This window comes from Canis lupus, chromosome 1, assembly GCF_003254725.2.
Source record: "Canis lupus dingo isolate Sandy chromosome 1, ASM325472v2, whole genome shotgun sequence".
NCBI lineage: Eukaryota > Metazoa > Chordata > Mammalia > Carnivora > Canidae > Canis > Canis lupus.
Window position 1 is genome coordinate 61,780,559 of NC_064243.1, and position 144,179 is coordinate 61,924,737.

A 144,179-nucleotide genomic window follows, 5' to 3' on the forward strand; every position below is an offset into this window, starting at 1 on the left:
CCCTAAGCATGGAGTCTGCTTGTCCCTCCCCACCTCCTTGTTCCTCTCTCCTTCCCTGGCTCTTGCATGCTTGCATGCTCTTGCTCTCTCTCAAATAAACAATTTTTAAAAAATCTTTTAAGAATATATCAAAATATATACCTTAGGAAATCATGTTATTGAGTCAACCCCAGGGATTAGTCTGCATAAAATATTAAACAAAACATAATATTGAATGTGGACTTACTGAAGATTAGAACCAACCTTTTTTTTTTCAGGCAAAATTTAAAATCAAATATCTAGCTTTATGGTAAGAACTAATAAAAATAAAGTATTGATTAATCATACACTATCTTAAGCATTCCATCTTGCTGCATAGCCCTCTCTGCTTAATAAAAATATGCAAAAATATTTAACCCAAATCGAATTATTATTATGTGCCAAATATTATGCTAATTACTTACAAAATTATTCTATCCCATCTTTATATACCTTATGAAAAGAGATGCTATGATCATTCTATTTTAGAGATGAATTAACAGACCTGCTGCAGTAAGAGATTTGCCAAGGTTCACACAAAAATAACAAAGTTAAGGCTCTACTCCACTAATGTCTTCATCTCAAGTTCCGACTCTAACTCCAAAGCCCAGCTCTGGCTAAAAAGTGCTATAGAGGAAGTTCAGCAAAGTCGACCTTTCTCATATTTGTTTTATTCATCATCCTCTCTTCAGTGTTAAAATGAACTTATCAAACTTCAGCAACAAAATCTAAAATTGCAATTGAAAGTACTTATAGCAACTGGGAGCTACTCTAGGGAGTACGAGGTCCTGGGCAAAATATTTTTGCAGTGCCCCTACCTACAAAATCACATCTTAAAACACATTATAAAACTCATAGTCCTTATGAAGATCAGTAAGCTATTGATGATGATTTAGAGTAACAGGTAGAAAAGAGGTACTCATTTGTTTATTGTCCAATTGGTTCTTGATCATATGTACTGGTTCTTGACCATATGTCAAGAACCAATGACCATATGTCAAGAACCAATGTTTTCCTGTTCAGGTCTAGGAACCTTCTCTTTATGTTCCTTATTGTCAGATATCTTTCAATGTGAAACTATGTTATCATCACAATGCCATAGTTCTTTGGAGCCAATTGTACTGAAGCAACCCGTATCTTCTTGTCTCTGAAGTTCCCTAATGCTGGTTGCATTATTACTCATGATGCTGAATTATCCTTCATGCTGCCTGTAGATCCTGGCTTCAAATGATTCTCCCAAAGGTTGCTAATCCTCTTCTCAAACTAAAGTACACAAGGCAATAAGTACAGTCTTAAGAGTATACAGGAAATGTAAACAGTAATTAATATACCGGTCATGTTACTTTTACTGTCACAATTTTATAGTATGAGTCTAGAACAACACATCTTACAATAATGTTGACCACTCAACTGCCCTATCATTGAGGCATAGGATCCGTGGGCAAAGTAAGAATGGCCCCATTTATACAAGGAATGTGCATACCTTAACTTGCATGGCTCCTTGAGAACTGCCTGACACATCACAAGGAAACTGCAAAGAAGTGAAAATGGGCACCCTGGGTGCCAGCAGCAGGGATGGAGAGGTGCCAGAGGAAAGGATGTGAGCAACCCCACTCAACACAAGCTTTGGGCTGCACTATATGCAATATGTTAGGTTTGTAAAGGTTTTGTTTTTTTTGTTGCCTCTTCATTTCATCATCTCTGTCTTAAAATAAATTATCTAGAGAAAATAATAAGCGTAAGAGGTTCTTGAAGTCTAAATTCTCTAAATAATCTACCCCAACCTTAGTGAATTTGAGGACATCATGCTACCATTTTTCACTGGTTCTCTGGATTCCCAGTTTAAATATCCTGCTCCTCCTATTACATTATATATAAAATCTAGTTACTTTTAATATGTTACAGTGGTTCATATTTTGATAAATGCCCTGGATGATGCTGCCTCAAGAGCAAATTATTAAACAAACAAATGGATCAAATGCAAAAAAAAAATGAAGACACACAATGTACTAAGTATCTGATGAATAATCCTGCCTGTGGCTGAACAAATATATGTGCTAGCTGACATCTGTTTGAATCTATCCTCTTTAGATATAGATTCATAGTTTTGACCTTATATTTTGTGTTGCTATTAATTGTTATTGAAGCACTCTTTGAAAAATCACCCTACATACAAGGATCATTGAAAAAAAATAATGTCTGGTGGAGACAAGTTAGATCAAATCATGGAAGGAATAAGACTTATTGAAGTTTAAAATTAGTAATGCTGAAAGGTTTTTGTGTTTCTGAGCTTATTAAATCTATGGTGAAAATAATGTTATTTTTTACGTATTTTTATTTTTTTAAGATTTTATTTATTTATTCATGAGACACACACAGAGAGAGGCAGAGGGAGAAGCAGCTTCCCTGCACGGAGCCCGATGTGGGACTCGATCCAGGAATCCCAGGATCATGCCCTGAGCCAAAGGCAGATGCTCAATCACTGAGCCACCCAGGTGCCCCGAAAATAATGTGGTTAGCACAATTTTGTTACTTTCTGTCATTTCATGTTGCCTTTTTTTTTTCTAAAGAACAATACAGTTAATGTTTTATCAGAAGTTTATCACTAGTCTTTATCAGTATGTAACTGTATTTTTTTCTTAAACAGAATTTTAACAAGCCAAATGCCATCTCTAATTCAACAATGAAAATAATAAGAAAAAATATAACAGAATTCTCTTAACAAAAGTTTAGATAGCAGAGTTTTTTATTCCATTACAGGAAGAGTGGGCAAGTGACTATGTGAGATATCTTCTCTAGTTAAATAAATGCTTATTTTTGACACCATCTACAGAAAACTAAAGCATATGAAAAAAGAATCAGAAGTACTACCAACAGAAATTCCTTTAATTTTTGATACAAGCCAAGCTCTTCATCCTTGAGAAATAGTTTGTATAGAGAAGTGTCCTAAATTCTTCCAACAGTGCACTTCTGAACTGCTCCAAGTAATACATTTTGTCCTTGTACGTGAGAAAGTGTTTAGTAAAACCAGATGGCCAACTGTTTTCCTGTCCTGAAGCACTTAAAACTGGCAAGAAGATATTTGAGGTCAAAAACCTTACAGATCCTGATGACATGAACAGACACTTGAAAACTCTGGCTCTTCTATACTTAGATTATTTCTATTATTCTCCACCCAACTCTTACTAAGTCACAGTTTGTTATCTGAAAAATATTACCCTAATACACACTCATCCCCACCTTTGTGGAAGTCTGTACAGACTATATTGTCACTTAAAGCACTAAGAAACCAATAGGAAAATAAATTAGATTTCAAACCAGCACTTAATCCCCCCATCTTTATTATTGGATATTCTGAGTGTCACCCCTGAATATTCAACTTAGAGAGATGTGCTCACACACCAGGACACAGCTATATGATAAAATCTGTGTTCAAAGACAAGTGGAGGTTGCAGGCCAGTGCTTCTCCAAGGAATCTCCTAGGATCTTGTTAACATGAAGTGTTTGACTCAGCAGGTATAGAGTGTGGCCTATGGATCTACACTTTTAATAAGCCCCCAGGTGTTGCCAGTGCTCCTGGACTGTGAGTGATTTTGAATACCAAATTTCCAGGTCTACACAATGTTCAGAATTCTACTGCTGCTATGCCTCCCAACTTCTTCCATGATGTACCCAACCTCTCTCTCTCTCTCTCTTTTCCATGACCCACCTTTCATGATACCCTACTCCAACTCTTTTTATGAGCTACTGGTTCATGTAACGAAGTTTGTAGTTTTTGTTTACCTCTCCAGCCTCCATAGTTCTCATCTCATGTGAAGATTCTTTCTTCAGCCTCTGGCCTCTAGAATCCCTTCCTTCATTTTGACATCACCTCCAGAGCTCCTTGTAGGGTAGCCAGTGTCTAGATAATAATAGTGGGAAGAGAGAATGAAAGAAGACCCTAAATTGCCAAAAGGAAGTATAAGATAGAAAAGGAATCTGAAATGCATTTGAAAGATGTCAGATAATTAAACCTAAATCCATTTGAAAGATATCAGATAATTAAACCACTGATCGAGCCCTTTTATCAGTGCAAGACTGCATATATATACAGGCCAAGTGATCAACCAGTACTTCAGAGTTCAGAGAGAAGAGTAATCACAGTAACTAAAGTAGGGGAGCTTTATGGGAAATTGGAGGGATAAACTCTATTTTAAAAGTTGTGTAGGGGGATCCCTGGATGGTGCAGCGGTTTGGCACCTGCCTTTGGCCCAGGGCATGATCCTGGAGACCCGGGATCGAATCCCACATCGGGCTCCCGGTGCATGGAGCCTGCTTCTCCCTCTGCCTGTGTCTCTGCCTCTCTCTCTCTCTGTGACTATCATAAATAAATAAATAAATACCTTAAAAAAAATTTAAAAAAATAAAAGTTGTGTAGGGATCAAACAGGTGCAGTGGTCTGGGAATGACATTCCAGGAAGAGAGTAACATAAGCAAAGTGTGCAAGGGTAGAAAAGTTTAAGCAAAGAATGTAACAGGATCAGTGAATTCACCTATCAGAAATGCACAAAGAGTTAATATGAAGGTCCTGAATGCCAAGTTAAAAAAGATTTAGTTCTATTCATAGGTAGTGGAAGAATGATCTTACTTCCCATTTTGGGACGGTTCCAGTTTGCACCACAGTCCAGGCATAATTATTATAATTACTAATATCCCCCCTTTCACTGTCCAAAGTGCTCCAGTTTGAATAATATATTATGTGGTCTCCCTAGACATAATGGAGTCAATATTTCACTCAAATGGATTAGAACAGGGTTATGTAGCCTGTAGCCTTAAGTGCCCAGCTCACAAATGGAGGACTGTCTGGGATACTAAAAGGATATATTTGCTTGGTGTGTTTATGCTGATTATTACATGTGGACCAAACTTTCATTGTAATCATATTACGCATATTAGATTTATAGAAAATAGATAAATTAACTAAGTACCACGATCACTTACAAATGTACTTTATCATTAGAACTTTTCAAAATATAAAATTCAGAATGAGAAAATAAAGGGATGTGTGGAGGTTACAAGTGAATTAGAATATAGTGGAATAAGTTAAGAAGGCAATGGCAGGGGTACCTTAGTGCTCAGTTGCCTAAGTGTCTAGGGTTAAATGTCTGACTTCAGCTTAGATCATGATCTCAGGATCCTGGGATCGAGCCCTATGTGTGTCTCCCCACGCAGTGGAGGGGTCTGCTTTTCCCTGTGACCCTCCTTCTGCTCATGCTCCCTGGTGCATACACTCTCTCCCTCTTATATAAATATAAATAATGTTAAAAGAAGAAGAAGAAGAAGGCAATGGCAACTTGGGGAATGTGGGTAGGGAGCTGATTAGGATGGCAACAGGGGAAAAAGTTAGACGTTAGATACATTTTAGATGGAGAATCAACAGGCCTTAGAACCTGCCTGGCTACAGAAGGCCAGAGAGAAAAAAAAGAGAGAAAGGATGATGATGATGATGATGATGATGATGATGATGATCACTTTTTTTTTTTCTTTTTTTAGTTTTAAGTCAGATGCCTGAAATAAACAAGAAATACAAGGGGCTGCAAAGTAGGAGAGAGGGGGGTTCAGAAGATGAGATAATGGCATGGTCTTCAAGTGGACATATCTAATAAGTATTTCATTATCTTTTGACCCAGAAACTGGATTCTTTGCTTTCACTTTTTATTTGTCAAATCATATCTATATTGACTGTTACCTCTTGCATCTTGATACAGAGAAAAGACACCTCAGTGAGAATGAATCCTTCCATTTTTGTGGAGACATCAAATTTCTAGCTCATAATTCCAAGTCTCAGAGATATGGGGATTCAGAACATTTATGTGATTCAATTAACAGTGTTTTTTTAAAAAAATTAAGTTATTGTCACAGGAAAATTATGAAGTATGGTTTGCGCTATGTGACCTTAGATATCAAGTCATGCCTAAATTCAATGACATATAAGAAAGTGTTTTTTATCAAAAATCATAAATGAGGGATGCCTGGGTGGCTCAGTCGGTTAAGCGTCTGCCTTCGGCTCAGGTCACAGTCCTGGGATCCTGGCATGGAGTCCCTGCATTGGGCTCCCTGCTCAACGGGGAGCCTGCTTCTCCCTCTCCCTGCACCCGTACCCCATGCATGCTCTCTCTCACTCTCTTTCTCTCAAATAAATAAAACCTTTTTTAAAAATCATAAATGAATGAGAAAATGGATTTGATTTACATACGTAGGGATTATTCTTTATTCTTTACCTAGATTAGTTTACATCAGCAGTATATTCCTGCTGTACTTTCTCTTTCTTCAGTTCCCAAGCCAGACATCACTGGATGGGAATACTGACTGAACAGGGAGTATAGAAGAGAGGCAACGTGTGACCTCAACTATTAAAGTATTCTTGAAGCATCTGCCTTAAATCTACCCTTCTATTCACTTGCCCTACACTCATGGCTCTTGTGAGTCCGATAGGTTCAGACTTCTCAGATTTTGAAACCACTGGTCTACTCTGTCCTCAGTCATATATTGGGGTATCTGACTTCCTAGGTCCTATTGGGGTATCTGACTTCCAATGCAAGTACACCTTGACTCTTGTTTTCCATCCTAGTTTCTAGTAGCATTTCAAACTAAATCTTTTGAAGCCAGGGATATTTCTGGGTTTACTTCCACCAGGTATTTTGATGATGTTAGTATTAAGCCCAGATCATAATCTTTAAAGTAAGGTAAAAAAAAATCTTGTGGAACACACAGTAATTTTACAGACAAGGAAACCGACCTCAGCAAGGTAAGTACTCAGAATCATACAGCAAATTGGTGGCAGATTTAAGACTAGAAGCCAAATGATGATACATCTTCTAGCTCAAGGTTCCATTTACCACAAGCTTCTTTATTCCTTAGCTGTGATCAAACTTAATAATAGTTGTATTTTGATCTTTAGCATACATATATACATCATCCTACCATTCGTGCCTTCCTCCTATCCTCTTACTAAGCTTCATTTACAAGACACAGATAATTTATTTTCACCTGAAAAATGGAGATACTCCCAGGGTGAAATATAATAGCTACTAAAGCAATTCACTAAAAACAAATTACATTCAAACAACAGAGAAATAACTCATTACCAATCTGAAGGACATAAGGAATCTAAATGATGCTGCATAACTATCAAAATGAAAAAAATAGATAGATACAGCTCAAAGACATTGTCACCTTAGTAATGTTCTCGGGAACTCCTATCATCAAGAAGTTTCATACTGTTCTTATAAGAAGTTGGTACTTTAAGATTTCTCAGGAGCACAGAACTAATTAGATTGTAAAGCACTGATTTACTACTATTTAAAAACAATAATTCCATATTCTAAATCACCAACATTAATGCTCTCACAAGCTGAAAACTCGTTTTGTGTACAGATTTCAAATCCTTTAAAATATAAATTAAACAAACAGGACATATGCAATATCCAAACTCTGACAGTTGTTACAAAAAAGAAAAAAAAAAAAAAAGATAAAAATCACTGTGGAATTCCCAAGTCTCAAATGCACATCTTGTTCCAGCAACAACCCACATGAATTTTGTCCTCCCCCACTAAAAACCAAAACACTAATTTAAGCACTTCAAAGCTAGCATGGTTTTTGTGCAAAGCACTTATTGGATGCTTGATGTGGAAATAAATCAAGAGATGGGTGAAAAAAAATATTTTGCAGGAGAGAATGAGGATTCAGAATCCAGGTCAATGTATTCTTTTCCTCTCCTTTTGCTCTTTTTTGTAGCAATCCTAAAGAAGAGTAGGCATAAATAATGAGACAGGAAGAATAAGAATTTGATTATCTATTCTCCCAAGCCCTCAACAGAAATATATTAATAGAGATAAAACTGGGGCTTGCTTAGGGGGATCCCTGGGTGGCGCAGCGGTTTGGCGCCTGCCTTTGGCCCAGGGCGCGATCCTGGAGACCCGGGATCGAGTCCCATGTCGGGCTCCCGGTGCATGGAGCCTGCTTCTCCCTCTCCCTCTGCCTATGTCTCTGCCTCTCTCTCTCTGTGACTATCATAAATAAATAAAAATTTAAAAAAAATTTAAAACTGGGGCTTGCTTGGTTTCTCAGTTACACTGAGTAGGTACTCTTTTTTTTGTTTAAAATCTTTTTTGTAGGGATATCTGGGTGACTCAGTGGTTGAGTGTCTGCCTTTGGCTCAGGGCGCATGATCCTGAGTCCCAGGATCAAGTCTTGCATTGGACTCCCTGCATGCAGCCTGCTTCTCCCTCTGTCTATCTCTGCCTCTCTCTATATATCTCTATCATGAATGAATAAATTTTTTAAAAAATAATAAATAAAATGAATAAAATAAAATCCTTTTGTGTATACATCTTTAAATAAAATACAGATAAAAATAGGGGGCAGCCCAGGTGGCTCAGCGGTTTGGCACTGCCTTCAGCCCAGGGCGTAATCCTGGAGACCCGGGATCGAGTCCGTCGGGCTCCCTGCATGGAGCCTGCTTCTCCTTCTGCCTGTGTCTCTGCCTCTCCCTCTCTCCCTCTCCCTCTCTCTCTCTCTCTCTCTCTCTCTCTCTCCCCCTCTGTCTCTCATGAATAAATAAATAAAATATTTAAAAATATACAGATAAAAATAACAAGGTTTTTAACAAAATTAACAAAACGAAGAGCTGTTCACTTTGCTTTGCTTTGAGGAAAATGGATATAGACTTCTGAGCTAATGAAAATAAGAAGATACTTCACATTTAAGTCCAACATTAGAAATTACCATGTCTCTGTTGGATATTTTCTCCATCAGTGAGTTAGAGAAGCATAGATAATCTTATTTCTTACAGTTTTAATCTCAAAGTACTCATGGTAATACCAAAAAGCCCAGGCATAGGTCAATCCCCTTTGTTACACTTCTGAAAATCTCAGGAGGAAAAGTAACCCAATTTATTGAAAAACTACTATGTTCCCATTTTGATGCTGAGGCATTAAATAGAATATTTACAACAATATTAGGAAGTATATATTATTGACTTTCTATTAGTAAAAGACTATTATGGCTCAGACATTGGGCAAATGGAGATATGAGAATTCAAACCCAAATTTTTTTAACTCCAAAACCCATTCTCTCTCCACAGCACTGTGCTACTGCTAGTAACTCCACACAACCAAATATGTGAAGTAGACTGTGATGTACTGTATTTGCCAAAAAGACTTTTTTAAGCTCATTTAATTGCATTTACTGATAGCTACAGAGAAAATACTCATATAATCATTTTAACAGGCTATCTTGTGAAAGCATTGTGATTTCTTTATTAAAATATCATTGATGCACATACAACTAAGAAACTCTTCTAAGTAATGCAGAAAATTCCTCAAACTATTCAGTGCTTCACTGAATAGGTATTTACTTGCTCTCTCATTTTCTCCCACATTTCCCTACTAGAAGGGATAGTTTAGTGATAAGATGATTTCACAGATGAAATTCCAAAGAAGTATCATCACAAGAAGCAACTTCAAGTTGATTTCTATCAATAAACGTATTTGCTCCAATCTTCAATTTTTCACAAGTGTATAAGGAACAGCGAAACAGACACCTGAATAAAGCCTGTAGCCAACGAATGGTATGTGTTTCTGTGTGACACGAACAAGCACATAGACAGAGGTAACCACTATTGATACCACTTTGTCATCAAGTGAACTATCTAGCTTGAATAATCTTCCTGGCCCCTTCAAAAACCCAAGAGTTAGCTATATGCATTAGTTCCAAATATAGTCATATATTTGGTTACCAAAAACCTCAGTCACACATGACAATTTTAGAAAAAGCCTCCAAATATACTTTCCATCTAAAATCACTTTCTGATTATAATAAGAGAATAAAAGTATTGGTTGCTCCTTTATCATACAGAGGCAGCAATAATCCACATAACATTCAATAATCAAAAGCCTCTTAAAACGAGATATCTACTCCTTTAAGACTCTGAACTTTGCTTTACTTTAGAAAAGATAGAAAAGAGTGTTTGGCACTGGATTAATCTCCCTCAAAGCCATGTTACTGCTGAGTGAAATAACAAAACCAGATTATTTAAGCATGGCAGCCTGCTAGGCAGCACATTTCTGAGTGGTTATCACAAATGATACCTCAGGTAGCTGTTGTAGGGCTCCAGACCAAAAGTAAAGTGATTCACAAGAACTGTATAAATCAACAGAAATGATTTTATTTGGCATTCATATTGCTATGATGAAATGAAATTAATTTAGATGAATAAAGAAAAATCTGCAACATGCTAACCTCTTACTGTGCCTTCTCCTCATGTTCACAACACCCTTTGGTTTGAATGTACCACAGGATAGAAATCACATATAAAATTCTCTGGCTTAAAACAGAAATTCTGTAGTTTGCATCCAGTTTCTTGCTCCTCTACCAAGTACATTACTGATAGACACCAGAAACATTGTAAAACCCACCGAGGTGACAAATGAGGCAAAAAGACCATGTGTGCAATGAGGTAAAGAGAGGGCAATGTGTTTTCCATAGAGCCAGAGGAAACATTTCATTCTCAAAGAACTTTTAGAAAAGGCTAATCAATTTTTAACAGGTGATTTTGAGTCACCTGCTGGGGGAGCTCAAGAAAGTAATTAATGAGCAGCATACAACTATATATATTGCCAAGTACATATTATGTGCCAGGAACTTAACATTCATTACCTCATTCAGTCACAATACCCTGATTTTAGGAAGTTTCCCTTTTTTTTATTTTTTATTTTTTTCTAGGAAATTTCCATTTTAGATATGAGGAAACGGGAGTTCAGAGATCAAATAATATCTTCATTCACTTGAATATGACCTCAATCAGGGCAAATCATATAATTTACTAATGTACACTCAGATCCAAAACAGTGTCAAGCACACAATAGGTGTTCAATAAATTATTGTTGATGGGAAGTCTTAACAATTCCAAAGTTGAAGTCCCTTTTCCCTATGCCACACTACTTCTCTAGAGATGTGGGAAGACAAGAAAGAAGGAAGAGAGAAAGAGAGAAAAAAAGAAGAAAAGGAAAAGAAAAAGAGTATTATTAGTGGGAAGAAAAATCTTTCATATATTCGTTGGTTTAAAACCAACAGACAATGGACAATTATATTTATACATCTGCCTGGCTAATGAACAACTTTATGCTTATAAATTCAACAAATTAGAGGAAATGGATAAATTTCTTGAAAAATATAAACTACCAAAGGTCACTCAAGAAGAAATTCATAACCTGAATAGCCCCTCATCTATTCAAGAAATAAAAATTAACTTTTCTACAAAGAAAACTATTTTCCACTGTCACTATCTTACTCCTTTTGTATATAATCAATAACCCATGCTTATCAATTTTTCTTTAAAATTTCAGTCCTTGTCTTCTACTACTACCTGGCCAAAACCTTTTCAACTTTTGCCTGAATTAATATAACACTTTCTAAGATGTTACTCTGCTTTAAGTCTTTCCTGGAAAAATCTCCATATTTTTTAAAGCACTCCCTTTATGTACCTGCTTAAAACAATTTTCGAATTCCCCTTTGTCTCCAGAAGTAGTCTCAACTCTGTTGGGAGTCAATTTTCCACAGGACTATCATAAACAAAGCACTGACTGCTCCTTGTTTTAGATTATTATTTTCAAGGATGTTTATACAGGAGATAGATACAGTGTCTCTCCCTCTGGAACCAAAGGGAGGAATGCTACTTTCCATTATAAAATATTCAGGCCCCCTAAACTCATGGATCCTCTCCTATAATGAAACCTACTATGTGTACAGATGTCATTTGTATCACCCTACAGGAATTAGGACTCAAAAAAACAGCAAAAAAAAAAAATGTTGTTACTCTGGCTTCTGATATTTCTATGAATAATAAACTGTCCTTCATCTCTGACAAAGGATCTCATGTTTTATACCAGCATCCTTGAAACTAACTTCTTAGCTATCAGAGTAAAATTTCAGACCCTTCACTGTTCTTGAGAATTAGAATTTAAAAACACCCATGTCCAGTCTCCATCATATCAATTAATTCAGAATCTCTGGCAGTGAGTCCTGACATTTTTTGTTTTGTTTTGTTTTGTTTTGCTTTGCTTTGTTTTGCTGGCTGATTGGAGTTTATTTCCCACTTGGTATGAGGCACACAGTTACAGGGTGTCAGGAAGGCTTGCCTGTGGCTTGGATAGTAAAGAGTAGAATTCTCTCACCTTCCTTTTTGGTGTTTTGCAGTTTTGATATAAAAGAGCCCAACTGTGGCTTCCTGCAGCCTGCCTGGTCTACTGGTAGGAGAAGAGCTCTGGCGAGCCTAGCGCCTCTGGGAGCCACGTGGTGGCCATTCAGGATTGGGGCCCAGTGTTGGCTTTGCCAGGCAGGCCACCAGGCTGCCTCCTCATGGCTTCCAGAAGCAAGAACAGGTGACTGTGCTGCTGGTGGCCTGGAAAGGTTCCAAACTTTTGGAGACTCCAACACTTAGCCATGAACGGGAAAGTGGACTTCTCCAAAAAGGAGCTTGCCCACCAGTGACCCCAGTGGGCCTTGGAGAAACTGGGTAGTGAGAGATGGCCTCCCCAGGATACTCTGCATTTTGTCAGGAGCTGTTATTGGAAGTGGAATCCAGGTGGTGCCAGTAATAGTCGTGGAAGGCCATGAGTGGGCCACTGGAGGGGATGGCTGCCTTTGCTGTCACTTGTAGACTGGTGGAAACCTTGATGGTGACTCCCGAAGACCTCAGGGCGTGACAACAGATAGAGGGAACAGAAACACTAGGCAACTGAGCCCATTGGCAGAGGAGACTGCCCACGGCTGCTCCATGACCAAAGCGCCCACAGAGTCTGAACATTGGACTTTTTAAAGCTCCCCAGGCAATTCTAATGTGCAGTCACATTAATCTATAGAATTTATATTCAAAGCCCTCTAAAATCTGACTCAAATTTGCCTCTTCAAACTAATTTTTCTGGGGGAACATTGGACACAATTTTATAGAAGAAATTATCTAAGCTGGAGGAAAAGAGACATCTTCATAAGAGAAAAATGAAATATAGAAAAAAAGGATAGAAAAATGCAATGGAGAAAACAAGATTCCGAAAGCCACAACAGAAACATAAAAAGGGAAAAAACAAAAACAAAAACACCATGTATACAGCATCTAGGATTGCTTAATGTTAAAGAATGCATTAGAAAAAAAGGGGGGAGGGGAGAGAAAAAGAGGGAGAGATCTAATGGTTACTAGGGTCCAACAACATCTGAGAGAGGAAGACAGATAAAATCTCAAAAAAAAAAAAAAAAAAAAAAAAAAAACAGAAAGAAATGATTCTCCTAAGGAGTGATTCTCCTAAGGAAATGATCCTGGAAACTATTAAAGATGGCTTCTCAAGCTGCAAAGAAAGAGTCCACTGTCAAAGTAGTTGGGGAAGAACCCCTTAAGCTTAGGACAGCAAAACTAAGCTGTTAAAATAAAAATCTGCACAGATTTGAGGGGAGAAAGTCAGGATCATCATAAACATACAGCAAGAATTATTAAATGAGTTTCAGGGTGATACTGTGCCTGAAAGTACATACCTGAAAAGTGGGTGAAAGTAGGGCTCTAAGGGATGGCAAAGCAAAAATGGGGCACAGTACAGTGGAGCCAGACAGGACACGAGCAGATGGGAGTCTTAGATGTTGGCCAGATGGGAGAATATCTCCCAGGTGGGATTACCCAACTCAAAGCATATATATTGGACAAGATATATTTGACAGGCAAAGGATTTGATAGTCCCAGAATCCCATCATCCCACTATCCGCATTGACACATAATCTAGAGGAATAGGACAGAAATACAAAGAATAAATTAAAGGATGATAAAAAAGTGTTTAGACCAAGCAAGTGGTGCTAAAGGAAAGAAAGGAAACAATTTAAGAAGCTGATTAAAAATTTAATTGAGCTTCTCGGAAGATTCAACAGAACCGTAGAGAAAAATGAAGCTAGAGACAAATATCCTACAGCTACAGAAAACGATGTGGGAGAAAATAATGTTACTCAAGACCTGGAACATTTAAAAATCAAGAACAATGCCTTAAGGAACAGGCCCCAAGAGACACAGTTTTCAGAATTACCAAAAGGAGCTTCAGTTCAAAAATCTATTAGAGCGGCTCTCGGCTAGGTGCTCAGGAATTACTTCCCTAGCAGCAAGTTCCTGATATTAGGCAATTCATATTAAAAGAAAACAGGTACAGGGCAAAAAATAAAAATAAAAAATAAAAGCCTGCTCACAAGATATTGGATAACTATGTCTCTAGACTGAGTACACACTCATTAAGCTCTGGAGTGCCTGAAGCACAAGATTCAAAGAGAAAAAACTGAATTGGAAATTGAGAGGGTATAAATATGCAAAAGGAAAAGAAAAATACCTCAAATGAGACCCATGGGCCAAAGTTGCCACCACCATAATTTCTAAGCTTAAGAGGAAATACACAGTACAGGGATAGCTTCCCCTCCCCAATTCTGGTCATGGGATAGGGCCAAAATTAACTCTTGCTAGGGGAGATCACAGGCTTTCAAGTACGCTGATCATAGACCTAAAAGAACAGTAATCATGGATGAGAATCACAGCAAGTCTGAAATGAGAAAAATGCCTCCACCTAACTTTTTTTCTTCCAAGTACCCTTAGCAACACTAAAAACAGGGTCCTGAGGACATACTTTCATCAGGATTTCTGCTCTGTGAGATTGGAATTGGCCTGTTTCCTAAATTAGGTGGGTGTGGGGTTGGTGCTCAGGTCATCTTTTGTTCTATTAAATCTTTGGACACTTTTTTAAAAGCAATGGCATGAAAGGGGTAAGGAATACAACTAAAGCAAATACCTGCATTTTAGTGAAAAACTGACCAAAGAAGCTAAAAGAACCTGACTCTATCCAGACACCAGAGAGAGCAAATTTGAAAATTTGGGATGACATAAAGTCCTCTGATTTTAATTTAATTTTAGCAATATAATTTGAGACTTCAAATCTTTGAAATCTCCCTGAAATATTATAATTAGGAGGCATTGATGTTCAATTTTGGGACATCTTTGTGGTGATAGCAGTTTCTTACCAAATTGTCTTAGTGTTTGCATTCAATCTTACTGCAAAACTGACAAGCGATTCTGGACATTATGGTCAGCCTTGGTCACAAAATGTTACTTTAATTAGTGCACTCGTCCAATTTATTTCAGAGGTGCTAGGTGCTACGTCTACACTGAGTACTAGTGGGGTAGGAGGTACAACAATTGTGGGTAGGGGGTGGCCTCATGAAAAGGGAGGCGGTCTCAAAAGTGTATCTGGCCCCCTAGAAAGGAAAGCCACACTCCTGACAGACCACGGCAGGCTTCATGATTAAACCCAATGGGTTAAAAGCAACAAAACAGGGGATCCCTGGGTGGCGCAGCGGTTTGGCGCCTGCCTTTGGCCCAGGGCGCGATCCTGGAGACCCGGGATCAAATCCCACATCGGGCTCCCAGTGCATGGAGCCTGCTTCTCCCTCTGCCTGTGTCTCTGCCTCTCTCTCTCTCTCTCTCTCTCTGTGTGACTATCATAAATAAATAAAAAATAAAAATAAAAAAAAAAGCAACAAAACAGTAATTCCATGGAATTTGGCAAATAGAGGTAACAGGAAACTCGGGGTATTCATTGATGACTTTGGGAACAGGGACCAGAAAAGCAGAGCTGAGATCAAGCAGAGCTGAGATCCTTCCCCACCCCTCCTCTTTATGGGAACAATGAGTCTGCAGAGAGTACACATTATCCTCTATCCTTAACACAACTGAAATGTTACAACTCTGCCCCAGGGGAGGAGGCCGGCCAGAATCCAGACCCGCCTGTGGGTGGGAAAGTCTGTCTATTTATGGGATTCAGTATTGATGGAGTTCAGTATCTGCCACATACTCAAGTGTCCTAACAATTCTGGCAATAAATTAAATTCCGGCAATAAATGTTAATAAAACTAACATTTAGATCCTCCTCAGCTAGACTTCTTTGTCTATCTCAATTGAATCCGAATTCAGAAGATTCAGATTGATGTTACATCCTGTTCTTCTCCAAACCCCAAACTCTGACTCTAAATTAGCCCTATTGCCGCACACCAGACAGCTTGGTTACCCTCCTAACCCAAGTAGGTATTTGAGTGTGACCCCTGGAACAGTATTATCGAACCTGAATTAAAGAAAAGTTCATTGAATAAGCACAGATGGGATTGGGTGATAGATTGGTACCAGGTTGGTAAAAGGAAGAAAGTATCACGGATAACACCAAACATTTCATTTGGGGGGACGGGGAAGAATCGGAAAAATGATAATGTTGCTTTAAAATAAAAATGAGGGGTGCCTGGGTGGCTCAGTTGGCTAAGTGTTGCCATCGGCTTGGGTCATGATCCCAGGGTACTGGGATCGAGCCCCACATCCGGCTCTCTGCTCAGTGGGGAGCCTGCTTCTCCATCTCCCTTTGCCTGCTGCTCCCCCTGCTTGTGCTCTGCCAAATGAATAAAATTTTTTTTAAAAATTAAAATAAAACAAAAATAAAATATAATCAAGAGAAAGCAGAGCTCAACCTGATATCACTTACTACATACCAGGAGCTCCATTCTGAGTTAACTGTATGCAAGTGAAAGGGCATGCAGGAAGGTCTTGGTCAACTACCCTTTGTTTCCTGCCTGGTGGCACTAGTGGGACACTCAGTGGGACACAGAGTACACCAGAATGTAAGTTTCTGGCTTAAATGTTTTACTTTGATCCATCAAAGAAGATCCAAATGCATGTCCACAACAATACAGTACATTCCCTTTCCTCTCAATTGTTCTGCTCACATCAGATTTCCAGAAACTCTCAGTCCCCAAACCCCCAGTTTCTCAACCCTGTTTTTTGTTTTGTTTTGTTTTGTTTTTCTGCCTCCTCTCACTCTTGATTCTTCTTTCTCCATTTTCCTTTGCACCTGATGTTCCCAAATCTTCCCTACAGATTGTGACTTCCTGAGGGATGTCATCTGGAACCTCCTGACTTTTCTCCCTAACGGATCAGCCCACTGACTTGTTCCTGCCGTCCTCGCTTGACATTAACAAAAGTGTAATATCCTTTCTGGAAACGCCGGAATTCCTTTTGAAAGGTGGTAAAGGCAAGGAAAATGAGTGAGTACAGCCAAAATCCTCTTCAGTGGAAATTAGACGGGGTGGTACGGAAAACACTCACACAAAATTTTGTCCAATCACAATCATAATGATCAACATAATAATTAAAAATACTGAGTGTTTACTACATGCAAGGATGGATCCTGAGCACTCTTACATGGACTATTTCATTTGATGTACCAGTTCTTTGAGATAATGACTGTGACCATTATTGCAGTTGACCCTTGAACAACAGCACAGGGCTTGGGGGGCACCCACGGCGAGCGAGTATCCATGCATGACTTCTGACTCCCCGAAAAGGCGCTAATGGCCTACTGTTGATAGGAAGCCTGGCCAAGAACATAAACAATCGAGTAACACGTTTTATGTATGTATTATATGCTGTTATTATTTTTTCAATTCATGAGAGACACACACAGAGAGGGAGGCAGAGACACAGGCAGAGGAAGAAGCAGGCTCCATGCAGGGGGCCCGACGCAGGACTCGAACCCGGGTCTCCAGGGTCACGCCCTGGGCGGAAGGCAGGCGCTGAACCACTAAGCCACCCGGGCTGCCCATATGCTGTTATTCTTAAATTAAGCTAGAAAAAAAGAAAATGTCACTAAGAGAAGCATAAGGAAAACTCATGAACGGTACTGTGAAAAAAAAAATCCACAGAGAGGAGGAGCAACCCGTGGGCCCTCAGCTGTCTGTTGCTCGGACAGCGTTTGGCTAAAACAGAGCGGAGCAGGCCCCCTCCTGCAGCCTCGGGCCACCCCCGGCACGTTCTCCAGCGGGGCCGTCGGAGCCTCCCGGAGTGGCCAGCGCTGCTCCGCTCCTTCCCGCCCCGACCAGCCGCGAGCCCAGCTTCGGGGCAACTATTCCCGCGGCGACAAGCACCTGCGGGCCTCCCGCCCCTGCAGACTTCCCCCCACTGTGGACCTCCCCCATGCGGGCCTCCCCCTGCGGGCCTCCCACCCCCGCCCCAATGCCCCTCCCCCCGTCCCTCTCCCCCACCCCTGCCCGTCTGCCCCTCCCACCCCCCTGCCCCTTCCCTGCCCGTCTGCCCCTCCCTGTCTGCCCCTCCCCCCCAGGCACCTGAGGACGCGCGGGAGGCCTCCCAGGTCGAACCCGCAGCACCAGCTCGAAGCCGCGCGCGCCCCTCCTGGGCCCCAGCTCGACGAGGAAAAGCCCCGAAGCTGAGCGGGGCGCCCGGGGGCGCTCGCCAGGGGTCTGCGGGGGCGGGGCCGACCCCTCGGCTCCCCCGAGAACCACTTCCGGGTCGGCAGCGGAAGAGCCCCGGGCGGACATGGCAGCCGCTCGCCTCCCGCTGCTCTGCGTTCCTGTGCCTGTCTGTCTGAGGGCCGCTGTCCCGCCGCGGTCGGGAGCCTGCGGAGTCCAGAGCTTGCCACCCCTCCGAGCTCACGGCTCCGGCCTGCGCCTCTCCCTGCAGCCCCGGGCAGCCGTTGCCACCACGCCAGAGCCCTGGGCCAACCGGAAATGAAACTTTGCGCGGCAAAACCACAACCACCCCCAAAATGTATTTTAAGATCCGCGTGTAGGTGCACCTGCGCAGTCCAGGCCCCTGTTGCTCGAGGCTCCACTGCATTTCTGTGTGAGAGAGAAGAGGACTAAGACGCAGGACTGAAACATGGCGGGAGATCACGAAACTGAGGGGTGGTCAACTCAGGGCGGAAGCCTGGGCCCGCCTGCCTTGGGAGCCCTGAACTTCGTCCCGCCCGAGGTAATTCCTGACGACCGTGTCTGCCCTCGTCTGCCCATCACCTTGTCCAACTTCCACTTATTTTAGACAGCTTTTTAGTACAAAATGCCAGGAATCGTAAAGTACTTAGAGCGTCACGATATCTGAAAGCACATCCATGGTACCAGCACATGGCACTACAAGTTATATATATATATATATATTTTTTAAAGATTTTATTTACTTATTCATTAGAGAAAAAGAGAGAGAGAGAGGCAGAGACACAGGCAGAGGGAGAATCAGGCTCCGTGCAGGGAGCCCGACGTGGGACTTGACCCCGGGATTCCGGGGTCACGACCTGGGCCGAGGCAGGCGCTGAACCGCTGAGCCACCCGGGCTGCCCTACAAGTAATATTTATTTCACTTACAGTGTCTAGAATAAAATACCTCCACCCAGTTCTTAGCATCCGAATCACTGTCTCCAAACTTTCTTCTGTAAAGTCTGTCATTTGACACACATGCACAAGGTAGATCACATCACTTGGAGGTCACTCTGTCACAGAATCTGTTCAGTGAGTATCTCCTCTTTCTTTTTTTTTTTTTTTAATATTTTATTCATTTATTCATGAGAGACAGAGAGAGAGGAGATGCAGAGACACAGGCAGAGGGAGAAGCAGGCTCCATGCAGGAGCCCGAGGTGGGACTCTATCCTGGGTCCCCAGGGTCAGGACCTGGGCCCAAGGCAGCGCTAAACTGCTGAGCCACCCGGGCTGCCCCCAGTGAGTATCTCCTCTTGATTCTTCTCTGATGATGTCCCTCTCATCAGTCTTTTCAGGACTACTGTCATGCCTGGCATAGGCCCCTCATCATTTTAGACTTTGAAGTACCACAGTAATACCTTAAGTGAATTCCCATTTCTAGTTTCCCAATTTTGACACACTACATACTGACTTTTAACAAATTCCTCAATGATTCATCAGTTTTTAGGCTAGATTCCACATTCCTTTGTCACAGTCTGACCCCGTACATCTCTAATCCCCAAAGACTCAGCTCCAGACAAACTGCTTGCTCATTATTCCCTGAATATATGTTCACATTTCTTTCTTATAAGCAAAATATAAACAACCAATAATATTTTTAAACAGGGCTCATCTTTACTCACAGTGAAAGGTATATTAATTGAAACAGTGAAATATAATGTTTAATCCAGCAGATATACAAACACAAAACTTAAAGTTATTAATAAAAATGTGGGAAATTCTAATACCTTAGCAACACTAATTCCATAACATTCTAGGTAGGCCCTTAACAGCATAAAGTACTTCAGTGTTTGGAGGACTATTTCTACCAAAAATGTAAAAGGTGGGGTGCCTGGGTGGCGCAGTTGTTTGAGCAACCCACTCCTGGTTTCAGCTCAGGTTGTGGTCTCAGGGTCCTGAGATTGAGCCCACTGAGCCCCAGGTCAGGCTCCACACTCAGCAGAGTCTGCTTAAGACTCTCTTCTCTCCCTGCCTCTCCACCACTAAAATAAATAAATAAATCTTTTTTAAAAAATGTAAAAGGTATCCCTTATAACTCTAAGAACTTGTGCTATACTTTAACACAAGTAGGCAGAAGTGTATATACATATATATATGTGTGTGTGTGTGTAAATTTATTTACTAAACATTGTTATGCTATTAAAAATATCTAGGAAACAACCCAAATGTCAAACAAGAAATAAGCTAAATAAATTATGATGCATCTATACAATGGCACACTATGCTTTTGTAAATATATGTATTATGTATATGTGTGTGTAAATATATCTGATTGATCTACATATACTAACAGATGTTTCTGATATAATACTGAGTGCAAAAATAAGTTGTGGTACTACAGCGAATCTCAAGGGAATTAGGCTGAGTTTTTAAAAAGGCAAAGTTAAAAGGTTACATACTATTTAATTCCATTTACATAACATTATAAAATAACAAAATTACACAGTTGAAGAACAGATTAGTGATTGCCAGAAATTCAGGATTGAAGTTGTAGCTGTAAAGAGGGTAGCACAAGGGAGCCTTGTGGTAGGAACTACAGGCAGCTCCTTGTAGTCAAATTGCAGGGGAGTACACACACATAGTCATACCTATAGTACATATATAACTGTTAAAATCTGAATTAGTTCTGTGGATTGTATCAATTTCAATTTCCTAGTTTGATACTGTATTATTGATGTTAACTTTGGGGAAGGGTGGGTGAAGAGTACAGGGAACATCCCTGTACGTATCTTTACAACGTCTCATGAGTATATCATTATTTCAAAATAAAAAGATTTTTTAAAACATAGGTAGTCTCTCTGCATTCACAGAAAAAGCAATATCGAATATTAAGATTATGTAACTCTTACTAGAACAGAAAGCTGAATGATGTTAGTACTTTAAGAGGAGTACAGATGTTGTATAAAGAGGAATAGTATTGTTACAACATGCTAACATTCTATAGTCTCACCTTTTTTTCCGACTTAGGAGATGGATTATTGCAGATATAATTAAGGGCCTCAAGAGATCCTCCTGGACTGTCCAGGTAGGCCTTAAAACCAGTGGCAGGTGTTCTTATAAGGAAACAGAAGCACAGAAGACACAGGGAGGAGGGGAGAAGGCCGCAGAAACACAGAGGCAGAGATTGGCATGAAGCAGCCCTAAGGAACTCCAGGAGACACCAGACTCTGGAAAAGGCAAGAAAGGATTCTCCCCTAGAGCCCCTAGAGCTCTTAATAAATCTTTTTGTGAATAGCAAAAAAATTAAAAAAGGATAATTTTCAGAATAGACATGGTTATATTTCATTGATGTAAAATAAATAAATATTTATGGATTAAAATATCTGTATGTCCATACCTAACTACTAATAATGACCCCCTTTAGGGAATGTGTTAGAGCTAGGGACAGGAGGAAGAATTTTATTTTTTACATTATACATTTTTGAATGTTTAACTTTCTTTTCTATTGATATGTATGTTTTTATCATTTAAAATTGATTCAGAAGATAATGAAGAGGAAGAAACTGAAGGGGAAAAGAAAGGGAAAGAGTAATTTCTTCCTCTGAGCCTTTGTCCATCCCATTTTTTCAAGGCCCATTTAAGACCTTCCTTCTTACATGAGGTCTCAACAGAACTCTGAATTCTGGGGGTATTTTTCTTATTGTTTACACTACATATTTGGGATTTAGAAAAGTCTTCCTTGAGCTACTAGATCCTGAAATCACAGGATTCTCAAGAAATGTTTATCACGCTAATACTAATACCCTGTATTTGCTAAAAATGCACCACATTATCTATCTTTACGAAAAGGAGAATAAAGCTGATAATTTGAGAAACATGGACTTTAATTAAGTATCATAGTCTTAAACTTCTGAGTCAATTAGTGATTCAGAAGAAAAAAAATACAACCTTAATAATTACTCAGATTTAATAAAGGAAGACTTAGGGTTATTTGAACATAACCTACATATTTTAGAAAAGCAATCTAAGTTTTAAAGACCATTAAAACTCATATGAACGCCTAAAAAATGATACTCTCCAGCCATACCAGTCCAGTGCTAGTCTATCTACTCCCATACCATTTCGTACAAAGAGCCTGCCCTGCACTCTTGTGGTGATTTCTGTCCTATGCAACAAACATAAGGAAAAGATCATCCAAAATGTACATACCACAGCATTCAGACTTCCTATTCCTTTCACTGATGTTAGGGAAGAAATGAGACTTGTTTAATGTATATGAAGGCAGAGTAGCAGTACATACTTCAAGACCTAATCTGAAGTACATGGATGTAGACCTATTTTTCATTTTACATTACTAGTTGTGTAGTTGATGATAGTTTTATTTGGATATTTATCATTCACTTGAAGTAACTGAAAGAAATAGATATATCAAAATCTTCTTCATTACAGGCTAAAAAAATAATTCCATTACAATACCAAGGAAAAAATTACACCTGCATTTTATTATACTTCAAGAAATTATTGCATATAGGCCAATATCTCAAAAATATGAAATAATATCATCTCAGTTATTAAATTATAATCCGTAGATAAAAGAGATTTGGTTTTATTCAGATGCAGAATAAAATATAGAAAGGCTTTAGGTATTGCCTATTGATTTTTTCAACATAACTGTGCGTTGTGCACCACCTAGAGGAAATATGTAAAATTTATACTGAATATAAACCCTTGTAAAGATTGAACAACCTCATCATGAATTATAAAATAGAAATGAGGGGATTCCTGGGTGGCTCAGTGGTGGGGCGCCTACCTTCGGCCCAGGGCGTGATCCTGGAGACCCGGGATCGAGTCCCACGTCGGGCTCTCTGCATGGAGCCTGCTTCTCCCTCTGCCTGTGTCTCTTCCTCTCTCTTTCTCTCTCTCTCTCTCATGAATAAATAAAATCTTTTAAAAAAATAAAATAAAATGGAAATGATTTTCACCTGCCTGAGATGATTTTCATGTAGTCCAGACTTCTAATGATGAAGTCAGATGGCAGTTGGAATCTAATATGGATATTTATAGATCCAATTACTTAAAATTTTTTCTTGAATATAATTTCAACTGCAGTTTCTCATAGTAAATTGGAGAACCTGAAGCAGGATCTTCTTCAACATTAAATCAAGTCTGGGGATGCCTGGGTGGCTCAGCGGTTGAACGTCTGCCTTTGGCTCAGGGCGTGATCCAGGGATCCAGGATTGAGTCCCACTTCGGGCTCCTTGCATGGAGCCTGCTTCTCCCACTGCCTGTGTCTCTGTGTCTCTCATGAATTAATAAATAAAATCTTAAAAATAAATAAATAAACCAAGTCTATTTATTTAAAATTAAATGAAACACTATATTACCAACAGATAGTTTAAGCAACAAGGAAAAAACCTTTCTCTTTAGTTTTCCATATACACAGGAAAAAATCTGTATTACTGACAAGAAAACTGAAAGATTATAAAAACTTTCAAACCAAAAAGAAGGGAAAAGAACTGAACCTCATCACCAAAAATATTAACCAAATATCTTTCTGACTCTCATAACATCATTGTAGCTAAGTGAGCTAAATTAATTGTTACTCTACCTTCTATGAGTAAATATTTTTAATATGCAACTCTGTCTTTATAGCAGATATTCCACTTGTTTTCTAATAATAATTGTTACTTACTCATTTTTTTAAATGGGAAGAGGCTCCTTACTCTTACTAACCTATATTGAAAGCACTCAATCAGAACTAAAACTCTATGCCTTCATTTCTTCTCACTATATGATCTTTTTTCCTAATTAGTCTCATTCCATAATAAAGTCTTAGTTAATACTTAAATGTCATTGACTCCAAGTTAATATCTGTAATACAGCTCTCATGTCTATGTATTCAAAAGCCAACTCAGAATCTCTGTTTGTACATCTCAAGGACACTTCAACTCAGCGTGTTCAAAGCCATCATATTCCCTCAAACTTGCTTCTCCTGCAGTTCTCCTTCGTTTAGGCTAAGGCACCATGAAACTTGAAAGTTATCCTTGAAAACTGCTTCTCCATCTCTTTCCAAATCTAGCCCATTGTCCAGACCACTGATTTAGCTTCTAAATGACTATCAAATCTGTTCACTCCTGTCCATTTCCACTCTGGCAATTCTACTTTAGAGAGCCAATGCTTATAGCCTGGGCAATTATCATAATTTCCAAACTCGTCTCCCTTCATCGCTAATGTCTGTACTCGGTTCAACGCACAACAGCCAGACTGTTTTTTTTTTTTTCCACATTGTTCCCACCCCTGCCCCAAACCCTCTTACAACCTTCAGTGGCTTCCCAGTGCTCCTAGGGATAGAGACTCCAGCTCTGAAGCTACCTAAGTAGGCCCCATTTCACCAATCTCCTCTGGCCAGTACCTGCTTACCCATCTCCTGTCACCTGGCTCTTCCCTTGTCCTCCATGCTGTAGCCACCTGAATTCTCTCAGTTCTTCTAAGCACTATTCTCTCTCTCTCTCTCTCTCTTTTTTAAAGATGTTATTTATTTATTCATGAGAAACAGAGAGAGGGAGAGGCAGGCTCCATGCCCGACGTGGGACTCAATCCCGAGTCTCCAGGATGACACCCTGGGCTGAAGGTGGCACAAAACCGCTGAGCCACCCAGGCTGCCCTAAGCACCATTCTCTTAGCCGGGCCTGGAACTTTGTAAATACAGTTGCCTTTTCCAAAAACATTCTTCCTCCCATCCCATTGTAATCTACCTCATTCTCAGTTATCCTTTATATCTCAATTCAAACTCACTTTCTCAAGGAAACTGCTCTCTGGGATTAAGCCAGGGCCCCCCTCACTTATCTGCCCCACTTGGCATCCCTATGAGCATAGAAGTGCTCTCTGGTATTGTTTATAATTCTATTTTCAGTGCAAGACATAGAATTAATAATCACTTAATAAATATTTTTTGAATGAGCAAATGAAGTCATGAATGACAGTGGCCTTTTCTATCTTCATTACAAGAAAAAAAATCAGATGAAAGACAACGTAACTGCTTATCTCCTCTCTTTGTTAAGACTCAGTGAAAATAATAATAGAGGTATATACAAAAAAAAAGATATAAACCAACAATGAAAAAGAGAATGAAAAGCAGGACAATCAATAAATGATTTCAACAAATCTGGGGAAGACTGAACACAGATAATGAACCAGTGAGTGATAAAGCAAAGTAAAGAGAGATGCTGTAAGGTATAGACGCAGAAAGGACTGCACAGGAAGTTAATCTGCCCAGTGGAATCCAGAGGACTGAGAACTTTGAAGCGCCAACTACAGTGGAGAGTAGAAGCGAAGCACAGGCTAAAAAATGGAGAGATTTATTGAAAAGTTCAGACAAAACAAGTTCTCTCCATCCACGTCCACCTCTGTCACCCAACATCTTTCTCAGAAGGTCCATCACTTATATCTTCCCTCATCACAGCTCTGGGTAAAAGAAAGAAAAGAAAGAGAGAAAAAGCATGGAAGAGGGAGAGTAGAAAGGGAAGAAGGAAGGGAAGGAGAGAGGAAAGAAGGGATAAAGGAAGAAAGGAAGGAAGGAAGGAAGGAAGGAAGGAAGGAAGGAAGGAAGGGAGGGAGGGAGGGAGGGAGGGAGGGAGGAGTAAAAACAGCCATTCTTCTCTATAATAATTGAAAACACTGCTTGGGAAGAAGTAGGGCAGCTTGTGTGGGAGTTGGAACTCTGACATTTAAGAGTCCTAAATTATAATGTGCACTTCCCCACCCACACACCTTAAAACAAAGCTTGCCAGTGCAGTAACTGCCTTTGGCAGTCAGTCACTCAGCTTTTCTATTACCCCGAAAAATAAAATGGACAGACAAGGACCACCAAAAATCTGAGGGAAAAAACTTGCAATATGAATGAGAAAGATCAAAATAACCAAAATTGATGCCAGGAAAAACATAGGTAACTTATCAAGAGAGAAATCCTTAAAAAATTCTTCTTATACTTCTTATTGTATCTTCAGAGATATTCAAGAAGATACTGTATAAGGGGTTCCTGGGTGGCTCAGTGGGTTGAGCGTCTGACTTGATTTTGGCTCAAGGTCATGATCTCAAGATCCTAGGATAGAACCTGCATTGTCATGCTCCTCATTCAGGGAGTCTGTTTGAGATTCTTTCCCTCTGCCTCTCCCCCTGCTGGCACACTGTTTCTCTAAAATAAATAAATAAATCTTTAAACAAACAAACAAGAACAAGAAAAGGATGGCATTAAAAACCAGAAATCAAACGTGTTAAATTAAAATATGTGCCAAATTAAAATATGAATACTAAATACTTTACAAAATAACAAAATATTAGTACAAAATACTAAATACTTTACAAAATAACAAAATACTAGTACAAAATACTAAATACTTTACAAAATAACAAAATACTTTACAAAATACAGATATATTTATTTCTATAAGAAATAGAAACTATCAGAAAAAACAAGACATAGATGATTACTCTAAGATGTCTGGCATTAGAGGGAGTGGAGATTATAGAAGGGAAGTGGTAATAGTAATAAATAATAATCATCATCTTGGAAGAAGTCTCCTACAACCGAGTACTTCAATGAAAGTCAAACTAAAAGAGCCTATGATGTGTCTGGCTCAATAAATAAAGGAAATATATACACTGAACCATATCACTGTAAAACTTTAAAACAATAAATAAAAACAATATATTTAAATTTTCCAGTGTGGAAATAAAAACAAATTCCTTAAAAGGGAACAAATCACACTATATCAGAAGTATCACAGCACTAGATGATAGAAAACAAAAGAAGAATGCTTTCAAATATCAGAAGGAAAATGATTTTCCACCTAAAAATCTGCATAGAATAAAACCATTTATCAAATGTGAAAGTGGAAAAAAACCATTTTCAGACACGTAAGCCATCAGAAAGTTTAGCTACTGTGGAGCTCTCTGATGAAATTCCTTAGGATATACTCCAACAAAAAGGAAGAATCCAAGAAAGAAGAAAATGCTAGGAAACAGTGAATCCTATTCAGAAGAGCAGTGAAGGCGAGTTCCAGGATAACCAGAACCGCAAGTCGTACAGGAAGAAGGAGAGCTCCAAACAGAACTTGGTGGTAAAAAGGTCCACCGTATCAGAGACTGTATGACAGGAAGTTTGAATAAAATTTAATATGCAATCATGACAAATGATGCAAGGAAAAAAGATACCAATTACCAATTCCACAAGAAAGTAGCAAAAGAAATATAAACATAATGCTCAATTTGACTTTCCAGGGACCAATATTTACACAATTATAATAACATTTTCAGTGTTTATTGAATTTTGTATTGTAGAATCAGCATATGAACAAAATAGGAAAGTGTTGTGGTTATGGAGTAGGATGTAAGACATGTGAAATTCAATAAAGGCAAAAGTACAGTGATAAAAGGTGAAAGGAGGCAGCTCTGGTGGCTCAGTGGTTTAGCGCTAATTTCACCCCAGTGTGTGATCCTGGAGACCGGGGATCGAGTCCCACGTCAGGCTGCCTGCATGGAACCTGCTTCTCCCTCTGCCTGTGTCTGTGCCTCCCTCTCTCTCTCTCTCTCTCTGTCTCTCTCTCTGTGTGTCTCATGAATAAATACATTAAATCTTTAAAAAAATATATTTTTTAAAAGGTGACAGGTGGAAGGGAAAGTAGGAGAATTGAAGGAATGAAGAGGGCTACTGCATGTATTTTGCAGAATGGAGATATTGATGCTCTCTCTTGTTGGAGAAACAAGAAACAAGGGTAGTAAAAAAAAAATATACTAATGAAACTTCACTAAAGCTGTAGCACAGAAGATTAAATTTTTGTGAAAATATATCTGAAGACGAGGATGTTGGAAAGTTTGGGCAAAATAAGCTAAATCCTCAGCTATCACAGCAAGAAGTCAATAAAGGATATCCAAAACTGATAAATATAGGAATACATAAAGCACACTTTGGGAATGTCTTAGAGATTCACTAGCTATGTGAGAGCTAAGCAACTTAACCCTACAGCGCCTATTTCCTCATCTGTAAAATGAGAATAATAATAGTATTTCATGGTGTTCGTTGTGAGAATTATGTGAGCTAATATATGTAAATCCCTATAATACCTTGTGAGTGCCACATACAAATGAATAAATATATATTTGATACCTTTGATGACTAATACTGGTGGAGATGGGGAAGGGAACCACAGGGCTTTTAATTCTCACTATTTATCCTTCATTTTATTTATTTTAACAAGGATAGTCACTGCTTTGATAACAAAAAAATTACTTGTTCAAATAACTTAAAAGTCATGTTTCACCACTAAATAAGGTCAATTCCAAAGCTCAGGGATGCCAAATTTACACTTACACAATGAACTTTTAAGCTTCACTATAAACTGGTAAAAACTACTATGTAAAGTCAAATTGAATTAGAGGATTAACGCATGTGCTTCTATGCCAAATTCTCATCTGCTTTTTTTTTTCTGGGCAAGAGTGTTTGGGTGCTCTACTCCTCTTTGTTACAGTACATGGGTACACAATTGTTCCTTTCTTTTTCTCCTTCACTTCTTTTCATTTCCACACCTCTCCCACTCCTTTTCCTCTTTTATTGTCTTCTCTCCGTTTGTAGGAGCTGCTCAGCCTGAACTTTAAGTATGCTAGTGGCCTTACAGCACTTGTTTATCCCTGTTGGAAGTATTTATTATTCAGCAGCTTGGAAACCATGAAAATAGATATTTCAGAAATTAAAATTTGTGGATCTCTATCACATAGTCATTCTTGTAATACATGTCATAAATGCAATTGATTCAATATTATAAATATAATGCTGAAATGGTTTCTTAAGATCTTGGAAATGACTGAAATTTTTAAATTTAGGAAAATAACTTTTAAAAAATATTTAAATAAATATGAGGCATCCTATAAGAGTATCCCAAAATTCTACTGTCTTAGGGAATCATTGAAATAACTCGGAGAAATCATAAGCCTAGACACTTTAAAAAAAAATCATACCTGCCAAAAGAATAATTTACTGTGCATTCACGTCTTATCATTAATTTAAAGAAAACTGACATCAGATGTTAACTCTACTTCATTTTTATAAAAGTAGAAAAGAACACAAAAGAAAATTTATATTAACCAAGGGGGAAAAAATCTGATGCTAGGGAATACAACTCTGAAGTCTATTTGGTTACGTAGTTTTCCTGCAAATAATTCTAGTGCTGGGAGAGCGGAACCTAGGAAATTAATCATATTAAACGCCATTTGGCGGCTTCTTAGGATGAGATTCAAGTTTCTTTCATAGATTTTTTTTTTTTTTTTAATAACTGCAATCTTTTTCTGTGGTATTTGCTTTTATCTCAGCGTCCAAAAATAGTGCACGGATCCACAGATCGCAGCAATAACGCGACGTGAACAGCAGAGGGAGCCGAAGGGGCAGGCCAGGAGGTTAATGTCAGAGAGCCTAGAATTTTTTTCTCTTTTTTCAAGATTTTATTTATTTATTCGTGAGATACACAGAGAGAGAAGCAGAGACACAAGCAGAGGGAGAAGCAGGCTCCCTGCGGGGAGCCCAACACGGGACTGGACCCCAGAACCCCGGGATCAGGACCTGAACCAAAGGCAGGCGCTCAGCCCCTTAGCCACCCAGGAGCCCTGAGAGTCTAGGATTTCACAGCCTAATCTGGCTTGAACGTGTCAGAGGCATGCATAAGCAACACTCAACAGGAAGGTGTGCAAAGCATATCAATCGAAATAATTGGGAGATTTCTTTATTCTTAAAAGTAGTACAAAAAGGTGAACTGTCCTTAATGATGCCTATTGTTGCCAAATACTATTTCTAGGGCACATACAATGAGAGAAGGATCTTATTGTCAATTTATTTTTTAAATACTCTGGAAACACCATTTTCAAAGATTTCAGCAGCTCTACAACTCTGGTATGAGTACCATCAATTAGTGCAAAGATGCAGGGCTCCTTACCTGAAGATTTTCCACCCTGGGGTAGTGAGGTAAGCCAAAACAAATATCTTAACTTCTACAAAGAAGAGCTTTTTAGGGTGGCCCAGCTACAGACTTACTCCCACAGATGAAGCATGTTTAAATTCCTTTCCACTATCTCTTTTCCATTGTCTCATGTTTTTCTCAGTTTTTTCATGTTTCCTTTCCTTTGAATTTTACTTATTTCTATTTATCTTTCATTTCTACAACTCCTTCTCTCCAAATATCTCCCAATTATTGTCTATTTTTTACTTTATCTCTTGTTCTAATCACATTTTATTTCAACTTCTGTTTTTATTGCTCTTTCATTTCTTTTTAATTATTTTTTTCTCATTGATCTGTTCTTTTCCATCTGTAAAACTCCCTTCTATAATCTTAGCCATTGTCTCAAGAAAATTTTTTTCTTTTTTCACAGTTATTATAAATCTACTTCTTTTACACTTCTGTGTCATGGGAAGAACAATATCTGTGGCTTTATTCACTAATTTATTTGTTTTAGAAATGCTTTGTGGATGCTTATACTATATAAGACACTTACTAAACACCAGGGTGGGGACTAGCAAGAAGGAATGAATAAAATGAAAAAAAAATGATTCCTTTCCTCTGTTGTAATACAATAATAGATACAAATAAATGTAAAAACAGTATCATATCAGTACCATCATGTAGTGTAATATTTTTCTCTGGGGAATCAGGATTAACATGAAAACTTTTTATAAGGAGACAACCTCTATGAGGAATCTTGAGGAATGGAAGAGTGCCAATTAGTATAACTGGGGAGAACAAAGTGAACAATGAGGTGAAAGAGGGAACAGTTTAATGGTATAAAGCATGGGGTGTGTTTGGGAGAATAGCTGGGAATTTTGTATGTTATTTATTGGATAAAAGTGGTCCCTCCACAATATTCATAATAGATTTTGCCTTTGATAAACCTCTCTCACTTTTCTGTAATCTTGATGGCAAAGACTGAATATCACAATTACTAATTCTCATCTTGCTTTAGCTTTTCTTCTGTTGTAAAATGGATAAAAAGAGTACTTAATTCATCAGAGTTTGGTCAAAATTAAATGAGTTAATAAATGTAAAGTACATATAACTGCTCCTGGAACATATGAAGTGCTGTAAAAGTGTTTCTTCTTGTTGGTGTTTTTGTTATATTAAGGGTTAATTGAGGTCAACTCAAATGCCCTACACACCTTCCATGAAGTCTTTTCTAATCTCTCCAACCCTCTCTTTATTTCATGTTACCTAGTTAATATTTAATTACTCTGTAATTACTTTGTGTATTTTCATTTTGTGTGATCATAAGTTCCTTTGGCAGGTACCACAAAGCATTGTATCCTTGCTTGATTTGTGGAACTAATATGATTGAGGACACCTAATAAGACTCAAAGAAACATTAGCGAAACTAATCAATGCATTCCATATCTTACAAATGAATAAGTAACTAGTATGAAATATAAGCCTGCTCATTCATTAGTGGAAGTTGAAAATTATAAATAAGCTTCAGAGATATCTAAGAACTGCTTATAAAAAACACAGTATTTTACTATTTGGAAGTTGACAGTATCAGGGGACATTTCTTGGATATTTACTATTACAGAACAATTTATCCATAATGAATTCATTATTTAACTAAATTTTCACAACAACCTTGTAAGATCTTGTAAATGATTGAGGCTCAAAAAGATTCACAGTCATGCTGTCAGTAATAATGACAGGGCTAGGGTCCAAATCCGTGTCTACAAAACTCCAAGTACATGTGACCCTTAACATGGATTTGAACTACACGGACCCATTTACAAGCAATTTTTTTTCAATACAGTACTGCACTATATATATTTTTTCTCCCTCTTTGATTTTCTTTTTTGTTTTAAAGATTTGTATTTATTTATTTGACAGAGAGAGAGAGAGTGCACATGCAAGGGGAGTGGGAGAAATAGGCTCCCTGCTAAGCAGGGGCTCTATCCCAGGACTCTGGGATCATGACTTGAGCTGAAGGCAGATGCTTAACCATCTGAGCCACCCAAGTGCCCCTCCTTTTCATTTTCTTCATAACATTTTCTTTTCCCTAGCTTTCTTTATTGTAAGAATACAGTATGTAATACATATAACATACAAAATATGTATTAATCGACTGTTTCCATTATTGGTAAAGCTTCCAGTCAACAGTAAGCTAGTAGTAACGTTTTGTGGAGTCAAAAGTTATACAAGGATTTTCAACTGCACGAGGGTCAGTGCCCCAACCCCCAAGTTGTTCAAGAGTCAACGATATGTGCTCTTTCTTCTACAACATCTTCATTTATAGAAGTAAGATAATTGGAGAAAAAAAAGTTATTTTTTGATTAAACAAGTATATTACATAGGCAAACAATTACGGAAACAAAAAGAATAAACACTCAAAATGCATATTTCTAGAGTTATCCAAGAATAGCTAGCAAGAACTATCAAATGCCAAAATTTAATCGATTTTAAAAGGTTTGAATCCTGCAAGTTTATTGTAAAATTTCAAAAAATATTAATATTGAATTTTTTCAATGGTGAAACAAATACTTATTTTTTACAGATGGTATGGCAAATGTTGGACATTTATTTATTGAGTGAACAAAGTTCATAATAACAATAAAGTGCTTTGATTTTTATTTCATGTTTTTAAGGATCAGCCTATATTTTTTCTTGATCCCATAAGTGAGCCATTTCTTTGATAACTTAGAGTAGGATTAATGCATCATTAAATAGAACCTGCCTGGGATCCCTGGGTGGCGCAGCGGTTTGGCGCCTGCCTTTGGCCCAGGGCGCGATCCTGGAGACCCGGGATCGAATCCCACATCAGGCTCCCGGTGCATGGAGCCTGCTTCTCCCTCTGCCTATGTCTCTGCCCCTCTCTCTCTCTCTCTCTCTCTCTGTGACTATCATAAATAAATAAAAATTAAAAAAAAAAAAGATTTAAATAGAACCTGCCTTTATGTCAAGTCAGCCAGCTCTAGTTTAGCCAGTTTTAGTAATTAACTTAGTTGATAGAATGTTACATTAAAATCTTCTCCTCTCATGCATTCATTTATTCATTTTTCAAAAAATATTTATTGAATGCCAGTAATGTGCCAACCATTCCTCTAGGATCTTGGTATACATCAGTGAGAAAACAAAGATCCCTGCCTTTGCAAATAAGGAAAAAATAAGAATAAAAAAAGATCCTTGCCCTAATAAAAAGGGATTAGGGATGCATGAAAGCGTGGTGGTAAGAAATCACTGCAATTTTAAATAGGCTAGTCAGGATGGTCCTCATAGAAAAAGATGGCAAGAGCAAACACTAGAGAGGAGAGAGTTGGCTCTGAGATACTGAGGAAAATGCATTCCAGGCAAAGATGCTGTTTGTGCAAAGGCCCTAAGGCAAAGTGATCCTGATATCTTTGAAGAACAGAAAGGAGTCCAGCACATCTGGAAAGAAATGAGAGTAGAAAGAGATGATCTTGGTGGCTTAAAAAAAAATTTTTTTTTTTTTTTTGGTAAAAAGATTTATTTATTTATTTGTTTCTTTGTTTATTTGAGAGAGAGTGAGTAGGGGGAAGGGCAGAGGGAGAGAGAGACAAGCAGGCTTCCTGCTCAATCCCAGCCCCTGAGATCATGACCTAAGCCAAAATCAAGAGTCAGACACTACTGTCTAAGTCACCCAGGTGCCCTGAACTTGTTGGCTTTTACTTAAAGAGGGATAGGAAGCCTTTGCAGAATTTTTTTTTTTTTTTGCCTTTGCAGAATTTTGAGCAGAGAAGCGACATGTTTTGATGTATATTTGCAGTTAATAATAAATAGCATAAAAATGTATTTTAAAATAATTTAAAAGTAGTAGGCTAGCAAAGGGGAAAAATGATTTGACTACTGCTAAGATACTGATAATTTTTTTCTTCTTAGATATTAAAAAATGCATATCCCTTAAATCTTTTCTAGTTGATGATAAATTAATCACAGACTAAACTATAATTCTAATAGAGAGAATTAACCTACTCACCTAGGCTTAGAATAATGCCTTATTATATCATCATGAAGTTGTGATTATTAAAGATATTAATAGCCTTTAAATTGTATATATCAGTTTATCCAGTCATAAATGAACCAGGTAAGTAAATATTTTGATTAAGGTTGCATTAATATGCAAAATGGTTGGATTCTTTGGATGACCTGAGTTTTTGGTGCAGCTGAAGGTCACAAATCTCAGGCAGAGAGCACATTAACAATCTCAGTTACAAGACTTCCAACAATGCCAGTGTGCAAGGAAGGAGGAGGGAACAGGTAAAATCAGGGTAGGAGAGGGAGCCTGGCTATAGGCCAAATGGGAGTGGATGGTCAGCAGATCCTGTCACAGTATTCAATGGGTATGGTGAACGTCTTCCCTACATGGGCCAGCACCGATGCCCCAAATTGGGAAGCCAAGGAATAGTTGGGTAGCTGCAGTGCTCACCTAGGTATTAGCTTGCTAAGGCTGCCATAAGAAAATGTCACAGACTAAGTAAGTATCTTAAGCAACAGACATTTATTTTTTCAGTTCTTGAGGTTAGAAGTGCAAGAGCAATGTTGTTGGGTTTAGATTCTTCGGAAACCTCTCTCCTTGAGTTGCAGATGGCCACCTTCTAAGTCCTCAAATGCTTGCTCCTCTGTCTGTGTGTTGTCTGTCCTAATCCCTTATTATAAGGTCACCAGCCATACTGGATTAGGGACCATCCACATGACTTCATTAATTACCTCTTTAAGGGCCCAAACAGTCACATTTTGAGGTACTAGGAGTTAAGATTTCAACATCTAAATTGGGTGGGCTGAGGTGGGGGAAGGAGGGAGGACACAATCCAGACTATAACACCTAGCATAAAGACCTAAATGATCTAGCTGGTTGAAGCAAGAGTTAGGACCAGAGCACCCAATTACGCGACTAAGCACTAGGCAAGGCAGGAGAACCAAAACATGTTTTTGTTTGTGCTTGTTTTGTTTATTGCAGATTTTTACATTTTCAAAAAGTATCAAAGCAGTCATCATGAAAAATACAGAACTCAATTCCAATTTCTTTTCTTAGTATAATAGAGGCTTATTTTGAGGATAAAGGGAGGAGCCCAGCCAAGCAGCTGGGCATTCAAGGCAGGGCCCTGGGCCTAGCATCGGAATTGCGATCCAAATCAGAAAACTATGACTGACTCCCAGTTATAGTGTCCAAAGGAGTAAAGAGAGTCAAAAGGGAAGACTGCTGATTTGGAAAGCCAAGCACTCACTCCAGGCACACCAGATAGGAGACTTGGGATACCACATGTGGTCTGAATTCCTTTAGGGTTCTCAGAGGGTAAATTATAAACAATGTGGTGAAAAGACATATGCTTTAAAACAAAAAAACTTCCAAATCAAAAAATTAAATATGTATCATACCAACTGTGAATGTATGAAAATGTGATCAAACATCTCTGGGTCTCAATTTCAGTAAGTATCTTCATAACCCTAGTTCCTTTCCTTTACTCTTTTCACACAGCTGACAAGGACTAGAGATCATTACTGACAATTATGAGTTTAATCCAGTGAAAAGTAAACTAGAACTAAACAGGCCCAGAAGCAGCCAACAACGCCTGCAAAGTCACGTGTAACAAAATTTATAGTTTTCTGGCTTTGCATTATTTTTTTTATGAAAATACAAGAATAAAGCTATTACTTTTGAAATTTCTATGTAATAGTCGAAACTCCCATTAGCACCAAATATTAGATCCTTCTCTATCAAGCTTAAACCTTTGCTATTACCACAGAAGCATGATGTTGACATTTCTGGTTGCTAGGAAGCGTCATAGTGTTGGATACATGTACAATAGCATTCTGTTAGCTCAAAAGCGGGGCTTTTTAATCAGCAGGACTTTCTTTTTATATACCAGCACAATAATAGGAGGTGTAGATTTACCATGCAAATTATACAGGAAAATCTGAATTCACTAATCTGGAAAATAAAAGCATGAACATTTAAAGACATGTTTAAGGATTTTTTTTTTTTGCAGCATCTTTCAGAGTGAAATAAATAAATAAATGAAGGCCTTGAAACAAAGCAGATGCCCACCAGTAAGTAGCAGAATGGCTGAATATATTGTGCTCCACACACACCATGGAATACCATGGAGTCATTAAAAGAAGTAAATTATAGCTACGTCAGTTGACTTGAAAGAATTTCCAGCGTGCATTGTCAAGCAAGAAAAGCTAAATGCATAAAATTATGTATGTGCAGCAATGTTCACAGCAGTGTTACTCACAATAGCCAAAAGTGGAACCATTTAAAATTTAAAATGTATTAATTACAATTTATATTTATTATTAAATTTTGTTACATAATTCTTAATGTTTTATAACTTAAACATACTAATATAACTTTAATTTCTCATTTTTTGTACTTACTTTATATAATATTTTATGAACTATAGTCAAATTTAGATTTTAAATCACTTTCTTTGAACGTGATTACATTTTTAATGCTTTGATCATTATCATCAAATGGAACACAGATCATGTGAAAATAGCAACCCAACTAATGATTTTGCTGAAATAAAACAATTTTATAGAATAAACATACGATAATTTATGAGTTACATATGTATTTATTTTATTGATCCTCTAAGACATCCCAACTGACAGAATGCCAGACAATAATAATTAAATTTGGTCTTTTTGGATATTTTGCTAACTTCAATTCTTATAAAACCATAGCTTTATATATATCTTTCAAATTTGTTATTATGAAGACATTTATCAAGGTAGGAAAAGAGCATATATTTTACTTAACAGTTGGTTAACTTGATAGGTCATCTTTAAGCATTCTAAAATATGTATGTGGGACCCCATTTTTACTTTGACCCAGAGTACCCAAATCTCCAGGACTGACCAGGAAAGTCCTCTAAATACAGGACCTATGAGAATCCTAAAATTAGGGTACCTAATCTTAGACACAGAAGGGCATAGGCTACTGGCTCAAGATATACTGAAGCCTAGGTTAGTTAAGATTGGAGAAAGCCAATACACTGTATCTAGCCCAAACACATATCCTGAACCTCATTCATTTTACCAAGGAAAAATAATTTCCACATCTATTTGCCTAATTAACAAAATGTGTGGTATTGATGAAAAAAAAAAAATAAACTTAAGACAAAGCCTTCAGGGAGGAGGCTTTTGATTGGTCTTTCAAGTGCTAACTAACCACCTCTCGAGTATGCATTTTTAATTAGGGTATTTCAAATGTTAACTAACTGCCCCTAGGGTTAGATTACAATGAATTATCACAGTATAGACCACTGTTTCGATAGCATCATTTTAAAGTAAATTATAGGAAATGTAATAATTCTCATATTTAAGATCTTTATAATGAAGGGTCCTGCCATTAATTAATAGTTCTTTAATGTGTTCTTGCAAGTACTTGATTCAAACAATGCCAGACTTTTCTCTGGAAGGTCAGAAGTAATTCTGTTCAATCTATTCTAAACCACACTGTGAACATATACACTAGAAAAGACTTCTCCCTTTTCCACTGGTCCCTGGATGCTGCTCACAGGACTTGGCTAAACTTTAAAGAGGTTAGAAGTGTTCCAATCATTGCACTTCTCCCTACACATCTCCCAGATCATGGCATACATGACAGTGGTTACCTCCTAACTGAAGCCAATTTCTTCAGTTTAATCTTGCTTTCAAGGTGTAAGTAGATTTCTGTCCTCGAGCCATATAACCCAGTTCATTTAATTGTGGAAGGGGCTCAGATCTCCACCATCAAATTATCTGAATGCAATGATCATCTAAACCCTGCTGTCTAGAAAGATGAAGTCCAAACACCTATCTTAGCTACTTCTTCTACTTGGAGCAAGACCAGTCCCAGAGGGATAGAAACTGGAGCCCTAGCATGATGCTATTCTTAGAAGTAATGGAAGGCTTATATCAAGATCATGTCACTAATCTACCACATTTTTCTATTGATTCTAGTCTTTTTAAGGCCTTACGTTTTCTGTCTTAATCAATGTCTGTCTGCATGAGTCTGGGCCTCCATTGGGATACGGATTTGCAGGATACATGGAGGTCTTCTATTTATCATCGAGCTGTTGGGATACCATGAAAGAGTACCTACACCCTGCTTCCAGAAAAGAGTAAGTAAGAACTGCATTTAAATGTTAGATCACTTATCTGCACTGGCTGTTATATGAGTTATTTGGCTTAGATGGATGAGTTCCCTGCTCCTTGTCCAACGTCAATAACTGAAAGAGGCTAGAGTTAGTGTGACCAACCATCCTGGTTTGCCTGGGGCTAAGGGAGTACCTGTGGCATAGGGACTTTCAGTACTAAAATGGAAAGAGTTGTGCAAACCTGGACTTAACACCTTTGTTGGGTGATGGGTCAGATTTTACCCAATTTGGCTTAGAGTGGAAGTTTCATGTAGAGCAGTCCTATCCCCAATCTGGTACAAGTGGTAGTAACACATGTCCACATAAAAGGCTTACTCAGCCAGAGTCTCTGCACCCAAGTTGTAGCCTTAGAAAAAAGTTTCTTCATTGATCTTCTTAAAAATTTTAAGGAATTAACTTTCACAGTTTTTTTCTTAGCTCTCTACTTATTCAAAAGCCTAGTATATAGTATTTAAGCGTTTTCTCACTGTTACCAAAGTGCTGTTTGTTTCAAACACAAATGACTTCAAGCCTGGGACTATAACATTCCATTAATGTCTGGCATTTTCAGAATTCTGATATTTGCTCTACTAATAGCTCCTCAATCACATGCCTCTCAGTTGAGCTATCCCTAAATTTTCCTTCTCTTCATTTTCTTCTCTTAGCTAAAAAGTTTATATGGATTGAAATCTAATAACTTATAAGGAGTTCCCTTACTATTCAATAGAGTACATTCTATCCAAAGGGTTTCAAAAGCTAAAATTATTCACTCAACAAATATTTATTGGCAGTTCCTATATTATTAGCACCATGTTTGCTGCTAGGGATACAACAGTGAACATTGTATGGACAATCTTTCAGGTCCGTAAGGGTTGCTCAGAAATAAATGAGCAACAGCAGTGTGGTAAATACCAAGTTCCATATGCTATGGAAGCATATGAGAGAAGCCACTAATCCTAAATTTGGGAACCATGGAAGACTAAGTGACTTTAGTACTCATCTGTTCATGTATTCATTGATTAATTCAACAAATATTTATTGAGAGTGGAACATGTGCAAGACACTGTGATAGCCATAGTCTTTATGTTGAAGTTGTATAGACTAGTATGAAAAAAATACCTGTAAATAATTACAATATGATGTAATAAGTGCTAAAAATAAAGGTCTCCAGGAAGTTTCATAAAAGAGGTGACTTCTGTATGGAATTGGACATGACTTTGAAGGTTAAGGAGAAATGTGAGGTCTAATGGGGTAGAAGAAGGGCTCTCTACACAGGAGCAACAGCTTGTGGAAATATGTAGAAGTGTGAACGAACCTGACCAGTAGGGTATCAAGCAGTTGGGTGTGCTAAGTGTAGGAGTAAGGTGAAGAGTGGTAACCAATGACTGGAATGACGGGTGGCATCAGAGCACATCTTACGGGTTTGAATTTATTTATGCCATCTTAAGGCGTTTGAATGTATTTTGAAATTTATGGGAAGCTACTGAATGGTTTTAAGTCAGGAAGTGACCTTTTCAGATTTGTGCTTCAGAAAGATATCTCAAGATTGTGAGGTGGGCTGAAGAAGTAATTTATCTGATCCTCAAAACCACTCTGTGAAGTATATATAACAGGTATTTTCAATCACATTTTTTAGTATAAGGATCTAGGACTTGGAGGTGTCTAGTGATTTGTCAAAGGCCTGCTGAGTCATTCCAAAATTGAAAAAACTCAACACTGTGTCCAGATAGGAATGTAGATGAAAACCTCTGTGCAGTTCACCTTTGGTTCCAATCATGCTCTACTTATAAAACAATCTTTAGAAGCTAGTGTTGTGCTTGTACTGCTGATTCCAATTAGTTTTGCATAATTGATCAGATTGAATTTGTACAATCTGAATCAGAGGCTTTGAAGCAGTAAGGCATATTACAACATGCTTTTCTGTTTCCTAAGTAAAGCCTAAGTCACTCATATTTTCTAATGTTATTCTAAATCTTGTAAATCGTACACTCAGTCTGGAAATGAGCCATGGAGATATTTTAACTTTTAAAATTTGGAGTCAACAGGAGGAAACTCACTTTCAGAAAGTGACATTTTTATTTTCTAATATTGTAGACGTTACAAAATTGTGGACACTGGCTCAAATTTGTTTCTTCTTTTATATATATATATTTTTTAAAAGATTTTATTTATCTATTGGACAGAGAGACTGCATTGAAGCAGGGGGAGCAGCAGCAGAAGAGGGAGAAGCAGGGTCTCTGCTAAGCAGGGAGCCGAATTCAGGGCACAATTTCCAGGACCCTGGGATCATGGCCTGAGCTGAAGGCAGACGCTTAACTGAGCCACCCAGGCCACCTGTTTCTTCTTATATTTATGGGATTTGTAGATGGCAAATATCTGTGAATTAGCATGATTTGGTTTTCCTCCCTTCTCAAGTTTTATAATTGAGTGCAATACAAGTGCAAATGAGTCAATAGTGATTTTCTCTTCTCCCCAAAATGTCTCTAGTCAGTTCTGAAAGTTTTCAAAAAAAGTTTATTACAATAAATATTGAGGATTAAGTCCATAGAAAAAGAAAACACAGTTTATTTTATTTCTGGAATATTTGGATTTTGTTGAGATGAAAAGTGAGTAATAAGTCTGCACATGTTAGCAAAGGAAAGTCAGTTTTTACTTTTTTTTTTTTCTCTATAACAGTGGTTCTTAGGGTCAGCAGTATCTGCATCACCTGGGGATTTGTTGGAAATACTTGTTAGCCTGAACCCCCCCCACCTACTCTGTAGAGTGGGAGGAAAAGCAGCAATCTGTTTTTTCAGAAGCCCTCCAGGCTATGCTGACATAGGCTGAAGTTGGAGTCACTCTGATTTAAAGGAAAAATATGTACCTATATGTGTCAGAGTATGAAAAACATAGTTTCAATTCCAAAGCCTCGAGATTTTAGACAAGCTCAATATTTCCAGGTCTCATCACCAGGTCTCCTGGTTAATAACTTATCCCCTTAGCTGGCCTCATAGTGAATAAATACTATCTACATGATATTTATTTATTTGCTATACTAACAGCATCTCCTCTCCAAGTGGTTTGGATGCATGTTTGAGAACAACTGGTCTACGAGATGCAATATATTAAAAGTAGACCTGCTACAGAATTTGCAGTGCCCAATTCAGAATGAAAATGCAAGATGCTCTGTTAAAAAAAAGGAAGAATTTCAAGACAGCTACAGCAGAGCATTAAACCAAGCATTTGAAGTCCAGAGCCGCACTAACCCCCAAGCCTATAACTGTACAGGATGCCCAGAGTAGTTTCTGCTTGTATCTAACTACACTTTTTTTTTTTTAGATGGAAATAACTCAATGCCATGAAAGGAGGCCATATCTTCCCCCTCAGACATTACCAGTCTTACCTCTGGAGCCGTCACTCTCCATAGACAGATCATGCTCAATAGCCTCTCATTTTGGTCACTGTTGTCTTCCTTTCAGCTATTCCAATGTAACCATACTTCAAGATCCAACTTAAGGTTACCATCCTCCATGATATCTTCTCTTATTAACTTAATTTACTTATCTCTTTCTCAACTTTCCTAGTATTTTTAATACCATAAATTTATCTTTTTCTTTTCCTTTTTAAGATTTTATTTATTTATTCATGACAGAGAGAGAGGCAGAGACAGGCAGAGGGAGAAGCAGGCTCCATGCAGGGAGCCCGATGTGGGACTCGATCCTTGGGTTCCAGGATCACACCCTGGGCCGAAGGCAGGGGCCAAACCGTGGAGCCACCCAGGAATCCCCAAATTTAGCTTTTTCTAAAAAAATAATAATTGCTCATCATTGTGTTTATCTTGTTTCTTGAGTTAGAATATAAGCCTCCTAAGGAGGTGGTGCCATCATCATGCAATGGAAAGAGCACAGACTTTTGAGCTTAATAAACCCTGGGTGTAAATTCCATCTCTCATTTACTAGCTACAATACAGATAAATTAATTAATTCAGTTTTGGGCCTTAGAATCTTCATTGTAAAAATGGGATGATAAGATAAACTTTATTGGGTTGTTGTGGGAATAGGACAGATAAAATATAGAAAACCCTAGGCATATATAAGTGCTCTCAAGTATTAGTTTTTACATGCAGATACATTGGCTGTATTGGATACATCCTGCCATGTATTTGGTTTTGCTTCAGCAAACAGATGAGGGCTGAACAGAGAGTCACTATTCAATAAATATTTGCTCACTGGAAATTGCATTTTACTTTTTGAGGTATTATTTTACATGCACCCAGGAATTCTGTATAAAATATTATCTCTGACTTGTTTGTGAATTAATATTCACGTGATTTTTGCAAAAAGGAAAAGTTTAATTTTGTATGTTTTTTTTTTTTTTTATTGCTACACCTATTAATATTATCTCACATGGGTAAAAAGGAGGGATAATCTTAGTTCCAATGAGGAGATGGAGTAGTCTGGCTCTGACAGAGTAAGGGACTACTACTCTAAATTACACAGAACTGGTGTAATCTAATATCCACTGAAGTGTCCTTGAAGCTGGGTTTAGATTCAGCTGTGCTGACTCCAGGTCCAGCTTCCCCCCCCCTCCCACCCCCCCCCCCCCCCCGCACTGTATCAGACGATCTCTAGGAAACAGGAGCATACTTGTTACGTGTATGCAGGAATAATTAATTTACTGAAAGGCTACAAGCGAGACCATTTCTTTTTTGTGCCGAGCACACTGTTGGCGTGAAATGTCTTGTTCAATTAACAACCAGCGGTGTAGGGTGTCTATTACCCTTCCCGCTTCCCTGCAGTACTTAGGATATTTAAATTCCTCTTTTTGATAAACGTATGTTCATGGAACTTTTTTTTTTTTCTTTTTCCTCCTAATGAAACTTTAAGGGCGAGGTTTACTTATTTGTGAGACAGTTTCAAGTTGGGGCCTAGCACCTCACGTTTGCAAGCTCTGCCCTCCCCTGCTCTCTCCCCTCCCCCCCCCCCCACGTGAATCACTATACTTCCTCCGGGCCGGCGCACACCACGCGTCGCCGGCCAATCCTACGGCTGAAACACCCCGGAGGGCTTTCGGTAGCCTCCCGGCCGCAGCTCGGAAACCCTAAGCCGTCTCCACGTGAAACAGCCAAACACAGCCCACGGCGCCCGAGGTCCGCTACAGTGACGGCTCGGGTATAAAAGGCGAATGAGAAGGCAGCGCCCCCTTTGCTCCCGCCCCCCCGCCGTCCGCAGCGTCCAATCGCTTTCCTTTTTCCTGCGGCCCGCGCCTCCGATTGGTCGAGAGCGGGGCCGGCGCGGGCCCAGCGCGCACGGGCCGAACGCCGGGGCTTGTCCGTCATGTGCGGCGGCCGGTCCGCCCCGCCCCGCTGCGCGCTCGGCGAGGCTGGGGGGGCGGGGCCCGAGAGCTGCTGCGCCTGCGCGGTGGGCGTTCTCCCGGAGCAGCAGCTGCCGCCGCCGCCGCCGCCGCCGCTGCCGCCGCTACCACCGCCGCCGCCTCCACCGCCGCCGCCGCCGCCGCCGTGTTCGGGTGTAGAATTCGGAATCCCAGCGTCTCGTTAACAATGAAGCAGAGTTCAAACGTGCCGGCTTTCCTCAGCAAGCTGTGGACGCTTGTGGAGGAAGCCCACACGAACGAGTTCATCACCTGGAGCCAGGTACGGGCGAGGGCACGGCGGCCTCCGAACCCCCTGACTAACCGCCGCGGCTCCCCGGCTCCCGCGGGCTTGTCTGTCGCGGCCTGCGGCTCGAGGCCCGGCGAGGCCCGCGGGGCGGCGGGCGGCGCGGCCCCGGCGTTCAGGCTCGCGAGGGACCCCTTGTATTGTTCGCGCGGGGGAGCCGCGGGGGTCCCGGCCGGCGCCGCGGGCTCAGGCCGCGGTGGGGGAGGGGCGGCCCGCGCGGGCGCCGCGGCCCGGGCGGCCCCGTAACGGTCCAGCCCCCGGCGGCGTTCGGAACCGGCCCGGCGGGGCCAGGGGGGCGGCCGACGAGCGGCGGGCGCGGGAGCCACGTTCCTGCACACTCATCCTCCGCCCTCCCTCGCCGGAGGGGGGGGGGCGGGGGGGGGCGTTCGTCTGAGGGATCTTCTCCCTCCGCGACCTGATTCTCCTCACTGGAAAACACACCCCGCTTTGCACCTGGAGCCCCCCCCCCCCCAGGAGAGCAGTCGGGGGCGCAGGTACCAGCAAACGCAGCTGCTTCCACTGGTGCTCACTCAGTAGGTCTCGAAATTTTAGGTAGAAAACGGGACATGGTTCTTGTGTGTGTGTGTGTGTGGGGGGGAATTCTGAGCCATTTGTAGAAACAGATTTTTTTTTTTTTTGGTGATCATTTTTAATAAAAGTGCTCTGCTGGGTGTCCACTAACTCAGCGAGAAGCCAAAATGAATCAGTTTCACCGAACAGTTGCTGGGAGAGTGGGATGCGATGCCTGCCCCGGCCGTGGGCTTGAGCCCGGCCCTCCGCCCCTGCGCAGCGATGGTGACCTTAGGCAGGCTCCCTATCTCGTCTGGCTTGAGTTGCGTCGTCCTCAAGATGAAGGGGGTTGCCCGGGTGACCCGGGACTCTTCCAGTTTCAAATACCAAGATTCTAAGCAGAATGATGATGACGTCAACAGTGCATTTGCTTTCGAATGCGCTCGGGCTGTTTTGGGGGGCGTTTTGTGAAGTGGAGTGGATTTTTTTTTTTTTTTTTTTTTCTGGCTGCGATTGATCATCTGTTTGGGATATCACCTTGTTCAGAGGGCTGGGGAAGAGTAAGTGAAAACTGCCTTCCCCGTGCCTGGCACCTGTTAAGTGCTGAGTACATGTTACCTCCTCTCTTTCTCCTTTCCTGTTACAGGAGCTCAGTTTTACTTACTTTTATCTTAAGAGGCAGGAGCACTGTATGGACGGAGTACATGAAGTTTTTGACTGCTGTAACACCGTATTCTTCCGCCTATCACTGTCATTTGTTCTTATTTTTTTTTTTTTTTATATATATACCCTTTCTAGGACTTAATTTTCTTGAAGGTCAGTATCACCAGTTGGATGGTGTGTATTGAGCATTTGATGAATTCTATGCAGTTGTACAAAGAAAGGTGAAAATAAGGAAGACAGCCGCCAGCGTACACTTAAAAATAAACAGATGTCTCATGCTTTTCATCAGTCAGAAGGATTAAAAGTTGACAGGGATGGGTCAGCACAGACTGCTGTTACTCAGCCTTGTATTCGTATTAGAGATTGGTCTGAGAATCTCTCCCCAACCAAGCTGATTTTATACCTTTTGGCTTGGATGGCCATTTAAAAATAATTATTTATCCCATTGTTAAGTCTAAGCTTATGTTTTACTAATTTTCTAATAGATAATGGGACAACGGAAATATAAATTCAGTGAGGGCAAAGACTGTGTCTGTGCCAAGGACACAGTAGGTATTTAATAAATGTTTGATGAATCAATGAAATCCTTAGAATATATAATAAAAATGGTGGGAATGACATTATGCCTGAAGAGAATCTTAGCAGTAATCTACTTTAGTCTCATTATTATATAGATGAGGATTTGAGGCTTAGAGTAGATTTCTTATCCATAATTATAAAGCTAGCTATTAATGGAGAAGAGACTCTAACATAGATTTCTGACCTCCCAGATCAGAGATCAGTCTTCTATCAACAGCACTTCACTTAACATAGGTTGGCACAATATTTAGTGTTATATCAAAATGTTACCCTTTCTCAAGTCAGTGAACAGTTGTGGATTAATGTTGTGTAGGGCTTAGCTTGGTTGCTTAGGAAGTCTGTCTCTATTACTTTCCCACAGATTTTTCCAAGAACAGTGTTAACAATGAAGGGAAAGGTAAAACTCTTAAGTAAACAATGATGTTAAATGGAAAAAAACAAAATAAGTTACTCTCATCTTTTGGAAGATGCTATTTATGGTTGTTTCTGGTTTCCTTCAAACATGTTTTGCTGAATTTCTGTCGTGGTAATTTAGCATTTATACTATCTGAGTGAAAATCATATTAAGACCTTTTAGAAGCAGCAGATGTTTTGGAAACCAGGCAATCTTCTATGCAATTTTTTTTTTCTTTTGGAAAATAATTTACTCTTCTAGCTTGAGTGTAAGGTAAGGAGAAAAAAACCAACTGCAGTTTGAAAAGCCTGGCTTAATATTCCTGAAGACTTACTCTTATAACAGTTTTTCTTAAAACTTGTAGTATGACTAAAATGAAAAATAAAGTAATGCCCATTCTCATGATTAATTATCGAAATAGAATATTCCAAGCAAAATTATACTGAATATGTTATTGATTCAAATAACAGAAATGTCTTTAGATCCAGAGTGTCTTTAAAACATTTATATATATTTTATTTTTTTCTCATAGTCTCCCTTTAAAAGTTTGTTTTTTCTAATTTTTTTGTTTGTTTTTACATTTCCCATAACTTCAAAATTTTATATAGCTATTTTGGCTCTGGTAGGCAGTCTATTGCCAGAATGAGGGACAAAGATAATATTGTTGGACAACCTAAAGCTTTTTTAAATGTAACTGAGTCCTAAACAGAAGGCACAGGTTTAACTTGGAAGCAACTGCAGAAACTTGATATTCAGGGACAAGAGGTTGTGGAAGTTGGTTGGAAGTTCTTGCCATTGATAGAGAGGAACAGCCTTTACTGTTACTGAAATTTGATAGTGTATGTTGAAGTGAAGTAGTTACAAGAGCAAGAAAGAACTGGAAGTAATTGTTTTGTTAGTGTCTCTGTTCTTCAGATGGTTTGAGAAGACCAAGAAAGGATTTCCATTAAAGACCTCATACTCTGGGTGCCTGGATGGCTCAGTTAAGTGTCCAATTATTGATCTCAGTTCAGGTCTTCATCTTAGGTTCATGAATTCAAGCCCCACATTGGGCTCCATGCTGAGTGTAGAACCTAGTTTAAAACAAAGGTGGAGGTGGGGGGGCAGCCTGGGTGGCTCAGTGGTTTTAAGTACCTGCCTTTCGCCCGGGGCGTGATCCTGGGGACCCGGGATCAAGTCCCACATCGGGCTCTCTGCATGGAGCCTGCTTCTCTCCCTCTGCCTGTGTCTCTGCCTCTCTCTCTCTCTCTCATGAATAAATAAATTAAAATCTTTAAAAAAAAAAAAAAAGACCTCTTAGCCATCTTTTCTGCCTTTTGTGCCCTGTGGCATTCTCTACTTCTCCATCCCTCTCAAATCAACAGAGACAAATCAGGAAATAGGAAGGAAATGGAGCAAAACGAGTATTGATCCAGGGTCTTCTAGCTATTTTGAATAATTTGAGCGTCCAGAATTTGATGTCTTGGTATTGTTTTGAACTTCGGAGTAACCATTGCACTATTACACTATCCTCAAGTGAAAACAAGAAAGCCGTAGGTGTGGCACAATAGGAGTAAAAATCTACCTTAGGTGAGCCTACAGAAAAGTGATGGAAGATTGATTGATGAATTTTATTTATTTATTTATTTATTTATTCATTCATTCATTCATTCATTCATTCATTCATGAGAGACAGAGAGAGAGAGAGAGGTAGATACTTAGGCAAAGGGAGAAGCAGGCTCCCTGCAGGGAGCCCAACGCGGGACTTGATCCCAGGACTCCAGGATCATCCCCTGGGCTGAAAGGCAGGCACTTAACCGCTGAGCCACCTGGGCATCCTGATGAATATTTTTTGTTTGTATATGTAAGAGAGGATGAGCTAGAAACTCAGAAGGAACAGTTGGTGAACATTAAGTTATGGACTGGCTAAAATTACAAATTTCTATTCTGAAAAATGTTTTAAAGTAATGGGATTGAAGTATTAGATTATTAGTAAGAATATTTTGGATGTTTTTAACTGACTACCCAGTTGGAGCAGTAGCAACTTATTATTTGGAAGATTACCAACCTTTATGAATAAAGCCTAAAAAGAAGCTACCTGTCTCTCCCACCTCAGTCAGTGTGACTTTTGTGCCCCTTATGGAATGTGTTGGGAAAGTTTTGGATTGTATTGTTTGAGCTTCACAGGTTTAAATGGCAGTATGGTAGAATTTTTGCACTCAGAGGTTATCTACTAATTTTAGAGTAGAGACTGAAGGAATACCATAAGCAGAAACACAGTATGAGTGAATGAGGGTTGTATGAAATAAAGGGGGAGAGCACATGCAGATGCAAGCAAGGTGGCATTCATCGTTTCATTTGATATAATCCATGAGTTGAACTTCTAAAAAGATATTTTGGTCCACTCTAGCCAACAATTCACTTATTTGGTCACTCACAAGTATTTATCATGAATATGTTGTGACCAGGCAGTGTCCTAGGTACTAGGAATACATTTATTTAGTAGTGAACAAAGTGGCTTCATAGAGCTTATATTCTAGTGGAGGACGCTGATAATTAAAAAGTAAGCAAACACAGGTAATATAATTTCAGTTAGTGGTGTGTACCATGAAGGAAATAAAGCAGGGTAAAGAGAGATAATCAGGGTCCAATTAGGAGACAGATGTCACATAGTATAAAAGTACAAAAGAAGGAAATAACTGTTTTTAAATATTTTAAACAGGGGAAGCTTAGAGAATTACTGTATCAGGGGAAATGGAGTTAAAAACCCTAAAGAATATAGGATTGGCAGTTATAAAAACAATATGACCACATCTCCCTTCATGGGAAAGAAGGCACTGGTGGCATACTGGAATTTACTGGAAGTTCATCCTTCAGAACTTGTGGAGAAATACACCTTCTAAGGCAGTGATTGGCAAACCATGGCCCATGGCCAGTCATCTGTTTTGTAAAGTTCCATTGGGACATAACCATGCTCAATCTGTTTACATATTGTTTGTACCTGCTTTCTTGCTACAAGGGCAGTATTATGACCTTATGAGCTGCAAGCCCAAAATATTTATCTAACCCTTTAAGAAAAGGTTTATCAACCCTTGTTCTAGAGCACCCTTGACAGCTGTTCATGGGGACATGTCTTGCCAGATATACTATGATTTGAAGCCTCCAAAGGGAGAGAGAATGCTGGGGAAAGCTGTTGGCTTTGTGCTGCTGACCTTCTGTACTTCAAGAGCTAGATGCTTGGAGAACTGGCCTGCACTGTCGGAGTCTGGTGTTTTTAAAGAACCAGGAAATAGGAAGGAGACCTCCCTTCTTTTAGAGTATCTCTCTAGTGTCTTCTATTGACAAAGCTTCTCACCATGCCATCTAGAAAAAGATATTTAAGGGACCCAGCTCTATATTTGCAAAGCAGACAATGAAGAATGAACTTGGAACAATAAGTCAGTAACTAGCACATAAAATGACCAGGATTTGTGGGTATTTTGGGTAGAGTGATGAGGAAAGCCACTCTGAGGAGATGATGTTTGAGCAGAGATTTGAACAATTTGAAAGGGGAATGGCAAACATACAGGCCTTGAACATGACATGTTCATGTGTTTGGAGAAGGCCCATGTGGTTAGAGTATCTTTGGAGAATGTGAGATTGAGGTCAGAGCAGGAAGGAGCAGATGGTGTAGGGCCTTAGGTCTGTTGTAAGGAGACTGGAAATCTAGGGAACTAGTTTGCATATTATCACAACTTTCCACTATGGTATTGAAAATAGTGTGGTTGAGCCTGGGGTATTTGCAGTGGAGATGGTGAGAAGTTGTGGGATTTGGTATCTACTTTAAAGGTAACGCAGTAGAACTTATTAATTGTCTGAAGTTGCAGAAAAGACGAAGAATAAGAACTCAGATTGGGCCTGAACAATAAGATAAATGATGAGACCATTTGGTCAGATGGGGGAATATTCAGAGAAATGCAGGTAGAGAGTGGCCATATTAACTTTGAGATTACAATGGACACTAGTGTTTCTTGAAAATTGTTTTTGTTTAGCTTACATTTCATTGACCACTTGGTCATATGATCATGCCTAATAATTTCAGAGGAGATGGGGAAGTTCAGTGCTAGGAAGAACAGGAATATTTTTGAACAGCCTGAATGACTTCTACACTCCAAGACATCCAAGTGGAAATGTTGAACAGGATTTTTGGATATAAGACACTGGCATTCAGGGTGGATTTTGTGGAGCATATGAGTGGTAAAGCCATGGGACTAGATGAAATCATACAGGGAAACAAATGGAGATAGAAGGAGATGAAAGACAAGTCATTCTGATTTTTAGAGGGTGTGAAAATAAGAAACAACTAGGAAAGGAGATTGAGAAGAAACAGTACACCAGGAAGAAAAAGGAACGAGATCAAAGAAGTTAATGAAAAAAATGGTTCAAAAAAAGATGATCAACTATGCCAAATGCTGTTATGAATATTATACACTTCTTGTGTATAAAAGCAATAATTTCTTTAAGGTATATATACATTCATTGGAGATTGGAATTGCTGAAAAATAGGGTATGAACCGAACTCTCAGAAGGTAGTTCAAATTGGTTTCAAAAGAGATTAAACGATTTTATATATTCCTGTTAGCCAAGTGTGAGATTTCCCATTAATCCACATCTTTAAAACTTGATATTATCATCCTTAATTTTTTTACCAGTAGAGGATGTAAAGTATGTCAATGAGTTGATATTTTCCTGATTACTAATGTGTTCAGTTACCTTTTCATATTTTTTGGCTTATGTGTTTCCTATTCTGTGAGGTATTTGGCCATTTTACTATTGTGTGGCTTGGTTTTTACTGTTTGTAGGAATTCCTTGTATATTCTGTATATCCATTTTTTTTTTTTTTTTTGCATCTATGTATTGCTTACATCTTCTCCCAGTTTGAGGCTTATCTTTTTCTTTTGATGAATACAAGTTTTTAATTTTAGTGTAATCATCTTTTTTGGTCATGCTTTTTATTTCTTCAGGATGAAATCCTTTTTCTTACCTCTTCCCCAGAGACAGAAAGCTACTTTTCCATTTCTTTTCTTTTTTTCTGGAGGTTTTAAAACTGCATTTTATGTGTAAGTCTTTAATTCACCTGGAATTGATTTTTGTGTGTGGCATGAGGACTTCAGTTTCATTGTTTACCATATAAATATTCAATTGGCCTAGCTCCTTCATTGAATGGTTCTTTCTTTCTGTGGTGCTGTGTACCTTCCTCTGTTTTAGAGCAAAATTTTAGGTAGATACTGTGATTTTGTTTCTTGGTTGTCTATTCCATTGCTTTGAACAATTTTTTTTCTGCCCTTATCCCATGTTTTCTTAACTATAGCTTTATACTGTCTTGCTTTTGGGAAGGCAGCTTATCCTTCAGGAGTATCTTGACTACTGTTGGCCTTTGCTCATCTGTATATATTTTAAAATCAAATTCCATTAAATTTAACGGTGTTTTGGGCAGCCCCGGTGGCTCAGCGGTTTAGTGCCGCCTTCAGCCCGGGGTGTGATCCTGGAGACCTGGGATCGAGTCCCACGTCAGGCTTCCTGCATGGAGCCTGCTTCTCCCTCTGCCTGTGTCTCTGCTTCTCTCTCTCTCTGTCTCTCTCTCTCTGTCTCTCATGAATACATAAATACAATCTTAAAAAAGAAAAAAACTTACTGGGATTTTAATTGGAATTACATTGAAACTATAAATCAGATTAGCAAAAATGGATGTCTTTATGATGTTAACTATTCCCATAAACAAGGCATGTTCTTAAATTCATTTTGTTTAATAAAGTTTTGTATTTTTTATAATTAGGTCTTGCATGTTTGTTAGGTTTTCTTCTTAGGTATCTTACGTTGTTGTAAGTGGTGTCTGTTAAAAAGTACATTTCTGGCTGTTGCTGATAGTTAGAAATACAGATAACAACACTTGTATGTTGATAATAAACTAGAAAGCTAATCATTTTAGTGATTTGGGGTCTCTAAGTATACATCCATGTATTTGTGAATGGTACTTTTGTTTTTCCTTTCAGAACTTTATACCTTCAATAATAATAATAATAATAATAATAATAATTCTTCATCTTCATCTTCTTCTTTCCTTCTCCTTTCTTCTTCTTCGTCTTCGTCTTCTTCTTCTTCTTCGTTTTGCAGTGGCTAAGACCTCAGGGTGTCAAATAGAAGTAGTGATCATGGGGCGGGCCCCTTTTTCTTAGTTTTAAAGGGAATGTTTCTCATATTTTCCCCTCAAGTTACTGACTGTTAAAATTGAGAGTTTTTTATTTATCTTTTTGTTGTTAATGTCATACTTGGGGGGGGGATGGGCATGCCAAGAGGGAAGATACAGGAAAAAAGTGGACTTTGGTGAGTAGGAAGATGGATTTGAAATAGTAGGTTGAGAACGTAGTGAAGTAAAGAACATTATCTAAAAATGTTAACAATTGAAAAGTTTTAAGTGAAATGGTTGGGGCAGAGATGTAGATGTGATCATATATAATAAATCATCATACTTAATAAAGTCAGTAGTTAGATACACTGGCGTGGATGAGATTGCCTAAGAAAAGAGAGTATAAGGTGTCATGATCAAGGATAGAAACCTAAAAACACAACTTCTTGATAGGTGAAGACAATTGAAAGGAAATATGAGATAGGAAGCCTAATAGTATATAGCTGCAGAGCCAAAAGAGTAGAGTATTTGAGGAGGGGATTGTCAGTAGTGCCAAATGAAATGCCACAGAGAGGTGTGGGAAGATCAGGATTGAAAAGAAGGCATTGAATTTGGCATTTGACATTTTAGGAAAAACAAAAAACGGTTGAGTCGAGAGAGGGAGACCAAAACCAATTTTTAGCAAGAATATTTTTTTTTTTTTTGCAAGAATATTTTAGATAGTACTCATTTGGAGAAGGGGGCTTTGAAATATGTTTGTTAAATTTTGCAGTGAAGGAAAAGACAAATGGAGTGGGTAGATTGAAAAGTAAGAAGGAAAGTTTTTTTAAGATAGGAGAAAACATGCGTTTTTAATTTTAATAGTTATTACCTGATAACCAACTCTGATTACCATCAGACTTTTAAAATTTTGCCAATCTAATAAGTGAAAATCATTATTTGTTTTGCTGTACATTCAATTATAATGAAATTGGGCCTCTTCTAAATTTTACGTTGGGTTTTTCTTACTGATTTGTTAGAAATTTTTGATTAATGCAGTTAACTGTCATAAATATTTAAAATGTTTTTGTGTTAACAATTATTCAACTTCATTGAATTTTTAAAATAATTCTATCAGGTTTAGTTTCAGACACAAATAGAAATCCAAATGATAGTTTAAACAGAATTAGAGTTGTCTTTTCCTTTTAAGTCTGAAGATACCTTCTGGACTTTTCAGCCGTACTTAGTTTCTGTACCTCAGTGGTTGTTGAATTTGCAGTCAGTTAGCTCCCAAGTTCCAAGCAGGGATATGGGAGATAGGGGTTTGACACTTTGAATCTTTCCCCTTTTAGAAGCTTTTCTGGAAGCTCTACCCAGTCAGTTCTATTTATATCGAAATTGCCAGGTGTGTATTTGGCTGCCTCTGTTGGGGGGCTGAGAAACATAGTTGCTGCATCAAACAGAACTGTGGTTCTGTTAGTAAGGAAGTAGTTTTTGCAAATGGATCTCTTTGTTTTTAAGGCTAAATGATGTTCCATTGTGTGTGTGTGTGTGTGTGGTATGTGTATCACAGTTTCTTTATCCATTCTTCTATTGAGGGACACTTAGGTTTGTTCTTGGCTATTGTGAATAATGCTGCAACGAACATTGGAGCACAAATTCTCTTGAGGTACTGATTTCATTTCCTTTGGGTGTATACCCAGGAAAGGGGTAGCTGGATCATGTGGTAGGTCTATATATTTTTGTGGAACCTTAATGCTGTTTTCCATATGGCTATACTGATTTGCATTACCGCAGAAAGTTCCCTTTTCCCTAAACCCTTGCCAACACTTGTTGTCTTTTATTTAATAATTGCCATCCTAACAGTTATGAAGTGTACCTCATTGTGGTTTTGACTTGCATTTCCCTGAGGATTAGTAATGTTGAGCACCTTTTCATACACCTTTCTGTATCTTTGGGAAAATGTCTATTTGAGTTTTTTTTTTTAATTTTTTAAAAATTTATTTATGATAGTCACAGAGAAAGAGAGAGAGAGAGAGAGAGAGGGGCAGAGACATAGGCAGAGGGAGAAGCAGGCTCCATGCACTGGGAGCCCAACGTGGGACTCGATCCCGGGTTTCCAGGATGGTGCACTGGGCCAAAGGCAGGCGCTAAGCCGCTGCGCCACCCAGGGATCCCTCTATTTGAGTTTTTAATCGGTTTATGTCTTTTTTTTTTTTCTCTGTTGAGTTGTATGTGTTCCTCACATATTTGGATTGTTAATCCCTTACCAGGTAATCAGATATATTGATTGCAAGTATTCTGTTAGGTTTTCTTTTTATTTTGTTGTTGTCTTTTCTGCACAAGCTTTTTAGCTGATGGAGATGGTATGTTAATTAGTTTGAATGTAGTAGTTCTTTCTCTGTGTGTGTAGATATATTAAATTATGTTGTATACAATAAAAATTGTAGTTTTAAAATAACAAAAATTAAAAAGTAAGTAGAGGAATTTGGAAATAAGGTAGGCAGCTAGCAGTTTCCACGAATAAAATATAAATTCTTGCCAGTATGACTTAGGTTTACAGCATACTTCCAGAAGCTTGCTTGTAAAGAATGATTGAGCAGTAAGTTAGCATTGAGCTTTTGTTTTTTTTTTTTCTTTCTAGATGAAGAGTTCATGAACTCATTTTTTTCTCATTTTCCCCCTGATTTTAATGTTATTTGTACTTATTACGTATTAAATTCTCAAATAGATTTGTTACTGCTTCCATTCTCTCTAGTTCGTTTATTTATTTATATTTACTATCTCTTCTTTGGTACCAAACTCTTATAAACTGTAATTCTATTACCTTTATGGGATAGAGTTAACACTTCTCATTGTTTTTAGTATTTTCTTGCCTCTTGTTAAATTATTTCACAGGTGAACTCTAGTACCTAATATTTGATTGTGTTAGCGTCTCTTCTACTCTCCAAAATTTTAATTGATAATTTATTGAGAATGTATTGGTTAATTAGAACTGACAGCTGTACAGTACTGTATTTGTTCCTCTATAGTTTAATATATTCTTAAGATTTATCTTTAGATATGTGATATTTTTCTGTTATTGGAATCTTTTGTTCTATTTTAGTTTAAAATTGTTATGGTAAAATATACCTAACATACAACTAACCATTTTACCCGTTTTTAAGTATATGGTTCAGTGGCATTAATTACTTTTACGCTGCTATACAGTCATCACTCCAGAATGTTTTTCAGATTTCCGTAATGAAACTTCATACTAATTAGACAATAATTTCCAAGTCCTCCTTCCTCCTGGCCCCTAATAACCATACTACTTTTGTCTCGCTGAATTAGACTATTGTAGATATCTCATTTAAGTAGAATAGTACAATATTTGTCCTTTCGTGGCTAGTTTATTTCACTTAGCATAATGTCTTTAAAGTTCATCCATGTTGTAGCACCCATCAGAATTTCCTTCTTTTTTAAGGCTGAGTACTCATTCTGTGTATTTACCACATTTTGTTTATCCATTCATCTGTCAGTGAACTTTTGGGTTACTTCCACTTCTTGACTGTTGCATATAATGCTGCTATGAATGTGGGTATACAAATATCTTTGTGAGTACCTGCCCAGTTCTTCTGGGAATATACATAGAAGTAGAATTGCAGGATCGTATGTAAGTCTCTGTTTAGTTTTTTGGGGAACCACCATACTGTTTTCCATAGCAGCTGCACTATTTTACATTTCCACCCTCAATGTAAAGGGTTCTAATTTATTCACATCCTCCAACACTTATTTTCAGTTTATTTGGTGTTTTTAAAAATAATTGCCATTCTAATGGGTATGAAGTAGTGATTGTGGTATTTGGTTTTCATTTCCCTAATGATTAGTGATGTTAGGCATCTTTGCATGTATTTATTGGCCATTTGTATATGTTCTTTGGAAAAATATCTGCTCAAGTCCTTTGCCCATTTCTTATGGGGTTGTATATTTTTTTGTTGAGTTCTAGAAGTTCTTTGTTATGGATATTAATTCCTTATTAGATACACAATTTGCAAATATTTTTTTGGATTCTGTGGATGGCCTTTTCACTCTATTGATAGTGTTTGCACAAAAATTAAGTTTGAGGTAGCCTCATTGGTCTGTTTTTGCTTTTGTTGCTTGTGCTTTTGGTGTTAATCAAGAAATCATTGCCAAATCCAGTGTCATGAAGCTTTTCCCCCTTATGTTTTTTTTTTTTAATGATTTTCAGAGTTTTAGCTCTTACATTTAAGTCTTTAATCCATTTTGAGTTAATTTTTGTATATAGTGTAAGGTAAACTTTGTTTTTTTGCACAAGAGTATCCAGGTTTCCTAGCATTGTTTGTTGAAAACTCTCCTTTTCCCATTGAATGGTCTTGGGACTCTTGTCAAAACTCTTTGGACTGGGGATCCCTGGGTGGCTCGGCAGTTTAGCGCCGCCTTCAGCCCAGGACGTGATCCTGGAATCCCGGGATCGAGTTCCACATCGGGCTCCTTGCATGGAGCCTGCTTCTCCCTTTGCCTGTGTCTCTCTCTCTTTCTGTGTGTCTCTCATGAATAAATAAATAAAATCTTTAAGAAAAAAAAAAAAACACAAAAACCTCTTTGGACCTTATATATAATGGTGTATTTGGCAGTTGTTCTGTTCCATTGGTTTGTCTCTCTGTGTTTATGCCAGTATCATACTGTTTTGATATTATATTATAATAAGTTTCAAATTGTTTTTTTTTTCTATGGAAGAACACTAGTGACTTTAAATATTATTAACCAGATATTTTACTGAATTGTTTTAGTTTTTCAGTTGATTGTGTAAAGATATGGCTGTTGCAAATAATGATAAAATATTTCTTCTTGAATTTTGTCTATTTTTGTCTAATTGCATTGGCTTTCCGTGTTAAATAATTATGTTGCCCATTTACGGTATTTCTTTCTTGCTTCTGATTTAGTGGAAATTCTTCTAATATTTCACCAGAGTGTATGATGCAGTTTTTGGTTTAGACATGCTCCTAAACTTCTGAGGCTGACATCAAAGGCTTAATTACAGTTTGGCACTTAAAGATGGTTTGTTTCTTGTTGGTATTAATAGGAATAAAAGATGAATCCGAAAGTATCATAGAAGGACTGCTCGGTTTTGATTCATATACATCAACTAATTGACTTTTTCTCTTTTTCAGAATGGCCAGAGTTTTCTGGTTTTGGATGAACAAAGATTTGCAAAAGAAATTCTTCCTAAATATTTCAAGCACAATAACATGGCAAGCTTTGTGAGGCAGTTGAATATGTGTGAGTATAGGCAGTGATTATTTGGAATACTGTGGTCAGCCCCGATTAATCCATTTTTTCCCCCATTAGGTTGATAAAGGAAAGGGAAATTTTTTTACTTTTATCTATTTTAGTCATCTAAATTTTGAATCTTTTTTTCAGATGGTTTTCGTAAGGTTGTGCATATTGACTCTGGAATTGTAAAGCAGGAACGAGATGGGCCTGTTGAATTTCAGCATCCTTACTTCAAACAAGGCCAGGATGACTTGTTGGAGAACATTAAAAGGAAGGTGAGCTATTGTTAATATGATTTATTTAAGGCATTACCATGTAGCATACTTGGCCAACACAATATTTCACCTATTGAAATTAAGAATGTATAGAAATACACAGGTGTTTTTGTTGGGATAACTTAGACTAATAAAGCTTTAATTATTTCCCTCTATTTTATATTTTTTTCTGCAGTCAACTGTCCTAAAGGCTCAGTCTTCAAATACGTTCTAGAGGGAAGGAAAATGTTTACATTCTGACTGAGGGTGAAAAATCATCCATATTGGGATGGCTCACTCTTTCTAATTTAGCTTAAAATATGTAAACTTTTGTTAGAATGTCCACTCCCTGGAGGGCTTGTTCTGTAGTTCACTGCTGAATATCCAATGCCCAGAATAAGTCCCTTGCATATAGTAAGCATCTAATAACATATTTTTTAATGAATGGTATCTTTTACTGAAATAAAATATTTTTACTAAATCCACAAAAGAAGAGGGATAAAAGAGTAATGGACCATGAAAGAAAATGGCCTAGTGTGCAGCTGTTACTGCATAAATTTAATTAAACGTGGAATGTGATAATGAAGAGGCTTGGGGAAATTACAGTGAGTTTGGCTAAAGGGAATGAAAAAAAAAGCCCCTAAGTTGTTCCTGCTTGTAGAAACTTCTCCACATTAAAAAAAAAAAAAAAAAAAAGATTATTTCTTATCCTTGTCTTTGAGCTATTCTTTTTATAGCATCCTATCCTGGGCTTTTTGGAACTAAATCTAACTTCCTGAATCAGCTACAAACCCACTTATAATAGGGAAACTTTTTTTTTTAATAGGGAAACTTTGAATTACAAATATGGTATATAGTATTTGATTTCCTACATTTGTTTTCAAAAGGTTTCATCTTCAAAACCAGAAGAAAATAAGATTCGTCAGGAAGATTTAACAAAAATTATAAGTAGTGCTCAGAAAGTTCAAATAAAACAAGAAACTATTGAGTCCAGACTTTCTGAATTAAAAAGGTAAAGTATTATTGCCAAATATAATCTTCATATAGGGATTGGTGTGTGTGTGTTGGGATTGGAGGTTAGTGCTTTAAGTACTTAGATCTCATTGTTGAAGCCAAGATAAAAGGTCTTTTTTCTGTAAGTACTGGTTCCCTTAGTTTGATTTTTAGCCCTTGACTTTACCTCAATATTATATTTTCTTGACCGTGGTCAAAAGATTTTATGACTATGGGCAATTAAAACAGTTTGATGCAGGAGTCTCGCTGATGAAACAATAGATATTTAAATTCATGTAGGAATTGCCCCTGAGTGGCTTGCTTAGTCCATTAAGTGTCTGCTTCCTGCTCAGGTCATGGTCTCAGGGTTCTGAGATTGAGTTCCACATCAGACTCCCTGCCCCAGGGGGAAATGTGCTTCTCCCTTTCCCTCTGCCTCTCTTCTGGCTTATGTATGTGTGCATGCTCTCTCTCAAATAAATAAGTAAAATCTTTTAAAAAAATAAATCAGTGTAGGAAATATGATTCCACTTAGCATTCATATGATGTTCACACACACACATGAGGGAACACAAGCCATAAAAAGATACTACATATGTTACTCATCTCTTCTTTTATGGCAGTTTAATATGCTTTTTCTATGTGGCTTAAGATAAAATAGAACACAAAAAAATAGGGAAAAGGATGCAAGAGACTTGCTTTACTTGGTATTTATCATACATAGACATGGTAATGGTGTTATTCAAATCATTTATCTACAGAAACATACTTTTGCCTTATGGCAATTCTTGGCACCATTACTTGCCACACTAACAACTTGTATATAGAGTAGATGTATACTTCTCTCAATGTATACTTCTCTTCTTAGTAAGTAGTTGAGATTTTTTCTTTTCCTAATAGGGGCCAAGGTCTTGATTGATTTTATGTATTCTCTCTCTTCCATTTCAAATGTGGGATATTAGTGTAGCTGTCTTAACTCAGGTGTCTTCGTTAAAAGAATAACCTTGAATTTTGATTCCATTTTTTAATAAGGTTTAATTTTAAGCTGTCCCATTTTGTGTATTTCATTTAATCAGTTATGCTAGTTTATGGTATGTATCTTGTGTCTACTGAGGTGCCCTTTGACCCAATTCCTTGAATCTCCAGTTTAGCCCTTAAGAAATAGATCCCCAGATTGGACCTGTAAGTTTTAGAGGTAACTGTTCTTCTACTTAAATTTAGTAGGCAGATGATAATATCTTCAAATATCTGAGTCAAAAAGAGTACCCTATTCAGTAAGTATTAAAGAAAGTTTTATTTTCAAGATCTTCTGTATGTAAGATATAGAAGTCCCTTTTGTAATAGTTTAGCTTGAAGAGGATGGATATTATGGAAATTAACAAGAACAAAACTTAAAGCATTTAATAGGTGGATTATCCTTCATGCCTTCTAAGTATTGTTGCTGCTAATACTTAATAACTGCAATTTCAATAGTAGTTAATGAAGGAAAAGAAACTATTACTACTAGGCAAATTATTGGTTTGTCACATATTTAGACATGCTTTAAATTTTTTTTTTTTTTTTTTAGTATTTTTCTATGTCTGTGTTTGAAACATCTTAAGATAGTTTTAGGACCTGATAAACTTTCAGATCAACTTTAACACTTACTACACATTACCTGTGTGAACTTAGGCAAGTCCTCTCAATTCTTGAGGCTCAGTGTCCTCCTCTATAAAATAGAGCTAATAATTCCTTTCTCAACTGATAGAGAAGTTTAGATAAGAAATACACTAAAATGCTTAGTATAATGCCTGGAACATAGGTAGTGCTGGATAAATGTCACTTCCTTTAATAATTCTTTTCTAAGCACAACTCCTGAATTCACTTGGTAGCCAAAGATTAGTTTATTTTTTAAACAAGAAGTAATGAACCACATTGTCAGAGAAGTAAATTGCCTACTACTATATTGGCTATAGGCATGTGTCTTTAATTTTTGTGTTTATATTGCCATGAATATAAAGTACTATAGTTAGGAAGGGATGATTCTGGAGTTGTGTCAAGATAGTTGCCATTTTATGTAATTGAACCAAAGTTTTTTCATTTTCATGAAAATATATAGGAAAGTTCACTGGTATTCCTAATTAAAGATAATGAGGTCTGGGTTTCTCACTAAATTTTGTTTTGCTTTTTAATAAATGATAACATAGTGAGAATGAGTCCCTTTGGAAGGAGGTGTCAGAATTACGAGCAAAACATGCACAACAGCAACAAGTTATTCGAAAGGTAAGCTTTTTCATCCCATGACTGTAATCTGCCTTTGTTTAATTTGTGTACCATTTGTGACCCAAAAAAAGTCTCTATGGAATAGTCAGTGATTGATCTTAGTTTCTTATATATTGGGTTCGTATATAATAGTGAAACTATGAAATCAAACAAATTAGGTCAACTGTTATATTTTCTTTTTAATAAGGAACATTTCTCATTACCTAAATATGGTTATTCCATATTCTCAGCCTAAGTCTCATTAGCTTTAAGTAAGTGACTTTTAGCCTGATATAACAACTTTAAAGATACTTTATTTTTAGGAACATAATTAATATACTACACTTTTTTTTTTTTACTATGAATAACAGTCTTACTGTGTTCTTTTGTTTTTACTATTTTTTTTTTACTTGAAATGGCATAGATATGGTCTTTGAAGACAAATGACTAAAATTTTCAAATCAGTTCACCAAATTATGAATTCAAAAAATTAGTTACCAATGTATGCCATTATTAGTATTTCCAGAAAAGCAGTAAAATAAATTCTAGATTTTAGTATCTGAGCTGAAAATTACTGGGGAAACTGAAAATCTCTCTGTTGCATTGTGTCCTTGTGATTTAGTCTTTTCATATCAGCTTTCATATGTTAATAAGACTTGAAACATAAAAGTAATTAAGGCAGCTATTTTTTGCTCATGAGTAAACTAGACTCTTAAGTTTAAGCAACAGGTTTTTGAGGGGGAGGAAGGGTGGGAGAACTTCAGCTGGTTTGTGCTGAGATGCCTTTAGCTAAAAATAGGGTTATGACTTGACAGGATCTGGGTCTAGTGGAGCAAGCTTAGAACAGAGATGAATGGTTGCAGCCTTTGGCCTGTAGTCAGATAGATACACTGTGTGTGTGTGTGTGTGTGTGTGTGTGTGTGTGTGTATAGTTTTTCCAAATCAGTATGTAAGTGAAGGTTGAATGTACAATTTAGTTCTAAGTGTTTAGTCCAAGTACATATACTTTCAAAACTTCCATAGCTGATTCCAACATGCAAGCCTGTTAAGAATAGCTGATTTAAAATGATAGGTGTTTGGGGGCACCTGGATGGCTCAGTGGTTGAGCACCTGCCTTTGGCTCAGGGCCTGATCTCAGGATCCTGGGATCGAGTCCCACATCAGGTTCTCTGCAGGGAGCCTGCTTCTCCCTCTGCCTGTGTCTCTGCCTCTCTCTCTGTTCTCTCATGAATAAATAAATAAAATCTTTAAAAAAAAGTATAGATGTACCTTAGCCTGCACTTCATTAAGAAAAAAAAATCTTTTAATCTTTTCCAGAAAACGTTTTAGTTAAATATTAGCTTATAATACTATATGATTTTTTTTTTCACCTAAAAGCAAGGAAAGTTGATGGAATACTTATAGAGGATTTCAGGTTTTCATGAAACCTAGCATACTGTCTGCTCAAATTTGAGTTTTGAATAAATGTGGTTTGGTGGAGCTAGGGAATTTTCATGATGCGTAGTGATAGCTGATAATCTCTTCTGTATTGCTGTATTTGCCTCATATGTCTGCCATTCACTCCTTGGCTTTATATTAATTGGAATAGTATATGTGAGTTACCTGGTATAGGTACTTGTTACAGGATAGGATAAATAGTACCTGTTATAGAACTTACCAGGTCCAGAAATTAGATGTTGTAAATGTTAGGTGCCTTATCTTCTTCAGGAAACAAGGTTTGTGTACAGCATGATGCAGAATTGTCTTAATAAGAGAACTAAAATACAGAAAAAATTTCAGGAGAAATTTAGCCAGTGCTTCATGTTCTTATAATTCAACCACTAATGTTTTTAGAATTTTTTATAACACTTATAAATTAACAAAAGTAATTGAAACCAAATTATTTCATAGATACCTTTAAGTTTAAATTTGTCTTCTCATCAGCATCAGTCAGCATTTTCTTTTGAATAAACAATTTAGTGGCTAGCTTCCTTTTCATGACTCTAAAACTGTTTAACTTTTCTGCAAAGAGTCTAAATAGTCCTCCAGTTGCTTTTGGCCTTTATTTATAGCCTCTCAGTGATATACTGCTTTTCATAGTTCACCATATGATCCTCACTTCTTTAGCTCCTTTAGGAAGGTGACAATAAATTTCAAGACATCCTAAGCCAGTGATTCTCACATTCACATCAGTATCACCTGGAGGACATTGCTGGACCCTGTCCTCAGAATTTCGGATTCCGTTAATTATGGAGTGGGGTTGAGAATGTGTGTCTAACAGATTCCTGGGCTAATACTGCTGGTCCATGGACCACACTGTAAGAAATGCTGTCATAAAATATGAAAGATTGTTTGCATGTCTTGATCTGTTTAGTAGCCTTTTCCTTTTAAATTTAATTAAGCTCTGAAGATTAAACCAGCTTTTCTTGATTGGCAGTATGTGTGTCTTGGATAGTTAAGAGGAAAACCATCTGAAACAAAATCTATTCATTGTTTATTAAAAAAAAAAAATGTACTCCCAACTTTGAAATTGTATATTTATTTTTGGATAATTTCTAATTAACTGTATTTTGGGGTTTATTTCTGTTACTGTATAATTAGATATTTCATGATTTTATTAAGCAATAATTTTTCTAGAATAACCCAATAAGCTTTTTCTCCCTTGAAAATTTTATGCTCTCTTCTGAAAGAGATGGAAATTTCTTTGGCCTCTAATTGCATTACCTAGTTTAAGAAAAATGTTGCCTGTCACTCCCCCCCGCCCCTCAGCATAGTCTTGAAAGAATTTCAGTTAAAAACTTGGGATCTGTATTCAGGCATGCTTGGATCTTAGCACCAAAACAAATAACTGAGTAGAGTATTGGGTAGATGGATGCATGGGGGGATAGATAGATGAATGGATGGATGGATAAGTAGATGAATGTCTTAGGCATCTTGATATCCTGGGTGGCTGCTACTTTTATTACAGGTTATTCTTCTGCCTGGAAACTGTTACATTTCTTTAGATATTAATTACAAGGTGCACCCAAATTTCAAATATGTTAACACGAGAGACATTATGTGACTTAGAAAATATGTAGTATTTGAATTAATTTCTTAACACTTGTAATGTGGACTAAGAATTAGGAGTCTATGATGGGAAATTTTTTGTGTATATTTTCCTTTTAGATTGTCCAGTTTATTGTTACATTGGTTCAGAATAACCAGCTTGTGAGCTTAAAACGTAAAAGGTAAGTTTCTGTGTAAAATACTTTGACCTATTTCTGGACAGCTAAACATGTTAGTGTTTAACAGTGAATGGCCTACATTCGCTTAGTGTATGTCTGTTGTTCCAGAGGAATAGTCCTTCCTTGTTAAATTATACTCTCAGCATTTCAAGAGTAGTGTTACTTCTTCCTCCAGTCATCCTGCTAATGTTTTTCAGAGACAAGTATAGCTAAATGGTCACTTTACAGACATATAGGGAGTTAATCAGGAATCCATTTTTATTTGCATTAGCCATTTACTGTAAAGTTAGAAGGCCTGAGTGAGGGGAAATTTTTAAAAAAAGGTCATACATTGAAAACAAAAATACTTGATCACTTATATTTAATCCACTAATAAGGAATTTAATAACCCAAATATTGACTGTGGGTTATGATACATAAAAGTGTTAGTAGTATTTGCCATTGTTACAACTAAAGCTTAAGGATAGTGGACAAAGGAGTAGTTGGAAGAAGAAAAAACTTATCTTAAAGCTTGGTTATGTGCACACTTTATGCTGTGGCCTTAACTCTACTTCCATGAACTAGTTATGTATGTTAGTACAGTTCATAATGATATAGTTCAGTCAGCAATGAAATAGTATATTGTATTTATTATATTATTATATATCATTGTTATATACTACATATTATTTATTATAGTTATTATATTAATTTTAGCAAAAATAGTATAGAAGAATGGCAAAATCAAAGACCTAGGCAGAGTCACCCCCTAGTTTCTGTTCCTAAGATGTGACCATTGTGTATCACTATGTTCTTTGTGTATCCCTAACTAAAATCTTTTCTTATTAAAGTGTATATGTTCATGTGAGGGTAAAATATTAGAATAGTTTAAATTTCTTGTGTGCTCGCTTCACTGAATTTCATGAATATCTTCTGATTTTCAGGCCTCTACTTCTAAATACTAATGGAGCCCAAAAGAAGAATTTGTTTCAGCATATAGTCAAAGAACCAGCTGATAATCACCATCATAAAGTAATTTTTTGGTTAAATTCTATTTTATATTTGTTATATCAAACCAAATTTTATTACAGCAGTATTTCATGTATTCAGAATTCACATTCAAAGTTTAGTGAATAATAATCTAAGTGTTCATCCTCCAGTTTTATTAAATCATGCCTTTTTAAATTATTTGCTTTAAATTATTTTAAGAAAGAAACTGCTATAAATAGAATTATTTTAGTTTCCTGTTCCCAAGTTTGTTTTTTTGCCTCTCAAGTTTGTTTTTTGACTCCTCTTCGGTCTCTCATAGATAATCACTATCTTGAAATGGTATTTATATCAGTCATTTTTGAATTGGTCATTTTATATGTGTGAACTCATGAACAGTATTTGCTATTATTTTGCATGTATCCAAGCTTCATATAAATGATACTGTTTTTAAAAAAATAAATAATAAATAAATAAATGATACTGTTTTGCACATATCATTTTACATTGTGACTTTTTTCACTTGGTTTTGTTTTGAGATTTATTAAATTAAGTTCATCTCTACTACTTGATATTAATTCAGTATTATGGTTATGTAATTAAGCATTCATCCATAAATTATTTTAAGTTTCCAACTTTTATTATAAGTTGTGTAGACTAGACTTTTTACTCTAGCAATTTCAAAACTATTTTTGTTTACCTTTATTTTTGTGTTGGGCTCTCTGGATCATTTGTCAAACTTACACCCATTGGCAAATCATTCCAGTCCAGTGTCTAGACTTCCTTTAATAGCTGATTGTTATTGTAACTTTCAAATCTTAGAATTCTAAATACTGCTTCAGATTTGTTATTAGAGTACCAAGATTTTTTTTCTTGAGCAAATCAGTTAACATCAGGTTCTTCTTCCCACTACTGTTTCTAAATAATAAAGCATACCTAACTATTGTGTTTTTAGGATTGAAGATTCAATGTAAATGGATGAAGATTTCTTAATTTAACCGGATTTATAAATTTTTAAGTACTTTGGATCTTTTGCCTCAGATTTATCTACTGTTGAAATTTATAGATTTTGCATTTTAATAATGAGTTTAATTTGCTTTAGAGAATCGAATGCTTTCTTATTTATTGTGTACCTACAACCTAAATATATCTGCAAATGAATAAAAAAAAATTATTGCTAAAAACTCAGGCTGACATTTAACTGGAGCTATTGGAATGGTTTTTTTTTTTTCCTATTAATGAAAGCATTTAATGAGAAAGAATAAACCATATGTCAGAGTAGCTTGGATAAAATAATCCTCATCAGCAACAGTGGCCATCTGGTTATGCTTGAAATTCCTAATGAAGTCTTAAGATTTTTTCTTTTTTTAACCCTTTGGATATAAAAAATACTTTAAAATTTGAAAATCTTTCCATAGAATCATTCTGAGGCATGTCACCTTCAAGATTCCTTACAGTCAAAGAAATAAGTAGAATGAAGTAACACACCTCATACCTTTGTGAATTGGTATAAATAAAATTAGTAAGTCCCATTGGGGCAGAGAACATAGCTAAATTGTATCCTCAAAATTTAGTAAATAATGGGTGCCCAATTAACACTTTTTAAATGGTATGTTGTTCAGTAGTCAATATAATTTCAGTTTTTGATACATTTTCTGCCTGATTTTTTTAGGTTCCACACAGTAGGACTGAAGGTTTAAAGCCAAGGGAGCGGATTTCAGATGACATCATTATTTATGATGTAACTGATGATAATGCAGATGAAGAAAATATCCCAGTTATTCCAGAAACTAATGAGGATGTTATATCTGATCCATCCAAGTAAGGAAATTATGAAGTAAAATTTGTGAAAATATTGGTTACTTTTCTTATCAAAGAGTTAAATTCGAAACAACTTTATTCTGTCATAATTTACTGTCTAATTCATATTTGGTTTATTAAACTGAAAAAGCCAAAATATTTAATGAGATGTTCTCCCCTCAGTAAAAAGACTTCCAACAAAAAGTAATGAGAATTCTGATTTTTTAATTTTGGAGTTAAACATCTTTAATTGATTCTTTGTGGTCTCATCATATGGTGAATCAATATTTGTGATTAAGGTGACTCACCCAAGAAATTTGTGCCTTTTGATACGTGTTTTGGGGAGAAGGTTTCCATGAAGAATGAATGGACAAATTAATTTATTGAATGTGTTTGAAAATATAATTGGTTCTTTCTCATATTGCTGATCTAGCTGTAGCCAGTACCCTGATATTGTCATTGTTGAAGATGACAATGAAGATGAGTATGCACCTGTCATTCAGAGTGGAGATCAGAATGAACCAGCCAGAGAATCCCTAAGTTCAGGCAGTGATGGCACCAGTCCTCTCATGTCTAGTGCTGTCCAGCTAAATGGCTCATCCAGTCTGACCACAGAAGATCCTGTGACCATGATGGATTCCATTTTAAATGATAACATCAATCTTTTGGGAAAGTGAGTGCTCATCCAGATGTTATCTGAGTTTATTTGCTTGCTTTGTTTACTTCACATGTTCTATTTTCTTTGAATGATCTTCTTTTCAGATTATGAACCCACGTAACTTTCTTTGTTTTAGTCAGGGCTAAGTTCTGCAAATTTTTTTTTGAGAGGGATTTAATCATCTCAAGAATAGTCTTGAGATTTTCCTGGCAATTCCTTAGATTTCTTTAATGAGATACTTGTTTTGAATATTCATAAAGTGTGTGTGTGTATTTGTGTTTTATCAGGGCTATAGAATAAGATAATCTCTGTTAAGGGACTTATAAGAAAACCAGAAATTAGTAGCAATTACCAATAATAAGTTAAATATTTTATAATTTATAGGGTAGAGGAAAAAAGATAAATCAGATGGTTGTCACAATCTTTTTTTCTGTAAATATTAAAGTTTTGTGTAAAAGCTGTGAGTTCTTAGTAGACCACATTTTTGGGAATCTCAAATACTGAATAGGATCTCTTACGATTAAGAATTTTGTAATGTGAGTTTAAATGTAAAAACAAGGAAACCCAGTATTTGATATTTTTTTAATATTTTTTCCTTAGGGTTGAGCTGTTGGATTATCTTGACAGTATTGATTGCAGCTTAGAGGACTTTCAAGCCATGCTGTCGGGAAGACAGTTTAGCATAGACCCAGATCTCCTGGTTGATGTAGGTACTTTGAATACTTCTTGCTATACTGGCAGTTTGTGTATTTATGTATACTGTTTATAGATCACATCATTTTCTTGTATTCTCACTATTTTTGCATTTTCTTTTTTTAAAATGAATGATTTTGTGTACTAGAAACAATGAGCAGATGGTTCAAGACAGTGAAGGAGGTTGATCACTACCCATTTCTGAATAGTAGTTCAGTTAATCCTCCTGTAACAACATATCAATTCTGTTCAACAGTGCTGCTAAATCCAGGCCTTTTCTGGACTTGTGGCTGTGTTTTGTTTTGCTCTAGAATAAATTGTCGCTCAATAGAAATTGATGGAAATTTAGTAATAGAATTACTTAGCCAGGAAATAGCATGAAGACACTTTCTAAGACTTTGGGAATTAATGTTTTCTAATCAAATGAACTATATTTTATTATATTTGCTATATTTTTAAAATTTTTATGTCCTGAGTCCTAAGGTTATCCTGTTCCAGTCCGTACCACCACCTATATGAACATGACTCCCAATGTTGTCTGGACTGTGAATCCTATCTACCATTTCTGGCATTAATTTTCTTGCTCTCTTACCTCTTGCTCCTACCACTCCTCTCTCCCTTACTGTGGCTTGGTCCTATCCAGATGAAATTTGTGTATTGTTCTCTCCCTGATTTCCATTTTCTGTTGTGATATGTTTTTCTGCCCTGAAAAGCTTTGTCGCTCCTTTTGTTGTTGTTGTTGCATTTTTCTGCCTTAAAATGCAGCTTTTCTCATGTCAAAATATTCTCTTATCCTTTTAAGAGCTTCTCAGTGAGACTAAAAGGAATTAGTCCTTTATTGCTCTTTAATCTTATTAATATACCACCTTATCATTCTGCTTCTCAGTCTTTGTCAATATGCACGATTTGATTATCTTTTACAAACCATCAGTATGTGACAGGATGGATTTCCCTTTCTTTGAAGATTTCTTTTTCATACTGGCTTATGTTACCATCTTAAGTGAATTCAATATCCACGCTAATGACCTGCTTTAATTTGTTAATAGTAATTTGGCAGCCCTTCTTGATTCTATCATTCTTTGTTCCCAGTCTGAATCCATGGACCTTTTAGGATAGCTGTCCCCTGGATCATAAAAAAGGAAATAAAATTCCATAATCCTGACCCTCTGCAAATCCTTGCAGTCTTCAATTAGATGATTTTAATTTAACCTTGGAACATTTATCATACTCTTCTGTCCCCAAAACCTCATCTAGCCAGCTCCTCCCTATTCATAGAAGATAATCACCATACCCTGGGTCTCTGGTAAGCTGTGGAATCTTCTTTCTTTCTTTCTTTTTTTTTTTTTTTTTTGTGGAATCTTCTTTCTTAGAGGAAGTGCTTACTTTCTCTTTAAAGTTTATTTGTAAACCTGCCCTCTGCCTCTCTCTTTTTCTATCTCTGTCCTTGATCTTTCCCATCTCGCTTCAGTGGACACAGATTTCCATCTTAAACATTTTGATGTGTTGCTCTGCTCATTTACCATTTTGCTTCTCTCATCATTTCACTACAAAACTTTAGAAATGAGTAGCTATATTTGTTACTTCTTTTTTACCCTATATTTCTTTTTGAAACCCTGCATTGTCTTGCTTATTTACTCTAAGCCTGTGCTGCCTTGGTTTATCCATAGTGGGCTACGTTTGTTTTTGTTTTTTATGTCAGGCCATTGGGCTAGTAGGTTTATTCTGAATCAGATTTGGGCTTCATTTGGCTCATGTCACTTACTAGTTCTGATACTAACGTTGGGAAATTTTACTTCTCTTGTTCAGTTTCCCCATCTGTTAAATGCGGCTAATTCTTAACACAAAGCGCTCTTGTGGGGATTATAAATAATTAGTGCTATTATTATTAATACTGGTTACTTTTGACAATGGAACTACTTCTGTTAATTCTAGAGGCACTGGACTTTGGTTTTTTCCCCCGGTCTTCCTAGCTAATCTCTGTTTACTCTAAGAGCTTTTCTTTTTCCTGTAGTTTTCTACTTGTATTTCCCAAGGTAACCATTCTTTTAGCTTTTTATTTGTTCTGAGTCTCTTCTTTTTCTATCCTTCCTCTTTGAAGGGATTTTGGTTCTATGATTGCTCTCAAATTTTTATCTCTACCTCTTAATATCTTTTTAAAGTAAACTTTACTTGGATTCTAATTCCATGCCTTTGGGATCAGCAGTTAAGAAGATCTTGTTAAGATCTTGTCTTAGATTGTGTTTAACACAAACTTTTCTTTATTCTCTAAACTAGCTATACTTCTCAGCTTTCTCAGCTTATTTTTTTGTAGTGGTATCAGACTTCTCTCTACTCACTAGGATAATAATCACTGAGTCATTTTGGTTTCCTTATCTTTATCTCATTGTTCATCAAGTCCTGTGTATTTTCAAAAATAGCACTCGTAAATCATCCCTACTTTCTGTTGCCTCCTTCATCCAAGACCTTCATTATTTCATCCTTGAATTATACTGTATTGTAAAAATGTAAAATTGCATATGCCTATGCATCCATAGGCATGCATCCATGTTGCCTTTTTCTCTGAGATGGCAAAGATGGTAAGGACATGAATAAGGTATGCTGAGGAGTTTATGGGTTCTCTACAGAGTTCAGTTCTGAGTGACCCAGTGTGGAGTCAGCAGGAGAGGCCTGGCCTTAGGATTCAACTAGTGTCACTCATGTATGATCTACTTTTTTTTTTGCTTCACATTATACATCTGCTGGGAATACATGAAGGTATCCCTGATTTAGTGGGTGGCATGAGTGGGGCAAAGAAGGAGTGAGGAGCTTATACTCTACAGATGTTACTTTCAGTAGGGATCAAATATGGTCAGGCTCAGAGGCAGTGACGAGACGAACCTGGCAGAGATTGGCAGTCATGTATGGTTAACTGCTCTTAAGGATCTGAGTCTCTTCCTTTTCATTTATCAGTAGATAATATGAAAGGGGGAAAAGTTAAGAAAAGGAAGAGCTGGGAATATTTTTAGGACAATCATGAAAATGGAACTTTAAGGAGAGGAATCAGTGTCTAGAGACAGTGGAGGAGGGATCTATCTGCATTTCATTATATCCTGTGAACCATTTTGTGTTCATTCTCATAAAATGCTTTAATCATTGCTCAGGGCTTTTTCAGGCCTCTTACTGCTGACAGAATGTGGTCTTATCCTCTTACCAATTTTGCTCTACTTCTTGAACTTTATGTATACAGCTTATTATTCAACTCAGAACTTTCATATTATTTGGATTGGTCATCTTGTCTGTTGCTAGAACTTCCCCCTCAACCTTCTTCTCTATGGTTGCTCGTGCTATAATTTTTTCTCCCTCCATTCTCTCCAAGTCCTAACCATTCTCCAGGGACTGATACACGTTGGATAGCTTCATCAACACTTTTTGTTTCGTGTGTGTGTGTGTGTGTGGTTTTCTCCTTTCTCTTCTTAGTACTTTTGATCCCCATCATCAATTAGTATTTTAATACTGGATTGTATCTGATCATATGTTACTATTTGACGTTGTTCTTGTCTTTTAGATTGTGAGCTCCCGGAGAGCAGGAATAGTGTCTTCATCTTGTATTCTTCATGATGTCAATTATTTCTTAGATGTTCAATAAATCCTTGTGGAATAAATGACTTTGAAGCTTATGACTTAAAAGTTATGTCTGTAAATTGGCTGGACCAAGGGGTTTAGTGAGCAGTGGTCTTAGTATTTACGTCTTCTGTTGCTAGGCAAGGTAAAAAGAACCAACAAGGAAGTAAGTATGCTATTTGGTCAGAGGACTCTGAGGTGTAATTTAGAAGCCACCATTGTAGAGCAGATTCTATAAATTTCTCACATAATTAGCAGGTAGAGAAGGTTTACTGTCAAGGCAAGGGACTCAGCCCTGGATGCCACTTAAAGCCAAAGGCATTTAGAGAGAAAGTAATCGTAAGGAAATGAAGGAGAGGCGAAGTTGGCCAAACCATCATTTTCTTAAGTGATTTACCCCAATGTTTTATTTTATTTACTTTATTTATTTTTTTTTTTTTTCCGTAAGGTCCCCCCACTGTTTTATAGAGACATTCTTACAACTTCTGACGCATGGGCTAGCTTGCTCTGCTTTTATATGTTTTTCTTTCTTTCCTGCTTTTCTCTTTCAAACTTGTTTTACTGTATGAAAACTTCCTAGTGCAGGAGCTACATCTCTTCACCCAACATGGCTGTATAAAAATTTTGAACACACAGTTAATTCTTTTTTAATATTTTTTAAACTTATCATCTTTCTTGTTTGGTCTTTCAGCTTTTCACTAGTTCTGTGCAGATGAATTCCACAGATTACATCAATAATACAAAAGTAAGTTTTAATTCATGTTGCTCAGGACCCATAGCTGTAAGAATCTGAGAAAAAGTCCTAGTAAGTAGACAGCAGTATGACTCCCAGTTACAAAAAGCATTTTATATTCTTACCTTATATATGTGGTCAAGATAGTAAAATTTTAGATGAAAAATGAGCTTTTGGTTATGAGGTGAGTCATTGCCCAATTCTGTAGGCATTTGTGTGATTAACTGTCAGTGTGAAATCAGCCATCAAGGTGCTGGGAGATCAACTGACTTAAACTTGGCATGTTCAGGTGTATCACTGAAACAAATTATTAAAATATTTCTTCATGTTTTATGTACTTCAGTTTACATTCTTATTCCTCCGTAAACAGCTTCTTGGCATTTTTTTATTGAAAATTCACGGGTACCCATATTTTTTAAGTTCCTTCATTTTATTAGCATGCAACTAAAGCTCAGGGATTTGAACTAATTTGTACTAATTGTAGGTAAGGCAGGTTGAAACAATGAAGTGTGGGCTTTCAGCATTTTTTTTTAAGTAATTTTTTTTTTTTTTAATTTTCTTGGACTTACAGGATTTCCAGTTAGAATTAGCAAATGTTGACAGGAAATTCTTTAGAACTGGTTTTTAATGAATAGTAAGGACAATGTGAAGTTGTTACGAGCAGATTGATTAGAATCATTCTGTTGCTTTGTATATGGTTTATTGTCTTAAATAGGTGTATACTCAGTTTATTGAATACCAAGGTGTAAATCAAGTCTTCTGTACAAAATCTAGATTAGTGGACTTAAAATTTTATCTTGGTTCTTGTTCTTTGTTGTCAAAAAATGAACACTTAAATATAAGTGTTTAGAGTGAGGGGTAGAATTTATCTGACTAATGTCATGTGTGAGGATAGCCTGACCAGATTTTTTCTGCATATTCGAAGTTATAGCCTGGGTAACTTCGAGTTGAAAGAATTTGTGAATTTGAGGTTGATTATACATTCAGTATTTGGATAATTTTTATCAGGGGTTAGCATACTTTTATAAAGGCCAGCTGGTAAATACTTTCAGTTTTGCAGGCCATATGTTCTCTGTCACAACTGCATAGTGCTCTAATTATAGCGTAACAGCAGCCATAGACAATACATAAAAGAATGAGTATGGCTGTGTTTCAGTAAAACTTTATTTACAAAGACAGGCAGCATGCTGAATTTGGCATGTGGACCACAGTTTGCTTGGATTTATACTGTAAGGTTCTGTGGATCACCTCAACACACTGGGTTTCACTAAATATGGTATTATTAAATGTTAGGTCATAAGGTGAATGAATGCATATCGTGCATTCTTGTATTCAGTTAGTGAATCTACTGCACTGTTTATTGCTACACATTGAGTCATTCTTTATTCTTGGATTATATCCTCTTTATTCCAAAACCAATAGCTTAAATGCATTTCTTAGGAATAGCAGTTAAACAGCAAATTGCATATTATAGTACTATAAAAAATTTTGAGAATGACTTTTCATTATAGTTCTAAAATCTAGATTAAGGTTTTCAAATAATTGGCACATCATCTGCCATTCCCTTGCTCATGACAGGTATTATATTAACATAAATTACAACACTCTTTCCTAATAAATCAGGTTACTTGTATTCTTCAGTAGAGCAATCTAAGTGGCCACTACTAATGAGTAAGAATTTGCATGGAAAACCCCTTTTCATTCCTGGTTCTCATGTTTTGGAATAAAAGTAGCATCCTTGGAAACTGCCTATTTTAAAAAGTAAAAAATAAAGATTTTATTATTGCATTAATGTTTTTTTTTGTGATTGCTAAATGAAAAATGTTTTTATGTATATTTTTGGAAAGGTTTAGTTTATTATATCTTGGGGCCATTGTTATTTCTGAATCTGGAAACTTGTACTGCTTCATTTTATAATGATTTTATGATGAATATGAGGTAATCACAGGATATAGTATGTTTTTTACACCATTTAAACTTAACCAGCAAGCAACTGTCTGGAACTTACGGCTATTTAGGGAAAATTATGAACCTCTGCACCTCAGTTTTGAACATTATTGAAAAGAGCATTGAAGAACTAAACAAAATTAAAGGTTTAATCCCCTTTGCAATCAGATGTGAGGAGAGAAGACAATGGTTCAAAGAAGCAATTTAAATGACAGAAAAGAACTGAAAGAGTCTCAAAGGAAATGAAGAAACTTCACCTCAACTTTGAGGCTTCCAAATATAGAGATAATAGTTTTAAGGATATCACCATGTAATCCTGACCCACTCTAAAAATGTTCACTATGCTAAATATTCTGTTTGTGAATGAAGAGAAATAAGTAATATACATTTTTAATCAAAGCTGTTTAAGATGAGTTTAATTGTTTAAAGAATCATCTGTTAGTTTGAAACCAGCCATCTTTGATTCATTTCCATCTTTTACCTGTGACGGTGCGGTCTGTTCTTTTGAAATGCCCCCTCTTTTCATACTTAACTGTCATCCTAGTTCAGGTTCTTTATTTCATCCGCTTGATGACAGCAGGAGTTTTCTTAACCAGTCTTACCTATTCAAATCTGTTTCTCTTTCTAGTTCATCCTTCCTGGTGCTTTCCCCCTTCACCTGTATTTCAAATAACACATCAGTGCTCACATACTGTATCAGTTTTTTATTTTTTGCCATTATTAGGAATATATAAAATATGAAACAAGAATTTTTTATATTATTTTTTCTCTTTTAGTCTGAGAATAAAGGATTAGAAACTACCAAGAACAATGTAGTTCAGCCAGTTTCAGAAGAGGGAAGAAAATCTAAACCCAAAACAGGTAGGTATAAATGTAGTATTAGTTTTTACAGATTTTTAAAATTAAAGAGTCCTACATAGAAAGTAATGTGAGCCAAGGAAAGTCTTGCCATAGTTAACGATTGAACACAGAATGTACTGTTCTCAGTTCTGTGCATAACGTATCAAGGTTTCAGCTTATAGAGAAAATTAAATTGGTGAGGTACTAGTTTAAGTCCTTTTTAAAAAAATTAACTTTAGGAGAACTTAAAGAACTCTATCTTAATAGTTGGAATAACAAGACTTAACTTTTCTGACTAGTACATTTTAAAATTTACTGACACCAAAGTATCATATTTCTTGTTTGGGTGTATAAGGGTACTGATTGCATATATGCACAGCTGTTTCCATTTTTTCCACCTTCAGCTTGAACTCTGTATAAGCTGGTGATAAAAGAGCATTTTTCTAATCTTTATTATAGATAAGCAGCTTATCCAGTACACTGCCTTTCCACTTCTTGCATTCCTCGATGGGAACCCTGCTTCTACTGTTGAACAGGGAAGTACAGCATCATCAGAAGTTATGTCCTCTGTAGATAAACCCATAGAAGTTGATGAGCTTCTGGATAGCAGCCTAGATCCAGAGCCAACCCAAAGTAAGCTTGTTCGCCTGGAGCCATTGACTGAAGCCGAAGCTAGTGAAGCCACACTGTTTTATTTATGTGAACTTGCTCCTGCACCTCTGGATAGTGATATGCCACTTTTAGATAGTTAAATCCCCAAGAAGTGGACTCTACATGTATATATTCATCAAAATGATGAACTATTTATTTTAAAGTATCATTTGGTACTTTTTTTTGTAAATTGCTTTGTTTTGTTTAATCAGATACTGTGGAATCAAAAGCACCTTTTGCTTTTCTTACACACTCTTGCAAAGCTTTCAGATGTTACTCAGCTACGTAGGTACATAAGACTTAATGCACATTGTTGGCATATCTTTAAGTTGGATTCAAATGGCCATTTTTCTCCAGTTGTAGTAACTTGGATTTCTTTTTTACATATATGCCCATTAACCCCAGTTAAACTTTTGTTTGTTTTACTTGTTTGATGCTGTCTGTTTGCATTGAGTGTTAAGTCACTAGAACTAATGGTAGAACTCTTAAAGCTTTATCTGTTCCAGTTACTTTTATTAAATATTTTTCACTTGGCTTATTTTTAAAACTGGGAACATAAAGTGCCTGTATCTTGTAAAACTTCATTTGTCTCTCTTGTTCAGAGAAGTTCATTCATGTTCAACAGGAAAGGCAAAGTATACATGAGTGCTTGCTGTCAGATATGGCTCCAGCTCCACATACGTAGAAAGAAGGGGATGGGATGGCATCAACACCATCCATCTCGTTGGACTAGTTTTAAGTAAAAGTTTTCTGATTTGTTTGTGTTTTTTTGAACCATACTATTTAGTAAAATAAATATAATGAATGTTGCGTACTAGTGTCTGTTATGTGTCTTCTTTAGAGGTGACACCCACATAATTTTTTTTTCCTTTTTATAGGAAGTAGGTAGGCTTAAATTGTAAACTGTCTGTTGTCCATTGAGTCATACCAAGAAATTTGTGCCCCATCTCAAGAGATAGACTGTGTGTATTACAACAAGGAAGGAATATAAGGTCTCTAAACTTAATGTGTTTTAAAGTTCTGTGTTAAAAGTTATACTCGCTTGCTTTCTATATTTCTAATAAAGAACCAAGAGAAGTATGCCTCTCATTGTCCCAAATGAGGTAAGAACATTATCACTGGATGCCACCCAAAGGCCTGTGATTTTTGCCCCTAGAGAGACAAACAGTTAAGTCACTTTCTCCTTTTGGACCAGTTGTTCAAGAGGCTTACAGAGGCTTAATGCAAGGCGGGCACCTCTTTTATCAAGTTGAATTCCACCTTCAGGCACAAGGGTGGAAGCAGTGCAATTTATATTTGAATACAAATTAAAATAGGGCCTTCCTCTTGGCCATATTCCGTCTCTTAATATCTTGGAATTTCTCTTACTATGATGTAGAAATTCAAAGTAAAGCCTAGCACAGAGAAATAGGAAACCCTTCCTTAGCAGATCTTTAAAACATTGGACTCTGACCGTGGCATCTTGGTGAACTAATTCAAGTCCCCAGAGGTTTCTGCATAAGCTATAGAGATCACTTTCCTGGAGGTTGTTAAGGTCTGTACAAGAATTTAGAGCTGAGAGGAGAAATAACTTTAGAGATGTTCTTATTCCCTTCTCTTCTTCAGTGTGGAATGATAAAATTTCTTCTCCTTGGGGATATTTTGGAGCTTTAAAAGTATTCTAAAAATCTTGCAAAACTTCATACTTTGTAGTACTTTTTAAGTTTAAAAAATTAAAAATTTTCATCTTTAGTTGGAAGTTATATTTTTAAATGCTAATATTAACACCATCCTAAATTTAATTGTTACTGTTTAAAAATACAATTATGTGCTGTTTAAATGTATCTAGAGGAATCTGTAAATACCATAGTGATTTGATATGCATTCATCATCCATTCCACTTCTCCCAAAGAATTTTATCTTGATTTTATTACGTGTCAAAGTCCTACATTGAAGATAGTGTCACACTTCTCAACAACTAAATTTGAAATTATTTCCTATAACAGTAAGATTCTAAGCATTACGGAAGTTTGTCTCCAATTATATACAATTCACTAAAGCAGTCTAATTATCCAAGGCATTTTCTCTGTCATGCAGTTAGATTTATTTCCACCTTTGTAAACAAGGTGGCTGTGTAATTGAATTCTGACAGATAAATCAGAAGTGATGTACAGAACTTCCAGATCTGGTCTGTGAAAACCTCCCCTCTGCAATCCTCCTTGCTCTTTCACCCCTTCACTAGCTTGATGCAGAGGAGTATGTGGCTTCTGAGTATTCATTCAAGAAGAAATTTGGCTTCCTGAATCACAGCTTAGAAGAGAGCCACCCATCAATCTTGGACACCATTGTAGACTTCAGGTGAGTAGGGCACAAAAACTATTATGTTCTGTCTTTGGATTTTTTTTTTTTTTTGGTTGGTCAGTGTTCACTAATAAAAGATTCAAATTTTGGTAAACATAAGTAAAATGTTATCAGAAATACATTTTTTAGTGAGAAGGTCTTGATGGGAGTTTTCCCCCCATTTTTTTTGTATCTGAGGGTGAAGATTATCAGTGTAAAAGCATCAATTTCATTCCTTTTTGTTTCCATAGGCGTAGAACTCTTGAAAACATGATGGAAGGAATTTTGTCACAGCAGTATCCCTCAGTCCTTTGAACTCCTTCAGAATTATATACCAGAACTATTATTTTATGATTTAGTAGCTGGGGATTTATAATTAGATCATCATTCAAAACAAAAAAATACCTGAATTGCAAAAAGATTTTTCCCCCCTTTCATTCTTTCTCACCAATACACAAAATTTTATATATTGAGTGTTCGAGATTTTATCCAGATTGGTAAGATTCAGAATGCAGCTTTGTTAAATGTGAAAAGTAACTGTTAAGAGGGATGATGCCTTGATGTCCTTAAGGCATCTTTTCAGGCAGATCCAACCTCAGGAAGGAGTTAACAAGGAAATTGAAGATTGGAAACTGATTTCTCTAAAAACTCTTGTTTACCAAAGGAAGTCTCTGTAGTGTCTGGAAAACAAGTACCACAGTATGAAGACTGAGTAGCCCTCCTCCCCACCCCATCTTCATCCCCTTTATAACTTACTTTCGCTTAAGGGGGTATAAGTATCACCATCAGAAATGGTGTAGGACAAAAGCTGAATGTTCTTAAGGTGCGTCACTATGTTTTCATAGGGATGATATACTCAGCTGACCAGAGGCTTAAGTGTGAAAACAGTCTGTAGACTGGGAAAATGACAAAATGATATTTCATTGTGGACATACGTAGGATGTTTAAGAATTAGAGCCTAAATGTTCAAGGACACATGAAATATCTTTTGAGAATTGGTTGATTAGGCCATAAAGCAAATCACATTTCATGCAATTGGTGTCAGACTAAAGTACAAATAAGCTAGGCTTTAGTTTGGAGTGCTGCCATGGTATTTTGATAGAGTGATCTTCATTTGGGTTTACTGCTTTTCCCATTATTAACAGGAGTTAATGGGTTTGGGGTAAGAAAGACCACAGGGGTGAAGTGCCATTTTCAACATTTATCAAAGTATCCTATTGGTTATTTTTCTGGAGAAACCTAATACACTTCACTAAAAAAAGGAACAAAAGTGTCCTCTTTATCTTACATCTTAGAACACAGAAAAATCAAGTGTGTACAAGAATGGAGCATCTGCCCAGTAAACGGGGATGCTTTCAGAGGTGTTACGGGGGCAGTCCAAGTTTAACATAAAGGAACTATAACACTGTGAAAACTGAAGCATGTAAAGTCTTTGAAAAATTGAAACTAATCAAAATTAACCATTTTTGATCTTCAAAAGACTGTTCAGATGGTAAGACCAGGATACAGACTAGGACAAAGTTTGCAAACCACCTATCTGATAAAGGATGAGTAACTCTCAAAACTCAACAAATTATAATAAAAAAACCATCCAACTAGAAAATAGCCAGAAGGCATGAACAGACATTTTACTGAGGACATACAGATGGCAAATAAGCACATGAAAAGATAGTAAACATCATCAGCCATTTGGGAAAGGCAAATTAAAACCAGAGAGATGATATTCCTATCAGAATGGCTAAAGTAAGTAGTGACACCAAATGCTGGCAAGGATGCAAAGAAACTGAGTTGTTTGTGCAACGATGGTGTGAACATTGGAAGATGGCAGTTTCTGTAAAACTGCTCAGCCCATCCACAAGGATTCTTCTCTTCATCCCTGGTTCCAAAGAACCACTGATCTCCATTCCTTGAAAGCATATAATCAATGAAATTACACTTCTGTGTAACCTTTTGGGATTGGCTTTTTAAAATCCAATTTCATACTTCCCTGGAGAGCCAGTCAGGTTGGTTTGTGTACGAAACAGTTCATTCCGGTTTTATTGTTTAGTAGTAGTCCATGATAGAGATGTACCACTATGTGTTTAAACATTCACCAGTTGAAGGACTTTGGGGTTTACAGTTTGGACTATTGCAAAAAAAGCAAGGAACCATCATTCATATATACGCTTTTGTGTGAACCTAAGATTTTACTGAGTAAATAAGTTTTACATTGTCTTGCCTATAGTATTGGAGATATCATACCATTTTAAATGAATTATTAAAGTACACTAAATGGTAACTCGGCTGAAATGGCACTTTGTTACTTTTTTGGGGCGGGGCGGGGGGGAGGCGGTAAGGGACTTTTTATACTGTCACATGTCAGCATCCATTTGCAACTTAGGAAAAAAAAAAGCCTACAGGACACAGCAGATGTAGAATATTTATCAAATGAATTAAAAGTAGTCTCCAAACTAAACTGGCCCATTTACTAAAGGTTCTTCAAAGAACATCACTTTTAATTATGTGAGATTCCAACTTCAAGGGTTATTTACAGAGGCCCAAAAGGACCTTTAAAACGATTCAGTTTTTTAGGACACAAAATGGACAGCTTAACCTTCTTGTTTCAGGTTCTTTTGTATACAGGAAAAAAAGTAGGTCTGAGTATTATAGCTACCTAAATTTGAGTTGCTAAAGAATTAATATACCACACACTTTCTCTGAATTCATTTATTTAGAGATAGAACACAGCCATTCAAAATGATGGAATACAATATCAACACACAGAGAATAAAGTTGGGGAATTATGGTGAGTTGTTATATATTTCATTTACATTAATAAATACCCTTAAAAGAAGCAAATGTAGATTTTAAGATCCATTAAGACACTAATAACATGTACAAGTAACTAAGTTTCTAAGTTAACTGTCATACTGATTGATTTTTCAGATTGTAAGACTATAATTAAACTATATATTTCAATTAGATGGCAGCAAAGACAAAAGCATTTTAAACATCATCTCAACTGTATAATGTACTATAAGCAGTTTATATTCTGTAGCATTCCATCCATCATTCTCCTGGCCTCAGTTTATGGGTAGATGCCAAGCTGGACACCAGCAAATCACCTAACAAATTATCCACCACTAATAAGGTGTAAAATCTATTGAATGCCAAAAAAAATGCCAGCTACTTTGGGAAAATTTGGGATTTCCCAGCTTGGCCACTGATTAACTATCTGAGCTTCTTGAGCTTCAGTACCTTCATTTTTAAAATGAAGGACTGGATAAGATTTTATCTAAGTATCTCCTGAGGCTTGGTATATTGCAGTTCTGTCCTGTCCTGTCAAAAGTTTACCACCTTTGATTTTCAAAATGAACTTTCAAAGCGATTTTCAACAACTGACTTCTAACCCATGATTATCTTTTTCAAAAGCTTGGTCTAAATCCTTCAAAGTTCCTAACATCTCCACTGAACCTATATTTTTGCATGTGTTTAAGTGACCAAAAACAAAGTTGGTATGTTGCTGTGAAAGGCCATGCCTACCCAGGGAAGATTATGATTTATGATCTAACTTTAACCCACTATCATGATCTTTCTGTGAAGCCTGTGTCTCAATTCCCATAATTTACACTGTTGTCCATCAAACACTCCCTACCTATACAACTTCCTTATCTTCACATCAAGGGAAAAACCTGAAAAGATTTTTCAGACTGGCATATGAGCAACTTGTTTATACATTCTACAACAGCCATGTACTTTGCCATCTCTTGTAGGGCAAGGCATCAAATATTTCAAAAGGCAGCTATACATTTCCTTTTATACTTTCTAAAACAGCTTAGGTACTAGCACAATTTAAAAGTCAAACTGTCAAGCAGTTTTGTTTTTACTCAGTTTCATAGGCACAGAGCTAAGGATAAACCTAACAATGTCCATTTTTCCTAAGTCACCACCAGACTCTTACTAAATCTCTCCTTTTGTAATTCATTCTAACACACGTATCAATGTGCTTGGCAAGAATACAATGAATAAAATGGCAAGCGATAAAATCTAGTTCATGCCAGAACACTGGAGAAGTTACATGGGAAGCACACATACACAACTTTACAAAAGTTGGGAATACTGTTAATCTCAAACAAGCAATGATCAAAGTGGGACTTTCATGCCAGAAGTCCTGTTCTCAATCAAAATCACGATTTGTAAGGACAAGTGGTGCCACTAGTGTCCAAACATATAACACAATGCCGATCCAACTAGAAGAGATTTTCACCCAGACTGCTGTCCACTGACTTTTCATCTCACGAGAAGGCTCATACCTAAAATTTAAGAAAAAAGGGGAAGCGGTTATCAGCCATCACACATAGCTTTACTTCAAATGTGTTCTTCGTATACAATTTTTGATAAGAGACAGCTGCTGGGCTAATCTGTTGCCCTGCTTGCTATACTACTTTAATAGCTAATGTGAAGGTAAATATCAATTAAAGGAATAAAGGAAATCAGCTTCCGAATTAGTTCTTTTACTAATACAAGGTCTTTACGTACAGGTCCCCACTTTCCGAAAGTTTGTATTAGGCCATTTTACTTTTACAAAAAAACCTACATAAAGTGTAAACAGCTTTTCTCTTAAAAGTAAAATTTCTCGTGTTTCTTTCATGTAGCAAAAAAAGGTACTAAACTGTAGATCTTTCATAAAAATGAATTCGTATAATACAAGCATTAAGAAAGTAGGGGGGAACCTGTATTTCTGGCTTAGTAGTTCTGAGCAGAGAAATGGAGTGTGGATAAGAGTATTGTTATAAAAGACTTATCAATCCTGCCTCGTGAAAAAGTATAATCTGTTCAAAGTGTATATGGGAACCACTCTCCCACCTTCAGCCTTTTCAGATTTAAGAGATTGGGACGGAAATACATGCCCAATTTATCTGGTTTTTGTGCAAATGAAAAATACCAAAAATATTTTTCATTTAAAAAAGATTTTGTTTTTCAGTAATCTCTGAAGCATGGGGCTCAAACTCACAACCCTGAGGATCAGTCGCATGCTTCTCTGACTGAGCCAGCCAGGGGCCCCCAATCTAAAGTCTTAACGTTTACTATTATCTGACAGTCAAAGCTGTGAATTACTGAGGACTACACGGATTCTTTATCACTTAATAGGCTGCAGTGTAGGGATTTTAAAAAATACATGCCAGTAAAGTCTCTCAAAATGAAGAATACTCTTTTACCTACATCTTTTTTCTACATTTTTAACTAAATCTTTTATCTACATTTTTTTCTGGTATTCAAAGTCTTCTTACAAATTAAGGATATTCTGCATTAAAAATGATTAAAAACAGAACTGTCCAAACCATATAGTTCTATTTGAATCTTAAATTGAATTTATCCATAATCATTTTGACAAAATTAGAAATTTTTGAAAACAAAATATATAAACTACCTTCCTATTACTATAGATTTATAGATTGTGAAGTGATAAAAAAAAGCATAAATTACAGCTATGAAGAGTTCTAAGGATCCAATCTTAGAGTAGCCATTTATCTTTATCTACATTAATGTATTTCCACCTCAATTCTGAAAACTTAAGTGCTTTTAACAACAGTTTGAACAAAAGGAAAAATTACAGTGTCAAAAAAAATAAAAACATTGTGTTGGATCAACTATCAACATGGTAATTCTATTTCTATATGTCAATTTCATGAAGCTTTCTATTTTAATTTCTTCAAGATTGGGAAGTATTTCACTATTAACGCCAAAGCAAGGAAGTAAAAGTACGTTTCTCATACTGATCTCATTATTCATGTAGATGTAAATTTTGAAATACCCTGGAGGAGAAAAAGTACTTCCTACCACATGTTTTGCAATGGAATCATGAAAAACATCAAAATTTCCACATGTGGAGTTTTCATGAAATATAATTACCTGTACCAGTTGGTAAGGGTCATCATGATATAAAGTGAAGCCAAGAAAAGCATGAAGTGAAAGAAGGAGTAACTATAAGTAACACCATCCCTTTCATTATCTACAGCTCGGTGAACATCATCTCCATCCTCCAGTGACCCATCACTTCTGGCTCCACCATCTTCTATTAATGTTGATTCATCACTGGTTAGAGTCAATTTATTAACCTGACTGTTGTTTGAAGTGCGGATGCTGCATGAAAGTTAAGGAAGAGAGAAGGAAAAAGGGTATTTTTAAAAAAATGATTTTTATACGAATGGCTAAGATTTCTTGTTAATCCACAATTTTTCTTACCTTGAATAAAACACACACAATAAAAAGAGGATCAGTCCTATAATTCCTTGAGCATGCCACCACTGGACGGACTGCCCCTCCTTTGGGATAGTGCTTGTTGTATTGTACCCAATTATGCTTAGTAGACTTGGGTTGCAATTAGTTTCTGTAATGTAAATTAAGGTCAAATTAAAATGTCAGAATAGTATAAAAAGTAATTTATTTTTCAGGGCCTAGTTACATTTCTTTAAAACGCTTTATGTCCTTGCATATTCAAAAAATTTTCCTGGAAAATGGTACAAGTGCAAGAAAAAAATACTTGGAGATAAGTATTTGTTAATGATGAGACCTTTGAAATACTATAGTGCTGATTTTACAGAAATGCCCAGAAAAACCAAGTAATTTCATTTTTTTTTTAAAGATTTTATTTATTCATGAGAGACAGAGAGAGAGAGAGAGAGGCAGAGACACAGGCAGAGGGAGAAGCAGACTCCACGCAGGGAGCCTGATGTGGGACTCGATCCCGGGTCTCCAGTATCAAGCCCTGGACCAAAGGGAGGCGCTAAACCGCTGAGCCACCCAGGGATCCCCCAAGTAATTTCATTTTAAACCTCAAGTGAAAACGAGGGTATTAAACATATGTGAAATTTAGATGAGCTCTCCTAAGTATAATAAAATTCAGGGCAGCCCGGGTGGCTCAGTGATTTAGCGCCACCTTCAGTCTTATAATTTTGTTAGTGAAATAAACAAAATGAAAACATACACAGTGATAAATCAAACATAAAAACGGTATTATTTCCATACTGTTTATTCCTCTAGAGGCTTTTCTTTTTTGAAAGACGGATTTATTTTAGAAAAAGGGAGGAAAAGTGAGAACAAGAGAGTGTGCCTCCCCAGCCCCACCTCCCCAGAGAGGGGGGAGAGAATTTCAAGCAACTCCCTGCTGAGTGATCAGGGGAATTAATCTCAGGATCCATGAAATCATGACATGAACTGAAATCAAGAGTCAGACACTTAATCCACTGAGCCACCCAGGTGCCCCTAGAGGCTTTTTAAAATATCTTAATTTCACAAAATGACCATCTTTGAAAAAAAAAAAAAAAAAAGTTGCAGAATTCACTAAAAATAAACAAACCCGGGGATCCCTGGATGGCTCTGAGGCTTAGTGGCCTTTGGCCCAGGGCGTGACCCCAGAGTCCCGGCATCGAGTCCCACATTGGCTCCCTGCATGGAGTCTGCTTCTCCCTCTGCCTGTGTCTCTCATGAATGAATAAAAATCTTAAAAAAAAAATAAATAAATAAAAATAAATAAACCCAAGCAAACAAAACATACCTGGTTCATTGGTCATAGCAGACCATGTCAAGTACATTGTGTAGACTGTGATTACTGAGGACTGTAACAAACCAGACCTGGGTTGTGATTCCTACAAAGAAAATTTAAGCAAGACAAATAAATATTCTGACATCATTAAAAATTTAGGAAAACTTAGAAAAATGGAAACTTCATAAAAACTAATGACATAAAGATCATACTTGGATTTTTGGCAGTATAGACATTACAGAAGCACCAAGGCATAGGAGCATGTTGACACTGATGAATGCTTTATTTTCTGAACAACTGGCTGGATGAGTATAGTAAATGAAGAATAGGACAATAGCAACTAAAGACAGCAGGTAATTCAGAGCTGTAGCTGATAACAATGCTGTGAAAGAAATAATTTGACAATTAGAATTTAGGCTCATTTTCAAAACAATCATTTTATTCAAAATGTATTTTAAGCAACTAACATTGTCAGCATTATGCAGGCTATAAAAGCAGGAAGAATATTATTTCTGAAGTTTATCATAGATTTTATAGTCTTCACACAGAGCTCACTCACTATAGGACTTTCAAGGACAATAAGTAATATATTAAATAATATCTCTTACAGACATTCACATACATTAACCATAATTTTCAAAATACAGAAAAAGAAGAGGAAAATTGAATGCTAAGCCCACAAAATGATGCTTTTCCCTATTAACTAATTATTTTTTACTTTTTTAAATGTAGGGCTCCATGCCTAGTGTGGAACCCAACTCAGAGCTTGAACTCATGACCCTGAGATCAAGAGTCCATTGCTTAACCAAACCACCCAGGTGCCCCTTAACTACCTTTAAGAAGTTTTCATTATGTAACAGTAAGTCATTATTATTTAATGAGACAAACCAAGTTTCTTCTATGTAAATTAAAACATATACAATGTATTTTTGTGCTAATGTGTGATCTGTATACAGGTGGTTTATGTAGATATGCCTGAAGGGATTCACCCAACAAATTAATTGAACACCTACAAAGTTCTAAGCACTGGTGGTACAGCAGGGAACAAATGCATTAGATTTGCATTAAAGAGTGAGGTGTTGTATAAAAGTGAATTTTCCAAATTACTGAAGCTTATTTCTCTGAATAATAAACTCTCTTAGCTGAAACTCAGAACATTTCACGTAAGAATTCAGACTGACGGCTTTTGAAAGAAATCAGAAAAAATCTAATCAATACTGAGTCCATGTATCTACAAGGCAACTACTATGTGAAACTGAGCAGCAGCTATGCACCTTAACTAGGGTCTTCATCATAGTTCTGTTCGCACAAGTACAGACTACTATGCACTTAACCTGGTTCTCTTCCCTCCTTTTCATCACCTGCAGTAAGCAAATGAATTCGATCCTTATTTTGCTATAACCAGAAGATTCAAGCTCCTAATTACAAGTAAAATATTTGTCACACTTACACAAGAATTCCCCTTGGGTGTTACTGATACACAAAAAGGCATCTTCCTACTTACATAAAATAAAATGTTCGACTTGCTTTTTATATTTTTCTGCATGCTGATGTTTATGAATTATGCCATTGTTTATTTCTAGCAGTCCTAGTCCCTTTAATATTTTTAAGCTGCTGTAGAATAGAACAATTAGGCTGTTAAAAGTACCTCCTGTCGGCAGTAGCCTTTGTGCTACATCTAGTTTAGCAGTTCAAGGTATTTTGGATTATATCCTAGCTCTTGAGTATGATGTCCTTGATTCCCCAGAAGCTCTCTCAGCAAGTTGCTGACAGAATGTGATACAATGCCACTCACAAACTTGTAAACACTTCTTCACAAAAATTTGTCCTAAAAATCCTGATTTCCCTAAAGGCTACATACATGCTCTCACCTTCAAAGTTCATCTATCTTGAGGATGCTCTGTAAGACAAAAGGCTTACCTGCATACCAGCATCTTGAGTTCCCTTCTTCCATTTTTTCAACCCACGATTCATTCCATGAATGGGCAAAATCAATAAGTAAGACTAGCTGTATGAGGATGAAGCAAAAGGCACCTGCCATGCCTACATAAAACCACACTGAAAGAAAAAAACACACATACAAATGAGTGGCTGGTTCACTTTTTGTTATTTCGTCTTCATAATGACAATACACAAAGGGGGGAAAATAATATTTTACACAATTGCCTTGATTTTGCCAACTGGAAAAAAAAAAACAAAACACCAAAAAAACAAAACAAGTGGTGTTACAGTTCCAGGCAACAGTTATGTCAGTTTCTTTATAAAACATCAACATCACACAAGAAAAAAGATTTATTACCAGTTGTAAAAGTTCCTTCTGGAATGAAGAAAGCCCCAATAATAATCGCAATTGCTGTGGCAAATTTAAAGAACCAAAATCTAAAAGAAATAGAGATACATTTTACTAATAAATATTCACTCAGTAAATAGTTTCATGTATGAAATCTTTTAAGAGCATCTGAAAAAATAGCTAGAGTTTACATGACTGTTTAGGACAATGTTAAGAAAGATAACTCATGAGAAAATGAGAATATTCTATATTCATGATTTTATTTTATTTTATTTTTAAAGATTTATTTATTTATTCATGATAGAGAGAGAGAGAGGCAGAGACATAGGCAGAGGAAGAAGCAGGCTCCATGGGTCTCCAGGATCGCGCCCTGGGCCAAAGGCAGGTGCTAAACTGCTGAGCCACCCAGGGGATCCCCTATATTCATGATTTTAAAAAATTAATCAGGTATGATGCTAAATGAAATAAGTCAGAAACACAAATACCTTAGGATTTCACTCATATGTGGAGTTTAACAAAGAAAACAAATGAAGAGGAAAAGATAAACAAAAAAACCTCCCAGACTTTAAATACAGAGAACTAGTAGATGCCAGAAGGGAGGTGGGTGAAATCGGTAAGAGATTAAGAGGACACATATCTTGATGAATGCTGAAAAATACATAGAATTGTTGAATCATTAAACTCTGATAGTAACAAAAAAACTGGCTTTTAGGACATCAGCATCTTGATGTTGTAAAAGTCCCTATTTTTGTTCCCTGTTTTTAACAACTACTTAGGCATCCATCCATCAATAGAAGTGCCTCTGTGGAGTTGTGAGATCCAGAAACATTTGCCAAGAAACCCAAAAGGAATTTTCAGCACCTTTGTATTTCATAATAGGCAGGTGGACTTTGGCCTGCAGAACCAATGAACTTCCCGAACCCCTCCCAGCTTTTCCCAGTTGGGGAAAAGCTTGAGTGCTGATGCTGGCAAATACCCATGACTGAGAAACACTTTATAAAAGTCTAGCCTTCTGGGGGAAGATTCCAGAATGGCATGTGCATGTGTTGGGAGCAAGGAGCGTGGGGTTGGGGTGGAGAGATGAGTTTGGTGCAGAGAGGGGAAGAGAAACTTTGCCAGCACTGCCCCTGCACCATGGCAATACAGTATGAACGTTATCTGGCGGCAGCCTCTCCCATGGAGAAAAATGAGAGCTTTGAGTGACAGCTACCCCAACTCTGTGGGACAATTCTGGAGAAACCCATTTTTGTCCAGAAGCACCCAGATTACTGAAGCAGGACCTCCGTGACTAAAGAGAGAGAGGACATGAAGAAAGCAGATAGGAATATCAAAAAGCACTACAGGAACAGTTTCTGCCAACTACATTCAGGACTTCAGCAGGAAATACACTCACATATCTCTGGGACATCCTCAGCTAAGGATCTGTTGCTGGCTGTGTGGGACGCCAAACACTGGGAGTATATTAAACCCACAGCTCCCACTCTGCTGCCAGCTACTTGTGTGTGCTCCAGAGTGTCGCAACAAGAGCCAATGCAGGCACGAGAGTGCTCTGAGGAAAACATGGTGTGTGGCAAGGGAAAAACTGTAGACTTGAGCTGTAGTGGTACCTTCTGGGAAACAAAAAAGACTTTCTAGTGGCCAGCAAGGTGAGTTGTAAGAACCAGACAAGTCATAAAAACTTAAGATTTCTTCCACAAAGGGGAGCAAGAAATGTGAAGTGTGTAAATACAAGGTCAGAGAGAACCCCAGATACATAAACAGAATTAAGAAGAGTATACCCCATCTGAAGGCAACCAGTAAAGACTTGAGATATCTGCTATCTCAAGCAGCAACACAAAACTACATGGAACATTAAAAAAAAAAAAAAGCATTCCATCACCAAAAGATAATAATCCAACAACTGAGCTCAAAGGCATGGAATCTTGCAACCTATTGGCTAAAGAACCAAAATAGCTGCTTTAAGGAGACTCAATGAGCTAGCAGAAAACACAAAAAAGAAAAAATCAGGAAAATAAATACGTGAACAAAATGAGAAATTTAGCAGAGCCAGAAATCATAAAAAAAGAACCAAATTTTGGAGCCAAAGAATCTGATGAAAGAAATAAAAAATGCAAGAGAACACGTGCAGGAGGGTAGATCAAATGTAGGACAGAGTAGGTGACCTAGAGAACTTAAATTTTGAAATAACCAGATAAAAGTGAGCAGAGGAAAAAAGAATGAAAAACAACAAAGAAAGCCCATTTGATCCATGGTATCTAAACACTGGAATAATTAGCATTCCAGAGAGGGGAGGAGACAAATACTGGGGCAAAGTTTATTTAAAGAAGTAAGAGAATTTCCCAAGCATGGGAAATACACATCCAAGTTCACAACTCTAAGACGCAAGATGGGTGGAAGATAAAGAGAAGATCCTAAAAGCAGCCAGAGAGAAAAAGGATTGTAATCTACTAAGGATCTCCCACTAAAATATAAGTGGATTTCTCAGCAGAAATGCTATAGGCTAGGAGAGAGGGGAATGAAACCTTCCAAGTTTTGAAAGAAAAAAACTGCCAGCCAAGAATACTCTATCCATCCAGAGTCATCCTTCAGATACGAAAGAGAAATAAAGACTTTCCCAGATAAATAAAAGCTGAGTTCACCACCCCAGACCTACCTTGCACAAAATGGTGAAAGTTCAAGCTCAAATGAAAGATGCTGATTAGTGACATGAAAACATACAGAGTATGTAACAAACTGATGAAGATAAATACACAGTAAGATTACAGAAACTAATTCTATAATATGACATGTTAACATTTACCTATAAAGGTTAATGAGAAGTGTTCAACTATTCAGTACTATGTTAATATACAATATAAAAAAGGTAAACTATGACATAAAACATACAAAAGGGGAGGAGTAAATAGGTAGGGCTTTTGTATACAACTGAAGTAGCTCTCAGCATAAAATAGACCTTTTTATCTAAAAGATGTTTATGGAAGCCTCACAGTAACCACAAAGCAAAAACCTAGATTCACAAAAGATAAAGGGAAACAAAGCATACCACCAGAGAACACCAATGTAATTACAAAAGCAGGCAGAAATGAAGGGAAAAGAAACAATGGAAATACAAAACAACCAGAAAGCAATGAATACGGTAACATTATGAAGGCCTTACATATCAATAATTATCTGTTATTAAGTGTGTCTGTACTAAAGTTACCAATCAAAAGGCATGGTGTGGCTAGATGGATTAAAAACCAAGACCCAACTATATGCCGCACAGAAGACTCACTTCAGGCTCAAAGTGCAGGGATAGTAAAGGATATCCCATGCAATTGGAAAGCAAAAGAAAGTAGGGGAAGCATACCTATACCAAACAAAATAAACTTTAAGACAAAAAAGGTAACACAAGAGACAAACGTGGCCGTTATATAATGATAATGGGGCCAACTCAATTCTCCACAAAGATACAACCACTCTAAGTATATATATGCCCAACACCGGAACACTTACATACATCAAGCAAATTCTAACAGTTTTTTTTTTTTTTTTTTTTTTAAGATTTTATTATTCATGAGAGAGAGGCAGAGACACAGGCAGAGGGAGAAGCAGGCTCCACGCTGGGGGCCTGACGTGGGACTTGATCCCAGTTCTCTAGGATCAGGCCCTGGACTGGAGGTGGCGCTAAACCACTAGGCCACCGGGGCTGCCCAAATACTAACAGATTTTAAGGGAGAAATGGACAATACTAGTAGTAGACTTCAGTACCCCACACTTTCAGCAATGGATAAACCCTCCAGACCGAAAATCAACACAGAAATGCTGAATTTGAACCATGTGTTAGGCCAAATGGACCTAACACATTTATAGACCATTTCAACCAACATCAACAGAATACACATTCTTCTTGAGTGTACATGGAACATTCTCCAGTATGAACAGATCCTATGATAAGACCCAAAAAAGTCTTCAAATTTAAGACTGAAATCATACCAAGTATTTTTTTCCAGCTACAACAGAATGAAACTAGAAACTGCAAAAGCAGTTCCTCGAGGAAGTATATAGTGACAAATGCATGTATTAAGAAAACAGTAAGACCTTTAACAACCTTACCAATATAAGTAACTTAAGGACTTGAAAAAAGAAGGTCAAAGCAGAAGCAGGGAAATAACAAAAATCAGAGTGGAAATAAACGTGATACAGAACAGTAAAAAATAGAAAAGATCAATGAAACTAAGAGAGTATTTCAAAAAGATGAAACCAACAAATCTTCAGCTAGACTAAGAAAAAAGAATACTCCAAATCAGAAACGAGAGGAAACATTAAAACTGATAACTATGGAAATGCATACGTTCATAAGAAACTCCTATAAAGAATTATATACCAACAAATTGGATACCCAAAAGATATAAATTCTTAAAAAACATACAACCTATCAAGACTAAATCAAGAAGAAACAGAAAATCCAATTAAAAAATGGGCAGAGAAACTCATATATTTTTCCAAAGACATCCAAATGGCCAAAGTATATGAAAAGGTGCTCAATATCACTAATCATCTGGGAAATATAAATCAAAGCTATTATGAGATATCATCTCACGCTTGTTAGAATAAAATGGCTATCATTAAGAAGAAATAAGTGTTGACAAGGACATGGTGAGGAAAGGAACACTTGTGCACTGTTGGTGGGAATGTAAACTAGTTCAGCCACTATGAAAAACAGTATAGTTTCCTTAAAAGATTAAGAGAAACTGCCATCTGATCCAGCAATTCCACTTCTACTTATATATCTAAAGGAAATGAAAACCAGACACCAGAAAGATATCTCTCTCCCATGTTTACTGCAGCATTATTCACAATAGGCAAGATATGAAAACAACCCAAATGTCTGTCAATGAATGAAGAAACCATAGTATTGATACACAACTGATTATTAGCCACGAGAAAGAAATCCGGCCACTGGCAAGGACACACAACTACGAAGGCACTGTGCTGAGCTAAGCCAGAGAGAAAGACAAATACCACAGGATCTTTCACTCATATGTGAAATCTGAAAAAAACTGAACCTGTAAAAATTGAGAATAGAATGGTTACCAGAATATAGGGTATGTGGGGGGAATTGGGAGATGTCATTAAAGAGAACAAACTTGCAACCAATAAGTAAGTCCTGGAGATCTAATGCACAGCACCGTGGTTACGGGCAGCAAAACTGAATTAGACTTCCATGTTGCTAACTGTTCTCTCACCAGAAAGAAATAACTGTGTGACATGACTGAGGTGTTGGCAAACTCTACAACGGTAATCATACTGCAATAAACAAATGAAATCAACACTTTGTATATGCTAAATCTACAATGTTATGTCAATTTTATCTCAAAAAGAAAACATGTAAGAAGATGGTTGTAAGAGTGCCATGTGCATGCTACTTTGATTAGAATATTATCTCAGGGAATTGTTGTCATAGTCTTCTGTGATGCACTCTGAGAAGGGTTTAAAAACATTTAATATAGTTGTAGAAGCACAAGCACAAACCAATGACTACAAGGACAAAATACATCAACCTGTCACAGTACATTTTTTCACTAATATTTGTATTTCACTTATTCATTCTTCCTGTATTTGGTAGCATAATGTTAATAAATAAGTGACAGCAGATGCTCAAAAACAATTTTTAAAAAATTTATGAGGAGAAAAGAACAGATAAAATTCAAAATATTCAAATTAAGTACCAGAATAGAGGCTCTCCATTAAAGGAGATTAATTAAAGGGACCCTGAAGTTTCTTTCTAGATTGTCTAGTTACAACCAGCCATAACCAAGTTCAGTTTCATGTAGTAAGACTGGTCTACCAAGAGCTAAGGAGGAGGAGGAATGAGTTCCTCATTATTAACATATCCTCTTAAAAAAAAAATTTTTTTTTGAGAGAGAGAGCACAAGCAGGAGGGAACAGAGGGAGAGAAAATCTCAAGCCGACTCCACATGGAGTTCAGAGCCTGACTCGAGGCTAAATCTCATGACCCTGAGATCACGACATGAGCTGAAACCAAGAGTTTGATATTCAACTGGCTGTGGCCCCCAGGTGCCCTGGTAGATCCTCTTTTTCAGATGAAACTATAAAACATCATGCACCAGAGATTATACCAATAAATAACCCAAGGCTACTACTTAGTATTTCTAAAATCTGATATTCTCAGTAAAGATATTTTTATCTGTTCATTCATGAATAACAAAAGAATTGTGCAAACTGTTTAAATTAAGTCTCTTTCGACAGACTCAAAATTACTTAGAAAAGCCTCCCCAGACTTCTGTATTACTCAAAGACGTACCCATTATGCACTGCAGCTCTTGGATCACTGCTGCTCTTCACTTTGATCATTAGCAGAGAAAGGAGAAGATAGAACATAGCCAAGCCAAAGCACAGACGGTATACAGCTTTATAGCCAACCAGAATATTACACGGAACGATGCCTTTTTCATTTTCACAAAATCCAGGAATCTAGAAAACAAAGAGTTTATGATGTAGAATTTTTTCAATAAAAATGAAAGTTCTATGTAATCAATAGTTTTAAGGTTCAGAAAACAAATTTCCTTTACAGTTAATGCTGAATATGTAATCGAGGTATGTCCAGAACTTTTTTTTTTTTTTTAAAGATTTTGTGACAGAAAGAAAGAGATCAAGAGAACACAAGCAGAGGGAGGGGCAGACGGAGAGGGAGAAGAGACTCCCTTCTGAGCAGGAAGCCTGACGTGGGGCTCAATCCCAGGACCTATCGTGACCTGAGCCAAAGGCAAACGCTTACCTGGTTTAACTGACCAAGCCACCCAGGCAACCCTGGAACATTTTCATCAGATAGATGCTTAACTCTCTTTGCATTTTATGTAAGCCCAAGATAAACTGTAAATGCTGATCCAAAACTGGATGTTTATCCTGACTTGTAGATTTATTCTAAATTTTCTAAAATTTGCATTCTCCTGTGATATGCTGACTTACCTGTACTAGAGAAATACAATCAATAAAAGCTTAAGGAATTATAAAGTCAGTTTCTAAATAATGAAAAAAACAATGAAGGCTTCTCAAAGCCAAGGTGACCTAAATACATTTTGAGTTTGGTCTCTTAGTCTACAAGTGTTATTTCTTTTTTTCTTTTCTCTAAGATTTTATTTATTTATGAGAGACACAAGGAGAGGGAGTAGCCATGCCCTGAGCCAAAGACATGCTCAACTACTGAGCACCCAGGTGTCCCTACAAGTATTATTTCTGATAATGAATAGATTTGGATTAACAAATAGCTGACACTGATTTTATTTTTTAACTTAGAATTCTGAGAAAGAGTGATAGCCATTACAGAAGAATCAGAACACAAACACAAATAATAAAATTTAAAAAATCGTGACATAAATGGGGTAGTCCTCAGAACTACATACACTACTCTTATGTATGAGAATGAATTATTTCCTCTAGAAAATGTTAAAGCAAACCAATATGCCAAAATATAACTGTTAATCTGCGCCTTTAAAAATAAGAACTTAAAATTATATTTAAGCTAATGGGAAGCCACGAAATTTCCTTTTGCTAGTTCCTACAGTCTGTAAGCTCTTTCCTGGTCTCACTTAAACCTCATCTTTCCAACCCAGTTTAAGCCCTTTGGAATATATACTTACCTATAATCACTTGCAACATGTACTCAAGTAGACACCCTTAATTATCCCGCTCCCTTATATGAGAGCAGGATACCACCTGGCAAATTCCCATTATTAAATTAATTCAACCACCTACAGTAGTCAGGTTAAGCTAGTTCAGTAACAACCCCCAAATGTCAGTGGCTTAAACAACACAGGTATAGTTCTTGCTCTTGCCCATGTATGTAACTGGTCTTGGTAGTCACTTCAGCAGGAGTTCAGACTGTTGGAGAAGCCACTGGTTCAAATGATGTACATGTTGTGACAGATAAAAAAGGAAATCAATAAGTACAGGCTGATATGTTTTCTTAAATTCACAACTCACTGGTCAGTACTAGAGACATGGCCCTACATATCACAAGCACTCTAGGAAATGCAAATCTTTGATGACCTTCAGAAAGCAAAGCAGCAGAAATATTTGGTGATGAGAATTAACATCCACCAACTAAACTATTTATAACCAAAGTCAACTGGATCCATGACGAAACCATATAAATGTCTTTTGCTTACGCCCAGGACTCAAGTACCCAGGCCATCCACATCTCCTATGTACAATGCTAGTTACTTTCACAATCATAATAATCTCATTTCCCAAATTTTCATCATCTTTCCTTACTGCTATGCAAACCTAAGCAGACACTCACTATGCTTTAAAACTGCCATACTCTCTCAGCCTCAAATTTTCTATAGTCACTCATCTTGTTTGGTGGAAAGCCAACTTCTATACCTTCTCTTGATCACTTTCTTCCTCTCTCCCTCATACAGACTGAAGCTCATATCTTCAACTCCTCTCAAAATACAAATTTTTACAAAATACAAATCATTAAATCTCATCCTAAAAAATCCTTTTAGGATTTGCAATATTGCAGACCTCAGCTGTCCTCTCAGACCTCCATTTTTGCTATAAAACTCCTCAAATTAGCAGTTAATAACTAAAATGGATAAATTTTCTCAGGGCACCTGGGTGGCTCAGTGACTGAGAATCTGCCTTTGGCTGAGGTCATGATCCTGGGGTCCTGGGATCGAGTCCCACATCAGGCTCCCTATGGGAGCCTGCTTCTCCCTCTGCCTGTGTCTCTACCTGTGTCTCTCATGAACAAATAATACAATCTTAAAAAAAAATTCCTCATGGCTATATGATTCTTCTCCTATTTCTGGTCCCAGCACTCTGAAGATGTACTGGCAGTCAAATACTTTCTTCCTAAGGTCTGCATAACAGGGCATTCCCTTGTTTCATTGTTTTTTCCTTGTTTCCTATAAAAGTTTCCCTTTTCTCTACCAACCCCTTTTAGTAAGAGCTTTTGTCAAAGTTAGAGTCCGGCTTGCTTTGAATGGTCTTCTTCAGCATATGCTGCCATGATTTCAAACTTTCACCTCCAGATCCAAAACACCTCTAGCTAGGATCTCTTTTTTGTGACATTCTGTGTTTTCTACTTCTTGTTGGATACACACAAAAACACACTCACTCTCACATGTACGTAATGCAGTATCTCTAAGTCAATGTTTTACAAACTATATTTTCCTCATCTTTTATAACCTGATTTCTTAAAATAAAATAAAAAAACCACTATTTTTCTTTTTCTAGGTTAACAGTAAGTTTCCTCCTAGTTGTCTAGAATCAGAACCTGGGTATTATGTAGGATTCTATCACTGACAATATTTAAATCCAGTTTTAGTTAATTCTACATCCAGAAAAGCTATTGCTAGCCTTCTATACAGTTCTTGATCACATGATTAAAAGAGACTCCAAAATTAACTGCTTGACTTCTAATTATCAGATCAGTCTTCCTAAAGCATACACTCAACAAGTTCTTTATCCTCATCTTGCTTCCTACTTTCAACCTCTGCATATAAAAGTTCTACTCATTCTTAGAATGTCCCTTTTTCCCTAAGTCCCACTGAGTTCTGACATTTAACTGATTAGACTTATTTCTCATTACCACAGCCCATTTTCTGTACCACATTCACAGAACTTCAGCTTATACATATTTTATATTCTTTCCTAAAAAACTATAAAGATTACTAAACTTAGAATTACATATTATCTTACTTTGTGGATTACAGTTTCTAAAACTCAACAGTTTTATGCATACTAATTATACAGGTTCAGTTAATCGATTAAAAAAAAAAAAACTAACCTTATTCAGCTGTTCTTCCATTCCTGGTATTAACATTACACAAGCTACACATACTCCAACAAGCAGGAAAAGTGCATAGATCAATCTAGTCACAGTAGAGTTGTTTCCACTTGGACAGCATCGACATAGCAAACATGGGGCACTGCCACATAAACATGGTATCTGAGGAGAAAGAATATTAAAAATCTGTAGAGTTTAAAATGATACAGTGAAAATTTGTTTCATCCACTCAAAAAAAGAGAAAGGACTGAAGTTAAATTACCAAGGAACAAAATGTATTCGGTTTACATATAATTATTCACAAACTATAAAACTTATTAATTTCCATATAAAGGACCAAAGTCCAACATAAAAGTGCTTGATCTCTACATTAAAATAAATCAAATCAGTTAAAACAACAAAGAAAAAAAATCACCAGCAGCAAAGAGTTCACCTAAAACAAAACAGAATATTCATGATTACAAGCCCATCACCCACCTCCTGTCCTTTAACTCCCAGTTATCATAGTGGTAAATTCACAAAATTCTGAGAATTCTCAAATACCCTAGAAGAGAAAAGGAAGGAAATGGGCATCCCTATCTTCTTCCTTTTTTGAATTGGTGGTAGTGAAAACTCCAGCTAGATAACTTTCTCCAGTGGAACTCCACACTAAACTACTAGTATGTACCTGGGGAACAGGATACTTCCCTCAACAGGAGAGTTGAACATTGATAAGCACATTTGCCACTATTTCAGAAAGGCAAAGCGTTAAGTGTTCTCACAAGTACGGACCATCACCTAGGCTGAACGCCACCACACCGTCAGACTTCAGAAAAATTGAACAGACTAGGATATTCCAGCCTTTTAGCTATAGCTCTGGGGAGAAAGTCTCAGAAACCAAGGGAAGGGAATATTGCAGAAGTCAAACACACTACAGCAAGCAGCATAATGCAGAAACAAAGCTGTTTATATCAAGCTTAAACAAGACAGAAATAAGTCACAGCAACTATGCAAACATACTCTAGCAAAAAATATATAAGCACATCCCTCAGGGGAAGGAAAAAACTAGGGTGACAGAGAGACAATTGAAGAATCCAGTCTGAAACAAAATATAACTCAGTAAGAAAAGGAAATTCTGTACAAGTGCAAATCAAAGAGTTCAAGATGAAATGGGAAAATAAGATGAGCAGAGAAAGTCAAACTTTAAAAAAAAATTTTTTTAGAAAGTCAAACTTAAAGAATAATTATCGAGAAACAAAATTGACAACTGAAAAAAAATTACAGAAAAAAAGCTTGAGATAATTTCTATGAACGTAGGTCAAGAGAGATGCAGTTAATACTGAGGACACATATCCTACTGCCCTAACCAATGGAAAAAATTAAAGCAATAGTTTTTCAGACAATTAACAAGAGGTGATTGCAGGACAGTAATTTCTGATAGAGGAAACAATGTGAGCAACATGACTGACTCCTCTTTCTGCCTGGGAGAGCTTCCGAGTGCAGGCAGAGGCCAGCAGTACCTGAATTAAGGAGATAAGAAGTAGGAGCTGGAACAGAGTTGGATGCTGAGAGAAATAAAGGTAGCTAGAGTTTAAAGACAGAATCCTGGAGAGGAGAAAGTGACAGAGTAAGCTCTGGAAATCTGCAGAGGTGTCAGCTTGAGTCTTCAGCAAAGCAGTGATCAGTGCATGCATTTGAATAAATTACCCAACAAGAGGTAAGAGTTGGTATTCCCACCAGCCATAGTGGAAACACCTTGGAATCCAGGAGACATTGAGCTATAGGCAATTACTTAGAAAAAAAATGAGTCATAAAACTAAAGGCTGCTCCAGTCTCACTCAACAAAGCCAAAGGAAACACTGAAAAGATCAAATTTTCTTCAAGTAACTCACCTATGCCCAAGAATATTTTCTTTTTAAATACAAGTACATCCAGCATCCCTCTAGGTAAAATTTATAATGTCTGACATCTAATAAAGAATTGATAGGTATACAAAAAGGCAGGAAAATACAACCTTTAATGGGAAAAACCAATAAAAAAATCAACCTGATAATAACACAAATGACTAAATTGTAATAACAAAGTTTTATTTTAACTATATTTCATAAGCTCAAGGAGACAAAAAAAATCAGCACATTAAGAAGGAGATGTAGAAGATAACTTAAAAGATCTCTATCAAATCTAAAAAAAAAAACCAAATACAGTCACTGAACCAAAAATACTAAGACTACAAAAAGGGTTAATAAACCCAAAGATAAAGCAAATGAGACAAAAATGCTAGGACAGAAATGAACAGAACATCAGCGTAGACCACTTCAAACAGCCTAATGGAAGTGAAATTGGAGTTCTCAGAGAGGAGATGAGACAGAAGAGTTCATCTCAGGAAATAATTGTCTAAATATCCCCCAATTTAATCAAGATTATAAATTCACAGATCCAAGCAGCTCCATGAAATTCTAGCAAAATACACATGATGGAAACCACACCAACTTATAATCAAACTACTTAAAAACAACCATGAACAGAAAAATATTTAAGAAGCAGGCAGAAAAATTAAGGCATTTAATATAAAAAGATAAATATCCATTAACAATTTAAAAACTGCAAGCCAAAAATAATTACTGAAAAAAAACCATAAATGAAAAAGTTTTATTCTGTCTTTCAAAAATTAATGTAAAGGGACACCCCAGTGGCTCAGTTGGTGATATCAAGTCATGATATCAGGGTCCTGGGATCAAGCCCCACAACAGATTCCCTGCTCAGTGGGGAGTCTCCTTCTCCCTCTCCCCCAAGTTATCTAACAAATAAAATCTTAAAAAAATTAATGTAAAATATAAACATTCTCAGATATAGAAAGGACAAGAATCTAAAACTAGCAGACCTACACTACCAGAAATGTTGAAGGAAATCCTTCAAGCTAAAAGATGATACCAGGTAGTTCATCAATACACATACAAGAAAACTCGATCTACACAAAAGAAAAAACGTTATTTTCTTATAGAAAGAAAATTCTTTAAAGGATAATTATCCTTTTATTTTTTGTTTTTATTTTTTTATAAAGATTTTATTTATTTATTTATGAGACACACAGAGAAAGAGAGGCAGAGACACAGGCAGAGGGAGAAGCAGGCTCCATGCAGGGAGCCCGACGGTGGGACTTGATCCCAGGACTCCAGGATCACACCCTGGGCCAAAGGCAGGCGCTAAACCACGGAGCCACCCAGGGATTCTGATAATTATCCTTTTAAAGCAAAAATGATAGCAACACATTGTAGGAGGTTGTAACAAAGGCAGAAAAAATATATGATGATTGCAAATAGTATGCAAGAAACATTCAAGTATATTTTACTGTAAGGTTCTTAAACTGTAAATAAGTGGTACGACTGGACATGAGGTCAGATTATAAACAATTAAAAATGAATACTATAAACCCTAAAGTAACCTCTGAAAAACTCAAGACAAAGAAGTATAGCTAGTAAGCCATGGAAATAAAACAGAACACTAAGAAATGGCCAATTAATGAAAAACAAGGCAAAAAAGCTACAGAAAGGGGAAAACAGGACAAATAAAAAACAGATGGTTGACTTAATAAGCCCAAACATAACCAATTATCACACTAAATGTAAATGGCATAAAATTCCCAATGAAAAGGCAAAGACCATCACAGATAAAATACTGAGATCCAACCCTCTTCTATGAGAAACCTAATTAAATATAAAAACGCCAAAAGGTTAAAAACGAAAGAAATAAACACCATGCTACAGCAGCACCAGATAAAATAGATTTTAGAGCAAACAATCCTACCAGGGTTGATAAGAAGGGACACTTCAGAATGAAAAGGGGACATAAACAGAGATATGGGATATTAATGGAAAACCTACAGTCCTAAATGTTTCTACATTTAATAAATGAATTTCAAAATACACCGAAAAAAATAAAACTGAAAAGAATGACAAGTTCACATTTATATTCTCTCATATGGCAAAACAAAAATCGGCATATAGCAACCTTGTACAATATTATCAAGTAGTTGTGCCTAACATATTTAGGGAATATTCAATCTAACTAGAGGAGTGCACAAATTGTTTTCCAGAGTGCACAGAACCATGCACTTGACCAAAATAGAACATATTCGTGGCCATAAACTAAATCTCAAATTGCAATAAACATATAACAGAAAAGATATCTGGAAACTAAGTAACACACTTCTAATTAATCCAGAGAGAAAAGATATCAAAAGGAAATGGAATGAAATTAACACACTACATTTGTGAACACACTGAAAATTAATTTACAGTACTTAATGACTACATTAGACAAAAAATTCAAAACAATCTGAGCTTCTACATTAAAAAAAAATCAAATTAGCAAATTAAAACCAAAGTAGAATTAAGAAAATAGTAACGAAAACAAATCAAGGCAGTTAAAAGCAGAACGAGAAAATCAGTGAAACCAGTTTTAAAAGACCATTACAACTAATAAACTTAGACTCATCAGGATATTAAAAAATAAAAGAACAAGAGTAAACACGCACAAATCATGAATCATGGAAATGTGAAGAGACACAAATACAGACACTAAAAGCATTAAAAAACTAAGGGGAACATATGAACAATTTTATTTATTAGCTTAGAAAGTCTATGAAAAACCTACACTGCCAGAAATTATTCAATTAAAAAAATCTGACATAGGAGCCTGGCTGATGCAGCCAGTACAGCATCTGACTCTTAATCTTGGGCTTGTGAGTTCAAGCCCCATGTTGGGTGTACACATGTAACAATAAAATCTAAAACAAAACAAAACAAAAACCAAACCCTAACCAAACCAAAACAAAGTACACACACACACACACACACACACACACTTAAAAATTAAATTTGTAGTTAAAAACCTTCGAGGCATAGACGGTTTCACCAGTGAGTTATATTAAGCATTTAAGGGATGAATTATGAATTCTACACAAACTATTCTAGAAAACTAAAGAGGCAAAACACTTCACAACTCTTTTCTAGCCAGAATTACTTTGACGCTAAAGCCAAAGACTTATTAAAGAACAGACCAGTATCCTTCATGAACATAAATCCTTAATATCTTGCCAATTCAAAATCAACAATATAAAAAGGATATGAAGACTTCTAATACCTGTTTCCCCGTGCAAGAAGCATGGAAGTCACCACTCCGTCCTAACTAGTAAAAAGCTGAACAGAGTGAAAAATCAAGAACTTTTAGGATCCATAAGAGCGATTAGGATATAGGATAAACCACTGCCCTCAAGATTGGAGACAGATAGGCAAATATAAGGAGTTATGGCTTACCAGAGCAGAGATTCACAAATGGAAATGAATTTAGGAACCAATGCCCAGGTAGGACAAACTGTTAACCGAAGAACTGTAGAAATTCCCTCATGCTTCCTGCAGCAGAGGGGAAATGGAACTGTTTTAAAACATACCCAAAACACTGTTCTTTACAATGCCTACGCTAAGGAGAAACTAGTTAATGAGAACCTAACCTGGGGGGTATTATCAAAGCCACAATAGTGCAGGGAAATGGAAATACTCACTTCCAGCCCAAACTAGCCATCCTCTTCTATTAGGGAAAAAAACCCTGAGAAACACTTGTATAGTTCACAGTCCAAAGACATAGGCTCACTAAATGACTAAGACCTAAACATAGGGCTGTGGAAACTTCTTCCCTAACACCTCACCACAATGTGACCAAAATCTATTTATATCAATCACTTTTACCCAGTACAGCATGTCCAACTATCAAGAAAAAGTTACAAAGCACAACAAAAGGTAAAAAACAAAACAAAACTTAAGGAGTGAGAGCAAACATCAAAATCAGATATGGTAGGGATGCTGGAATTATCAAACTAGGAATTTAAAACATTACAAAAAAAATAATAACTTGAAGCCTCCCCATTAATATCAGGTACAAACCAAGGATGTTTCCTCACTCTTCCTTTTCAACATTGACTATAAGTTTCAGCTAATAATAAGACAAGAAAAGGAAATAAAAGGTATATGCACTTGGAAAAAATATAAAATTATTTTTCTTCACAGATGACATTATCATCTACATAGAAAATTCAAAAGAATGGATCAAAAGAAAGCCCCAAAAAACCATTATAGTAGGGCTGCAGAATACAAAGTTTAAATACAGAAGTCAATCACTTTCCTATATCAGCAATAAAAAAGAACTTGAAATTAGAAATACATTACCATTTACATTAGTATCCAAAACCAAAAACCCCCAAGTACTTAGGTATCAATCTAACAAAATAAGTAGAAGATCAATATGAGAAAAAACACAAAATTCTGATAAGCAAAATAAATGAACAGATATTCCACGTTCATGCATTAGGATGACTCAATACAATCAAGATATCAATTCCTCAAACTTGATCTATAGATTCAGTGCATTCCCAATTAAAATCTCAACAAGTTCTTGTGTAGATATTGATAAGCTGATTCTAAAATTCATATAGAGAGACAAAAGACCCAGAATAACCAACATGATATTGAAGAACAAAGTTGAAGGACTGATACTACCAGACTTAAAATTTATTATGAAGCAACAACAGTAATCAAGTCAGTGTGGCACTGTCAAAAAGAAAATAACAAATCAATGGAACAAAACAGCGATAAATAGCCTCAGATAAATACAATCAGCTAATCTTTGACAAAGGTGCAAAGGCAATTCAACGAAGCAAATATGGTTTTTTCAACAAAAGGTGTTGTAACAACTGAGCATCAGCATGCAAAAAAACGAATCTCAACATACACAGATCTCACACCCTTCCCCCAAATTAACTCGAAATAGATCTTAAATCTAAATATAAATCCTAAAACTATAAAACTAGTATAAGATTATATACAAAAAAACTAAATGATCTTGGTTGTGGCAATGACTCCTCAGATACAACATGAAAGGCATGATCCACAAAGAAAAAATAATTGATAAGCTGGTCTTCATTAAAATTTTAAAAATTCTGCTTTGCAAAGGTCTATGTCAAAAGAATGAAGAGAGGCCGACTGTGTGAAAATATTTGCAAAAGACATATCGGATCTTAAAGGACTATTATCCCAAACCCAGAAATAACTCTTAAAACACAACAATAAGAAAACAATCAGATTAACAAATGGGTCCATGGACACCTCACCAAACTCCATACATAGATGGCAAATATATGAAAAGATGTTCCACATATTTCATATGTGTATGAGAAATGTGTGTTAATATAAGATATCACTATATGCCTATTAGGAAGGCTAAAATACAAAACACTGATAATACCAAATGCTGATGAGCATATGGATCAACAGTGATTCTCATACACTGCTGGTAGGAAAACGGTACAACCACTTTGAAAGACAGCTTGACAGTTTCTTATAAAACTAAACAGATGTTTACCAATACAATCCAGTTAAGTACCAAGAAAACCTCACGTACACACTAAAACCTGCACTCGGATGTTTACAGCAGCTTTATTCCTAACTACCCAAACTTGGAAGCAACCAAGATGTCCTTCAGTAGATTAATGAACAAATAAACTGTGGTACATCTAAATAATGGTGTATTAGTGCTGAAAACAAAGGAGTTCTCAAACCATGAAAAGACCTGAAAAAATCTTAAATGAGTACTATCAACTTAAAACAATGTGAAAAAAAACTACATCTTGTAGGATTACGACTGTATGAAATTCTGGAAAAGGCTAAAGCATGGAGACAGTATCAGTGACTGGAGTGGGTACAGGGGTGAATAGGCAAGGCACACAGGATTTTAAGAGCACTGGAAATATTCTGTATGCTACTATAATGGTGGATACAGGTTATTAAACATTTGCCCAAACTCACAGAATGTCCAACAACAGGGGTGAACCATAATGTAAACTATAAACTTTGGGTGATTATGATATGCCAACAAAGATTAACTAATTTTAACAAATATATCCTCCCACACACTCCGGTGGGGGATATGATAATGAAGGAGGCTACCCATGGGTTGGCTCAGGAGATATACAGGAAATCTTTGTATCTTTCAAGTTTTCTATGAATCTAAAACTACTGCAAAGAAAGCCCCCCCCCCCTGTTTTTTGAGAGAGAGCACAAGCATACAAGTGGGGGAAGGGACTGAGGGGCAGAGAATGAGGGACAGAAAGAATCTTAAGCAGGCTCTATGCTCACGATCTAAGATCATGACCTAAGCCAAAATCAAGAGTCAGATGCTCAACTGACTGAGCTACTCAGGTGCCCCTAAAGAAGACTTTAAAAATAAATAAGATATTGTGACCAGGTAGGGTTTAGTCAGGGAAAATAGGCTGATTTAGCTTTTGAAAATCAATCAATGCAATTCATCATATTCACAAACTAAAGAAAAACCATTTACAGTCATCTCAATGAATGCAGGAAAATCACTTGACAAAATTCAACGGTCATTTTTGATAAATTGAACAAAACTTTCTACAAAGAAAGAAGACAATATCCTCAACTTGATGAAGTGCATTTACAAAAAAATCTATACTGTCATCCATACTTCATGGTGAAAGTCTGATATCCCCTATGGCTCCAAACATATCCAAGGATATCTGTTCTCATCACATATATTTATGTACAAGACAAGAAAGAAAAAGAATACACACAAGAAGGGAGGGAAAAAATCGTTTCCATTCACAAATAATTGCTTACTTGGAAAACCCCAAAAAACATACAGAATGCTACTAGAATTACAAGGGAATTTAACAAGATCTCAGGACACAAAGTCAGTACACCTATATTAATCACACTCCTGCACACCAATAAATAACAACTGAAAACTGAAATTAAACAAAAAGAAATACTAAAGTATAAATCTAACAAAATATATACTAGATACCAAATGAGAATTAAAAAACACTGATGAAATAAATCAAAGACTTAAATGACTTAAATAAACAGGAAGATAAATAAAATGGGCTCATGAACTGAAAAACTCAATATTATAAAATGACAATTCTTTCTAAACTTATCTATAGAATGAACCATATTCCAACCACAATCTTAGCAGGAGTTTGGTAGAAATAAACCAGTTGCTTTAAAAATGTATATGGAAAGGTAAGGGAACTAGACGAGCCCAAAGAATTTTGGAATGTAAGACTGGAAGACTCACACTACCTAACTTCAAGATTAACTTTAAAGCCACAGTAATCAAAATAGGGTGGAGTTTAGGCAAAAGTATGGGCACAAATAAATGAAATAGAATACAGTTCATAATAGACTTATGTAAATATGGTAAAAGGATTTTTGATAAAAATACCAAAACAATATAGAAAAGATAATCTTTTTAATAAGCAGTGCTGAAGTAACTATCTAAAAGAACTTAAGGAGCACGTGAGTGACTCAGTGGTTGAGCATCTGTCTGCCTTTGGCTTCGGTCATGATCCTGGGATCCAGTCCTGCAGCAGGCTCCCTGCAGAGAGCCTGCTTTTCCTTCTGCCTATGTCTCTGCTTCTCTCTCATAAATAAATTAAAATCTAAAACAAAAAACAAAAACACCAAAACAAAAGCTTAAGCCACAACCAAACCATATACCAAAATTAACTGAGGATTTCTTAGGTATGATATGAAAAGCATGACCCACAGAAGAAAGAAAACTGATAAACTAAGCCTCATCAAAATTAAGAACTACTGCTCTTTGAAAGACATCCTGAAGAGAATTAAGACAAGCCACAGACTTTAATATAGGGGAACCAGGTAGCTGATAAATGATTTGTACTTAAGAATATATAATGAACTTTTAAAGCTTAGTAAGAAACCAACCAAAAAACTGAGCAAAAATTCTTTTAGTATTTAAAAAAAAAAATACATGGATGGCAAACAAGCACATGAAAAAGTGCTCAACATCATCAGTTACTAAAGATATGCACACTAAAACCATAATAAGATACCACCACACACACATTGGAATGCCTAATAATCAAATAATACCAAGTACTGAGAACTCTCTTTGTTGGTAGGAATGAAAATTAGTACAGCTATTTTGAAAACCAGCTTGGTAGTTTCTTAGAAATCAAATGTGTGCTTGTCATATTGCTCAGCAATTCCACTGCTAGATAGTTTACCCAAGCAAAAGAGAATTTAAGAGTCACACAAAAAAATCTTTATGGCACCTTTACAGAAATGCGTGTAGCTCTTTTATCACCAGGATGTGGAGATGCCCTTCACCTATACATAGAAAGTAACTTGTGGTACATCCAAGCAATGGAATACTATGCAAAAATAAAAAGGAACAAACCACTAATACACGTAACATGAATAAATCTCAAATGAATTATACTCAGTAAAAAAAGCCAGACTCAAAAAGGCCATATGCTGTATGATCCTATTCATATGCCACTCTGGGAAGAAAGAACTCTGGAGACTGAAAAAACAGTGGTTGCCAAGGTGGGAATCACAGAATTTTTTAAGGTGCGGTTTTGTAGTTATATATAACTACAAGATTTCTCAAAAATTCATGGACCTGTATATTACAGAGTGTGAATTTCACATAAATTAAATCAACTAAGAAAAGAAAGATATAGAAAAACAATATGGAAAGAAAATAAAGACAATATATCATCATGAAGGTAACTGGTGTCCTTAAAATAGAGAATCTTCTAAATAAACAAAAAGATATTCAAAGATAAAATACAAGAAAAACTTCCCTAGATGAAGAAGTGAATCTATATTTTCAATAGAATACTATTTTCTAGATGAGAAAAAATGATAGATTTAAAGTCAGACATATATGGTTAATTTCAAAGATAAGTAAAAACTCTTCAGATATCCAGGTAGAGTTGGAAACAAGTCAACAGAACATGTGAGATGTTCTGGGAGGGGGTGGACACCACAGTGTTTCAAGACAAAACACTATTCATAGAAAACACTATTAAGTTCTGAAGGAAATGGTATACTATTATACTGGTAAATAATGTCTCAAAAACTTAAGAGATATTTTTATATATGAAAGAATTCATGCTGAAATCCATGAATTCTTCAAAAAATCCACCAGATTATAAAATTTAGTCAATTAGGAGAGGACATGAAGATGAAAAAAACTGGGAGAAGCCATGGTTAAAAAGGAATGCAATGCGCTTTCAAACTACTTAAGTGTAGAGCAGCAGTTATCACAATCACCTGGAGGGTTCATTAAAACAGAATGCTGGCCCTTAGTGTTTCCCTAACTCTCTTGGTATGCTGATGCTAGAATCCAGGGAACATGTTTTAAGAATGACTTGTTTAGTTCTAAAACTAAACAACTAGGATAATTATGGTTATAAAACACAATGGTCACATATAAAAAAATAATACAAAGAGATTCTGATAAAGGTAGCAGACTGAATATGTGAATTTACCCACGCTCCCTTTAGAAATATCAATGAATTTTTTTTTTTAAAAAGGGCTTTTTAAAAGGAGTAGACTTAAAATGAACAAACTTAGGAATGAACTTAGAAAAGGTCAAAGACTTGCAGATTTTTTCTCCTGTTCTTTTTGACCCTTTAAGGCCTAGAAAATTGAAAATATAAGCCATCAAAGGAATGTAGAGTAGAATTCTCAAACATCAGGAATTGGTGGCACCAGGTAGCATCCATAACTGAAGCAGAAGGTAGGGGTAAAAATAGGATTATTAAATGCTTCTTTAAAGAGCAGTTAAGACTCTCGAATTTCATTCCATTTTTTTGTTCTGGCCAACTGAAGAGGATAAAGCAGAATTTCTCAAGTTAGGCACTGATATCTTGGGCCAAAAAATTCTTTGTTGCTAGGGGCCAGCCTGTGCAGTTGTAAAAGTTTAGCGGTATCTCTGGCTTTTATTTACTAGATGCTATTAGCACCTCTTACCCCAAATTGGACAATGAAAAAAAAAATGCCTGCAGACATTGCCAAATGTCCCTTGGGGGCAAAACTGTGCCCAGTTGAGAACCACTGCTGTAGAAACATGTCCTTAGATGAATCTTTTTAGCAAACTCTCCTGATGAAGAAATGTCTAACGTCCAGCAACTCATTTACTTTTATTTTTGTTAAAACCAAGAAAAATAAGATTTAATGCTTTGTTTAAAAATACATGTTTAGCATGCTACTACCATTCCTAAAAAATATTTTTGTCCTTTCATCCATGTGTCATGTATTGACAGAAGAGTATTATTGGTGGTAGCATATTTTTTGTGACATTTAAAGTTTGTACTCTGCTTGATTGTTCAGTGACTATGAATCATTTCTGCAAAACCAAGTTATTGTACTAAAAAACAAAAATCTAGCAGAGGCTGACACAAAATAGGTAGGCAGTAATCACTAGCTCTTTCTTTTTAACTAGATTATCTTGGGCAACAATAACAAAAATGATTGTTATTGTACATAAGGTCCAGTACCTCAAAAAAAAAAAATCAACTCTAGTTATTAACATCATTGTTGAGATTGTGGTGGAGAAAAGCACTGAGGTAGGCATAAATTGATGGTAATGTAGTTTCAGGATTAGGTGGGAGATCCACAGATGTTTAAGTGGTCAATGTAATAACCGATCAAAGAGCACACATGAACCAAGGATTATGACCAATCTAATTCTAGGCCCCTTAGCAAAAAATCTTAAAATAAAAAATTAACTCCAATCTCTATACAACAGTACTACATGTATTTTTTTCGTGTTTTCATAGTTCAGAAATTTTCCTACAGCTGTTTTAACTCAGGAAAATTTACAAAAGTTGATTAGGCCTCAAGAAATCTGAGTAAAAACTAAGATTTAATTGTGGTTTAACTGTTCTAATTTAATGACCTGAATACTTTTCAAAATTTAATTGTAAATTTGTCAAAACCTTTATTTTTTTTAATTTTTTATAAAGTTTTATTTATTCATGACACAGACAGAGAGAGGCAGAGAGAGAAGCAGGCTCCATTCAGGGAGCAAATTTGTAAAAACCTTTAAATTAGTGTATTGATCATTAAGACTGCTGAAAAAAATGGATTTGTATATTATAGGCAAAGTCCCCTTTAGTTGCTATAAAATTACACCAAAATTGAACAATTCAGGAATAGACACATAAGCACCAGGAAGGAAAGGGGGGGGGGGATATAGACAGAATTGCATACTATAGAGTTAATTGCTTTTGTAGACTGGCCACAATAATCTAGCACACTTAAGATCAACCTTGGCCACCTAGCCTTATTCGCCAGAGATCTAATTAGTGGAAGGTAAGAAAACGGTCTGCTTGTTACTACCTTTCCAATATACCTTGTCATTAACAATGACTAAAATGCAGTGTCAATTTTACCAATTTTCTAGTCAATAAAGATGAAGAATTAAGTTGTAAAAACTTTAATAGGAATGTTATTTTTCCATATTGTCCACTAAAGCGATTTTCTTTCTGATTTATGATACATAAATATAAAAAAAAATCTTAACCCCTTCCCCCCAATAATCGTTTGAGGGGGGGGGTGTTCATCATGGTCCTGGAGGACAAAACTGAACACATGAATTCTTCCTTTTATGTCTTTACTATATACAAAGAACACGCCTACTTGATAATGGACCAAAATCTGACTTTATAAGTCACACATTTCCCCCCCAAAAGAAAACAATGTTCTAACATTTATAATTTTGTAATACATTTATTACACCATGCCTCTTTTGTATTAAACAATAGACTCAAGTAGACTCTCGAGTTTTTTTTTTTTTACTGAGATTAAAAATACCTGGTTTTCATGGCCAACTACAGGAAGAAATATAAACGTAATCAAGAGAATGATCTCGGTGGAAGTAACCACCTCCAGGCATCACTTTATTAAAATCTAACATTTATAGTTCAAGCAATAGCAGAACTTTCTGAAAAAAAAAAAAAAAAAAAAAAGGAGAGATCTGTAAAATAATAAAAATTCTGCGCCCTGTATATAATGGAGTCATTCGGGAAATCAGCCAAGCGTTAGACGTGGAATTTAGAAATCACAGATTAATGAGATATGATGTGAACCCAAATACCTAGCCCCGAATTACAAATAACTACTAAAACTGTCATGTTAGTATGTTGTCTACATGCGGAGGGGAGTGTGTGGATTATCTTAACTTAAATTTGCACCCCCTGAATCAAGAAACCGTACCGTTATAATGAAAAATGGTTTCACTCTGACGACGCTATCCAAGTAAAATGCGACCTACACCCGATTAAAGGAAATTTGCGTGCTTCAGGTCAAAAGATACTGAGTACCCTCAGATGTAGGATTACTTGAGCACTACAGTCCTTCGGCGGTAGCACGAAGGCAGGGGGACCCAGCAGGGCGCTGGGGCTGAGCAGCGCCCGCGCACTACGGCCGGGCTGGCCCACCTGCCGGGCGTCTAAGTGTCCTCGGCCCCGCAGAACAAAGAGGCCGGCAGGCCTCCGGGGACCGCAGCGCCGCAGCCGGAGGTCGCCGGCAACGTGACGAGAGACACGGTGCTCCGCGGAAAGGGCCTAAGACGCCTGGACACGCGGCCCACGCAGACACAAGGGAAAAACCACCAACAAAAAGGCACCTGGAGGAACAGGGGAGCAGCTTTCACCAGAGACGGCGGCGGGGTGGGGGAGGGAGGCCGCAGCTCGGTCGGCTTCTCCCCTCGGGGCAACGCTCCGGTGTCCGCCGCTCCTCGCGGCCCCCGCACTCCGCTCTTCGCAACCAGCCGCGGGGCCTCGAAAGCGGCGTCGGCGCGACCGCGGGAGACAGGGAGAAAACAGGGACGGAAGGCACTCCCTGACGAGATGGGTGGAGCACCACGTTACCGACGCTCCGCACACAGCCCGGCCCGCGTTCCCTTCTCCTTCACCTCTTAACGCTTAAACACCGCCGCCCCCCCTCCCCCGAAGGCCACGAAAACCCTCCTTACCCAGCTCGCCACGGAGCACAGCCCCAGGACGTTCCCCATCTCCGCGGCGCCGACGGACACGGAGCCGACGGCAACAAGATGGAGACAGCACCTCTCTCCACCCTGTCGGGCCTTATTTACTATCTGCGAGCCACTTCCGGCGCAGAGCCCACCCCGCCCCTCAGCTTTGCGTCACTTCCGTTGAGGCCTGCGTTCGGGTGTGGCGGGCGGGCGCGCGGGGAGGGTGTCGCGTAGAGATTGCGCATGCGTGTTCTTGCAGCTCGAGGCCGCGGTCCTCGGAGCGGGATCCAGGTGAGAAGCCTCTCACCTTCGCTTGATGTTTCTGAGCGGAGGCTGGCGGGTGATTTTGTCCGCCGGCCGTCAGGAGAGTTTCTCGCTACTTTTGGAGGAATGCCTTCTCTCCCAGGACCATCCGTTCATCCACTTACTTCTCGTTTTTTTAACACTTTTTCGTCTTCTGTGCCCCGCTTACCTGCTCAGGTGCTTCCTGCAGGCTGCTGCTGGGGGCAGGTTTCCGTTCGGGTCCGCCTAGTGCCTCCTGTCACTTCTTGGTTGTGGACGACGCCTTTTAGTGTCTTGTCCCATGAAGATGTTCCGGGAAGTCGGCATGGTCAACAAATGTGACCACAGGTGAAAAGACACCTAACACGGATCCTAGGAACGCAGACCTCGCATTGATGTGTACTGAAGGTCGGGAGCTGCTCAGGAGACGTTCGGAAATCCTTGCAGATTAAGTGAGGACCTTCCTTTGCATCACCTCCGGGGGATGCACGCGAAGTTGCGCTCAGCGGGGATCAAATAATTGCATTTCCCAGGGTGCGCAGACTGAAGTAGAATCCCAAGCAGTGTTCGGATTTCAGGAGGTTGACAGGATTTTCATGGGGGGAAAAAAGAGGAAGATGGGGGTAAATCGTTTAAAAGGAGAGTTCAGGGCAGCGCTGGGGGGCTCAGGGGCTGAGCACCTGCCTTGGGCCCAGGTCATGACCCCGGGGTCCCGGGATCGGGGTCCCTGCATGGAGCCTGCTTCTCCCTCTGCCTGTGTCTCTCATGAATAAATAAATAACCTCTTTAAGAAAAACAAAACAAAACAACAAAAACAAAAAGATGGGCAGCTCCTCAGACCCTTTCTAAAAATAATAATAATAAAAAAATAAGAGAGTTCATTGGTGCTGACAAGTAGGGCTAGATTTGCACTTCATGGATGGGCCAGGCGGAGTGGTCAGTAGGCAAAAATTCACTTTAATTAGTCTTTTCAAACAGGATGTTCTCCTATTTGCTGATTTCTTGCAAATAAAGACGGTTTGGCCCAGTTCAAAGGTTAGAGAAACAGGATGTGAAGGCACCTTCCCCTCAAATGGCTGCTCTGGCTCCGTTTTAAAATGGTGCTACCGAAGTCTTTTTAACAAAGATACAGGATTGAAGTGGATATCCAAAGAAAAATGTTGTAGAGTTAGAAGAGTCCTTAATACAGATCAAAAAAATTTAACACTGGAAAAATTACCAAGTGGAGATAAGCTATCAGGCTTAGTCTTTAACTTCTCTTTGATTGTTGATGTCATTTAGGCCCACCCCTACTTTCAGGGTCTGCGTTTCAAATTCTGCTTTCAACATAAGTTGTGAAAATACCTTTAGTAAAGGTACTTGACTTCGCAGAATCTCAGAATCCTTATTAGTAATATATCAACTTTTAAGAGTTGAGAGGATCAAATAATATCCGTGGTCTTATCCGTTGTAGCACCATGTGAGCTCAGGGTAGACTATCAAAACAAACTTATATCCCCCAAAATCAATTGTCTTAAAGGACGAATAAAATTTATGCATAGTTTATATTGTACCATACAAGGACAGAAAGCATCTATGAAAAGTATTTTATGACTTTAATCCTAAAATAATTAAATTCTAAATGTAGTAAGCCAGGAACACACAAAATAACCTGTAGGGGTCAGTATAAACTTAGAATTGGAAGAGACCCTATCCTGATTAAAGACCTGCTTTTGTCAATTAATCTATAAAAATCAAAATATGATAAAGGTACAGACACTCTCCTGATTTATTACCTTAGTATAAACTAGCCTGTGAACAATTTTCTTTCCACACAGGTTCTTTTTTTTTTTTTCCCACCAAAAGTAAGCCAGTAATTCCTGTAACAACCAGATATGTCTATACCAGTGAAATAGATGAATACAAAAGTATATTTACTTCAGGCAGAGCATATATAAATTTAGGGGAAAAAAAGCAAATATTCATGTAAATAATGAAGTGAGTAGAGAATTCAAATGTTTCTAGTGTTTAAGATACTATTTTATAATCATTTAGAGTGACTACCTAAAGAAATGCTAATGAAATTTCTGAAACATTTTGCTTCTCAAGGGCAATCAGCTAAAAAATATGTTAAGAATTTAGTGACCTCACATAGGAGTTGATAAAATATAATGTTATCATATATTGAAGAACTATTAAAATCAAGGATTCATTCACCAAAAAAATGTTATTGTGCTGTAGAAAGAAGCCAACTATTTCTATTTAGGCATTTATCAGATTTCTGAATTTTTATCAAACATGTTATTAGGGCAATGTTTAAATCATCACTTTCCAGCAAAAGATATTGTAAGCGATGTTTATAATTTAAAATTTTCTAGTAACCACATTAAAAAGAAAAAGAGGGGATCCCTGGGTGGCTCAGTGGTTTAGCGCCTGCTTTCAGCCCAGGGACTGATCCTGGGGTCCTGGGATCAAGTCCCACGTCAGGTTCCCTGCATGGAGCCTGCTTCTCCCTCTGCCTGTGTCTCTGCCTCTCCTTCTCTCTCTCTCTGTTTCTCATGAATAAATAAATAAAATCTTTAAAAAAACATAAAATAAAAATAAAAAGATACAGAAAAAATAATTTTAACAATACTTTGATACATTTAATTTAACCCAATATCGTTTTGACATGACATTATTATAAAAATTATTAATGAAATGTTTTACATTATTTTTCATGTTAAGTTTTCTAAATCTGGTTTGTATTATACAATTACAGTGAATCTCAATTCGGACCAGCCACGTTAAAAGAGCTGACTAGCCCCCAAATTGGACAATGCATATCTAAGTATTGAGGGAAAAAAATGGAGCGATTATCCAGAAGACCCAGTAGAAAAGAAACATACTTTTCTTTGTATAAATTATTTAGATATTTCAGGATAAAGTGATTTTGAGCTTGCATATTTACATCAGACATTGAATTGAGTTCATCTATTTTTGTATAAAAATCAAATCTGATAGACTGTAAGAAGGATGAATGTTAAATTCTTAAAATTTTTTAGGCTAATGCTTTGATTAGGGCATAGTTAGACAGACACTGCACCACACTGTTCAGCAATGCCAAATGTTCGTCTTTAGTAAGAGAGAAAAACATAAGGAGTTGGCTAATACACAGGAATTATGCTTTATTTATTTATTTTTAAAGATTAATTAATTAATTAATTAATTAATTTAATGATCGACATAGAGAGAGAGGCAGAGACACAGACAGAGGGAGAAGCAGGTTCCATGTCGGGAGCCTGACATGGACTTGATCCCGGGACTCCAGGATCCCGTCCTGGGCCGAAGGCAGGTGCTAAACCACTGAGCCACCCAGGGATCCTCAGGAATTATGCTTTAAAAGGCGGTCTCACATCAAATGGATCCCAGAAGATGGACTTTTCCCATTGAATCTCCATATAGAAACACCGTTTAATTAAATGTCAATAGAGGAAAGTGTTTAGAGACATGCTTACATCTGAGGTAAGGATGCCTATGCATAAATGCTACCCCCCCCCCCCCCCCGCCCCAAATTAACTGTGTGACCTTGGGCCAATTTCACTTTTTGTGCTTCAGATTCCTCAACTTTAAGATGGGAGAGTACCAGTACCTTCTTCATAAAGTTGCTGTGTGGATTAAATGAAAACAAGTGAAATGCATAGAATGGTGTCAGGCTCTTGGTAAGTGCTCAATAAATATTAGCTGCTACTTCTAGATATCTAGATTATTTTTTCCTTTAATACCATCCCCCAACCCCCATAGTTTCTTAATCTTTGAAACCCTGTGTCTGGCTCTCAGTCAAATGTTTCCGTCTAATTTTCTCCTCAATAAAATTGAAGGCAGAATAGGGTAGGGGCTTCAGGCCTTGCTAAGTAAATAACCAGTAGACAAAACAGACCCTTTGTATAATTCTTATTACCTGTTAACCTTAAAAATACAACTGCCAGTCATTTTGTCAGCAGAAGGTGGGTTCATTTAGGAATAGCAGAGAATGGCAATCCAGGACAAGCAAGCTGCAGCAAAACCATGGGCAGTTATGGAGAACAAAGGGGAGGAGTGCGTTATCAGTAGGGGAAAGTGGGGAGTTGGGAGGGACTGTTATAAACTAAAAAGTCCACTGACGTGAACTGGGAATTTGATTACAGCGGCTTTTCATTGGCTAGGCTGTTTCCAGGGCAAGAAGAAATCTTCCTTCCTCTGGCTGGGATGGTAAAGTAGTAAGAACTTGCAGGGTCCATCTGTTCCTGTTGGGTGTTGCAGTTGGTAACTGGTGCTAGGTGTAAGAGCTCCCCCTGTTGGCCTCCCAACCTCATCCTAAATGAGGTTTGTTTTTTGTTGTTAAATTTTTGCTGTGACTTTACTAAAGTACGACTCCCATGCATTGTTTTGTTAAGAAAATGTTTGTTGGTTTCTTTTTAAAATCTTACCAAAAACCCCATGTCAGGAGGAGATGAGAATTTGTAGTATTTAGAACCTATCCTGGATGCAGAGCAGTTATAGGATTGGTTGATTTAAGCACTTAAGCATGATAATTTTGAAAGAAAGAGGAATTCTCTGCATCCTCCTAACACCCTTCCAAACATCTCTTTTTCACAAGGAGGAAAGCATTTTCCAGAGTCTCCCCCACCCCCACCTGCCACCTGCCATCAGATTCCACTGCAACCTCAAGATCAGAATTGTCTTATATGTCTTTGCTTTAAACGATTCTTGAAAAAGCGAGTGTAGATACACCATGATAGGTTTACTCATCAGTAAACCCTACATAGGGCCCAAAGAACATAGCCTTGGTTGAGACCCAAACAAACTGAAGTTCTGTTACCAAGCCACCTCAAGTCTAGAAGCTAGCTGCTTCATTCTCAAGCAAAATTTTAAAATTCTTTTCTCTTAAAGGTTATTTATTTATTATTTATTATTTATTTTTATTTCATTTTTATTATTTCTTTATTATTTCTTTTTATGGTTTATTTATTTATTTATTTATTTATTTATTTATTTGAGACACACACACAGAGGCAGAGACACAGGCAGAGGGAGAAGCAGGCTCCATGCAGGGAGCCCGACGTGGGACTCTATCGCGAGTTCCCGGGATCACACCCTGGGCTGAAGGTGGCGCTAAACCGCTGAGCCACCCAGGCTGCCCTCAAGCAAACTTCTAAAATTCAGTGTATTACTTTTCAATAATAAAAAAATGTCATTTTCTATAAATAAATAGAAAATGTGAATTTTTACTCACAATAATTAGGAACTTAAGTCAGTAAGACAGTAAATTTCTTTTTTTTTCTTTTAAGATATTATTTATTTACTTATTTAGAGAAAGCAGAGGGGAGGGACAAAGGGAGAGGGAGAAAGAGAATCTCAAGCTGACTCTGCCCTGAGCTCAAGCCCAATGCAGGGCTTGATCCCAGGACCCTGAGATCATGACCTGGGGTGAAATCAAGATGCTTAACCAACTGAGCCAAGCAGGATACTAATTTTCTATAAATACCTACCCATCTTCTTTTCTAGGAAATAGAATTCTTTTGAAAGCCAAAGCTTACTTGCTCCAATCTCATTTTTTATAGAAATTGCTGCTAGATCTGCAAGTCTTTTATATGACATTGTGCACATTGACTAGTTGTTAATAATTTTTAATTTTGAGAAGCTCTTTATTGGCAAATAATATTGTGTGAATATATATTTGCATAAATATAAATATATATAGAAAAATTCTATTTTAATAATGAAAACATTTAAAGCACTAGATTTTCCCTGAATAACATTTTCCATTTCTTGTAGATACAGTATGAAAAGTTCTCCATTTCATTGTATTATATAAAGGTTATGATTTCCTTTAAAATTCCCTTTTTGATATGAATGTTTTCAGCAGTGATGGTATTTCTTAATTTCCAAATAGAAGAGACTTTTCTAAAATCATTGGCTTATGACTTTTCTAATGTCATTGGCTTATGTTATTGGTTTATTTTATTATCAGTTTGTGACCAAGCATCTGATTGGTTTTTCTAAATGTTATGCTGACATAAAACGGAAAAACCATATTATCTTTTAGAGAAACTTAAAGACCCATAAATCTATTAAATTAGGGTTATTACTTCTATTATTTAATTGCTTTGTCCTTATTTTTTATTTGCTAGATAAATCCAGTTGTAAGCAGGGTCTATTGAATCTCCCACCATAATTAAGTTTTTAACTCACTTTGTCTTGCATTTCTCATGGTATTTACTATGTTTTTAGTTATTTCTTTGATGTGTTCAAGTTACGATTATATTAGCTTTCTCAATTATAACTTTTATTAACACTGAATCCTTCTTCATTCTACTGTGTGGTACCTTAATATTCACCTTCCCTGGTATTTATATAACTATTCCTACTTTCTCATGATTTGCTTTATAACTGAAGCATTTGCTGTTATAACTGAAGCAATCAGCATTGTTACACTTCTCTCATCCTCTTGTCTCAGTTTTTGTTATTTTGCTATTTCTAAGGCATGAGGGCATTTATGTTCTCTTCTGACCCCCTCAGCTGTGTGTTTATTTTGATATTAGTTCTATCGTAAAATATAGTCAGTGTTCACTTCCAATATTTTGCTGTAGTTTCTTAAGTTATCTTTTAGTTAATGAGGTTCTGTTTTGTGGATTCCCCAAAAAAGGACTCAAGAAAACAAGATTCCTTGAGTTCTTGCTTGTTTTAAAAATTTTTTTTGCCTTTGTATGTGTATACTAGATTGCCTAGAAATAAAATTACTAGATCACCTCTCTTTGTAAGGAATTTTTTTTAGATCATCTCTCTTTGTAAGGGATTTATTTTTTTGGGTGTGTATCATCAATTGTCTTTTTTTTTTTTTTTTTTGGTTAAGTGTTTCTGTCTCTACAGAAGTCTGAACTCAGTCTGATATTTTTCCTCTTATGAGTAACCTAATCTTTTCAACCTTCATATCCATAACTTCATTAGAATACCTTGGTATTGAACATTCTGAGTCAAGTTTCTCTGGAGCATGGGGAACCCTTTCATAGGTAAATTCAGATTTAATTTTTTCAAAAAAAGTCTTGAATTAGAATCTCAAATTATTTGCTTATTTCCATTATTTTATTTTTCTTCTATAGGAACATCAATGATTTATAGATTGGCTCTCTTGACTGTCTTCCATACATACTATCTTCTTCCTAACCTTTTTAAACTCTTTTATTTATTTATTTTAATAAAATAGTTTTTATTGGTGTTCAATTTACCAACATACAGAATAACACCCAGTGCTCATCCCGTCAAGTGTCCCCCTCAGTGCCCATCACCCACTCACCCCCACCCTCCGCCCTCCTCCCCTTCCACCACCCCCAGTTCGTTTCCCAGAGTTAGGAGTCTTTATGTTCTGTCTCCCTTTCTGATATTTCCCACACATTTCTTCTCCCTTCCCCTATATTCCCTTTCACTATTATTTATATTCCCCAAATGAATGAGAACATACACTGTTTGTCCTTCTCCGATTGACTTAAACTCTTTTATGTTGTGCAGCTTCTCTCACTTACTTCCTCACCTCTGCTATTAACATTTCTTTTTCCTATTATTTCCTCATTCCTTCTCCGAGTTCTTTTATCTATCTTTGCTTTGATCTATTGCTTCATAGAAGTCAGTTTGCTTCTTTAAGGTTGTGGTTGACTATTTTAGTCTTTCTGGTATTGTTTTTCTGGTTTATGATCATCATTGGCTACTTCTTTTTCTTCTCCTTTTCTCTTCATGCATGATAATATTCTTATATAGATCCTATGCTTATAATATTTTAATTTCTCATCTTTAAATGAGTTTTGTTCTGGACTTGGTAAATAAAGGAGATTCATGTGGAGAAATGGCCAGCACCATGTTCCACCCTATCTAAAATTTCCTTTTGACCTAATATTTTTCTGGGAGGAGAGCAGGAAGGATGTTATTTATATTTTATTTCTCCTTAGTGGAAATTGTTCCTATCCCCTATTGCCCCATAACGTTTCTTTTTAAATTTTCTTCTGTTTTCTTTTTTCTTTAGCTACTACAGCTTTCTGTCTTCATATACGAATTTATTTTCATGATCTCCAGATCAGACCCTCTGGTTTTCATACCCAAACCCGGCCCAGAGAAACAATATAACCATTGTCTACTATTGGCTTTCAACATTGCAAATAAGGAAGTTAGTTTTTCACATAAAAGTGTGCCCTCTTCCAATGAGAATTGGATTTGCTGGTTCTTTTGGAGAACTACAGCCAAGGCATCCTCCCTGCTTCCTCTTGAATATATCCCCATATCTTCTACAGTAATTTTGTCAGCCTTTTCTTCAGTTTCACCTAGGACTTAGCTGTCCCCAGATTTTGCTTTGAAAATGAGATTGTATTTTGTTTTTCTTCCTCCTCATTCTATTTGGATGACTTCCAGGAATAGAATAAGTAAAATGCCAACTTCCACTTCCATCTTGGAACTGGAAGTTCCACTGTTGTGACTTGCATTTTATTTTATGCTTATGTCACTCCACACTGCTTGGAGTTTACCCAACATGCAGTGAACTTTTTTATCCTTCTGTCTTTGCTTTGGTATGTATTTCGACCTGAAATATTCCCAGCCCCATTTCTCATAAATGCTTTTATCTAGCTGATACCAATTTATCAGCTAATCCTCAGGTGCAACTCCTACAAATCTCCCTAACAGCCTCTCCTTTCCTTGGCTAATTTCTAACATTAAGTATGATGATTTATCTACTCTCTATGTGGCCTGAGCAGTTTTGCATGCCTACATTTATCTTACTGTTACCTGCATTACTTGCTATTCTGTTGTGTTTTTATATCCCAACCATACTAGGCTTCCTGAGAACAGTGGCTGTTTTAGGCATTTTTGTATCCTCAGGCTAAAAAAGAAATATTAGGCCTGCAATAAGCAATTAATAAACCTAGTTGAATGAGTAAATACACAGGGTATTTGGAGAGAAAACTCTCAAAATATGTGATCAGTAACATTCTTGAGCATGAAAGAGTGCATTCATTTAGAATTTAGTTTTTTTTTTAAAGATTTTATTTATTTATTCATGAGAGGCATACAGAGGGAGACAGAGAGGGAGAAGCAAGCTCCCCTTGGGGAGCCCAATGTGGGACTCAATCCCGATCCCCCATATCCTGGGATCACACCTTGAGCCAAAGGTAGACACTCAAACACTGAGCCACCCAGGCATCCCTAGAATTTAGTTTTTAAAACACTTATAAATAATTATATTTATAGATATAACTATAAAAATTAGCAATTCAGCTCAGGCAATATCGTTTTGTGTGAATGAGATTACAGTGAGTCAATCTATTCATTTCTCAGAGATTTCCATAGCAAGTTTGCTATTCAAGTGGAAATGTAATTTTTGTTGCTTCTAGTAACCCACAATCCACCTGCGATCTGTCAGCAGTAATGCTATTTCTGTTTTTAGCATCCCCATCAGTAATAATTATTGCAATTGCATCTTAGCTGATGATTCTTATTCTGCAGTGTAAGAGAAACATTCTATTATTCTTTCTGCAATATATAACTGGAAAAGTTAGCCTTTTAGTAATATAAAAAAGGATTACTTTCATGTAATCTAACATCAGATATCTTAATGTCAAGTTTAAGGGTATATTACTTCACCTTTAACTCCTTAGGAAATATATGCCTGACATTTAGCAATATAAACCTAACATATGTCTTTCTCGGTTATGCATGAACAAAACCGCACTGAACTTGTTTTTTTTTTTTTTTTAAGATTTTATTTATTTATTCATGAGAGACACAGAGAGAGAGAGAGGCAGACGCACAGGCAGAGGGAGAAGCAGGCTCCATGCAGGGAGCCTGACGTGGGACTCCATCCCGGGACTCCAGGATCACACCCTGGACCAAAGGCAGGCGCTAAACCACTGAGCAACCCAGGGAGCCCCTGAACTTGTTTTTTAAACTATTCTATAAGACTTTTTAAAGAAAAGATTTTATTTATTTACTTGACAGAAAGAGAGAGAGAGAGAGAGAGCGAGCACAAACAGGGGGAGCAGCAAGCAGAGGGAGAGGGAGAAGCAGGCTCCCCAAGGAGCAAGGAGCCCAAAGGGCTGGATCCCAGGACTCCAGGATCACGACCTGCACCAAAGGCAGACGCTTAACAAACTGAACCACCCAGGTGCCCCTATAAATGAAGACAGACACATGAAAGAACATCATATAATATTTTTTTCTTTTCTGTTTTGAAGAGAAGGTAGTAACTAAATAGACTATATACTATAAACAGTAACTATAAAAGAGCACATTTTATTGTTCAACCAACCCCCCCCATATAATAAAATAAGTTAAATTCATATTTATTGTTAGGAATAATCAAAATTATGTTGTATGATAATTAGTTATAAGTGACAATTTCTAATCTATTCACAGGTACTTTCTCTATTTGTGTGGTTATGAATAGAAGGTAAATCTGTGAGTGTTTTATATTATGTTTGATTAAGTATACCTGGTGTCCAAATAGGAGTATCAGTATATATGCTAGAGAATATATTTCTAGCTTTCATTTCTAGAAAAAGTTTCAACAAAGAAATGAGTTAAAGCTTCTACTGTGACATAAAGTCGATACCTTTATTAAACTGCCCCAACAATTTATTGTTATTTTTAAACAATGCCAGCTCTACTATCCCTCAAGGAGCCTTGGTTAAATAAACTGCTTAACCTCATGTTGTTCAAATATCTTTATCATGTTTGTTCAAATATACAATTTGTGTATGGTGTGAGTTGGTAGTTTTGGTACAATTCTGAGAGGGAGAAGGAGACAGTGACAAATATGTCACTAAATTCCCAGAAGTGAAACAAATGGAAAACGTTAGAGATGGGATACAGTCATCAAGAATAAACAAAGGCCACTACAATTATCATGAAATTCAAGTAATCATTCAAATCTGTAATATTGTAGACTTAGAAAATTGTCATCAAGGTTCAAAATAAAATTTAAGGAAACTGTGAGCACTTTGGTAGAAGTCTTCAGCAGTAAAATTGCTACTACTTTGGTATCCTTCATGTGTATATATTATCTTGCTTAGTCATGAGGAAATCTAGTGATGGTTGACAGTTCAGTATATTTGGCAAATTTCTTAAACAGTTTTGCCTTAGTTCTCTCATCTGTGAAATTGGGGTAATTATAGTATCTACTTTTTTTCTTCTAGTTTTACTGAGAAATAATTGACATACATCCCTATACAAGTTTAAGAACTACAGCATGATGATTTTATTTACATATATTGTGAAACGATTACCATAATAGGTTCAGCTGACATCCATCATCTCATTTAGGTACAGTATAAAGGAAAGAAGAAAAAAGAAAAAAATTCTCTTTTTGTTGAGAACTCTTAGAATTTACTCTCTTAACAACATTCCTACATATCATACAGCAGTGTTAGCCACAGTCATCATGTTGTACATCACACCTCTAGTACTTATTTATAACTAGAAGTCTGTACCTTTTGACCGGCTTCTTCCAATTCCTCCTCCCCCAACCCTTTGCCTCTGGTAACTGCAAGTCAGATCTCATAGAAACTCCTATGAGTTTGGTGTGGTGGGGTTATTTTGGGTTTTTTTTAGGTTCCATGTAAGTAAGAACGTACAGTATTCGTCTTTCTCTGTTTTATGTCTATTAGCATAATGCCTTCAAGATCCAAGCTTTGTTGCTTATGTTTTGGATGTCATATCCAAAATATCATTACAAAGACACATCTCAAGAAGATTTATTCCTATGTTTTCTTCTAGTAATTTCATGCTGTTAGGTTTTGCATTTAAGTCTTTAATTCATATCAAGTTCATTTTTGTGAATAGTATAAGATAGAATCTAGTTTCAGTTTTTTTACATGGAATATCCAGTTATTCCAGAAAAATTTATTGAAAAGACTATGTTTTCTCTATTGAATATTCTTGGCTTCCTTGTCAAATATTAGTTGGCCACATATGCTTGGGTTTTATTTCTGTGTTCTCAGTTCTGTTCCATTTGATATGTCTATTTTTATGACATAACTCTACTGGTTTAATTACAATAGCTTTAGTATAGCTTGAAATCAGGAAGTATGATGCCTCCTGCTTTGTTCATCTTTCTCTGGACTTCTTTGGCTATTCAGGATCTTTTGAGATTTCACATAATTTTAAAAGTGTTTTTTTTTTTCTAATTCTGTAAAAAAATGCCATTGGAGTCTTGATAGTTATTACATTGAATCTATAGATGGCTCTTGGTAGAACTGACCTTTTAACAATATTAATGCTTCTGATTCATGAACATAGCATAGCTTTCCATTTATTTGTCTTCTATTTCTTTCACCAATCTCTCTTGTAGTTTTCAGAGTAGAGATCCTTCACCTCCTTGATTAAATTTATTTCTAAGTATTGTTTTTGATGTTATTGCAAGTGGGATTAGTTTCTTCTTTTTCTTAAAATTTGTTGTTAGTGTTTAGAACTTCTACTGAATTTTGTATGCTAGTTATATATCTTTCAATATTACTGTATTCGTTGATTAGATCTAACAGGTTTTTGGTTGTGCCTTCTGGATTTTCCATATATAAAATTTACAAATAGAGACAATTTTACTTCTTCCTTTCCAATTCTGATAAATTTTATTTCTTTTTCATGCCTGATTGCTCTAGCTAGGACTTCTAGTACTATATTGAGTAGGAATGGTGAGAGTGATCACCCTTGTCTTATTCCTTATCTTAGAAGAAAAGTTTTTAACCTTTCACTGTTGAGTATGATTTTTAACTGTCAGCTTGTCATATATGAACCATTGTTATATTGTGATATCTTCCCTCTGTGCTTAATTTGTGGAGAGACTATTTTTTTATCATGAATGGATGTTAAATTTTGTCAAATGCTTTTTTGGTATCTATTGTGATAATTATATGATTCTTTTCTTTCATTCCATCAATGTGATATGTCACATTGATTGATTTGCATATGGTGAACCATCCTTGTGCCCCAGCGATAAATCCCATCTGATCATGGAAAATGATCTTTTTAATGTGTTGCTGCATTCAGTTTGTTAGCATTTTTTTTTTTTTTGGAAAATTTTGTATTTATGTCTCTCAGGTATCTTGGCCTTTAATTTTCTAGTAGTATCCTTTTCTGGTTTTAGAATCATTATAATGCTGGCCTCATAAAATGAGTTGGGAGTATTTCCTCCCCTTCAGTTTTTTTTGGAGAGTTTAGAGAAAGATTGGTATTAATTCCTTGTTAAATGGTAAAATTCACCAGTGAACCCATCTGGTCCTGAACTTTTTTTCATTAAGAGATTTTTGATTATGGATTCAAACTCCTTACTAGTAATTGGTCTATTCAGATTTTCTATTTCTTCTTGATTTAGTCTTGGTAAGCAGTACACATTTCTGAGAAATTTTTCGTTTCTTTCTTTTTCAGATAGTGGAGAGAAATTGGGGGGGGGGTACTAGAAGAGGGGAGAGAGAGAGAGTGTGTGTAAATCTTAAGCAGGTTCCTTGCTCAGCATGGAGACCAGGGCAGGGCTTGAGCTCATGACCTTGAGATCATGACCTGAGCAGAAATCAAGAGTTAGACACTTAACTGACTGAGCCACCCAGACATCCCTCCATTTCTTTTAGATTGTCTAGTTTGTTGGTATATAGTTGTTCATAGTAGCCTCTAATGATCCTTTGTATTTCTGTGGTATCAGTTGTAATGTCTCCTTTTTTCATTTATAGGTTTATTGATTTAGGTCTTTTTTTTTTTTTCTCCTTGGTTAGCCTAGCTAAGGGTTTGTCAATTTTGTTTATCTTCTTAAAGAACTAACTCTTAGTTTGGTTAATCTTTTCTATTGTCTTTGTTCTCTTTTTCTATTCTAACCTTTATTATTTCCTTTCTTTTGCTAACTTTGGGCTCAGGTTGTTCTTCTTTTTCTAGTTCCTTAAGACGTAGAGGTTGGTGGCTTATTTGAGATCTTTTTTACTTCTTATTATAGGCACTTATTTCTATGAACTTCCCTCTTAGAAATACTTTCACTGGATCCCATAAGTTCTGAAATATTGGTTTTCCATTTTGTTTTTCTCAAGAAACATTTTTGTTACCCCTTTAATTTTTTCTTTGATCTGTTAGTTATTCATAATTTCTATATGTTCATGAATTTTCCAGTTTTCCTCTTTCTGTTAAGTTCTAGTTTCATGCCATTGTGGTCAGAAAGATACTTGGTATGATTTCAGTCTTCTTGAATTTGCCTGTTTTGTGGCCTAACATATGGTGTTATCCTAGAAAATGTTCCATGTGCTCTTTTTTAAAAAATTAATAAAATTCAATTTGCCAACATATAGTGTAATACCCAGTGCTCATCTCATCATGTGCTCCTGAAAAAATATGTATTCTGTTGTTGTTGGATAGAATGTTCTGTACATGTCTGTTAGATCCGTTTGGTCTATAGTATTGCTCCTATCTTCTGTTTCCTTATTAATTCTCTGTCTAGATGCCCTACCCATTGTTGAGAGTTTGGGTATTAAAATCCCCAACTATTATTATACTACCATTCATTTTTCCTTTTATGTCTGTTAATTTTATTTTATATATATTTAGGTGCTCCAATATTGGGAACATACATTTCTACAATTGTTATGTTTTATTATTGACCCCTTCATCATTACATAAATGACTTTGTCTCTATTTGCCATATTTAGTTAAAGTCTATTATGTCTAATATAAGTACAGCTAACCCTGTTGTGTTGTTTTCACCATTTGCTTGAAATGATTTTCTGTCCCTTAACTTTCATTCTGTGTGCTTTTAAAGCTAAAGTGAATCTCCTATAGAAAACATATTGCTGGATCATTTTTTTAATCCACTCAGCCATTCTATTTCTTTTGATTGAGAATTTAATCTATACATTTAAGTAATTATTGGTAGATAAGGACTTTCTGCTGTCTTTTTGTTGTCTTCTGGTTGTTTTGTAGATTCGTTGTTTCTTGTTTTTATCTTGCTGTCTTTTTTCATGTTTTGATGTCTTTTGGTATCAGTAGTTTTAACTTCTTTGTCATGTTCTTTTGTGCAATTGGTACAGGTTTTTCCCTTGTGGTTACCATGGGGCTTACATAAAACATCTTAAAATTCTGACACCCTACTTTAACGTGATAATAACTTGAAAACAATCCCTAAACTTTACACTTTTGCTCCTTCTTCCCCTCACATTTTAGGCTATTGCTGTTACAATTTACATATTTTTTATATCGTATAAATAATAAGATTATTGTAGTTATGGTTTTCTTTATTCTGTTTATTTACTTATTTATTTATTTGGAGAGAGAGAGAGAGAGAGAGAGAGAGTGCAAGTGTGAGTTGGGGGAGGAGCAGAGGGAGAAGAAGAGAGAAAATCTTAAGCCAGCTCCATGATCAGTGTAGAGCCTGATGTGGGACTTAATATCACAACCCTCAGATCATGATCTGAGCTGAAATCAAAAGTCGGATGCTTAACCGACTGAGCCACCCAGCTTTTGTTTGCTCTGGAAAGTTTTTATCCCTCCTTCATTTTTTTTAATAAATTTATTTTTTTATTGGTGTTCAATTTACCAACATACAGAATAACACCCAGTGCTCATCCTGTCAAGTGCCCCCCTCAGTGCCCGTCACCCATTCACCCCCACCCCCCACCCTCCTCCCCTTCCACCACCCCTAATTTGTTTCCCAGAGTTAGGAGTCTTTATGTTCTGTCTCCCTTTCTGATATTTCCCACACATTTCTTCTCCCTTCCCTTATATTCCCTTTCACTATTATTTATATTCCCCAAATGAATGAGAACATATAATGTTTGTCCTTCTCTGATTGACTTACTTCACTCAGCATAATACCCTCCAGTTCCATCCACGTTGAAGCAAATGGTGGGTATTTGTCGTTTCTAATGGCTGAGTAATATTCCATTGTATACATAAACTACATCTTCTTTATCCATTCATCTTTCGATGGTCTTCCACAGTTTGGCTATTGTGGACATTGCTGCTAGAAACATCGGGGTGCAGGTGTCCTGGCATTTCATTGCATCTGAATCTTTGGGGAAAATCCCCAACAGTGCAATTGCTGGGTCGTAGGGCAGGTCTATTTTTAACTCTTTGAGGAACCTCCACACAGTTTTCCAGAGTGGCTGCACCAGTTCACATTCCCACCAACAGTGTAAGAGGGTTCCCTTTTCTCTGCATCCTCTCCAACATTTGTGGTTTCCTGCCTTGTTAATTTTCCCCATTCTCACTGGTGTGAGGTGGAATCTCATTGTGGTTTTGATTTGTATTTCCCTAATGGCAAGTGATGCAGAGCATTTTCTCATGTGCGTGTTGGCCAAGTCTATGTCTTCCTCTGTGAGATTTCTGTTCATGTCTTTTGCCCATTTCATGATTGGATTGAACCCAGAAGTAGACCCTGAACTTTATGGTCAACTAATATTCGATAAAGGAGGAAAGACTATCCATTGGAAGAAAGACAGTCTCTTCAATAAATGGTGCTGGGAAAATTGGACATCCACATGCAGAAGAATGAAACTAGACCATTCTCTTTCACCATACACAAAGATAAACTCAAAATGGATGAAAGATCTAAATGTGAGACAAGAGTCCATCAAAATCCTAGAGGAGAACACAGGCAACACCCTTTTGAACTCGGCCACAGTAACTTCTTGCAAGATACATCATGAATGCAAAAGAAACAAAAGCAAAAATGAACTATTGGGACTTCATCACAATAAGAAGCTTTTGCACAGCAAAGGATACAGTCAACAAAACTAAAAGACAACCTACAGAATGGGAGAAGATATTTGCAAATGACGTATCAGATAAAGGGCTAGTTTCCAAGATCTATAAAGAACTTATTAAACTCAACACCTCCTTCATTTCTGAAAGAAAGCTTTTCTTGGTGCACTATTCTCACTTGATTTTTTTTTCTTTCAATATTTTGAATATGTCATCCTAGACTGTGCTAGCCTGAAATGATTCTATTTCTAGGTCACTGATTTATTCTTCTGCATGGTTGAGTCTACTTTTGAAACTCTTTACTGAATTCTTCAGTTCAATAATTTATTTTTCAATGCTAGAATTTCTGGTTTTTGTTTTTTCTGATGGCTTCTGTTGCTTTGTTGAACTTCTTGTTTTGTTCATGCATGTTTTCCTAATTTCATTTAGTTGTCTGTGTGTTCTTGTAGTTCACTAAACTTTAAGAGGATTATTTGGAATTTTTTGTCTGACAGTTCATAGATATTTCTTTAACATCAGTTATTAGAGCTATGTTAGTTTCCTTTGGTGGTTTACCTGTTTGTTTGTTTGTTTTTATGATTTTTGATTCTTTATATTGCTATCAGTGCATTTGAGTAATTGAGTTCCTTTTCTAGATTTTACAGGTTTGCTTTAGCAGAAAGAGTTGCTCACAAGTCAGCTCATTTGGGTTTCTGAGAGTGTTGGCTAGTAATATCCCTGGGAGGTGAGACCTGCTACTGTGGTCTATTCTGGGGTGAGGTAACTGTTTGAGATCTGAGGTCAGGGATGGAGCTAGTGTGCCACTGGCTGAGAACAGTTGGATAGGACTGCTGGTTTGGTTCTAATGGGGCTATGGATTTGCTTCTCTGCCCTTGGAGGGCAGCAGGATAGGTCCCAGGGCCTGTATAGCTCTTTGTTTGGGAACCCAAATGAAGCAAGATTGTTCACTGAATTCTCTGGTGAGATGAGGCCACTGGTTTTGCTCTATAGATGGAGAAATTCATATGCTATGTTCCCTGTTCAAGTAATACTATAAGCAGAGCTGGTGAATGGACTACACAGCTTCCTGAGTGTTCTGGTTGGGTTCTTTGGTCAGGAAGGCTGAAGGCTGAAGTCAGTAATGAATGGGGAATAGTTTTTCTGCTTAGGTGCAATGGGAGAAGGAGCTTTAAAACTGGTAAAGATTTTTGTTGCCTAATCTCAAGCTGACCCATGCCCCAAGTTCCTTGGCCAAATAGAACCACTGTCTTTGCTCTGAAAACAATTGGCTCTGCGTGCATTTCTGTCAGATCAAGCATCAGTGGGCCCCACAACTTCTAGGTATTCTCACTAGCCCTTCTGGTCACATATGGCCAAGAGCCACGGTGGGTGGGGCCGTGTTTCAGCTCCCTTGTCTGGGCAGGAAGGAGAAGGGCCACTTCAGGAAAATCCTTTATGCTCAGAATTGGCTTTGCTCTGGGGGCAGTCGGCTCACCTCTCTGCTCAATGCTCTTCCACACTTCTTTCAGGTGTTCCCCTAGCCCTTTTGGCCAGATATGGCCAGGAGACCCTCTCCATAGTGGGTGATATGTCACTCAGCTTTCTGCTAGGTGGGGGCAAACTAGGCTCTAGGGCCAGCAAAACTTCTTGTTTGAGGATCCAAACCAGGCATATATGCACCCCATTGAGTTCTCTGATCGGAGTGTACCTCTGACTTGGTTCTGCAGATGAGCAAAACTACTAGTTTGGATTAGTACTTGTGCACTGTAGTTATGAACTCAGTCTGCTAAGATCTCTGTGCTGGTGCTTATAGGCCCTCCTCCCTTCTCTGTCATAATCAAATTCTCAGTGATTGAGGGCTGCTGAGTCCCCTGCAATCCCCCTGGGGCGAGATCAGAGTAGAGGCTCCCATAAAGCAATCCACAATGCTGGGGGGAAGCTGGTTGACTCCTGTGGGTTCTCTTTTTCCCACTGGAAGAACTAGAGACTCAGAAGAGACGTTTTCATGTGCTACTGTACTGGCCTGGCATAGGGGCAGTGTGGGCAACAGGTAGTTGCTTCTCTTACCCTTGTGATGCAGTCTGTCTTGTTCTGTGGTTATGGGGGTGCTGGAGCCTCACTTTCCTGTTCTAGCATTCTTTCAGTGGTATCTTGTTTTTGAATTGTTATATTCTTGTGAGGAAATTGACCTATGGCACCACCTTGGTGAGGTTAGTCTAGTATTTATAGGGCTCTGAGAATGATTAAATGATATATAATACATTTAAAATGTGAAGCTGCACATAGTAAATACTCAAAAGGTGCTGTAATTATTTTTCTGTTGCTTCTGTAGCAAATTAGCACAAACCCAATGGCCTAAACCAACACAAATTTATTACCTTCTAGTTTTCTTGGTCAGAAATCAAAAATAGGTCTCTTTGGGCCAAAATCCAGGTGTTGGCAGGACTGGATTCTTTCTGGAAGTTTTGGGGAGAATTCATTTCCTTCCCTTTTCTAGCTTTAGAGGCTACTCACATTCCTTGGCTTATAGATACTTATCATTTTGACCTCTGTTTGTGTTGTCATATATCTTTTTTATTTTTCTGCCTCCCTCTTTATTTTATAAGGACCCTTGTGACTACATTGAACCCACCTGGATGATCCAAGCTAATTTCCCATCTCCATATCTTTATCTTAATTATATCTACAAAGTCCCCTTTGCCTTATAAGGTGACATATTTGCAGATTTTAGAAATTAGGGTGTGTCCTTCTTTGGAGGGGACATTATTCAGGCTCTTCCCAGGTGCTCTGAATTTGGCAATAGATGTAGAGTTTATTGTTGTTGTTGTTGTTTTCATTTTTTTAACCCTTTATTATTTTATTATTTTTTTTAAATAATAAATTTATTTTTTATTGGTGTTCAATTTACCAACATAGAGAATAACACCCAAGGCTCATCACGTCAAGTGCCCCCCTCAGTGCCCATCACCCATTCACCCCCACCCCCCGCCCTCCTCCCCTTCTATCACTACTAGTTCGTTTCCCAGAGTTAGGAGTGTTTATGTTCTGTCTCCCTTTCTGATATTTCCCACACATTTCTTCTCCCTTCCCTTATATTCCCTTTCACTATTATTTATATTCCCCACATGAATGAGAACATATAATGTTTGTCCTTCTCTGATTGACTTACTTCACTCAGCATAATACCCTCCAGTTCCATCCACGTTGAAGCAAATGGTGGGTATTTGTCGTTTCTAATGGCTGAGTAATATTCCATTGTATACATAAACTACATCTTCTTTATCCATTCATCTTTCGATGGTCTTCCACAGTTTGGCTATTGTGGACATTGCTGCTAGAAACATCGGGGTGCAGGTGTCCCGGCGTTTCATTGCATCTGAATCTTTGGGGTAAATCCCCAACAGTGCAATTGCTGGGTCGTAGGGCAGGTCTATTTTTTAACTCTTTGAGGAACCTCCACACAGTTTTCCAGAGTGGCTGCACCAGTTCACATTCCCACCAACAGTGTAAGAGGGTTCCCTTTTTTCCATATCCTCTCCAACATTTGTGGTTTCCTGCCTTGTTAATTTTCCCCATTCTCACTGGTGTGAGGTGGAATCTCATTGTGGTTTTGATTTGTATTTTCCCTGATGGCAAGTGATGCAGAGCATTTTCTCATGTGCATGTTGGCCATGTCTATGTCTTCGTCTGTGAGATTTCTGTTCATGTCTTTTGCACATTTCATGATTGGATTGCTTGTTTCTTTGGTGTTGAGTTTAATAAGTTCTTTATAGATCTTGGAAACTAGCCCTTTATCTGATACGTCATTTGCAAATATCTTCTCCCATTCTGTAGGTTGTCTTTTAGTTTCATTGACTGTATCCTTTGCTGTGCAAAAACTTCTTATCTTGATGAAGTCCCAATAGTTCATTTTTGCTTTTGTTTCTTTTGCATTTGTGGATGAATCTTGCAAGAAGTTACTGTGGCTGAGTTCAAAAAGGGTGTTGCCTGTGTTCTCCTCTAGGATTTTGATGGAATCTTGTCTCACATTTAGATCTTTCATCCATTTTGAGTTTATCTTTGTGTATGGTGCAAGAGAGTGGTCTAGTTTCATTCTTCTGCATGTGGATGTCCAATTTTCCCAGCACCATTTATTGAAGAGACTGTCTTTCTTCCAATGGATAGTCTTTCCTCCTTTATCAAATATTAGTTGACCATAAAATTCAGGGTCCACTTCTGGGTTCTCTATTCTGTTCCATTGATCTATTTGTCTGTTTTTGTGCCAGTACTACACTGTCCATTGATGACCACAGCTTTGTAGTACAACCTGAAATCTGGCACTGTGATGCCCCCAGATATGGTTTTCTTTTTTAAAATTCCCCTGGCTATTCGGGGTCTTTTCTGATTCCAAACAAATCTTAAAATAATTTGTTCTAACTCTTTGAAGAAAGTCCATGGTATTTTGATAGGGATTGCATTAAATGTGTAAATTGCCCTGGGTAACATTGACATTTTCACAATATTAATTCTGCCAATCCATGAGCATGGAATATTTTTCCATCTCTTTGTGTCTTCCTCAATTTCTTTCAGAAGTGTTCTATAGTTTTTAGGGTATAGATCCTTCACCTCTTTGGTTAGGTTTATTCCTAGGTATCTTATGCTTTTGGGTGCAATTGTAAATGGGATTGACTCCTTAATTTCTCTTTCTTCAGTCTCATTGTTAGTGTATAGAAATGCCATTGATTTCTGGGCATTGATTTTGTATCCTGCCACGCTACCAAATTGCTGTATGAGTTCTAGCAACCTTGGGGTGGAGACTTTTGGGTTTTCTATGTAGAGTATCATGTCATCGGCGAAGAGGGAGAGTTTGACTTCTTCTTTGCCAATTTGAATGCCTTTAATGTCTTTTTGTTGTCTGATTGCTGAGGCTAGGACTTCCAGTACTATGTTGAATAGCAGTGGTGAGAGTGGACATCCCTGTCTGTTCCTGATCTTATGGGAAAGGCTTCCCCATTGAGTATGATATTTGCTGTGGGCTTTTCATAGATGGCTTTTAAGATGTCGAGGAATGTTCCCTCTATCCCTACGCTCTGAAGAGTTTTGATCAGGAATGGATGCTGTATTTTGTCAAATGCTTTCTCTGCATCTAATGAGAGGATCATATGGTTCTTGGTTTTTCTCTTGCTGATATGATGAATCACATTGATTGTTTTACGAGTGTTGAACCAGCCTTGTGTCCTGGGGATAAATCCTACTTGGTCATGGTGAATAATTTTCTTAATGTACTGTTGGATCCTATTGGCTAGTATCTTGTTGAGAATTTTTGCATCCATGTTCATCAGGGATATTGGTCTGTAATTCTCCTTTTTGGTGGGGTCTTTGTCTGGTTTTGGAATTGAGGTGATGCTGGCCTCATAGAATGAATTTGGAAGTACTCCATCTCTTTCTATCTTTCCAAACAGCTTTAGTAGAATAGGTATGGTTTCTTCTTTAAACGTTTGATAGAATTCCCCTGGGAAGCCATCTGGCCCTGGACTCTTGTGTCTTGGGAGGTTTTTGATGACTGCTTCAATTTCCTCCCTGGTTATTGGCCTGTTCAGGTTTTCTATTTCTTCCTGTTCCAGTTTTGGTAGTTTGTGGCTTTCCACGAATGCGTCCATTTCTTCTAGATTGCCTAATTTATTGGCGTATAGCTGTTCATAATATGTTTTTAAAATCGTTTGTATTTCCTTGGTGTTGGTAGTGATCTCTCCTTTCTCATTCATGATTTTATTAATTTGAGTCTTCTCTCTCTTCTTTTTAATAATGCTGGCTAATGGTTTATCTATCTTATTAATTCTTTCAAAGAACCAACTCCTGGTTCTGTTGATCTGTTCCACAGTTCTTCTGGTCTTGATTTCGTTGAGTTCTGCTCGAATCTTTATTAGCTCTCTTCTTATCCTGGGTGTAGGATCCATTTGCTGTTTTTTCTCTAGCTCCTTTATGTGTAAGGTTAGCTTTTATATTTGAGTTCTTTCCAGTTTTTGGATGGATGCTTGTATTGCAATGTATTTCCCCCTTAGGACTGCTTTTGCTGCATCCCAAAGATTTTGAATGGTTGTATCTTCATTCTCATTAGTTTCCATGAATCTTTTTAATTCTTCCTTAATTTCCTGGTTGACCCTTTCATCTTTTAGCAGGATGGTCCTTAACCTCCACGTGTTTGAGGTCCTTCCAAACTTCTTGTTGTGATTTAGTTCTAATATCAAGGCATTATGGTCTCAGAATATGCAGGGGACGATCCCAATGTTTTGGTATCGGTTCAGACCCGATTTGTGACCCAGTATGTGGTCTATTCTGGAGAAAGTTCCATGTGCACTTGAGAAGAATGTGTATTCAGTTGAGTTTGGATGTAAAGTTCTGTAGATATCTGTGAAATCCATCTGGTCCAGTGTATCATTTAAAGCTCTCGTTTCTTTGGAGATATTGTGCTTAGAAGACCTATTGAGTATAGAAAGAGCTACATTGAAGTCACCAAGTATAAGTGTATTATTATCTAAGTATTTCTTCACTTTGGTTATTAATTGATTTAAATATTTGGGATCTCCCACATTCGGGGCATATATATTGAGGATTGTTAAGTCCTCTTGTTGGATAGATCCTTTAAGTATGATATAGTGTCCCTCTTCATCTCTCACTACAGTCTTCGGGGTAAATTTTAGTTTATCTGATATAAGGATGGCTACCCCTCCTTTCTTTTGAGGACCATTTGAATGGTAAATGGTTCTCCAACCTTTTATTTTCAGGCTGTAGGTGTCCTTCTGTCTAAAATGAGTCTCTTGTAGACAGCAAATAGATGGGTCCTACTTTTTTATCCAGTCTGAAACCCTGTGCCTTTTGATGGGGTCATTAAGCTCGTTCACGTTCAGAGTTACTATTGAGAGATATGAGTTTAGTGTCATCATGATATCTATTCATCCTTGTTTTTGTGGATTGTTCCACTGACCTTCTTCTTAAAGGGGAATTTTAAGAGTCCCCCTTAAAATTTCTTGCAGAGCTGGTTTGGAGGTCACATATTCTTTCAGTTGCTGCCTGTCTTGGAAGTTCTTTATCTCTCCTTCCATTTTGAATGAGAGCCTTGCTGGATAAAGTATTCTTGGTTGCATGTTCTTCTCATTTAGGACCCTGAATATATCCTGCCAGCCCTTTCTGGCCTGCCAGGTCTCTGTGGAGAGGTCTGCTGTTACCCTAATACTCCTCCCGATAAAAGTCAAGGATTTCTTGTCTCTTGCTGCTTTAAGGATCTTCTCTTTATCTTTGGAATTTGCAGGCTTAACTATTAGATGTCGAGGTGTTGAAGGTTTTTATTGATTTTAGGGGGGGATCTCTCTATTTCCTGGATCTGAATGCCTGTTTCCCTTCCCAGATTAGGAAAGTTTTCAGCTATGATTTGTTCAAATACATATTCTGGCCCTCTGGCCCTTTCGGCGCCCTCGGGAACCCCAATTAAACGTAGGTTTTTCTTCCTCAGGCTGTCGTTTATTTCCCTTAATCTATCCTCATGGTCTTTTAATTGTTTGTCTGTCTCTGTTTTCCTCAGTTTCCCTCTTTGCCATCAACCTGTCTTCTTTGTCACTCACTCGTTCTTCCACCTCGTTAACCCTCGTCGTTAGGACTTCTAGTTTGGATTGCATCTCATTCAATTGATTTTTAATTTCTGCCTGATTGGATCTAAATTCTGCAGTCATGAAGTCTCTTGAGTCCTTTATGCTTTTTTCTAGAGCCACCAGTAGCTTTATAATAGTGCTTCTGAATTGGCTTTCTGACATTGAATTGTAATCCAGATTTTGTAACTCTGTGGGAGAGAGGACTGTTTCTTTCTTTTGAGGTGAGGTTTTCCTTCTAGTCATTTTGCTCAGTGCAGAGTGGCAAAAAACAAGTTGTATTGGGAAAAGGAGAAAAAGAGAGAGAAAGAAGGAAATAAAAGAGAAAAAGAAAAAAGGAAGAAAAAAAAGAAAAAAGAGAAGAAAAAGAGAAAAAGAAAGGAAAAAAAAGGTGGGGGAAGCAAACAGAAATCAAAAAGAAAAAAAGAAAAGAAAAGAAAAAACCACGGGGGAGTATCTTCTGCTTCTGTATACTTTAAGTCCCTTGACTTCCCCTGGAACTTGTCCGTCTAGCTGGTCTTCTGGGGGAGGGGCCAGTTGTGCTGATTTTCAGGTGTTAGCCCTTGGGGGAGCTGCTCTGCCCCCTGCCTGGTGCAGGGCTCAGTGGGGGTTGTTTACCCCGTGAGGCCCCAGGACGAACAACCCCAGAGGCCGGGGCAGCTCTGGAGCCCTGGAGTCAGCTCCCGCTGTAGCTACAGAGCTCTCCGTCTGCAGGGCCTGGAGGCTCCGGGGCGGGGCCGCTGATCTGCTCAGCTCGGGGCAGGAGCGTCCTTGCTGTCCTGGGCCCTCCCGGCCTCTGCCTGTCCCGGGGGGAGGCTGGATCCTGGGCTGTGTCCTGGCGCCCTGTTCTCCGGGGCCTGCACTGTTGGATTCGCGCTCCCGGCACAGCCGCCTCTGTGGAGCCGCTGCCCGAGCCCCTCTGAGCTGCTCATGGAGCCGAGCAGCCCCCTCTGCACGGAGCCTCTTCCTCCGCCCGAGCCCCTCTGAACTGCTCTGGGTCCCGCCGTGCGCGCTGCAGCCCTTAGGGAGCTCGGCGCACTCTCCCAGGGCGCAGGTGCCTGTTACTGTCCCGGGGAACCCGAGGGCATCCCTGCCCTCCTGGGGTCCTGCTCCAACTCCCTGCGAGCCCCTTTCCGCCCGGGAAGGTCGGTGCAGCTCCTGCTTCTCCGGGACGGGGCTCTCCCGTCCTGGGGACACTCGCCCCGGGCCTCAGCCCGGCTCCTTGCTCCCCCTTGGAGGCCTTTTGTTTCTTTATCCCCCCCCCCCCCATCTTCCTACCTTGATAGAAGCACGAACTCTTCTCACTGTAGCATTCTAGCTGGTCTCTCTTTAAATCTCAGGCCGAATTCGTAGATTTTCAGGATGATTTGAAGGTTTTCTAGGTAATTTGGTGGGGACAGGTGATTTGGGGACGCTACTCTTCCGCCGTCTTGCCCCTCCCTCCCTATTGTTGGTTAATGAATGTTTATTCTCCTTAATCTTTTTATAATTGTTGTCTGTGGAAAATAACCTAATCATTTAAGAACATGTTTTAATATTATTCAAAAATAAATAACACATTTGTGAAGTATTTACATGAAACTTTTAATGAATAATCTAGTTTGTTTTCTTTAGGTCACCTCTGAAAAAGCATACTGCTACCACTTTTAAATAATGTGTGGTCTTCATCATGCCTCAAACAGTATACTCAAAATTTAATCACATGATACCTATGCAATTTACTGTTTTTTCAAAATGAAAATATGCCTTTTATATAAGATGTGTTTTCAAATAAATAATTGTTATTTTAATTAATAAATTATAGAACTGGTGTGAAATGAATTTGACTTTAGTTTTATTTCTACGAATCATCTTTGCTTGAATGCCCCTCTATAGTTTAAATTCAATAAGGTTGTAGATTGTTTTATGTGCTTTGATGGTACTGGGCACGCCTTTGCACATAGTATACATTCATATAAATGAATGAATTTAAGAGTGGATTTCATAGCAGGGGGAAATAAGTGAAGGAATTTTGGATGACACTGAGGAGCTACTTTAGGTCCCCTTTTTCACCTTTTTTTGATCCTGCTATGAAAGTATTTCTTTAGGAGACTTAAACTTTCTGATACCTTTCACAATTATTTTCTTGGACATAATCTAAGATATCAAATCTGGAAGTCATGGTTATTGTTTTCTATGAAAAAAGATAAAAAGTATATTGACGGTCCTAAATGAATAGCAATTACTAAATCTTATAACATTATCAAATCTAGAGAAAACAAATTTATGATACTATCTATTGAGAAAATCTCTTGGGGTTACCTTCCGATTTCCTATCCCCTTCCCCCAAATTCTAGTAAATAGAAGGGCTTTAATGTAAAACAATGTTAAGTTGGACTCTAGCTAACAAAGCAAAATTTTGTTTTTGATTTTGTTATTCCTCAGTTATAGAGATAAAGGTGGTATATTATGATGAAATATCTCAACAAAACTGCCCTTGTCTAATGAATGTGACCTGAAAACATTTGACCTCTTTTATACATGAGTGAGTAGAGTAAGTGACTATCCTGGAAACAAAACTTGAGTCTATGGCTTGTGTTTGAATTTAATTTAGAAAGCCAGAAATAAAAGTTGCCACAAATTGTAACATTTAGAAAGCCAGAAATATAATATGCTATGAATTTTAACTAGGAATACCTTGCAAAAAAAAAAAAAGAAAGAAAGAAAAAATACTTTGCAACCTTGAAGAATTTAAAAACTTTTCCTCTTAGTTTTTGGAAATATCAAGCTAATTTAAAGGTTCATAACTTTAATTTATCCTCTTTTCCAGATGGTATCAGTCCTGACATAGAGAATTGGAATTAAAGAGATATGGAGAAGGAAGCAAGTCTTACAGAAAGTATGATTGTTTTTAAAAACAAAAACAAAACAAAACAAAACAAAAAACCCATGAGGTGTTTTCAGTCACTTCGGTGAGAAGGAGAAAAACAAATTGAGCTGAAAGGATAAAGCTTGATTGTGAATATTATGTAAGTGGAAAAAAACCCAAAACACCTCACCTGTAGTGTGATTGCAAATAATTCCATTGTTACAGGCACATCTTGTTACTTTTTAAAATTTGTCACTTGTTATTCTCCAAACTGCCAGAGGATTTTTAATTTGGTATTTACTTACAAGTGAAAGTAAGATTTTTCTAGTGCATTTATTCCCTCTTCCACAAATGCCTGCAGCCCACAGCAAGCTACAAAAGGATTGATTTTTGATTCTTTAAGAGCTCTTCCGGGCTTCAATAATACCCTCTTCTGTACGCTCTAGTAGTGGAACAATGTCATAAATTCTTTCGACCTTCACAGCTTGACCTTCCTTTTGTATTTAAAGCCAGAATGTAGGCTTCATAAACAGCAGGCATTGTAATGCTTGAGAGATTTGCGTAGGCATTATTTATGCCAGCCAATAACTATGGTTGCTTTTATATAAATATAACCAATATTTTGGCTGAGAAAGTAGAACAGCTGACCATATCCTCTAAAAATAGGTTGATTCTGTATATATTTGTTTAAGTTAGTATGTTAGTTCCAAATAAGAGTTTTATTCTATATTGGTGTTTAAATTTTATCTTGAAACTACATACCAGAATAGTTGAGACTTGGTTCAGAATATTTAAGATTAAGAATCCTGACTTAATTGTAAGATTATTGATTATGTCCTGGGGTAGAGGAGAAATATATGGAGTACAAAAGAGCCTGCAATTTAAAAGAGATTGTGTATATTGTCCCTCTGCAGTAGTAGGGTTTAGTCCTGCCCAAGGCAAGCTAATGGAGTCCTCTAGAATAGATGCACATTCCAAATCTTACAGTTTTGACATGAATTGTGGTTTTAAATTATTATCAGATTTGTTGTCTTTTTAATATTCTATTTAGGGAGTGTTTGAATTTTCAGAAGCAATTTTTTTTGTTCATTGAGGACCCTGATATTTTTGTAATATATATTTACTTTTAAAAAATATTTTATTTAAATTCAATTTGCCAACATACAGTATAACACCCAGCGCTCATCTCATCATGTACCCTCCTTAATGTATATATTTACTTTTAAAACATGGATATCAATTTAAGAGAGCTGATACTCTTGAATGATATTCCATTTTTGAAGTAAAAGTCTTTTTATTTACTTTTGAATGGACTATTTATCCATTTTCCAATTAGTTCATCAGTTTCATATTCAATTTGGAGGCACAGACATTTATTTCAGGATAGGAAAAGTAAATCGCCTAATTGCTATATGACTCTTATGATCATCACCATCACCATCATAGATAACAATAATAATAATAGTAATAATCCAAAACCTGTACTATATGCAAGCTGTTACTAGTATTTGCATGTATTAACTCATTAATACTCATCACAACTCTCTAAGGAAAATAATATTCTATTTTTACAGATGAGAAATCTGAAGGCTGGAGAAATCAAGTGACTTGCCTAAAGGTAGGTGCCCAGCTAGTAAGGGGCAGAACTTCAGGTAGCCACTATTACCTGTTAATAAATCCTGTGTTATTATTTTGAGAATTTAGCATTACATATTTTACTCTACTGTCATTTAGTAGTGTTCAATGGCTATATTTGTGTTAGGTTTATATTTATTATTATTACCATTGAAATTCATAATTTTAAATGACCTCTAATCACAGATATATATTAATATTAAGAGCGGTGGGTGCCCAGACTGCTGAGGATATGGTTGAGACAATGTTGTGAATGTTCACTGGCTGGGATTTAAATGTGCCTGTACTTAGAGGAATTCAAAATGATTAAGAGATTGTCTTTACTTTCAAGAAGTTTCCAGTCTTGAACAAGTGTTTATGATCTAAAGATAAAAAGATTTGGGGCCTGAGTGGTTCATTGTGTTAAGCATCTAACTCTTGATTTCACTTCAGGTTGTAATCTCAGGGTTATAGGATCAAGCCCTACAAAGGACTCTGTGCTTAGCCGGGAGTCTGCTTCTCTCCCTCTCCTTCTGCCCCACCCCCTCCATCTAAAATAAATAAATACATCTTAAAAAAATAAATAAAAAGATCTACTGAATATTGCCTGGCTGAGGTAAATTCTAAATATCTAAATATTTAGGATTTAAACAAATAATTAAGATCGGCATGACTCCACAACTTCTCTTTAACAGCCCCTGTGCCTCTGCCACCCAGAACCACAACATTCTCCCTTTCATTAATATTTTTTATTTATTTTGAGACATTGAACTCTCCTTTCTAGGGCCTTACCTCATGCTGTTCTTCTCTCTAAAACACACCTCATCCTCCTTGTAGTTTTACTACCATCATCAACCTATTGCCCTATACAATAGGGCAGTGGCTTAGTGAACAATTATTGAGTGAATCAATGCACTTCCTGGTGCCTTGAATGTTTTCCACATGACATTTCTGCAGCAAATATACCCATATACTTAAAAAACATATATTTTATTTATTTATTTTAGAGAGATATATAGAGAGAAACAGAGAGCACAAATGAGCAGAGGGAGAGGGAGAAGCAGACTCCCTGCTGAGTGAGGAGCCTGATGTGGGGCTTGATTCTAGGACCCTGGGACCATGACCTGAGCCAAATACAGATGCTTAACTAATTTAGCCACCCAGATGCCCCCATATACATACACTTTTAAATAATTATCTGAGGTAAAAAAACAATGCCTTTATCAAATACCTACAACCTAAGAAATTGATATAAACACAAACTAAATCATATGAAATAATTTCATTTGTTCAGTTCCTGTATTTGTTAAAAGATGTAGGACTGTGCCACAGAAATCAAATTCCAAACTCAATATCTTAACTGAAAATCATTCCAATCAACTCTTGGAATATGGACAACTTCAAAGAATAAATATGATTTAATTTTTGGAAAGTCTATTCTGTGAGGAATTGTTATGGGAGGATTTCATGTAGCTCTGGTAAGAAAGGAGAATTATGAAGTAAAAGGGAGGCCGAAGTGAAGAGATCTTTTTTCAAATAAGTGCTTTCTGTGTTAGAGATTCATAGCACACATTACTTTTCAAAGGCTTTGAGAAATCCTGTGATAAACCTATTAAGCCAGTGTGTAATTTACACAACCTCAGGACTTTCTGTCTCCTGAAACAAAACAAAACAAAACAATTAACATATATCACATCTCAAGGATTATGCTTGGGGAAACAACTGTTCAAATGTATTCTTTTTCAGAACGTGGTAACTGGGTGGTTTATATTTCCACTGAGAATCATATGGGACAAAATGGGAAAACTGGATTAATCTATTACATGGGATATAAATAAGAGTTCTAAGTAAGAATCTATACACTGAATTTATTTCCCAAAGGAAAAGTAGAATCTTACTTTACAAATAGAACAGATAGTCATCTATAAAGTATTTTTATGGGGTTGGGGTTATGGGTTAAAATATTAGCACAAACTAATTTGTCAAAGTAGCATCATCCTTCAGGTAAAAGGCAGAAGTATGAGCAATAAAAACATTACATTTTCTAGAATGTTTAAGATTCAGAATCAAATCAGTAGTGTGACTGGAATAC

At 37.0% G+C, this 144,179-nt stretch overlaps 2 protein-coding genes across 13 annotated transcripts; one reads left to right on the forward strand and one right to left on the reverse strand.

Annotated features, from left to right (window-relative positions):
• The first annotated feature begins 43,891 nt into the window (after nucleotides 1–43,891).
• On the forward strand, nucleotides 43,892–84,702 carry HSF2 (heat shock transcription factor 2). Of its 12 annotated transcripts, none has more exons than XR_007413313.1 (16): nucleotides 45,062–45,199; nucleotides 57,574–57,682; nucleotides 57,824–57,951; nucleotides 58,818–58,942; nucleotides 61,110–61,185; nucleotides 64,312–64,373; nucleotides 65,294–65,381; nucleotides 67,009–67,157; nucleotides 67,570–67,809; nucleotides 68,395–68,500; nucleotides 72,779–72,832; nucleotides 75,544–75,628; nucleotides 76,067–76,240; nucleotides 78,390–78,595; nucleotides 81,292–81,362; nucleotides 84,354–84,702. XR_007413313.1 is itself a non-coding variant. In XM_035705751.2 (13 exons), the coding sequence occupies exons 1-13, from the start codon at nucleotides 44,013–44,015 to the stop codon at nucleotides 76,357–76,359; spliced, it is 1,608 nt and encodes a 535-aa protein (XP_035561644.1). In that variant the 5' UTR covers nucleotides 43,893–44,012; the 3' UTR covers nucleotides 76,360–77,072. The 12 variants fall into 12 exon arrangements, 4 of the variants coding, with proteins under 4 accessions (XP_035561644.1, XP_025278678.1, XP_048971021.1 ...); XR_007413312.1 differs by having other exon boundaries at nucleotides 84,576–84,702; XR_007413316.1 differs by having other exon boundaries at nucleotides 78,480–78,595; nucleotides 84,576–84,702.
• SERINC1 (serine incorporator 1) lies at nucleotides 81,269–113,192 on the reverse strand. The gene is made up of 10 exons (XM_025422904.3): nucleotides 113,033–113,192; nucleotides 98,192–98,353; nucleotides 94,700–94,869; nucleotides 88,402–88,481; nucleotides 88,023–88,160; nucleotides 86,315–86,484; nucleotides 86,115–86,205; nucleotides 84,803–84,947; nucleotides 84,470–84,700; nucleotides 81,269–82,869 (listed from the first exon to the last, which is right to left on the reverse strand). The coding sequence occupies exons 1-10, from the start codon at nucleotides 113,069–113,071 to the stop codon at nucleotides 82,734–82,736; spliced, it is 1,362 nt and encodes a 453-aa protein (XP_025278689.1). The 5' UTR covers nucleotides 113,072–113,192; the 3' UTR covers nucleotides 81,269–82,733.
• Between the last annotated feature and the right edge of the window lie 30,987 nt (nucleotides 113,193–144,179).

Excerpts from the sequence above, each read along its gene's own strand:
- HSF2 (XM_035705751.2), top strand. The coding sequence starts at position 44,013 with ATGAAGCAGAGTTCAAACGTGCCGGCTTTCCTCAGCAAGCTGTGGACG. Across the intron at positions 57,952-58,817 it reads TGGAGAACATTAAAAGGAAG|GTTTCATCTTCAAAACCAGA; the intron begins GTGAGCTATTGT and ends TGTTTTCAAAAG. Across the intron at positions 68,501-72,778 it reads ACCCAGATCTCCTGGTTGAT|CTTTTCACTAGTTCTGTGCA; the intron begins GTAGGTACTTTG and ends TTGGTCTTTCAG.
- SERINC1 (XM_025422904.3), bottom strand. The coding sequence starts at position 113,071 with ATGGGGAACGTCCTGGGGCTGTGCTCCGTGGCGAGCTGG. Across the intron at positions 94,870-98,191 it reads TGGAAGAACAGCTGAATAAG|ATTCCTGGATTTTGTGAAAA; the intron begins GTTAGTTTTTTT and ends TTTGTTTTCTAG. Across the intron at positions 88,161-88,401 it reads AGAAGGAACTTTTACAACTG|TGTGGTTTTATGTAGGCATG; the intron begins GTAATAAATCTT and ends TTTTTCTTTCAG.